Source organism: Struthio camelus, chromosome 6 (genome assembly GCF_040807025.1).
Source record: "Struthio camelus isolate bStrCam1 chromosome 6, bStrCam1.hap1, whole genome shotgun sequence".
NCBI classification, from domain to species: Eukaryota; Metazoa; Chordata; class Aves; order Struthioniformes; family Struthionidae; genus Struthio; species Struthio camelus.
Window position 1 is genome coordinate 26,917,383 of NC_090947.1, and position 144,179 is coordinate 27,061,561.

The following is a 144,179-nucleotide window of genomic DNA, read 5'->3' on the forward strand; positions in this document are numbered from 1 at the left end:
TATGTACAGGCATTTCACAGGCTCTTTTTCCCCACTATTACTAGTATCCCCTGTTATCCATCCGTGGTAAAAGGAAGGAAGCGCTGCACGGTTTGAGAGAGTCTACACATCCTACTTATCAGTGGGTTTCGGAGACGTGGAGGGAGCGCCCGCGGCGGAGCGGCTGCTGCCGCCCGCGCCCCCGGGGCTCCGCCGGGGCGGCGCGGCGCGGTGCGGCGCGGCGCGGGGAGGGAGGAGGTGGGTTACGGCTACGGCTCGGCCTCCCTCCCGGGGCCGCGGGGGCGAGGGCGGTGCGAGGGGGCGGCTAGGGGCGGGGGTCAGTGCGCTAACCGCGGAGGAGTTATTGTGCAAAAAGACGGCGGTGCCGGCGGGCGGGGGCCGCGCCTAGCTGTGCGAGTAGAAGCCGTAGTAGCCGATGTCCTTGGCGCAGGTCTTTTCGCAGTCCCGCTGGGTGAGCACCTCGCTCTTGAGGGGCGAGGAGCTCTCGGACACGGGGGTGTCCGAGGGGGAGATCCGCCTCCTTTTGGCCTGCTCGTAAATCCCAGAATCGGTGGAGTCGATGGACTTAATGGACGACGGCGTCTCGATCCAGCTGGAGTCGGACAAATCTTTGGGCTTGGAGTCCTCGGCGCCCGGCAAGGGGGACCGCTCGGGGGCCAGGCTCTCCGCCTCCTCCCCCAGGTAGGGGTTGCCGGCGGCCATGCGCGCCGCCGCCGCGCTGTTGGGCCAGCAGGAGAGCACGGAGCCCGACTTGCTGCAGTACTGCGGGGGGCTGCGCGCCCCCCAGCCCGACGGGTCGGCGTAGTAGCCCAGCGGCCGCCCCGCGCAGCCGGCCGCCTGCAGCGGCAGCGCCTTGACGCCGGCCGCCGCGTAGGAGAGCAGCGTGGCCGCGTTGCCGGCGAAGTCGGTGGCCGTGTCGTAGGCGGAGGCGGCGAAGTCGAGGCGGTTGTTGGCGGGGGCGACGAACCAGCGCTGCGGGGAGGGCGCCCCCGGGTCCTCGGCTTGCTGTGGGGAGAGCAGCCCGTTGGTGTGGGGCACGCTGCGGTCGGCGCCGGGCCCCGGGCCGGCTCCTGCCCCGGGGTGGAAGCGGGACTTGGCGTAGTTACTCACGAACTGGTCCTGGAGGAAGGAGCCTGCCATGGCGTAGCGGGCCCCGGGCACGATCTGCGAGCGGGGGGAGTCGTTGGGGGACGGCGTCAGCCGGTCCATGTCGCAGCCCGTGTAGATCCTGCCAAAGACAAGGGCGGAGAGCTGGGTGTCCGCGGCAGGCCCGGCGCCCTGCGGCACCCCGCCTCGGCCCCGGGCGCCCGCCCCGCGCCCCCCGGGCCCCCGGGCCTCGCCTCGCCGCCCGGCCGGGCGGGACGCGGCGCTGCGGCCCCGGCCCGGCTCCCCCCAGCGCCACCCCCGCAGAGCGGCTGGTGCGCTCCCTCTCGCACTCGGCCTCCAGCATTGGGAGCGCTGAGGGCCGCAACGGGGGGACGGGAGGGGGAGAAAAAGCACCGCAAGCGACTCTTTCGCAGCGCGCCTGGGTGTAACAGGTTCGCGCTCAGAGGGAGGAGGTATCGTGCTCGTATCTGAGCTCCGCATCCCAACGGCTTTTCAAGGTATCTCGGGAAATGCTGCACTGTGACACATTGACCAGTCCCATCAGATGCGCAACAGGCAACCCGGTCATTTGTAGCGAACAGCATGAATGGCAGACTACAGAATTATATCGGCTGTTTAACACTTATTATTGAGAGTCACAGACGAACCATCAACATTTTACTGAGTTTAAATTAAGCTAATCTTTAAACACCTACTGTAGGAAATGTAAAACCAGACGCAACCAGTGTTCCCTGCGTGGCCTATATATAATTCTCCCATGCTGGGCTGCAATTTGCGATTATAAAAACTTTAATGGATGAATAACTACTATCTGTATTTAATTCAGGCTAAAACTGTGCTTTAATTAACCCTCCACGCCTCCTGGAATTTCTTATCCAAAATAAACTTGGCCCTTAAACAAATTCAACGTGCTAGACAACATTGAAGCTCCCCCCTCCCCCCGTCTCCTCTAAAGTGACGCCCTATAAAGTTTTTCCTATTAACAAGAGGAAAAGCACTTGCGGCTAGGGGTGAAGGCCACGAAGAGCCCTTTTAGAGGCCGCGCATCTTACTCGCGGAGCTGGTGGAGCAGCGCGGAGGCGCTGGAGACCGCCTGTCCCCCGCCGCAGCGGCCGGCTGCCCGCGGCCGGCCCGCCGTGACCCCCGCCCCGCGGCGAGGGGCGCAGACGCGCCTGGCCCCGGGAGCCGGTGCTCGGCCCCGGGCCCCTCTCGCACCGCTGCAGGCCGCGGCATCGTCCCCACCGTCGCACTGAAATCCCACTGCTGGGGGGAGCTGCACTGCGGCGAGAGCAGAGGGAGACTTAAGCAGGCGCTGAAGCTACGCGCGGGCTTAAGCGCTCTGCAAGCGCTGCAAGGGAGGCCGCTCCCAGCTGCCTGTTCAGAGAGAAAAACCGAGGTTTCCTCCCTCCAAGCCGCCGCCCCGTCCTGCAGAGCTGGAGCTGGCCGTGGGGCAGGCGAGCCCCAGCGCCGCACGCTCCCCCGCGGCCTGGGGGCTGCCCGGTGCCCGCCGTGCCCCGCGGGTCGGCCGGCCCGGGGGAAGGGGGGTGCCAGGCCGGCCGCAGCCCTGCGGCTGGGCGAGCAGCAGCCGTCGGCGCCCGCGGCTGCCGGCCGGGCCGGGCGGTCCCCTCGGCCGCCGGCGGGTGTCGCGGCGCCCAGCTCCTGCGGCCGCGCCCGGCTCGGCTCAGCCGGCGCCCGGCCAGGTGGGCTGAAGCCCCTCGGTGAGACAGGCGGACCCTGGGCGCTCGAGCAGAGGCAGCACCGGGGCAAGCCGCGAGGAAAACTTCGGAGTCTTTCGCTCCACCCAGAAGGGGAGAAAACAAAAATCCAACCCCAGAGAAGATCAAAACGAGACGAAGAGATTTTCCTCCGGACACTGGGGGCTGCGGAGCCCGGGATTATTCAAACGAGGCGGCTTGCCCAGTGCCTGAGTCCGCATGTGACAGGTGCCTCTTTCGGAGCCCTGGCGCGCAAGTGGGTAGACGGAAACTTGGAAAGGGGGGCCCAGATAAATGCCGGGGAAAACCAACAACAAACCGTCGCAAGTGCCAATGCAAGATACAGGCTCAGCTGCAGGAAAAGGGCCCCCAGGCGCGGAGGCGCCCGCAGGCTGCGCAGGGCTGCGCGGAGCCCAGCCGCACCGCCAGCCCCTCCGCGCCCCGCGCCGCGGCTCTGCGCCGCCGCCGCCGCCAGCACCGCGGCCCCGCGGAGAGCAGGAGCCGTCCGGGAGCGGGGCCCAACGGGGGTCTGAGCGGCCCCTGCACCTCCGCCCCCGTCCGGGGAGCTTGCGAGTGCCTCCTTCCCCCTCAAAGGGCTCTAAAAAAGCCTGACATGACACATTTCAGTTTTAAATGAGCCCAATCCGCGCCTTAAAGCCTCCCGCTTTGACATACGTGCGCAGCCGGCAGAAGGGTAATAAAAATCCAGTTTACTTACGTGTCATAATTGTCTCGGAAGCCTTTTGCGAAAGGGTTGTGGTCTATTTTCAGTTGTGTGATCTAGAGAAGCAGAGGACCAGAACGCACGTTATGAAAGCCCGAAAAATACACCCGAGTACAGCCAACACATTTTTTTAAAGCACCATGCAATACTCTAAGTCGATCAAATGGCCTCTCTTTGAAATGTGGAAAACAAAGCTTTAGCATGCTTTCAGAGATCAAAGTCGAATTTTAAGATTTATTTTAATCTCCCAAAATTACGATAAAAATTACTATTTAACTCAATGTTTTCAGAAATGTAGTTATTCGTATTGCATGGCGCTGAATACACTTAAACCCAGAAACGAGGGAAAAAACGTATCGCAGAACGGTAGCTAAGAGTTTACATTTGCGTCTACCAAAATAAGTAAAGCAAAAATGTGGACCGAACATATGTTAGTTGAAAAAAAATAGAGGGCATAAGTCTATAGCAAAAACAGATCACTTCAAAACGTAGCCATACATTAACGAGATTTTAATTTGAGGAAGTTGTGCCATCACCCCCAGTGCAGGCAATGAGGTTGTTAATTGATTTTTGCAGGTTTTAAAGCTTAAGCTCTACCAGCTAACTGAGCTGTTCCCGACAGGAAAATAAAATCCATAGATAAATATCGGGCTCTAGTTTTAGCAGTCTAAACGCCAGGAGAATTTCCGCTTGGCCTCTCAAGGAAGCTGCCAGCTCGGCAAGGAACAGCCCGCTCGGGGGGGGTCCCGGCTGCCGGGAGTCTAACGGGAGGCTATCCGGGGAAACGCGAAAAAGCGCAGACATCTGCAGCCGGCAGATCGCGCCTAGTATTCGGGAGCCGCGAGCCGCGGCGGCGGCCGATGCAAAATGGCAACTTTAAGGCCGGAGATAGGAAGACCCATCTCCGGGCGCAGAAGCCCCCGCGCGGGGCGAGCGCAGCGGCCGGCCGGGCCGGGCCGAGGTGCCCCGGCCGCGAGCGAAATAGACCAGGGAGCTCTTTACATCGGTGTTTTGGTAGGCGGTGACGGCTATGAACTGGGTCTCGGGGAAGGTGAAGGTCTGCACTCTGCCCGGCTGGTTGGTATCCTCCGTCCCGTCTTCGTTCACCTCCACCACATGCAAGCGGGGTTGGTATTTGTGTAGGGACTGCAAAACCACCATCTGTCAGGCAAAGAAAAGGGAGGGAGGGGGCCAGGGAAAGAAGAGGGGATTAGAGGGAGAAGGACGGGAGCCCGGCGCGGCGGCGGAGCGAGCCGCTGCCGCGGGCGGCGAGGCGCGGACCCGCCGCCCCAGGACCCGCCGCCGCCTCCCGCGCGGCTGCCGGCTTCCCCGCGACATCTAGCAACGGAGTGAGACTGGGCAAGGCACTTAGCGCCTGCAAGGCCATTAGCAAAAGAAAAGAGGAGGCTTTATCTACCCGCTCCCCGTTTTTTTTTCACCTAACAACATGATCTATGAAAATACAGGTCGGAACGAAGACTGCAGGATTTTGTCTAAAGCAACAAAAATAAGGCTTGTAGAGCATCTGCTTTTCTGTCACTGACCTGCCCGTTGTTGTTTGATGCTCCTTTATTGTTTGTAAGTTTTAGTTTCCCAAAGGAGATTTCCTGACGCATCCAGTGGGCACCCGTGTTGGGGGAGTCGGGGTGCATGTACACACGATTTCCTAAGCAAAACAACAAAAACACCACCACATCACAGTTCACCCGCATAGCCCAGTTCTGCCACTGCAGCAGAGCACGGGGTCTAATGACCCCATTAAAGTTAGCAGCATTTTACTGCCGAAACTCCCTCCATTTTAGCCGACCAGGATTAAAACAGTATTTTCCGAACACCTTTTACTGTCTCCTCCACCCCTCCTTTTTTTTTTTTTTTTAAGGCATCATTGGCCCATTCCCGTTTAAGAAGTCGCCTGAGCCAGTCCACAAAGGCTTTAATTAATCATTCTCACCTACATATGTGTCGGGAAAAGTGTTAATTGGAGGAACTTGCCTTGTACATTGGTGTCCGCCTTGCCGCAAGGAACCCATTTGCCTCCCTGAAATCTCCAGTGGTTGGGATCCGCCAAAATTACATCCACAAAAATATTGTAATGAGCCGTGGGATCGAGACCAGAAATATTAAAACTTAGGAAAGGGAACATACGCCTATTGAAAGGAGAAAAACAAAAAAAAAAAAAAAGGAAATCCACCACCAGCGATACATACAGTGAGGAACCAGCCCGTTGTGCATTATCCTCAGAGCGTCTAGGAGCGACCGGGAAAAAAAAATCAAAAAACTCCCTCCCCGAAACGTCGAGCTTTCCATGGGGAAGGGACGAGGGCAGCGGGGAAGGACACCCTCCGGGAGGCAGCGGGCGCTGCCCGGCAGGCACCGGCGCCGGCACAGCGGGCGCTCCCGGCCCCGCCGCAGGGGCCCCGCCGCGGCCCCGGCGGCTCCCCCGGGGCGGCGGCACGGCGGAGCCCGGCGGCTCCCCCGGCAGAGCCCGCCGGCTCGGCCCCGTCCCCCGCCGAGGGTCCGCGCGGTGGCTTACCTCCCCTGCTTCGTGATGATCATCTCCGTCTGGTGCCGGTGAAATTTCAGCCAGAGTGGCCTGTTGCACAGGTAGACCTGAGCCTTGCCGGGGACTAGCCCCGGCTGGGTGGAGGAGAACTGGTAGAAAGGTGCCCCTTGGTAGGAATGGCCATACTGCTGGGGGTAAGGGTAGCCCGCCGTGGGGTAGCCTTGCGGAGAAGAGTTGGACAGGAGGCTGTTATAAGCTCCGTTGGTGATCACAGGATGGTGAGCCATGTAGCGGCTGGGGCTGGCGATGGAGAAGGCTGGGTGTGCAGGTCCATGCTGGCTGGGGTACGGGAACATGGTACTAGGAGCAGAGGCAGCAGACTGGGGCTGGCTGGACTGAGAGAGCAGATAGCGATCTGCAGCAGATCCATCGAAACTGTGACGAAGCTCAGAGACCCCGTCCAAGACGGGAGAGAGTTTATTTCTCTGGACGTCCCCTGGTGTGTCCTTGGAGTCAGGAAAATTGTCTGTATCTGACTGATTCGTCATCCCCCTGGTAATTTTTTTCAAAGGTGAACTTCTCTCCAGGTTGTCAGTGGTCGAGATAATGGGATGATCATGCAAGGCAAGCTCAGATCCGCCTGCATGTGGGTAACTGCTGCTCACATTGAGAAATTTCTTGGAGAGCATGATAGAGGGAGAAAGACAATGCTCCAGCTGCATAGCTCTAGCACCACAGGAATAACCCTTCAGTCCCTGGTTCTGGAAGGGCTCCTTAGTATCAGAAGCTAGACATCCTGGGACCCTCACTAGACAGAAAGCACTTCATCCACCAAATGCTTCCCAAACGTTTGATTTACTTTTTTTTTTTTTTTTCCCTGGGAGAAGAGATTGGCCAATTGACACTATGCAGCAATCAGGAAAGACTCACTTTTGATCTTGCTGCTTGTGGAGAGGATGAAACGGCTTCTGCCATTGGTTAACCGCTGACAGTAATTTAATTAGATAGACATTAATTAGGATAATCACCTGGCTCCTGGTCGCGACGATCATGGCAAATTGAAGGGGATGATTTTATTGTGAGAGAGAAGGAAGGCGAGGGGGGAAGGGAAGTGTGTGTTTGCTATAAGGGCTCATTATTACGTGACCTTTCTTTTTTTATTTTATTTTTTATGGCTATGGCTGGGAAATAAACCCGAAGCCTCACATTTCCCCAAATACTGCGTGTGTGCCCCTTTGTGCAGCAGAGACGAGACCGGGTGCTGCGGACCTCGGGCACCCGAGCGAGGCGCGGCGTCGCTGCCCGCGGGGCTGCGAGGGGCAGCGCGGCCGCGGCCGCCGCCGGCCTGGCCTCAGCGCCGCGCAGCACCGCGCCGCGGCCAACAGCCCCCGCCCGCGCAACTCCCCCGCCCCCGTGCCCGCTCCGCGGGGGGAAATAAAACGCCCGTCCCCATTAAACTGCGGGCAAGCTGCCTCCGTTCACAGCGACAACGTATCACCTCTTTTAAGTTCTGAAATAATTATAAGCCGTACCGCCGAAGTGCCCTAATGTATTTGCCGTGATGTTTACGGGTTCTTTAGTAAATAAATATTTTATCTGCGTGCTGTAATGCCGGAGATTATCAGCAAAACACCGTAGAAGGCATCCATCTACCCATCCAGCTCCAGATTTCTTTCCACTCGATGTCTGTTTTCCTTCAGTGACTCCATCACACAGACAGCGCTAGGAGAGGAGAGATCTTTTGTAATAGATTTGTCATAAGCGATTACCTCGCCGCATGGAAACGCACTGTCGGCTGCCCAGACGTCTCTTCCCAGGGAAGAGATTTAGGACGGCAGGAGAGAAGCCCAAACCGTTTCACCGCCACGCGGAGCCGCCAGCCCCGTCGGACTCCAGGCGTCTCCGCCAGAGCCGCAGGCCGAGCCTCGGCGCCCGGAGGGGGCGGCGGGGCCGTGGAGCCGCGGGGCCCCGCGGCGGCGGAGCGGAGCGGAGCGGGGCAGCCCGGCTGGCCGCGGCGGGGGCTGGGGCCGGAGCGGGGGCGAGGCCCGCGCACCTCCGCGCAGCGCGGACCCAGCCGCGCCGGCGCTGAGCGGCCCCCGGCCGCCCGCCTGCCCCCAGCCCGGCGGGCCCCGCGCCGTGTGCCTGTGAGCTCTGCGCTAATTGAAGGCAGGATCCTCCGCGGGGTGAAGATATGCCAGGAGAGCTGCACGTCCCCCCGGCCTCTGCTATGCCTCCTGAGCATCGGCGTCCTCGATTTTCCTTTCCTAGGCAAGCCTATGAGTTTTAAAAGCACTGATTTTTGCCGGGGGAGGTGCTCTCTTGCTGCATTTTTGTTAATATTTTCCCCTTAGCTGGTGGGACTTCAGATATTTTGCAGATCACACCTCTTTTCAGTTCACACCAGCAGCCTGATTCAAATTCCACTGACGGCCCATGCAGCCTGGGCCATCCCGTGACAAAATCAAACCCAAAACGTATTCAGCTGAAGCCACACTGAAACTCTGCAAACTCTGCCTGGGACTTCTCCCAGGTAGAACCCAGATTGCTTTTCAGAACGTGCATTTCCACACTTGCAAATCTCATGGCAATCTAATAATTTTTTTCTGTTGCTTAACTGTGATCTAGTGCAGTTATCTGGCATTTCATGGAAGCCTGTCATACCTGCTCTCTGCAAAGAAATTATTCTAATCATCTTTTATGAAGCAGAAGCGAGCACAAGTTTACTCGTTTTACTCACAGTCTGTTGGTACAGTGCATGCGACCTCCCAAACCATACCTGCTTTCAGTGCTAAGAAAATAGTTTTATCAATAGCAGCATTAACTACTGCTTCTGACACTTGTTTCACTAGCGTTTCCACCCTTGCACTCCCCTGCTTGAAACTGATTGAAAGATAATGGATTTAGATATACAGGCAGGAGATGGGTCAAAACACAGATAAACACTGGGAAATGCTGCCCTAAATTACATAGCTAAACCCATATACATGCAGAGCTGCAGTGAATTCAGTGGTATACTGCCAATCACATGGAAGTGTTAATATATGCCAAAAATCTTCAGTGTGCACAGCTCCTAAACTGGTATAATAGGTGGATATGCAATGGCAGGTGGTGTTATAGAATTGTCATAGAATGAAGGAGAGGGGCTTGCTAATACAATATGCCAGTCCTGCATGCTGACAGGTGACGAGGGGTCAAGCTGTTAATGAAGGTCTGCTCTACTGTGGCTGGAGGCTCAGAAGGTGGCTGCTTGGAAACCTCTTTCTTCCTCCAAGATGCTATATGGGCTGTTGCTTTTCAGGTTACTGCATGCATGCACACTTCCAAATGCTCTGTGTATCTCCCAAAATACCAGGCAAAAGGAAGAAAGATGCCCCAAACCACAGCCTTGTGGTTATTCACGCAACATCTTTGTAAAGGGAAAACTGTGCCTCCAAGTCAAACCGCGCACTGGACAGAAAGCAGAGTACTATAGTGCAAGCCCATGCTACAGGACATCTGCTTTTCCTCCCAGATTGCCTTCAGCTACCCCCTGCAAGATGGAAAATTGTCAAAACTAACTTAGAACGCGTAAGGCTCGCTGATTTGGCTCCTGCTTACACTGCCCTTCCATACATTGCAAGAGCTGCTCTCTTGGTCTGCGATGCCACGTGACTTAAGACCTGTCAAGGTACACATCCACCTCACACAGCGATGCGTGTGTGTGGATCTAGCGGCACTGCCACAATCTAGTGGCAGTGGAGGCCTCCTGCAAGACAATATCCAGGTGCAGCCCCCAGGTGTTGCCCCATCTTACCCTTGGATGCGGGTGTACCGCGCTCCAGGCAGCTACAAGGCCTGAGCGCACCCTTGCTCACCAGTGACATGGTCTTCGGTGCAAGTTACCAGAAAGCACTTCCACTTAAATAGATGGAGCTTTTTAAGCAAACGTAGCTTATGTCTCCATTTTCCCCGTGTCATATTCTATTGCATACTAAGGGCAGCAGGGGGAAGGCCATAAGGAGGGAAGCTGAAAAAAAAAAAATCGGCATTTGTTTCCCTCTGAAGTAAATGCATGCTAAATATACTTTGAGCCAGTTATTTGAAAATAGTAAATTGGCCTAAATATGAAATTCCAAACAAAAGGAAAATGTTTGAATTGTAATGAACAATAAGCAGAAAATTACCGGACACAATTTACAAAAATAAGACAAAATGTTATGGGTTATTTTTCACTATGCAAATAATGAGTCAAATCACTTAAAAATCATCTTTAACAAAACGGGATGTATGTAGCAGTTTTAAAATGATCACATGCCTCAATTAGTTCAGCTTATTAATTTTTTTTTCCAGTAGGTAAAAAAAATACTGTGCATGAACAGAAAGAGAACACTCCTGATCAGACTAAAGAATCAAATCAGCCTAATCATCATCCAATACTTAAAAAAAAAAAAAAAAACACACACACACACACTCCCCCAAACCTTGTTACTTGGCTTTGTCTACTTAAAACCCAACAGTCAACCCATCCACCTTCCCATGTTTCCCTCTCTAGTCAGTGGAAAGGGGTTTAAATGTCGCATTCCAGTTGGAACTCATACATATATGTATGTGGACATCTTATACACCTTCCCTCCTGTCAGGCCTGCTTTCAAAGGATAATCTGATAATCTAGAACAGCCTCTGCTATTTTAATGTTTATTCTTGGAAAACAGCTATTTATGACCCTGTTTGTGAGAGCATTGTGCAATTTGGTTATCAGCATAGTTGAATTCATTTTCTTAAGGCCAATTGTCTTCTGTTGATATTATGGCTTGAACAATATTAAAAGGGAACTGTCATAGCAATTTTCAGTATTTTGTTTCTTATGTCCTCTGAATTCAGTGCTACTACAAATTTGTTGTGTCAGTAAGAGTATTTGGTAAATGGGAGGCAAGTTTCATTTGAGAATTTTTGCTGTCCTACTAATTAATATCTCAGTAGTTTTACAGTAGATGGAAAAGTCAAGATTTTACCTGCACAGCTTTCTCCTACACCGTTAATTTCCGACTTTCAAAAAAAAGGCCTTCCAGAACTTAAGATAGGTTTGTAAATGTATTTTTATTATGCTGCAACAATCAAAATATATATGTCCTACTGATTTCCCCCCCCCCAACCCCATATTAAATGAAAATGTAATACATTTTGCCCGCAATGTGTTCTTGAATTGCTTTGGAATCTGTAAAGACCCTGACATAAAGAAACCGAAGCAACTGCACAATTAAGAGACTGAAGGTGTTATTGTGCTGCACTTACATTGCAAATGAAGTCAGATGTCTCTGTTTAATCAAATATAGCCTCAACAGTCTCTGGTTTGTGAGTATTAGAAACAATAAACAAATATACACAGAAAACATCACAAACAGTAAATTGGTTATTTAAATACAACTGTATCCAACATAGCAGCTAAACATTGGACAATGTTTGAGGTCATCAGCACATCCACATGCTCTTCTAAATGACGTTTGGGGTCCTGAAATACAAAGTATGCCATGAGACAAATGACTAAAACATATCACTGAAGGATTTCATATATTTCAGTTCTATTTAACAAGACTGTGAATTAAGGAACATAGGTTAGTGAAGCTCCCAAGCCTTCCTTTCCAACTAACCTGGCAAATGACTGAATTTCCATAAGTAAGATTTTATTAGTCCTTATTGTCATTCAGAGAAGTTGCTGGATAGAAATTTATTTCCTAAAACTATCCTCATCTGAAAAGAAATCCTGGCAGCTGTAAGTTCTACAGGATGGCACAAAGTATTTGGAATTGTCTCCTCAGTGTTGGTAAAGCTCTTATTAATTATATTAATAACTATCCAGAACTTCTGTCTGCCAGTGGTCTCAAATTTAAGAGGTCAGGTCCATTAAAGCCAAAAAAACCCATACAAAGTAATTCGGAGTAAAAAATACTCTACTGGTATCAACTAGCTATTTCAATGTGCTAAGTTTGGTATAGTAGTGCTCTGTGAAATTGCCAGTATCTAGATATGGATATGTTCTTGATGCAACATGAATGCAATAAAATTACATACCAAAAACTATCTAATCTACAAAACATGAGAACAAGTACAAAAAGCTCTTCAAAGTTATTCTGGATTAATATTTCAATTGATGTATTTACACAGGTATTTCCTGGGAAGAGAAAAAAAAGCAAAAACATGTGGAGCTGGAATTAATACTTCTTCAATGTAAATCAAAATATATACCACAAAGGTTTACAGGCTGATATACCCTTATTGTAAATCAACTAAATAAGGCCATATGAAATACTTTAATAAAATTTTAGATGAAATCCTAATTCTGTGCAGGTCAATGAGTATTTTAGTATGCACCTTAACAAGGCCAATGGTTTAAACCTAGTTCTGGTATGGCGCAACATATTTTCAGATCCTGTACAAATTTGTGTTCTAATCCTGCAGAGACTCAAACAATCTAACACATAGTCTTTGAATAGTCTTATTAACTGCAAGAAAATTAACATATTTATTCCTACCAAAAATTTAAAAAAGCCTAATAACTTATTCAAATGTTTTGCAAATCTGAATGCTAAGCCTGAACAACATTTTGAAAATATCCATCCCCACACACTATCACTCAATTGATGTGGGCATTTTTGTGCAGTTGCAAAGAATAATAAGATTATCTCTGGTTGTAAACTTAACCATATTGAGAATTTTTTTCAGAACTGAGTTTAAGTAATTAATCCCCAATAAATACTGAAAAATTTACAGGCACATTTCAGAACAATCTCTAAACTTTATTGTTGCATTTGGAACTCTATCAGAAAAAACTTTTAAAGAGGAAAAAAATCAAAATAAAGATTTTTTCCACATATGCGTAATAATTTAAGTGACAAATGAAGCTTAGGTTCTATTTGAGATGATGTCATAACCCTTAAAATATAGCCCTTCCTACATGTTTTATTATATATTTATGTATGTGTAGGTGCACATAAATACACACACATATGTATATATACAGGTATAATACAGATTTTTTTGGCCATTGTTCTGAATGCTACAGAAATACACGAGTGACTGAACAATACTACAAATACGTTTTGACACAGCTGCCAGAAGCTGACATACAAGAGCAATCCAGAGTCCTTTAAATTCTACTGCTACGAACAATACAATAAATACTGGTTCTTTAAGAACTTTTGGATGTTTTTAAAGCTACATATTGTTTCCATTGCCATTCTTGAATTTTTAAGACAATCTCTTACCAACCTGATCTCTGTTCTCTTCTCTCCCATCACAGTACCTTTCCTCAACTTTTAAATTCAAATTAAATGTAGAAATAGTTTTCTGTCAAGTCCTCTATAAGGATACTGTATCCTGATATTTTGAAGGAATAGATTGGATTGAGTAGGTATTCTCCATTTCAGATATGGTCCTAAACTGTTTTTCCTTCAACAGCAATACAAAGCAATGCAGCTTATGTAAGCATGTACTGGAGCTAAGCATCCATCCACAGTGTAAGCCGAGCACAGAGGTCAGCTGGCTCTTTAGCCGTGATAATGCATAAACCATCCTCCTGCCTTTTTGTTTGTTTGTTTATGTGTTTAAGTCCCCATGGTTTTGGCCTCTCCATAACACTAAAACAAGAGTTAGATATTTTTATGCCTCTCCTTGTACGAAAAAAGAAAAGAAAAACTACCATATCTGAATAGTACTCCTCAGCATGTAATGCATGTAGAACTTGATTCGCAGGTATTCTCCGTATTACCTAAAGTCAAAAGCCAATTGCTCCTGACACAACAATATTCAGCAAAAATAAATCAATTATTTGCAGAGTTGAGAATATCTCATACATAGAACTAAAATCACCTATCCACATGTAAGGAAATTAATATTTAGAATGAACCAAGCTTATCGTTCCACCTCACTCTAATTCATCGCACCTCACCTGCTTGCCAACATTTTTTATTGCCAGCTGTTCAGGTGTCATCTTATCTTCTTCTTCAACAGCCTGTGAAAGAAACACAGAAAAGGTCAGTGTTTCAGAATTCGTTTACTTTTTCCCCAAGCCACAAGATTCTTAAAATATAATTCTCTCTTGCACTCACTCTCTCTCTCAAAAAAAAAAAAAAATCAAACAGCAACACATTTCAGAAAGTCAAAAGGAAAGGTACTTCAGCTTTTCAGCAGACATGGTTTTAATTACTAAGTGTTAGTGCAAAAGATCAAGGGGAATACTCATGAACGGTTTTATTGTCAGATAAGCAAGATGTATTCACCAAACTGATTTATGTTAAAGTCTTAAATGATGGGTATTGATGGTTAAAGATAGTTAAAGCAATAACACGAAAATCAAAAATAATGTTACCCACGTTGTTCCAGCTATTGCAGGTTTCATCTTCAGTAAGTCTTTTTGTACTTTTTGAGTCACCTATTTTAATATATTTTTGTAACGTTCTATTGTCTTCAAATGCAGTGTCCATATAAAGTAAATGGGCCTACTTACCGAGTAAAGGCAATATTGACTTTTGTTGTTTTAAAAGCAAGAAGTTTAAAAAATAGTACTTGTATAATATTAAGAATGACTGACATGCTTACTATTTACAGAGTGCTTGTTGAGACCTAGTATTTCTAAACAAATTTTTAAAGCATGTTAGTATTAAAACAGTACAAATAACTGTGGTTCCTCTTCCTTACAAAAGCAATATTTTCTTTATCTAAAATAACATGGAATTAGGCTCTACAATGAGTAAACGTCTATCCATCTATCTAATGGGATGATATGGATAGACCTTTATTCTACTATGCTGAAGACTGGTCAAGTAGTCCTTGACTGAAGGAACGAAGAATACAATCAATTGCTCACTTTGAGCTACAGGAGCTGTACATTATCTTGGCAAATACAAAATTGATGTGATTATTCCCATTTTAAAGCTCAACATATAAACTTCTTGCTAGTTTAGATTGGAAAAAAAAGATCGAAGAGCTATCCTGGTACTTCACAAAAGTTAATAGGTGATATATAGCTGATTAATAACTTGGGAATACAGTCTCCACAAGGCCATTATAGCCGTACTTGTGCATAATCTAACCAAATCAAGTCCCTCACGAAACTCTTTGCTGAAAACAGATCATATAAAACAAGCATAAAATTCCTAATCCTGAAAACTGGTATGATAACAAGCATCAAGATCCAAAAGAGTTCCTGCAATGATTGTTTCATTTCTATAGTCTAGTCCTTTACAAGTTACTTTGACGATGGTTTGTGACAAATCAACTTCTTACTTCGGAAATTAAATAAAAAGTTCCTTCACTTCATAAACTGTTGCAATTATACTATCGTTACGGGATACCAATACCTTGTTATAATTCTTAGCTAATTCCAACATCTCCTTCACTACAGTTTCATTGAGTTTGCAATGTTCACTGTAGTCCTGAAGTGTCAAACCTTCCATCCAACTCTTCTTATGCAAATTTAGCAACATCTGCAAATAAAAACTGCTTAAAACATGCATCATAAAATACATCCATAATATTATGAAGATGTTTGACAGAAACACAATATATAGCAGTAAGAACATCAGTGAAAAATTACTGAACTCTCAGTGTTTAAATATGGCAAACAATCAAATATTCAGTTAAAGTAGACAACAGATTTCTTCCATAAATTAAGATCAAACTTTTTGAAGCCTGAATATGAAAATGAGGCATAGAAACCAAGGTTAAATTTACTTTGGTAGGAATACTCAGGTCTTGCTTCTGTTTTTGTATTTTTGCTGTAGGTTAAGAAAGCACAACTGCAGTGTAAAAGAGATAATAGGAAGGTGAATATTCTAGCTGCCAAACAGACAGTAGTTGAAGCCTCTGGCCTCTGTCAAATTTGAAAAATATTTAGAAAATTTTAATTGATTAAACACACAATTTGGAAGATATTTAGGCTTCACTGATGAACCTGAACTATATGCAAGCAGCTGTTAAAAGTTGTGCAGCAAACTTTAATAGCAAATGAAACAAGACTTGTATACGTCTGACCAAATAAACAGCCCTAAAAATAACATGATAAAACAAAGTAGATTTTTGATGGTGATAAACACAGGGACTATTAGAACCATATGAAGTGTTTTTATTTGGCATTCTGATGACACTCTTGAAAAGGTGAAGGCTTAACTGTAACGGGAATTTCCTGATTTCCATACATAAAGCAAGCATATTCCACAGATGATCTGCATACACAAGAACTGTAGGGAGGATTCTTTCGGCAAACAGTTTCAGCTCGTCTCCAATTTGTAAACATTTACTATAGAAGCCTTTGAGAACCTATAAACCCTGTAATTCATATTACCTGAATAAAAAAGTGACTTTTTCATTGAACATACTTCTCCCCCCAAAACCTGGCTTTGGATCACATGAACTGAGTTAAAAGTTTTTGTCATAATTTATATTAGCAAGATCTTAGCAACACACAATCCTTTGTAGGCAAGTTGCGCATGGATAGCTTAGCTAGGCTATCTAGATTTTGAATTATGGTTTTGTGATAGGCTCCTCATCTATGAAGGACATGAAGCATGTACTCTTCTTAATATAAATGGAGTTTACAAACCACCATATGAGGTGTTTTTGACATACAAACCTGCTTTATCAGAGACTTGCAGAGATGCTTGCTGCCTCACAGATTCAAGCTCTTATAACTTAGCTAAAATTTTTCAGTAACTTCCAATGGTAATCACTTGCATAACGTAAAGCCTCTAAACCAAATATGCACTTGGAACTTCAGAAAATATTGACTTGGCCAATATTGTGTTTTAATGGAAACAACCTCTGGAAGCTTCATAAGCGCCTCCTGAGGTAGCTGGTTTTGTTGAATCAGTTTCCATATACAGATTAGCAAAAGCTGCTGAGGAACACTGAGGTCCTGACAGTGTGATTTTGTCCTAAAAAGGGCTATGAAAATTCTTCTCAATTCCCTGATCTGCATATATATTCTTCCATGATCCAAAACTGTTTTTATTACTTCTAGCCCCCTAGAAGTCAAAGTTAAGTGAGAAAACTATTCTGACCTGTGCATCATGAATTCCAACTGTGAGATCAACTTGTAACTGTAACGAAGCCATGAGCACGCACAGGCATAACTGAGAACAGAATCTGGCTTTTCAAGCCTTAACTTCAGCAGCTGATAAGCAAGCTTTCTTTCTTTTCATTTTCCTGGTTGAGATTGTAAAGCTAGAGGATTTTACTTGCAAGTTGAGGAAATTTGATATGAAAGTTACTGGCACTCAGTGAACAATATTTTTTCTGCAAATGTGCAAAGTTAAACAGGACATCACTACCTCCTGATAGTAGATGAAGAGTTGGGGAGCTCCACTCATATCACCTGGAAGCACTTTCTGTTGAAATGACTACAAGCCAATGACTATTGCCAATAAAAACCTGAGATGCCTTTGTTATGCAATTCCATTTTGGAAAACACAGTCTTTCAGCTTCAGGAATTCCAGCCTGTAACTGCAAACCTAATGCAGCTAGTATGGCTTTCAATCTCATCACTGAGAACTTGAAACTTTGCACAAGCCTATTACGTGTTCACAGCATAAGGATTTTCCAGCACTGCATAACCATTTCTAAGAACAACCAACTTAGTAAAACATGGGGACAGAAACGCTGTCAAAATACTTACATGATTATTAGAATGTGTTTTGGGGAGATTTTGTCATCACTATTTATGGTAAGTGCTTTCTGGAAGAGAAGTAATCTACTCCAGAAGAGTTAAAATGTCTACTAAAACCATCAGCAATTAAAATCACAATATTGCCACTACTCTGAAATGGTCGTACAGTGTTTTTTCCACTCTGAATAAAAACAAAACTAGTTACCTTCTGTTCTAGTTCATTCTTCCTGTAGTTGATAGTGATGGAATAGTAATGCCTGTTTAGTCCATGAATTAGTGCCTGTAAAATTCAAGGGGAAATATGCATAAAAATTACCTACCATCGAAATAAAGAAATACTAGAAGGAAGGGTTCATTTAAATACAGCCATCTTCAAATACACTTAAAAAACCAGAGACTATAGGTACGTATCAAGTCAATACATCTTCTCCTAATTCTCTCTTCCAATGCTTGTGAACCAACAATCACACTTTCTATTTCTAAAAAAAAAAAAAAAAAGGCTCTTGCACATAGTAACAACAATCATAGGAAAAAAGGATAACCATTTGCAAACTATTGACTAATGCATATATACAAACACATTTATCTCAAATCTTTTTTCTCTCAATAAATTTGGGTATCACTTGTAACAGTAAGAGCCTGATATTTAATACAAATAAAGGAATGCTGACTATTTACAGCCACTGCCAACCATTCTCAGTTAATACTGAGCCATAACGCAATGAAAATAGCTGAAATGGTGATGAAACATGATGCATAGTTTAACTAATAGCTGACAAGTTCATCTTGGATATTAAAGTTTTTTTTTTTTAAACTTTAAATGTGAAATCCTTTCTCTTTATAGTTAAGCCCTTTGCAGATTCATCCTTAAGCTTGTATATCACAATCTGAGTGACTTAGATTAGCGTCTCAGACACTGTAAAGGTAGGTGGCACTTTTATGCACATATCACTATTTTATTTGTGTAGCTGCATTACACAAAAATTTACTCTCAAGATTTGTGACTTAAGTTGGATTAAGATTCAGGGTTTTTTGTTTTAAGAAAATTCTATGATAAATCCTCATCACAACTAAAGTCTATTTTCAAATAAAATTTTACATTGTGAAGTATATATTTAGAAATAGGAGATATGATTCTTCAACTATGGTAAGTCATGCTTAAAGTATGTGTAATTACTGGTAAATATTTTCTGCGTTTCAATCATGCCACCTATTTATGTTTAAACATATTCTTTAGAGCTATCCAGAGTGAAAGTGTATTTGCATCTTTTGGAACTTAATATTTCAGCATTCCAAAATTATCTTTATGAAAGCTGAAAATGTTCTCACACATACATTTTAAACAGATTTCTTTTGTGAACACTCATATACAAAGCTACAAAATTACTTAAATGGTTACATTTACAAAAACCAACAGTTTATTATAATCAGTAGCACAAGTAATGATTATATGTAAGTTGTAGAATACAACTTTATTATCGATAAAGTAATTCATGGCTGAAGTTACATGCAATAAGTAGTTTCCACTGAAATTTTCTTATCCTGCTTGAGGTTATTGTATAAGAGTTCTTTTTATACTCAGTTGTAGATATTGATGAAGTTTCTTAAAGCTCCTAGAATATATGAAAATTTGACAAACTGACCGTAGCTTCTCCCCTTATCCTCTCTTTCCTCCGCCCTTACTAAATCACTCTTTTAAAGAGTGGACAAATGTAAAAGGTAAACAACTGTTCTGCTTCAAACCTGATCTCTAGTTTAGCCTCTAGAATAGAATAAATTGAAACCTATAAAATAAACACTTGCGCCACATTTTAAGGCAAATCTGATTCTTTAGTGTTTTGTTTCAAATGGAAATCATCGCTTCAGCATGCATTACAAATTGCACACACAAGCAAAGAGCAAGCAAAAGAGCTGCTGATAAAGGAAAACAATAAAAAAATCTGGAAGTCAAGCCACATACTATTCTTATCTCTGAGATGTTAAAGAATATCTTAAAACCACTGTGAAAGAAAGAAATGGAAATTTTAGTCCAGCTGAAATCTGCATCAAGTTTGTTACTGTCCTCAACTGGGTTAGAGTTTTACTCATGACTTTAGAATAAAAGCAAAACTACACTGATTCCTTGCAGAAAAAATGGATCTTAAGAACAGAATATCTTTTCAAACTATGATTTTCAGCATAATAGTGAAATTTGGAACAGCTTACTGCCAATTTGCAAAAAACTAGCAACACAAACCAAAATTACCCACTCAAACAAAAAAGCCAAAACACCTTTGGCCAAAACATGTTGTGCTGTGGTGACAGAGAGCTTTAAGCTGAGAGACAACATTTAACATGTAGTTAAAAAAAAAAAAAAAAAAAAAAACTTGAACAATGACATAGGGGTTGAAAAGGAAGGTCATTACACATGGTCCAGAAAAGCCCAGTAGAATATTCTCCTGAAATATGCAAGCATGGGCTTGCCTGTTTTTCACTAATCAAGAGTATTAGCTGGTTATTTCATACTCATTATACTTTGCAGCCTTCACTGATTCAAAAATCAAGAACAAAACACATCAGTCTTTTCAAGTAAACATGGTTTTATGTGTCAGAATATTTTTGCTAGTATCTTTATAAATAAGGGGTTTCAATGCATACGTAAAAAAAAGGCAACTGACGTTTTGCAAGATAGGGTTATGGTGATCTAGTAACTCCCAAAGGACAGGTCTCTCATAGCAGTTTACCTCCTATTTGCAATTCTGCCACGGCCAGTGTATTGTCTTTTTCTAGGATGCTTATCTAACAAACACTACTGTTACTGTTCAAGTAATGGATTATAAGAGAAGGAATTAGGTTTCATGGCTGCAAGTACAGGTGCCTTTTAGATTCATGGAAAGGGAAGAAAGTTTTCTAGGGGGGAAAAAAAGCAGAGGGACACACTGAGGTAGATGTATGATACAGATAAAAGCATTAACCACGCCAGGGGGGTACTTGCTTCAGAAAGCTATTTCTTGAAACAAAGGTTTGCTTCATTGGAGACTAACATGTTTGCCTTAGTAGTTAAACAGTCAACTTCAGAAAGCAAAATTTAAACATTTCAGTTTTACAAATGCCAGAAAAGTAGTACTGGACAACATACTGAAAGAAATATATTAGAGCTGAAACAAACAATTAAATGTCCTATTGATCCATTGGACCTCCTACTCCACCGTTTTCTCAGCAAATTGTTGTGCTGTTACTATCAAAATCAGAGATGAACTATTTAAGAGACAGCAGAAGGTTAACTCTAAATCACTTACACGAGAAGCTATATAAGCATGCAGTAGAAAGAGATGAGATTATTAATGCAAAAAGTAGCTTTTCCCTGACTTGCTTTAGAATAATTTATTGCTAGAAAAGCCGAGACATGTTAATAGAAGCACTTGTTTTTAACACAACTGTACTGAAAAGGGATACTCTTTCACCTATCTTGCATCACATGGTATGACATCAATTGTCACTTTCAAAAGCTTTCATTTCCATAAATCTGTACTTTAACCTTTGCAGTATACACTTAAATATGCATTCACACTTATCTAATTTAGGGCTCAAATTTAAACTCTTCACATATATAACTCTGTTGATGAATCACACCAGTTTTAAATGCATGCATAAAAACGCTATATGGAGAACAATAAACAATTTGTAGCTTACTGTTTTTTGGTACCTTTCCCCAGAACTGCTGAATAAATCCTGAATTTTACATATACTATCAGTGCTGGGTTTACCTGGATAGATGGCTTGTTTAAATGACCCAGATTTGAAGTTGTTTGTCTTGGTTCATGTCCCAAGACCATCATATTAGCATTGATCAATCTGAAGGCATCAATAACAACCTGTAAAAACAAGATGTCAAGTCAATTCTTTTTAGAAAATGCAAGTAATAGTGCCAAGCAACAGTGGACAAGGCACAATCAACTCTCATCTGTTTTTGGCCTTTATCCAGAAAATCATTTAATTATAATATTAATAAAAAGAGAGCCTCCTGCTGGCTATGCTATCAGCACACTACAGTACCTTGGATTGTAAGGTGACACCAATTATTACTTTTTTCCATGGCACTGTAAGTTTTATATACATGATCTTATCATATAACATTGAATTTTTAACTACACTTACTATAAGCTTCAAAGGTATGTGTATGTTTGTCAGCTAAATTTTATCCAATCAAAATGAATGGCAGAGAGAGACTAAAACTGAAAGTGAGCACAAGCTAAGGGACTGAGTCTAAAGCCCAGTCCTGTCACATCAATTATACTACCACAATACTTGAAATGACAACAAAATTATAGCCAGCAAGGAACTTGCCCCATGTATTCCCTTCTAGTCAGATGCTTTTTGCTTCTTGTGACTATGAAAGGGTCTATAAACTGTCTGATGGATTAAAAAGTCCTTGTCAGTGTCATGCTCGGGAGTAAAAAATAGGGTAAAAGAAAACCAAGGTCATTTATGATTTAAAGGTACACAGCAGGTAGTATTCAGTGCTATTTCATTGCAAATAAAAAAAGTAAAGCCATCACTGTTTTTTGTCCATCCTGTGCTGAATTTGTCTATGAAAACCTTTGGAAATAGTATTTCATAGCCCCATACAGTAACAACAACCACCTATGCAACACCTATGTGAGGCGAGATAGAACTGAGACCATATCAACAATGCACTCAAAACTACCCTTAGCGGGTAGTTGTCGTTACAGATTTGTAACGACGACATAGCCTTTCTCATTTAGGCCCCAGTCTTTGAACGGGACCTGGACCCAGCCAGACTTGCACATCCACAGAAATACTTGCAGGTGCACCTTGCAGACATCTTGCCTGCATATGCTTGAAGAGCTATTCCAGTTCTTTAAACTAAATAGCTTAAATCTCATTTTTAACAGTTTTTACTACAATCTTTTTTATTTTCTCCCTCTCCATACTATGTGCTGGACAACAAGAGGTAAATTTGTAACAATGACTGGTTCGCTATTTTGAGACTTGAATCAAAATCTTTTGTCTTGAATAGGCAACAAATCAACCACTGTCCGTTAGAGAAAGAGTCTGCAAATAAAGTGATGCTGAGTTTCTCTCCTTGTTCTAATATTTTTCTCTCAATTTACACAAATATTAATAACTAAATGCATATTCAATTTATTAGGAGAACAGTACAAATATTGATGTCATTCATGGGAAAGTAAGATGACTTGGCAAGTATTAATAACAAAATAAATATTTAATCAAACTGTAAACTGAAAAAGCCTAATAACTCATCACCTGTTGTATTTTCTTTTTAGACCCAACTGTTTCAGTCCCTCTGAGTGGCTGAATATCAGCTCAGCCTACAGGGTGGATACCCCGCTGATTGGCCGGACCCTTGTGCATACTTCACATCTTAAAGAGTGTGCCGGAAACATACAGAATATTCTCCTCTTTTATTAAAATATTAGGTTATGACCTAACTAAATTCAGATGACATAGTGACAAATTCATAATGAACAATAATGAAAACAAATCACAATTTAGGTTTAGCATGCAGAAGTATAACATGTTATATTAACATTACAAAAAAGGAATTACATTTAAAAAGAACCTAATTCTCAGAAAAATCTGATACAGTTTCTGTATATCTCTATTTTCTTGGTTGTAACATTTAAAATAACTGTAATTCTTCCTTTACCATCATCGGATTTTTCTCTCTCTCAAAACATTTATGACAAGCTTATATATATATATCTCTCATCAATGTTCCTTTTGGACCAGATGCTCTAATTTATGAACACCTGCAAATGCCCAACCATAACAAACAGGCAGTATAAATTAAAAAGTCAAGCAAAGCAAAAAAATTCCACACTACAGGCCTCCAGAGACTAGCTAGATGGTGGGGATGGCAGGGGAGAGGAAAAAAAAAAAAAATCAAGCAAATAAAAATTTACCCTGTGGAGCAAGAAACATTAGCTTGGCAGTATACCATAACCACAAGGAGCTTCATCATAACTTAAGTTACTAATGGCCATGCCCCTAACATTTGAGTTTAGATGACAGGTTTCCTAGACAATGTTTAGCTTATCCAAGAACGAATGGCATTTTCAAGTAGGATTTGTTTTGGTACTTGAGCTATCTAAAATAAAAAGCAAAAAACTAGAAAGATTGAACACATTAAACCTGGTTTTGATAATGAATTCAACATTTCAGTTGGTGTTCTCACTGTTAAGTTTGGATGAATTTCACAGTAAAATACCTCAGAGAATTAGTTGCTAAAACATTTGAGAACGATTCTGAACGTTGATGTGGCCTCTGAATTCTGACCGGAAGTAGCTTCCCTTATGTTGCAGATACTACTTGCATGCAAAAGGACAGCCAGCTCTATCTGTCTTCCTGAAGAAGTGAAATGCAAATATTGCCCAAGTTGAACAAACAGCAATCTAACAGAAGATGCTATGAAATATTAAAATCACCATTATTAATTATTTAAAAAGCATAACATTGCAATTTTTACCATCTCAAAAGGATACAAAAAGTATGCATCTGAATGGCATTTTTCTTCTTAGTTGCACTATGACGACCAACGGTAACTAAATACTTTAACTACACTAAGATTAAAGGAATTCACTGCTATCACTATAGCAACCATCTTAAAGAAACTAACATGCTCAACAACCTGGAGGCTAAATTTAGATCTAATACGCAATAAAAGCATAAATACAACAATATATCCTGCATATTCATTTCTATGAAATATAATTGCTTTTTGCATAGTGGGAACAAATCAGTTTCCCCTTTAGAGGATCATATCAGAATAAATAGACTCATTAATGTCCAGTGTACTAATGAGCAATGGGTGAACTAGGTGTTAATTATGCCACAGTAAGATTCAAGAAAAAAGCCGTGGTGAGCACTTGGAGGTGTCTACAAGCTGAAATCTCTTCTCTGTGTTTGTGTATTTTGAAGTACAGCATGATGCAATCAGACAGCAGCAACATGGTCACCTTGTATTTTACGACGGAAACTTTAGACACAGTAATTTGAACAAAGAACCTCAAGGATTAATTACAACTAGAGCAAAAATGCTCAATTACTTAGATTTTCTAAGACATCAGTATTTCTCATCCAAGAATTTAGGTTTTCATTGCACTTAAATTGTCCCATGCGTCTTGCACTCTCTTAGCAAAAACTACAGTTTCCATGTTTCATTTGCTTTCTGTAAAGACATAAGAAAGTTAACCAAAGGTCTGTGGTAGTAGGGTATTTTCCAGATTACCAAGGTAGGAATTAAAAAAAAAAAAAAAAAGCACTTCCCTAGTGCAACTCTTCCACCACTCTGACCATTTAATTTTTCCTAGTACAAGTGTCTTCAGACTTTTCAGAGGTCATTTCAACAGCAGACAGCTTATAACAAAACCATTAGCAGTTTGGCTAGCTTAAGGAAACCTCTTACTTTCCTTTTTTGTTTATTATCACTGCATGAATCTGCAGCATATGAGAGTTTATAATTTCTCAGGCTTGTTAAATTCATGTTAAAGGTCTGTTTTCTTGTTGAATAAATTTTGTTCATATAATGCTGCCTATTTCATATACTGAGTCTTTAATAGCACCTTTGGTCTATGCGCAACTCACAGATCAAAACAGAGGACTAAAATAGGGGTTGATGATGCTATTTACATGTGTGATTCCTGCTGTCTTCTTGTTAGTAGCTTTAATATAATAGAAGACCTTGTCTGTTTTGTAATTAACACATCTTTACTGGAGAGATATTTGGAAGTGATTGCTGTGAATATACTGGTTAGTAAAATAAACACAATCACACACCACTTTCTGTTATCAGACAAATTTGTGAATTGTACACATTATACTCCAGATCAACAAACTGTGATATAACAGCCAAGTAGAAGACACATTTATATAACCCTTTATTTTTCTGAAAATATGTATTCAATCTGACCTTGCAAATATAATTAGCTTGTGGGATGTGTGGATTTCAGTACCATGGATGCTTTACTAATTGCAGCTCTTGGAAATAGATACTAAATATTTGGAAGCTGCCAATACAAAATAAAAACTGCATCTTTTTGTACATCTGTCTTAGCTTCAGAAAGCATAATAATCTAAAAAACAATAACTATACAGCACTTCTCGAGCATTTCCCTAGGGTCAACAACCCACAATAGAGCCTACATAATGAATCTGTAGAAACAAAATCTACAGTTGTTTTCAAACAGTGTAACTTGAAAATTTGAGGATAGCTATAATTATTATGATTCATAGTTATTCACCATCTAAGTCAAATGCTGGACTCCTGAATTGTTAGCTAGACAAAAATCTGGCCTTATACAATCTACACATAATTATTAAAAAAAGGGCTGATTAAAGTTTATGATATTTAATAGTAGGACTTATTTTAGTTTCTTCTGATAATTTAAGTGCCACACGTTACCACTCTTCCAAAGCAGTCTTCACTTTTTTGTTTTTCTTTGTAAAAAAAAAAAATTTACACACCTGATTGATTCTATTAGATCCCTACACTAACAAATTTACAAACAACAGTTACAGACAAACACTTGTTTTGCAAAGTGCACTATATTTTCATGATAAAATTCAGTTAGCAATAAGTCAGCCTTTCTCAAATTTCTTCCGACATCAATAATTTTTCAGTGAAGAATCTCTGACATACGGAAGCTATCTTTAAAAAAAGTATTGTGTCCTTGGAATTCACATCGACGTACTGTTTATGCCATATGTTTATGAACAAACACATCAGTGCTTAAAGAAAACTCTGCAAACGATATAATATGGTTATGCCAGGTGTGGAAAAAGTAGTCATGTCCCATCTAAATCGTCTTTTATCACCTGCAACGGACCTGTTATCAACTGCTTAGTTTGCTTCCAGATTCTCTAAAAATGAAATGGAACGTGTGACCTCAGAAGTGCAGCCAGGGTTTATGACCATTTCGTTATTTATGCTGCCATGCACTGTTAGACAACCACAAGTGAAGAACATCTTCTGTCCCCTGTAAGCCCACAGCATAAAAAATTCAGAGAAATCTTACTTTTTATGCCATTTCCAATGAAAAGCACTAAGAACTGAAACTGACTGATGCCAAATGCATATCACTGAATTGCTGTGATTGTGAGTCTGAAGTTTGCAACATGGAAATTATTTATAAAATGTCAATTTTAACTCTGGAAAAGAGATTCCTAGGAGTATGTGCATTTTCCTTCTTTATCCTTAGAGAATTGCTTACTTGTGGTCAAATCTGCCGTACAACTTGAATATCCATACTGGGAAGGGAGAGAACTACAGTATAATACATTTATCTTGACAAGTGAGGGCATGCATCCATAACTCACAAGTAGCAAAGCCACAAGTTTTAAAGCTATATGCCTTAATGAAGATAAATGGACTATTCTGTATCCACCATGGCAAAAGGAAATTAAACATTTAATATTTGTCAGAAAAGTCTTCTTGGAACTTTTTTCGTTTTCAGGAAGAGAGTGAACTGAAGTAACCTATGCAAATGGTTTAGTGGGTAAACATGCATTGCTTAATTTAGTCATAGCAAATTCAAAGGATGTTGCATAACAAATTTTAGAACACCAACATTGATATTAACAGTTTTGGTATCCCATTAAGAAATTTGGAAAGTAAAATATGCAAGTAACGTTATTCTGGATACGTGCAGCTACCCTAAAAAATTGCTGACTTTCAAAGAAAACAGTAGCAAAACCATACAGTGACAAAACTAAAACAGTTCAATACTTTGTACTTCATGCCTAGGTTTAGCAAAGGCACATCCTGAACTGAAAGACACACATGAACACTGAGACCCCTATAGTGCAGAGGCAACTGATCCCCCAGTAATGCAGCTCTTCAGGAAAAAAGTATCATTTGCTATTGATTCAACAGTAATCAAAAACAACACATATCTACTTCCTTACTCTCCAAATCAGACTCAGTTTGAGACTCCGTTCTTGCCTAGATGAAATTAGGATGTGTCAGCCCTTGACATGCAGGCTACCGCACCGAATGCGCTGCTCAATCTAGACTGAGAAATACCCTAGTTCAGCAGATATTTGGTAGTTATTTAGCCATCCGTCCTACAAAACCCGTAATCCCACTCTGGCCAAAGATGCCTGCTGTCTGATACTCGCTCAGCTTACGCTCTTATTGACCAGAGCTTGTTACTAATGAATATGCAAAATGAATTCCTTGCCCTTCTGAAAGAAATTAGAGTCAAATCAGACAGGTGTAACATCACTGGGAAAGTTTTTTCTAGGAACGAATGGAAGACTATTCCTCCCCAGATTTGGGCAACTAAACAACTAAAATTACATTAAAAAAAGACCGCATTTTTCTGATTATTTACTCATTATCTTGACAACAGAAGTTGTCATAATGGAAAGGAAAAAAGCAGTATCAAATCCTTTTTTCTACATTCATTTCTCAGCTATTTTATTGTTTCCACTTTAACCTCAGAATCCACAAACACAAGACTAAAAAGAAAAAATCCCATAAATTCACTTTTAAAAATCAATTATTGTTTCAATGAGTTTGTGTCACGGTACTCTGCTTCACTTTGTATAGCTATGTTTTAAGTTCAAACAAGCCCTCCAAGTAACATAAGCCGCTACCTCGTGTTACTGAAAATTGTCCAGTACAACACAACAGCAAAATTATTAATATATTCAGTGACCATGAATGATTCAAGACTCCAATGGAAGGATGAAAGTTATTATGCATATCGTAAGAGTAGCTAAACGCACTAGATGTTGTACAAAATGTACAGAAAGATAAAATTCTCGTCCTTGAATACTAAAATTGTACACTGTAAGGTTTCCTGCAGTACTTTAGAAATTTTCCTTTACAACAGAAAATAATTTTGTAAGTCCAATTCTAACAGTGAAAGTTGTTCCAGGTACAAAAGATCCTGACATAAAATGATTAATATTATGGGTTTAAAAACAACAGCTCTTTTATAACAAAATACTACTTGCATAGTAACTTATAACAAATAACTGTCTCCAGAGCACTACTGACGATATAATCAATTTATTGTTTTGCTTAGTAGTTTTTAACTAATACTTTCAGGCTGTACCCTAAAGACTGCTGAACTCACTTGTGCCTGCAGAGGATTTATTAAAGATCATCAAGACAAACACATGAACTGGGGAGGGAGAGTTATAAACGTGGACAAAAAGTCTTGTTGGGTGGCTCCAATCCACTTAAGGTCCTCGGAAATGTAATCCTTTAACGGGTCTTTTTCAAGTTCAAATTTCAGGCATTACACTAGTCTCTCCACACATCAGACATTTTAAGGATTGTTTTTGTCTGCCTCCTTAAACAGCTGTAGTCTCCTTTAATCATGTGGTTAATCAAAGCAAACAGGAGGAAAGGACGAAAGCAAAGAGAACACTATAGTTCCCTGATGAAAGAGTGGAGGTCTGAAAGCACGTCACCTTTTGGAAAGCTAGTGAAAGCTTTATGGTCACCCGAAGAAAATTCTCGAGGGCAGGTGATAATTCCAACATGCAGAAGAGCAGCAGATAATTCTCAAACTGCTTTTGGCTTCAGTCTTACAGACTACCAAGTAATTGCCAAACCATGTATCTTTGACTCGATGAGTCTGGAGGATTCGCAACAAAGATTGTCTCAGAAAAGCAGTTCAGCTGCCTTTTCCCCCACACACCACCAAGCTGGGACAGTGTATTTGCGGAAAACTTAATCCAGACTGGAACATAAAAGCAGCAGAAGAAACAAACACTATTTAAGAATAACGAGGCTTATGTTTAGCATTGAATAAAGAGACCATCTATTACTCTGAAGAGTTAAAAATCGAAAAAGGGTCTTGACAAAACCATGCAACTCATACACGTAACCAAATTACACAGAAGTTGAGATCTGGAGCTAGAGGTAACAGACATCCCAGTGAGAAAAAAAGTGGACAAAAAGTGTTATGGAAGAGACCGCCACGAACAGGTTATTCAGCACAGGAAAAAACACAGTTCAACCATATGATCTATCAGTTTCTCAGTAGCATTTTACTTTTTCATTCCATGCCTACATAAATTGTGTCCATTCAGAAGGACTGAATCTCATTAGTACAGTAAACATTAAAAAAATACTATACAACCCAGAAGTGAAGGATTTGAGCCACTGCGTGACGGCAATAGGTGGAGAACGCTTTAGCATTCCCAATAGCAATCTGACCGTTTAAAGATAGGGGCTGCCTTTTTCATCAGCTCAGGATGACCTTGAGACCTTGACCTTGCTCAAGATCACCTTGGCTTTGCATCGCCAGCAGCAAACCGGCTAAGCTCTTTTCCTCATTTCAACATTTGTACAAGAAGGATAAAGATTTTTTTTTCCCCTCTCCCTCTCTCTTTCTCCCCCCAGAAAATTGCTATAGTAGGACCAGTCATACATTGGTTAAAATGTACAGTACTATAGTCCCTCTTTGGGACTTCTAGGAGCATGATAAGAATAAATTTTATCACACTTTAAAAACATGTAAAAGAATAAATGAGAAAGTTCATCACATTTGTTAAAGATTCCTTTTAAGAAAAAACTGAAAAGATGTCATAAATTGAATAAAAGAAGGCAATTTACAGCTCCCACTGAAAAGAAACTGTTTGGATGAAGTAGTTTTAGAGAAGAATTCACATTCTGCCTACACTTTAAAATATCAAAACTTCCAACTCCACAAGAACCTGCTTTGCTACCGATGTACATGGCAGTCAAAAGCGACAACAGTCAAACTGAAATGGGGAGGTGCTGACCGCATACATAGTGGGGAAAAAATCACTGTGGGAATAAAAAAAGCATTGGAACAGGTATCCCCAAGAGACTGTAGCACCTCCATCCTTGGAGGTTTTCAAGACCCAAACAACAAAATACCTAGGGTGACCTGGTCTAAACTCAGTATTGACCCTGTGTTGTGCAAGAGGCTGAAATCACTTCCAAATTGAATGTTTTTAATTCAATTCAAATACTTATTTCACCTTACACCCTCTTAACGAGATAAAAATAAAAATAAAATTCCTTAGCAAAAGCCTCTCATGAACGTGGCAGGATGAAGTTTGAGCACACTATTAAGATGCTTAGTATGTTTGTTTTTATGTGGCAAGAGGTGATCAATATGCATAGCACAATTTATAAAAAAAAGTTCTCACAAAGCTAAGTCTTCTGTTCAGAAAATAAACAAACTTTTAAACAGGTATTTGTCACAAAACAATAGTTCTTCCTGTAAATTTTTCTGATAGTGCCTTATTAAGGGTCAGTACAAAGCACATGAAATTCTGCTGTATAAACAAGAGATTTTGGTACATATCTTACTGAACATCACAAGTAAGAATAAACTTTTATCAGATATACAAAATGGATTTCTGATAACTTTGGATATTTCACCAAATTATACGTCAGTGATTATGTCAGCAATTACCAACCACGGGAAACTAATGAACTGCCTCTCAGAAAAACAAAGCATTTTTAATGGTGCCTCTTTAAAAAATATAGACAGACATGCTTAAAAAAAAAAATCACCATACAGATGTTTTTTTAAATTAAAACATAGAAGTGTAACATAAGTTCAGGCTCGGGGAGGGAAAGCTCTTGTGTTATAGCGGGTTTACTATAGTTATATTTTCCTTAAGAGGTGAAGAACAGCTGCTAACTTAAGATCCAAAAAAACTTTTTGTTATTTTTAACATTTGGCAAAAGTGTACTGTTCTCTGTACAACATTCCAAAATACATGTTAGAACTAAATATAAAATGTCAATATCTAGCATTATTCCAGATCTTTTAAATAAATTACTACTTCTGTGGAATATTATAAATATGTATTATATTCACAGACTGGAAAACTAGAGGGGGAAAAAAGAAAGGTTTAATAGCAAGTACAAAAATCAGGCAACAACTGGTCAGGTTGGCCACTGGCCACATTTCAACATGTTTACGCCAAACTTCATCCACAGAAATTAAAGAAAATCTAAGTCCCCAGACATAAAGCTTTTTATACTCTCTGGATTCTGGTAACATTGAACTTCAGTTAATATTCACTGATCTGTTTTGAGTTTGTTTTATAGACAGCTAGAACATTATTAGCCTAAATACTGCAATATATGGCACACAGTCATGAAAAAGCATACCACATGTAAGAATATGTATGCAAAGTAATAAGATTTAGTATTCAGAGCTGTCTCTTTCATGCGTCCTATTATATTTATGTAGTAATATCCCAGTACTAAAATAGTCATTAAAGCAGTTGGCATTTAATCCACAAGTCTATATGACTGCTTACAGAAACTGTAAGATATTTTACGGACTCTTTATTTTTACTCAAGAGCTTTAGCAAGACATAAAATGACCTTTTTTTAAATTGAGGAGAATTATATTTATTTTCATGTGTAAATTTCAATCATACACCTTAATCCTACTCGGTGTTTGGAATCACAACCGGAGCGTCCCAACAAGGACAGCTAACAATAAGGCAGTTAAGAAGTTTTATCCTTCTACCAGTGAACAGACAAACCACTTTTTAATGCTTTAACTAATCAAGGTAAACCGGAGTTTACCAGAGTTCGTTACTCACCAGAGTTCGTTTCAACTTTCTGACACATGAAAATAACCTCTGCCCTGGGTACTCTTCAGCAGCACAAGCCATTACTGCTTCACTGACTGTGAGCCGTAGCAATTTAAATGGGCACGGACCTGCCCCAAGGCAGGTTTAAAATTAGCCAATGTGTTATTTTGGACTTTGTTTTTAAATACTTCTAATCTCAGTCAAAACATACCATATTAAAATCTTCTATGCCACATGTTCACTAAATTTTTTTGCCAGACAGTTATGCTGGTAAAAGGTATAATGAGTAATGATCTTGGACTCGCATAGCACTAGCAAAAGCATACCACTACCGTGGCTACTATGCCAGTAAAATTACCTTTGCAAGCATTCCTGATTTTGCTGGTGTTGGGAAGCAGGTAACTAATTCCCTGAGGTAGTACCTTTAGCGAGCTTGAGTTCAGCTTAAGAGGCACTGGATAGCGTACTGAAGGCAGTCGTGCACATAAAGCAGTCAAAGTAAATTAGACCTAAGAAATCTCCAGGAGCTCTAATATATCTTTCCTTCTTATAGCTCATCTAAAACCAAACTATACTTGAAGTGAACTTGCCAACTAAGAACATAAAAGTCCACAAATTAAACGCCCCATTGTCTGATCTCACCCCTAAATCAAGAAATTAATTAGTAGTATTACTCGTAATTTAGGTCATTCTTTTTATTTCTGTTTCTAAGCTTTAAAGAATGCACTTGCCAGAAACTTGACAGATTTTTTTTTTTTTTTTAAAATGTGAAACCTGAGAATGTAATTTAATCATCTGACTCCAGCAGCTAGACAGGTACGAAACACAAACATTACAAGACTTCCACTGATCTCAAAAACTGGCAACAATGCCGTAAGAGAAGTTGCAACTGAGAGATTTTTAGATGGATGAAAATTCCAGACTTCACAAAATGTATTCACATTCAAATTTAAAAAAGCCAAAGATTATTCTCCCAAAAAGAACAAAGACCCTCATCAAAGATGACAACTGTGTCAAACAGTGGCAAAAAATAAAAGAGTGACTTAGTAAGCAAGTGTGGTATAACACTAGTATGACTTACCAGGAAGGTTTTCTCTTAACGGATTTAGTAACTAGTGAGGCTCTAAATTAAATATTAATATTATAGTCCCTCAAATTGTAGTTTGACAAAATAAAAATTATCTTGTTTCAATGTTTGTACCGGAGTGGAAAAATAAAAACAAGAAAAGGTAAAGTTATAGAAAAAAATAAGTCAGGATTAATGAAATATTCTATTCTACCACAACATATTTTTCCATAAAAAACTACCAAAATATTCTTTCAGTCTTTATGCACTTTAAGGAAAGCAAATTTGATTGAGATGTCTCATAGCTTGCAAAGGATCAGAAGCTATTCACTTTTAAATGTCCGTATTTGTTACACAAACAAATTTGATAAAAGAGAACATAATTTAAAAAATACCAAGAAGTTAAACCGCAACAGTAGTGTAAGAATATTCTGTTATGAAATTAAGGGAACACTTAGTAGAGTTGTTTGCTAGGCTTAACATGATCTGTCTCACAGGAAATATGATACTATTGCTCTACAGAAAATGAATACTTATTTTTAAAATATTTATAAATTTACATTAATGCCATCCATATATACTATGATGCATTTCAATAATTATTCTACAATACAATGGGAGTGCATGCTCAAACAAAACACCTCAGCAGTATTTTAAAGCAGTAAACCACCTAGCCAATTTCTGTACGTTCTGTAGTTTTTCTAATCCACTCTCCCTGTGGTTGAGCAAAATCGAATTGCCTCTCACATTTGCAGACAGCTCTGTGAAGGTGATAATAGAGCTGCTCCCTGCTGTCATGAGGCAGGAAATAGGAAAATGGCATATGGGGCTAGAAAGAAATAAAAAGAGAACTAAACAAGAACAAAAGAGATTTCAACAAAGGACAACTATAACCCAATATGCTTTGCAAGTTAATCTCCTTTCATAATCATTTAACGTACTTAATCATTCATCTGTACCCTTTCTCAAAAACTTGCATGTTTGAAATCAAGTCTTCTGTAAAGTTTTATTGTCTAAAACATTTGGAATGTAAACGATACTAAGAGTCACATATGTAATGCCTATAAAATAATGCATTACTAGTACCCATGTTAAGGGGCTGAACCTATCCCAATCTTTTTTGTAACTAATCTTAAATGTTGTAGCTAAAATGTAGCATCTAAAGCATGTACACTTGGATTATTAGTTGCAAAACCAGTGAGTGACACCTGAAAAATAAAATATAAGGTGAAGAATACGATTGGTTATGTATACTGACAACATCAAAGAGTGCCAGCCTGTTTAAGGACTATTGATGCAAGACGTAGAATAAATGAAAAAGGATGGTGTGATCTACAATGAAAATTGTGGTTTTGTTTTCTTGATTTTTAATGGAGAATTGGCCTCTAAAAATCAAGAACTTATATGTATTTATAGTGCCTCTATATTAAATCTTACTGAAGTACCTTAAAAAAAAAGCCCACTATACCTTTCCTTTTACACTCTGAATGGGATCCACCACCACAGCAACAGCTCTTTCCGATAAGGCTTCAAAACTCTGCTGAGTATTGATATCTACCCCAGACAACCAGCAGCCAAAGCCAGGGTGACTATGATACCAACCAACCACCATCTCAGGTCTGAAACAAAGAGGACAATCTGAGATTCTTAACAATAAAAACACATAACGCAAAAAGAAATAGTAATGTAACAAGGCATAAATTAAGATGAGCTGTGAAAAAGTACTATTAGAAATATTTAAATTACTCACCATAATATGGTGAAAACATGGACATGAATAAATGCGACAAAGAAGTGTTATCATTAAGGGATGCACATTAGCAGTGGTAGATTGTGCTTTCAGTTTTTCACCCTGTTACCACACCTTCCCTGAACCAGTTTTTACCCTTTCAGCACTTGAGTAAATATCTACTCTTTAACTCCTTGGCATCGAGAGCTGAATTTTCACGGTAGAAAGTCCATTTCAGATATGGACAACGGGAACCAACGGTGGGAAAAGATTAAATATCAATTAAACCAGCAGTAGAACTAGGAACTCAGTCAAAAAGCAATTTGCACTGTTCTGTTCAGCTGCTGAGCCTTTTGCTAACATTAATTTTGAAGTTTTTCCCACAGTAAAAGAATTTGAGCAAGCAGACGACAACTGTTGAGAGGTAGGAGTGAAATAAAAACTTGTTTAAATACTAGGATCTTTTACCAAATGATTTTTTCCTTTCTTTGCATTAAATTGGCCACACATAAGGCTACGACTTTGTAATTTTGTGTCTCAATAAAAGAAAAATCAAGCTTTTAAGCTGATACTTTCTAGCTACTAGCTATACTAAATAGAGCGGCATTTTCATCTTTCCCCCCAATATTCAAGGACGTAAATTTAACATGAGTGACAATCTCTCGAAAATTGAAAGGCATGAGGTGCATTGAATTACATGCTATATTACTCACACAATTTCTGGGACAACTATTTCTTTTTCAACATTAAAAATAGCCCCTAGATTATTGGTTTTGCAGAAAGCCAGCTGTTTCTTCTAAACAACATGCAGGGAGTATTTGTTACTGTCCACTCTTTAGGGTGACTTACCTTCCTGTCTGTTTCAGCATGTCCAACATTTTGGCTTGAAATACAGGATCGACTGCCTCTACGCTGACACCCTGATGTAGGAGGAGGCAAAAAAATCACAGTATTACCTTATGTGTAAATACTATCTTTTAACCTGTTACTTTTTCACAAACGAAAGTTTAAACAACGTCGTAAGCGTTCCTGTTAAAAGGAAATTTGACTAATTCACAACTAATTGATACAACACCCTTATGTGCAGAATACAATTTTATAAATCCATTTCAAAGTGATTTTTAAATGCTAAAAAAGATTTTGAATTGCTATTTAAATGATCTCTTCTATGAGTAAGCATGATTAAATAGGTATATGGATACATATTTCCCTCCTCTTCCTTTTTGTTCTGCAAACTCTGGCCTGTTTGTTACTAGTTCAACTCTACTACGGGTCTTGTTCAAGATAAATAACATGTTGTACTGGCTTTCTGTGGATTCTCTATATATTGATTATACACACCATGTTAGCACATGCATGGAATAAGCTCAGGATAAAAGAATTATAATACTTCAGTGCTATGCAGCTGTAGGAGTTACAAAGGGCTCTGTGGTTCTTAAGAGCTGTATTTCATTCAAATTATACCCAAATCATCATAAATTTCAATTATACAAACATCACTTCAAAATGTTTTGATAACATTAATATTTTACTCCAAATTAAAATTAGTTATTTCTCCACACCACAGAAATACCATTGGAGAGACATGCCACTGTAAAATCTGCCCAAGAGAGCAAGTTTGAAATATTTCTACAGTACCTTCCCAACTAAGGGCATGGTATACTTCCAGTCCAATCTTTACATTTGGAATCCATACCCTGTCTTTAAAACTCTTTTCACCAGTAAAATTTGTTATCAATTTATATTTCTTGTAAATGATGTTATACTAATGTATTTATACATAAACAAACACAAAACATACCTAAATAGTTACGTATTAGCCTTAGCTAAAACAAATCTGTTTGAACTAGAAATTTCACTGAAACCCTTAAATTCAAATAATCAAACATTACCTCAGCATAGGCTATCTTATATCAACAATATCTTATAGCAACACCCGAATTAAATATATTCATACTATATCTAATTGGTTATACCTTAAGAGTGCCTAAGTGAGATAAGGTGGGAAAAGCTTTTACAAATTATTTATCATGAGAAAAAACACACATCAAGGTCTAATTGCAAGGAACTCACCGTCCCAGACTGTGGCATAGCAAAAACATCAATCACTCTCACAGTGTAATCATCAACAAACTCCCCGAGCATCAGACCCATAACTTCCATAGGGACACCAGCACGACCATGTTTCAACATCTGGAATTGAGACCAAATGACATTGTATATTTAAACTTATAGGTAGTTCAAGCTTGACTTGGGATAGCTCTTTCAGCCTTTGCCGATCTGTTGATAATTCACAACTTCTAACATGATCGAAAAATGTCTGGAACAATAAAATAGTAAACATTAAGGCAATGCAAGGCAAATAATTAAAATAAGTTTCTTAGAATTCCGAGTGTTACACACTGTTTTGGGTTAATTTTAAAAATCAGTCTGATCAGTATCTAAGCAGTCAACACAAGTTCATAAACTTTGGATATGTGCCAGCTGTTGTATCTCCAGCTCTATACAGAAACATAGAACACAGAACACTTACCTTTAGCAGTGCAAGGGAAGAGATATATACCTGCTCTGCTGTATCAACCGCAGGAGCATCTGTAGGTGGCCCCTATAAAAGAGAATAAATAATGAAGTATTTTCTCCGCAGTTGCTATGCTGCAGTTTCTGATCATTTGGGGTTTTTTTCTATACTCTGAAACTTAAAGAAAACGCATGCAAGATTATGCCTTTGCGTGCTGAAGGTCGTTCCTACAAAACAAAAACAACAAAAAAATGCACACCCAAACTCCAAACACTTTTTTATAGTGCCTTCCTACGCAAACCTATTTTGTAAAAAAGAAAAGAAAATCACCAAGCCATCAACCTTGTTCCCCCCTGCCCCCTCAAACAATACCAATCTAAATACCAATCTTATCAGAATCAGTCAAATACAAAAATCTGACAAGTATTGCACTGGGTACAAACCTGTTACAAAACACACAGGCTGAGAGTCAGATTAGTTTCCATTAGTCAGCCTTGCAGCAATGCTAACATTCGTCAGCTGTAAAATATGGCCAGCTCTCCAATTAACTATGTGTTTCTTACAGTGGTGTGAATGTAAATGCTGCTGGGCTAGCATGATTAACTGGCACCAACACAAACAGCAATTTCCCTTTGCTTCATCAGCTTTCAGCTAAAGAGGACTTGCAGATAAAGGCTATGGGAGCACTTTGCAGATACACTGGTACAGTGAGAGAAAAAATGGACCTCCGATCCCTAGGTGGAAAAGCTGTGAACGAAATGCTTTGCTCTTTGCCTTATGAGTAGTTATTCAAAAATTAGCACAACTGTCCCAGGTGTGAATGATTGGTTGAAACAGGTTCTGTGTTGAAAAGGAGAAACACAGGAGACAGCAGTTTAAATGTCCCTTTCTTGAAGAGCAAGGGACCTAATGCTCTTATATACAGAATTATACATCAGCTTACCTCATTACACCCAATTAACAGTACATTCATTACTTTGTTACCAAATTGTGTACAGCAAATTCCCACTGAAAAGACAAAAGGTTAATTCTGTCTTAAGTGGTGCAGAACAAACAACTTAGAATGGCTCCAGAGCAACTCTGGAGTACGGTAAAGAAAGATCAAGTAAAACATTAAGTAAAAGGGGGAAAAAAAACAGTGTTGCCTTTATGCCATTTTGTAGATTTAAAACAATTACAAGCAAATCTGGGTAAACAAATAAGAAAGCCTCTGAGTAAATTCTTGATTTTTTGCCTGAAGTGAAAAAGTTGCAGAATTCAATACAGCATGCCTTGACACAGAAACACACACGAGACACAGTGATCAACATGAGCCATAGAGCCAGAAGATAAAAATCAAGAACTGAAGTAATTAGCACATTAAATTTGTATAATAATTACCTTTTGTGTTTCACTTTATACACCCTTTGCCTTGAACGCAGATCAAGACTATCTAATGTAGTGTTCTACAAAATGCTTTATAGACTGTAAAAAAATTCAGGTTATTTCTTTCAATATCACTGAATCGCTGCTCTTTTAGCTCCATAGATTGGAAACCAAATCTTTAATATTTTGAAACCCACATACATGATTCTGTGTCTATAACTGTCAACCACAACTGCTTCCTAAAACAGCCCTTATTTCTAACTCTAATATCGATCACCGTCTCCTCTTGGTATTTTGTGCCCTTGCTCTTAAAAAAAAACAACCAAAAACAAAACAAACCCCCAAACCACTATTCACTGCGAATTCTTCTGTTACTTTTGCCTTTCCATCAGCAATCTTTCAGCATCTTTCAAACGTTTCACCTCCTACGATATTCTCCCTAAAGGTCCATCCTTAATCAATTCTACCTCCTCAAGGAGCTTTTGCCTGACTACCCCTTGCCTAACACTGTGAGCTGCTCCAGTGGAGGAGCTCAGCCGCAATACTTGCGGTGAAGAATTTAGGAGCAGTTAATCAGAACGTTTCATAGACCTCGATGAGTAGGACACCGGAACCACTTACTGCACACCTACTACAACAAACTTGTTTGTCTGATGACGCCTCAAATGCCCTATCATTTTCTAATGTTATTACTTAATCACTGCAAATAAAAGCAAAGAATTTTTTTTTACTTTGGAAAAAAGCGTCAGTCTGACAACAGATACTTTCTACATACATCAAGTTCTCTTTTCTAGTTTTCTACCCCTTTTAGATCAGAGAGGGTCAGAAGGGAGTGCAAAAGTATAACTACAATAACCTTGGCACAGCTTTAGGGAACAACTGTTACATCCATACTGTGATATCCCCAAGCACATATCCTACATTTGTTGCAGATTTTCTCTATTTCACCGCAAGTATCTAATGTCACCGTTCACTATTTTTTTTTAAATAAAGAATAACATATGCACCTACCTACCCAAAAAAGCCTAGCACAACCAGTTTTGCTATTTCTTTAAGGTTAATGTTCACATTTGACTGAAACTGGCTTTTCAAAAATCAGGAACTTGAACCGAAGTTTATTCCACAGATCAAGGCATTTAAATAGGGTCTCCTGCATGGATTCTCTGATGCCTGGGAAGACGGCAGATCCCATTGACACCCTTCCTTCAGCTGAGGGTGTTATCACATCTCCCATACCTGGACACCTGTGTTCACAACTTGCAGCATATCAACTACTGTGTGTATTAATTTTCACGCTAAGGTTCCTTCCCTTGTTTTGAATATATATTAAAATAAACTCCTCAATAATGTTTGGAAGCCAATGTGATGCACTGATTGGAGAATTTTGGACAAGACAGGATACATGGGTTAAAATTTCTCTATAACCTACCTTCATAAGGGTTTTAATTTAATTGCCATTTTTCTGAGAAAGATGACAAAAAAGTACAAATACACTAAACAATAGTGCTGAAGTTTATTAAACTCCTAACCTAAAACTTTCACAGATTAAATAGATAAAGACAACATAACGATGCTTGGGTCTTTCAAATAGCTTGCTTGGGCATAGATGACTTCATCTGGGATGGGGGGGTGGCGGGGGGTGGAAAGAAAGCCTCTGAACAGACATTTGGAAACAAGAACCAGTTTCCCTCTGTCTAGGACCACTTCCTTTTCCACAAGTGGCTGCTTTTCTAATACAGTGCTGGACTAACAGCCACAGCTTCTGTACACTAGTTACACAGTACGTGGGAACTGTTCCATCTGTGTGTTATACATTTTGAGATGTCTTTGGCCTATTTCTGCTACACTCTTCCACAGAGGTTTATGCACTTTTGTGATGGAAAGGTGAAGAAACAGACTTCACTAGCTAATCTCTCCGTATTTTATACTGACCCTCCACAGCATGTGCTATTATCACTGTTCATAAACTTTACTGCCTGCCAAGTTTAACAAAGGAGCACCATCCTTATGGAGCAGAGGACCAAATTAAATTAACCAGTGTCAGAAACTGAAACAGGAAAGCACTTTCTTCTACAAAGCAAGAGATTTGCTAGATTACTAGTTTCATTATGGTATCCTGATAGGTTTCCCCCCCAGCTAGACTTGTGCGAGATTGTCCATCTCATAGCAAAATAGCAAATTCTACCTCCTTCCTGGCTGCCTGCCCACAGCTTTACTGAATAATTTCTTGGGGAACTGGAAAGAGATGGGATTTACAAACGACAAGGAGCATTCTTTTCCCTAATCACTCCTGTCTAAGCTGAATACAGTAATGATCATAATTCAAAAACCTTTTTGAAAATATCTCACCATCCAAGAATATAGTGAGAATGCAATCAAATACTGTACCACACTCCTTATTAAAAAGGGCGTTTCTTCGAGATCAACTATGCATGTTGTCATTCAGTTCCATGCCCGAGGGCCAGTCATCTTGTGCAACCTGACGAAACTCTGGTTTGTTTTTGGATATAAGGGCAGAATCCTCATTTCATTAAAAATGAAATTGGTAACATTTGCAGTAACAACAGATAAAATGTTAATGGTAATCTTAATTTCATCTATTTTATTTTTGCTTAAGAATGTTTTCAATAAGACTTGTAACAGGAAAAGTATCACATTCAAGTTAGGAACAAAAGATTAAAATTTAATATTAAATTATGCAAGATACTATTTTTGTTCCAAGCAGTTAAAAAGCTGATTCAATACAGAAAGCAGTCCTTTACTTGGGCAGCCCTTGTTGACGAAGTGTTAAAGGCATTTGCCATTCTAACAGCATAAAAACTAACGCCTTGAGGTGTTAGCCACTCAGGCCTTTTAGCAAATTTGTTAACACTTTTAGGTATATTACCCCACCTTTCCCTTAGTGTGAACTGGTATCAATTATTTAACCAATTTTATTATGTTATTAAAATACCTGCTGATAAAATGTGAACTAAAGTGTCACTTTAGAGCCCTGCTTTTTATTTGTACTTTTAAATATGTACAAAAAGTGGACTCAATTAATTACACTAACTGTGAAATATTCCAAATCAAGGCACTTTCTATTGTTTGATTTAAACTTAAATACTGTTCTATTGTCATGCTAATAGAACAAAAGATTTTGAAAGATCTGCTCGCATAGCTGTTTCAACAAAAAACAGACTTTAAAAGGGCAGCTGTTAATAAAAAAAGCAATGAACTAAAGTGCTCTAGAACAAGTCTTGTCTTTATTGTATCAAACAACGTGTTTCTGCATAAAATAAGAACTGATATAACCATTACATTTTTTTTTCCTTTTTGCAATTGGAATAATTTAAACATGAACATAGGACACAGGCAAACACTGACCGCTATGGTGTTTATTTCTTTCCCAGTAAGGTAAGAAAGAACCTTTTAATAGTTTAATTTTGTGAGTATTAAACAACTAGTGTGAAAAACAAGCTGCATGTAAACTATTTCTGCTGCCTCTGCTTCAATGACTAGCTGAGGCAACCTGTTATAGGAGGTGTTAATTGGCAATAGGAGTACAAGTCAGAAGCATGTTCCCCATCGTCCTAACCCAGCAAGGCTAGGTCATTAAAGTGGAAATGAATTCTTTCATGCCGACTTAACCCTTTCAGTACATATTTTCAGCTGTTACACCTAAAGACAATTGAGAAAGATTAACAAAAAACACCCCAAACGTGCATTACTTCTGAATAGAAACAAAAAAGAAAGTATTTTTCCCCATTTTTCCCCTTCTCTTCACTCCCCCTCCACCACCTCCAAAACAAGTTTTCTAGACAATCATCACATTTTGTGTGTGTGTGTGTGTGTGTGTGTGTGTGTGTGGTTTTTGTGTGTGTGTGTGTGTACGAGGTGACTAGGCTATATATATGCAGTGACAACCATTATCAAATACCACCTTAGCACATTAAAAGCTACATAGAAAGCCTGAGAGCTCAAAATTAGCCTAAAAACATTGTTTCCTAGAGATAAATCCAATTGTGTATAGCTTGGAAAGTGTGAAAGAACATTACAGAGGACACAGACACCTGAGCTAATGTGCAGAGAAGGCAGAGGCAATAGAAATAAAAGACTTCAATTTTAAAAGTTCACCTGAGTACTACTGCTCGTCTCCGCTACCCTCTGTAGGTAAACTGTACAATGATAAACTCACACATAGATTCTCAGATTTCTTAAATAGCACAGTCCTTTTTCCACACTGCTATTTAACCTAAAATTATGGTTATGGATGTAACTTTTGCTGCAGTGAATGAGACAACATACAAAATAAATATCAACTTGCATCCAGCCACTGGAGGTGGCAAACGGAGTAAGCCATATTTTCAAATTTCAACGGTTCTGCTAACATTATAATACCAAATATCAGAAGCCATGTATTTTGTCGCCGTTTTGTCATGACTGAGCACAATTCACAAAAAAAAGAAATTCAGAGAGAATTCATAAAAGGGGAAAAATAAGTCTATTAGTTTTCACTGTGAATCACATTAATCAGTAAGAATTTGAAAACTGTGGTTTTCTGGCTAGTACACACATAATTTTACCATTAGTTCTGCATCAACAGGATTACATTCGAAGCAAGCATCGTGTCTAAACAGTTTGTATGCTTAGGCCCATTTTTATACCAATTATAATCAAGCATACAAAACAGACCACAAAATACCATAAGTCTCAACAAACAGCCTAGATTTTGAACGGATCACATTGTCTTGTTACACCATATGTCGAAAAAAATTATAGTAATATGTTCAGTCCCATAGACAGTGTATGATCTCCAAAATGGAGTAGGGGTACTCAGGACATAATATGGTATCAACTGCTATTTTAAATTAAAAATATCTTTGTGGAAAAAAATATCTAACAGGCTGGGTAAGACAAACTGCCTGTATCAGTATATTTTACAAAATCCTGTCTCCTAAAGAGTCTGCTGAGGTGCAATGGAGCAGAACTCTAAACAGCAGTAATAGATGGTCTTGATATACACCGCATCTCCCACCACCTCCTTCCTCTTCATAAATCAAAATTCTTGAAGAAAACTTCACGCAGGTCTGAGCAGTTGTTTAAACGGCTTGGGAGAGTCAGTGTCTAAACACCTTATACAGCGCAGTATACTAACCGCAGCTTGGTTGGGGGGGAGATGCGTGTACATATGGGCATACACGCACGCACTCACGCAGAGTTTTAAACAAAAAAGCTCTAGCTCACTGGGAAACTCCCGAGACAGAACCTGGCCAGATTTTTTTTTTTTTTATAACAAATTAAAAAAGTCACCAATAAAATTATTTGGCTCAGGTTTCAAGCCCATCCATTCAAAAGTTTCTAATTAGAACAGAAAGAAAAAAAAATCATTTTCTGCCAGTTCTCTCTCCCAGGTAAGTAACAGTTTCATGGAAGAGGTATAATAACCCATCTACACAGGCACATGCAGAGATTTCCTATATACCTTTAGAACGCAATGTGTTTTACTCAGCTAATTGCCTACAATTGTCAAAATTTTAATAGGCCTTTTACAAAAAAACACACTCCTACTACCTAATGTTTTTACAGAAACTCACCTTGCAAACTGAGGCTCAAAGCCTTCTAACAAAAAAATTAAAAAAACATATAGATACACACACACACACACAGCTCTTCCTTTCTTTTTAAGCACACAGTTTCTTCTTGACCATAATCTAAATTGTTGCTTCATGTGATTTTAGTAGGAACTAAACTCTACAGGATTCAAGCTTTTAACAGAATTTAGCAATGATTTGATGCTAGTTCAATTATTTTGAGATCAAATAAGCTTAAATACAATGTGGGTACAGTCTACCTTAAAAAGTCAGTCACTTTAAACATCTAAACTACATTTAAACATTTTACTACAAACATCTTATTGCCCAATAATAAAATGTATTCATGATACAAATTTAGTTTACATGTAACACTTAAAAGCAATTCGCAATACTTGGACTTTCTGTAATGTGCACAACACAGCTGTTAACATGATACGGTCACTTAAGTGTAATCATTCCTGGTTCTCATGTTTCTTCTCCCTCCACCCCAACACGGTGCAAGAGGCCATTGAAACAGTGCAAAAGTCAAGTGACAGTACAGCATCATTGCAGTTACTGCTTCCTGACATCAAACATAAGGAAATGTTATGGTTAACAAAAAGCCATTAAAACAGGGACCCAAAACAAATCCTCAGCACTGCTATAGGTGTTTTTGAAAAGAACTATTGGTCATTAACCTCAAACTACAGAATTCTCCTCTCCCCGCACCCCCCCCACCAAAGAAAGTAGCAAAGGTTGGTTCCACTCCAAGTTTAACCTGTTATCTCTTCCTATCAACATAGCACACTGTATTAGGATTTAGAGCCTCAAAGCAGACACTGAAACATGACTCATTTTCTCTCTATCCAAAAGTTGTACTCCAACTCAGATTTAACTACCTTATTCCAGACAATTCTGCCATTTAGGCACAGTAGCCCTCAGTGGGCATCGTCTCAGGTCATTCTGCAGCACACTTTGTGCAGCACTGCTGTTAAAAGGGATTTATTTAAAATATTTTAAAACAATATAGTGGGTTCTCCACAGATATGGGCTTTCTGTTGTGAAGAATCAACACACTGGACACAAGCAGGTTAGCCAGTGGACCCAGTGGGGAGAAAAAAAAAAAACTTAGAAAGATTAGTTGCTTGAATTGGGAGTTGGGGAAAAAACATTTTTAAAACTAAGGGATATTTCAAATGTATGGTTCCAGGAAAATATGAAGACAACCCTTCTAGACTGCAGGAAGGGAGAAGCCAGTGTTCAAAGGTATTATGTAGCAGCACTCCAACTTTATAATCAATAGCATGGGATTTCAGGAAGAAAAACTCATTTTTTCTCTTAGAAATTGTTTAAAGTGTGGAGGGGTTGTTTTCTGCTTGCAGAAAGTAATGTTACAAGTGAACAAGTGTAATGCAAAAGATGCAGAGATGACTGATTAAAGATGATTTCCCCCACCATTCTCTCTCATTATGGCAGCACTCGTTTCCTTGTCCAAGCTCCTTTGTCTCTTCTGGGGAAAGTCGGCTGGACTACACAGGTAATTAAATTGAAGAGACAGAAGCTAATTGCCTAATTATTAGAAATAACCAAGTTTAGAAGCTGAGGCCAACAGGAGGGCAGCTAAAAACGGTCTCCAGAGTTTATGGCAGCTCATAGGAAGCTGATAACGTTCAGGCACAACCCACTAGCTTTGTTATTTTAGTTTTATGTTTGTATGTTATCAATGGGCAGTGGGGCCTATCCCACTTTAAGGCAGCATTCACACTCACTGTGCATTTTCTTTGCAGTAAGTAGACACCAGCTTAGGCAGTCATATGACTGTTTCCTAAACTGATTCTAATATATTTCCCTCCCTTCTCCCATTAGGGCATTTGGGGATAAATCATGATACAATCGCTCAACTGTGCTTAGAAGGTTGATTGACAATCCATAGGAAAACTATATCCACCTTTAGCAATCCCAAATAACTTTCAAATAAGCATACACTATCCATGGAGCTGTCACCTCTTCCAGTGCAAGCAGCAGAACATGGCCACACTGGTACCCCATATCTGATGCCCAACTCTCCCCTTAACTTCCCTATATTAAAAACACTAAGCATTGCAATAAGATACTCATCCCAGTCAATGAAAGTAAAATAGCAGTTTACTGCTGTATCTCACTAATTTTTTTCTTAAAACAAAATTTTAAGATTCGGGTATATAAGCCGCAGCTGAGACTTTCTGTAAGAAATAACATAGATCATTGATTTTGAAGTTTTCTGCATTTTTGACAGGAATTGGACGTAGGACGGTTTTTAATGGGTGAATACAGTTTGTCACTAAGATAAACTTCAAAATATTTCCATTCTTTAAATGGGTTGCTAACTCCAGTCGTGTACCTAGTTCTTATCATCTACAGAAGGGTTATATTAGGTGTTTTGAAAAACTAACCTCCTTGGTACTTGAAAACTTTGGTGGAAAGCATTAAAGAAGCAATGGCAGACTAACGATGCATAATTTTAAGAGCTATAATGTAGAGTTATTCCTCTGTTAGAATGATCTCAAAGAGTATTTGAAGCATGTATGGGAAGCAGAGAAGAGTGCATCAGACAATTCAAGTGTGTAAAAGTGTATGAGGTGTATGCAACCCAGAGATACACGAAACAAAGTCAAACAAGTGCAACAGATTTCAAAACCTACAAGAAACACACCATAGCTTTCCAAAGGAAAATACAATTCATTAAAGACAACAATATTCAAAAACATATTTTCACCTTCCCAACTAAAACCATCCTATTTCAAGAATCAATTAATAAAACATCTTTATAGAAAATTGTTTTGGTTACATAGGGAATTTTTTTGCAGAGCATGCTATTAGAACATGCTATTTACTTCAAGAGCCTCATCTCAGTTTACACTAATGAAGAAACTGAAGGAAACTTGCTTTTATCGTTCACCTGGGAATGATCTACACTGAGCCTGATCATCCTCTGCCTTCCAGATCACCAACTCTTATTCTGAAGCCCCCTCAGAAAACTGAATGACTCGTGTTCTTTTCTAACCACCATCCTGGCTAGATCAGCAGATTAAACAGAACTTTAGATCAGTGGCAGGTCTCCCAAGTTCCCAAGATGCCTTAGATTTACTAAATGGGATCAGCATGTTCTAAAAACCCATGATAATATGAGGGAAAAGGTTCCACAGCATCAAGCAGTGCAATGCTTGAAACCTCATAATCAAAGTGACAGTTTTCAAGTGCCGTTTATAATGCCCTAATCTGGAAACATCCCAGCTAACCCATCTGATCAACTGTTTCACAGATGGAAGCACTTGATGGCTAATTGGCAAGTCCATTATTCAAATAAAATAGCTATCTGCACTTCTATTTTCTACATTCCAAGTCAAGGTGTAAACACTCCTTTTAAGACACAGGTCACTTCTCTCCCCCACCCCCCTCCTGTTTGTATTTTTTCCCCCCTTTCTTCCCCCTCCCCCAATCAAATATGTTAATTCAGAAGTACATAATTAGTTCTCCTTTCCTTTTATTGCACTGGAACAGTTGTCTTCACTGACAGAACAACCGAAGCTAACATTTTTAGAAAAATCTATCAAGAAATAAATATTTTAACAACAATTTTTAAAAATACTATTGCACTGCTTCCTATCACATCTGGACAGAGATAGATGTGTGTGTGTGGATAAAAATGTATATAGCTCGGGTTATTGTTCTGAAAACGTTCACTTAATTCACTCACTGCACTCTGAAATAGTATCCAGTAGGATTGCCTAACAGAGGCATACGTAGAACTGATTTCACTAGCAAACAATAGTTTGGCAGCTACGTACAAAATGAAGAGGAGCGTTGCTCCAAATTCCTGCCTGCTGCATAGGAAGAATGCTTTTAAGTATGCCATAAAGCCTGTTAATTTGTCTGCAGCAAATGTACAATGCAAAACAAAGTACTAGATCACCAGTGAAATTCTGTGCTAGGCAGTATTCCAGGGGAACGGACACAGAAATGGAAAAGAATGAACCACCAGGAGAGGGAAGGTAATTCAGAAAATGATGCAGCAATGGAGGGGAGAGGGAAGAAAGAGGATCAGACACCATGCAGCAGAAAGAAAGAAAGAAAGAAAGAAAGGTCACTTCCAAAACAAGAGCTCCCATGAGCTACAGAAAGGAAATTAACGGAATAAGTAGCATTTGGTTTGGGACGCTACAATACTTTCACACTGTAACTGTTTCCCCTCATTGTTTTTTAAGCATCCGCCACTTATTCTTCTAAGCAAAATTCAAAAGCCTAAGCTATCAGGCATCTAAGACATAAGCAATTTATGCATGAAGCACTGTTTCAAAGGTCTAATTTACGTTTGTTTGTTTTGAACTTCCTACTGTACCTTCTCATACAAAGAACACAAAGTTAACCACCAAGCTTATTGCTACAAAACACTGTTCTGTTTATGTGAGTCCTAAAAGCAACCAGATTCTCTTCCGCCTCTCTTCCGACAAAGACAGTCCTTTGTCCGTCAAAGACTAATAAACAAAGGAAATGGCTGAAGAAAGCTAAAACACAAGCACTGGAAGGAAAGTTCATCACTGAAGTATCAGTGTAAGAATGACAGCATGCATAGTCTCCCTCAGGCACTTGTTATCAGCCATCCTGAAGAGAGGCTTAGCACCCAAGGGACTTGCTCTGACTACCCATAGGCAGATTAACATTGAAAGCAACTTAGCCACCCTAAGTGATATGCTGAAGGAGCAAACAATAAGACAAGATAAGAACTGTGAATTCACTGAAAGCAGTTCCCAAGTAGGGTACAGAAGACTTGATGAGAGGGTTGGAAAAACAGACTTCTAAAGAGCAGCAGGGACAGCATATATAAGATGAGAAATAAAGGGGTAAGAAACAGAGTTGTAACTGAAACAGGTGGCACGGCAAGGGGAAGGAGAGAAGCGAATGCTGTTGAAGAAGCTAAGGGAAGTCAATGAGAAAAGTCTGTGGCAGAGAAGGAACAGAACTGTACTTAACCATAATTTGTTACTACTTGAACATTAGTTGCAAAGCCAATTAAACAGACTGCTAATGGGCCTCATGTGATATAGTCCTCTTGCTAAGCAATCAAACTTCTGGCTTACAAGAAAAAAACTTTTAATCATATATGCAATACTACTTGGAAAATGCTTCTCTTTCTACAAGTCTTTACACACAGATAATTCTCATGTTAGCAAGAATGACCCACTCCAACAGGTGTTTTTCCTATGTTCAGACTTGAAAGTAAAACCTGCAATGACAGAGCAACTACAATACAGTTATTAAGAAAAGCTTTGTACAGTTGTTTGAAACATTCTAGTGTAACTGGATGATAACAGCCTTGTTTATTTTGTAATAGGACAAAAAGTATTTCCAAAAGATTACCTGCCTTCTCTCTTCCACCTGAAGGTCATCTAATGCATTCTGGATTTCTCTCAATAAGTAAATATTCAAAAAAAATCTTTAAAGGTCCATTGAAACACTATGCTAGGGACATAAAGTTATTCTTTCTGAACATCCTTCCTGCTGATTTAATAAATTAAAGGTCTACAAAAGTAGCTAAGATATTATCCAGTGCAAGCAGCAACTTGCACAGAGAGCAATTCAGTTTTCTGGAAATAAAGATTTTTGTTTGTTTTTAAATCCCTGACATACACTCATTTATTCCCTTAAACAATTCCACATTTAAACAAATACAGAGGCAGCTTTGCAGGCCAAAGCTGCCAGAGGAGTTCATCGAGCTCCTTTTGGATGTTATACTCTATTGTCTGCTACAATTTTCTAGCAAGCTTTAAGCTAAAGCTGGGAAATCCAGAAAGCAGCTGAGAGAGTTAACTGTAAATTTGAAAAAAAATAGCTTTGATATGCGTCAAGTTCAGAGAGGACTAAGAAGTGAAAGCTTGAGTGATTAGACTGCGCAGATGTTAAAAAAAAAATGAAGAGTCATGAAGCAGGCTGGCAGCTCAGAGGAACAAGAGAAATAACTGTTTAAGAAAGTGAAACTAAAAATAACTAAGGGCTGCTTGAAGATTCACTAAGAGAGCGTGAATAGAATTTTAGCTATAAAAAGGATAAAAGATGCACAAAACATTACAGTTTATTTGGCAAAACACCTAGAGACCGCATATTAGCTTAGACTGTATCATACCAAATGCTTCAGTATTAAACTGCTCCTTTCCTAATTATACTGGACACAAATACACTCCACAACCAGCACTGTGAGTTCAGCATTTTCAAGCACTCCAAAACAAACACACACTCACATTGTTAAGGCTAAGACAAACGAAAGTGACTTCTCTGGAAGCATCACAGTCTGGATTCTAGATCTAGAACAGAGCTCCTGGGGCAGACGAGGAAAGAGAAAGGCCAACTACTTTGTCCAACCAAGATTGCTATGATTAGCAAAGGAAATTCCACTGGAGTTCTTAAGGAAGTAATCCTTCCTACAGGCCTCAGGCAAAGAAGTTCCCTAGATTTTTTTTCTATACCGTAATAGTCAAGGATAAACCTGGCAACACAATGTAACAAGTTCAGCTTGATTTTGGTTTAAAAAAAAAAACAAAAAACCAAACAATGGGGAATTCCTCTAGCGGAAGGCACTAGGTTTCACTATAGGTTTTGCACTGGAACAGCACAGATAACACGGGTGCCTTTCTGCTACGGGTAAAGTTGAAGAAATGAGAACAATAGCAAGACAAAAAATTGCCATAAAAACAAATGAGGAAATTTAAATTCAAATCTCCTGGATTTTGCATATACCTCAGTATCCTACAATGCCCATCACAATGTGATCTAAAAACTGAAATATATAATTTATGAAGGAGTAAAAGGGTATACTCAGTCATTTAGAATAGTCTTAATATTCTGAAAATCCATATTAGCAGAAACTGATTTTCAAATTTTTATTCTGCATTTCCAGTGCTTCTGAATCCAAATATCAAATGAAAGGTTTGTAGGAATTCTGTAAACTCACAATGCCAACACAAGAGTTCACGGTAACAAAAATCATTCAGGCTGTAACAATGATTTGCATAGGCTTATAACGGCATCTCTAGAGTCAGAGATTATTACAATTTTTTTTTTTGGTGGGGGGGGCAGAGAGAGGAGACTACAGGGGGAGGCATTTTTAAAAATAACTAAAGGAATAATCCAGTAATTGACTAATATTAAAGAGAAAATAATGACAAGCTATATACTAACCTGTCCCAGGCCAGGCATACCTCCTCCAAGTCGTAGAAGTCTATCCATATTTCTAGAAAAACAGAAACAAAGGAAAATGTTCCCAAGCTCTCAAGTGTTTACTAAATTGCTATCTATATAATTCACCTTCAGTCACTCAGTATGTCAAAAATATTGGTGGTAATTACAACACAACATCAGACTTCCTGTTAATTAACACCACATATTAATTCAAGAAGCTGTCTTCCATGCTAATTAACAGACCTTGTTTTATTGCTTTGGTTTTGGGTTATCCCCATTTCTGAAGACAAGCACTCTTGTCATACTTTTCTAAACTTTCCTATCATTCAATTAACTGGGTGTTTTTTGTTGCTTAAGAACAGCACCCATGTTCAGGAAGCACCTGCAACTTAGAGATATGATCACGTTTACTCCAATTTGTTCAGAAAGCATCAATAAAAATGTGAAAGTAAAGATTTTAGCGTCCTCATTAGTAAGTTCTGTGCTAATTAACTTACAGCTTGTCAGTTATCATCAAAACTACATGTGAAAGACACTGAGCAGATTATGGATCTCTGAATTAGCATCAAAAGCTTTTTTTAATGAACTCATTATACTAAAAGAAATACTGTAAAGTAAACATTTAATGTGTATATAGTTAGAATACTAGTGACAGTACAGTCATTTACTACATTTCCAGTGTTGCAGGTGGGATGCTTTAGTGCAAGATTATTCTTATCAATGTAACTGACCTGTCACTTTCATTAAAAAAAAAAAAAAAGGTGAGTTTTTCCTATATTGCAACTTTTAAAGGAGTGATCTTCAGGAGGAAGAACCGTTGTTAGTGTCCCATTGGCAGTGGATTAAACTGATGTTTTTTCTCTGCAGTTCATTCCCTTTATCTTGTTGGAGGGCAATACAATACTAAGATACCTAAGTAAGTGTTCTGTCCCAGCTGTAATACTACTTTGTGTAACTGGCCTAGCTAGCTTTTTCAGTTTCTTAATTATATACAAAACCCAATTATAAGATTAAAAAGAAAAAAGTGATAGCTTTTGTTTAAGATGTTTTCAACAAATCAAGCAGTTTGATTTTCAAGTTCTGCAGAAATTACTTTTACTGGCTTACTTTATTTGTTAAATAGAGCATACGAAGTGAAGTACCAAAAGTAGCAGTGAACTTGAACAAGCTTTGCTGTATTGTATTAAAATTGTGTCAGGTGAAATGCATATACTTACACCTTGTATGCTTGCTTTATACAAGGAATTGAGAACAGCAATTAAATTTCAAAAATACACTCATCTTCAAAACAGAAATTACACTATACATAACAATTATACACATTGCATTAACAATACTAATTCAAGAACTTTCTTTTAAAGTCAGAAATACAAGAAAAATTTGAACTTATTTTGAAGAAATAAATTTGCTTTGCAAAAATAAAACACTTATGTTGAATGAATGAGATGACGTTCCTCTTCTGAGATATGTTAATACATTTACTGGCTAGATATTTAGATAAGCTTTCTTTTAGTTTAGGATTAAAATAAATATTTTGAGCTACTATTATAACACAAAGGGGGAGCATTTGAACCTACCACTACAAAAAGATTATCTAACTCCTACTTTTACCACATATGTAATTGCATGCATTTCAAACAACAATATTTTTAAGACGCATTAATCAATACCACTTATGCTGACAGCTAATTTCAATCTCCTAGTTATTTCCTAGTTTAGTCCACTAGTAAACTACTACTTTGATTTGATTCACTTCCTTGGTTTTGTAGGATGTTTCTAACACATGCAAACCCACAATTGCAGCTGAAAGTACCAATAAGTACCTTCTTAAAGCTACCTTGGTATTACATTACTTAAAAATGTGTTATGGTGTCAATGGTTATGCTTTTCAAACAATCACTGAAATCAAGCTGCTTTTATTACAGGCAAAAGCTACACAAAGCCTCTGTTTTTCTATCCTGTACGACAGCACATTCCCAATCAAATTGTAGAATTCACATGGAAAGATTAAGTTCCTATTTAAAACTATCATGTAAGCACATAGTAGATGGCTTCAGTAAAAGAGTCAGGAGCAAAAATTAGTGTCAGCTATGTTTCACTTCTTCCCCCCCCTCCATAGTAGATACTTGTCCACTGTTATCTTTCATGACACTAACCTGAGTTGAAGCATAGCTTTGAAGTAAACTATTAAAAGTATGATTTAAATCAATCTATATCTTGACAGCACACTTAAATTCTTAGTCTCTTAAATCACTAAAGACACATCAGTAGTCTTTCCTATAACTATAGCACCTTCTCTAATTTGACACATTTTATCTATGTGCATTTAAGAAATTCGACTGAATAACAGTTTTTATACCTTTTTACATTTCACTTGAATAAATGCTAAGGAACACTTATTACTAGATCATTAATATTCTTATTTATATCAACATTTATTCCAGTTTCCAATCCAACAGAAGGTTTTAAATGTTTAAGTTAGGCAAGTACATAGTTTATATAATTTTGCTGGATTAAAGCTGGATTAGACAAATTAGTTACACAAACAGATTTTTTTTTTTAAATCAGCATATCATTCCAGGTTTTGGAACTATGAAATTTCATTTTCTTGAAGAACCAGAGGGATGTAATATATTCTGGTTAACTACCATAACCTAGACACCAAACTGAAGATGTTCTCTGTGCTACTGTCTTGGGAACCTGACTGAACTTATCCACAAACTAATTCCAGATTCACTACAAAGTATTGCACTAGTTTGGTGGCTTGATTCTGATTACAGTTTCGGTAACTACTATGTTACTTTTATTTGTAACTGAAGTTGTTTGAGTACGTTATAGTATATTTAGGCCTGAACATATTTGTTTACTTTGTTAAACATCTGAAGAATTAAAGGATAGAGAATCAAATTAAACAATTTTTTTTTAATCCACTGTGCCCAAATATTTCAACCTTAACTTCACTGTACCAAATAATGCTTTGTAAACCTTAAACAACCTGAGCAGAGTTTTTTAGAAAGTAATTAAAATAGCTGCATTTGAGTAACTTTAGCATTTACAAATAAAGCAAATCTACATTTCTAACCTGGCACTCAGCTAAAGGTGATCCCAGAGCAAATGGAGCAGCAACTCCCACCTTTTGGTTATAAAAAGATGATGCCGTGAGTCTCTTTCCTATAGAAGAGGGGAGGAAAAAAAAAAGGGGAAGAAGAGAAAACAGTAAAGCTTTGAAATAGTAGTATGTTTTAAAAAAAGTTACATTGATGACCTTTCAAAGGAACACGTTCCTTTGAAAGAATAGAGAAGAATACAATTTTTTGCTTTTACCACATAATCCCTGGAAGCTCTACATGCCATGTCCTGCAAAAGTCCAAATATCTATAACAAAGAAGTTTCAAAGTTTTTCAGAATTATATGGAAAAAAGCATGTCTCAGCATTTCAATAGTTCTTTTTGTTTTATGCAGACAGTTATAAGTGGTCTTTTCCATACAAAAGCAGAACAGGATTTGATGCTAAGACCTAGTAGTCATGCTTTTTTCAGCTCAGTGTAGTACACAAATCCCGACTATGCATTACAAGAAACACACAAGCACAGTTAACATTTTAAATACCCTTAATATTAAAAGAATTCTGCTCCATCAATAAAATAAGTTTCTTTCCACTATAAAAGATAAGTGGATTAAAAACCCACCCAAGAGAGCAGGGATAAGTGTTCTACCTACACCCTTTTAAGCCTCTGAAGGAGAAGCTAGTCTTTGTATTTTAGAAGAGTAACAGACAGGACTTTAAAATAATAAGATGTACTAACATTTTACACTAATTTGATAATGCACACCAACAAGAAATCACATTATTTGAACGTATGTGTTTAACGGCTATTTCTCAGTATAACGGACGAACACTTAAGCAACCGTGAAGTGTCAAATTACTTTCTAGATTTTTTGTTTGGTAAAGATTAATGCAAGTTGCACATCCATTGAAGCTAGAAGATGTACTGAAAGAATTTATAAGTTATTCTCATCTGTGGACACAGAAGGGAAACAAAATACGTTTTATACTAAAAGTGGTAAAAGTTCATTACCCCTTAGAGGCTCTATATGGATTTGTCTCACTGCCAATAAAAATCGTGAAGTGCCTTAAAGCACTAACAAAAAGCAGATAAGATTTTAAAAAGAAGTCTCTATACCCATAATTTGAAAATCCACCCAAGTACTTTAAGTTTTTATACTTAGTATAGGTCATGCTCTCCCAGCTACTTTGACTGGTTAACAGAAGACATTTTAGGACTTCTTCGGAGTCAAGATGACAAAAAGTTCTGGGAGCACCACAACATATAAACCCTCGTCTTGTAGCCCTTTTATTCAAACAGCTTATCTTCTCCGTTGTGATATTTTCTTTTCTAATAATTCAGTTGGTGCAGCAGCCCTTCCCTATTAAGGCTCATATTTCGGGTAACTTAGAATACCTTAAAGTCTTTACAATCCCTACCAGTCTGTTTAAACATTTTAAAGTTAATCAATAGATTAGAAAAAGCTGTTAGAGAAGAACTATGGCTCCTTGTTATTATGTTAGAAGAATTTTGCTGTAGATCAACTCTGTGCTTAGCTGGGATGATAAGCAGTCTGTAGGTGCAGAGGGGTTTCATTTGCTTGTTTGTTTTTAAATGAGTAGTTGGTATGACTTGGAAGAGTCAGCAATGCCTTTAGGTTTGCCTGAATTCAAGTTGAGAAAGACTGCTTTACATTCTGCTTAGGACTTAAAAGTTGTGTTATCCTTCTCCCAGAGAACACTGCCCACTAGTTGCATCCACTCAGTCATTTGTGGTGCAGTGATTTAGAACAGATCTGTGAAATGATCTGTGGCCGTGATTTGATAGACATTTTTTTCAATGTCAATGTTAACATAAGGAGCAGTGGGGAAGCTGCTGCTGCTGCTTACCAACTTGATGCTGCTTTCTCAATACTGCCAGGACAGCCATTTGTGCAGCCTCACAGTAAACTGATAGGCTAACAAAAATGTTGTTTTTAACCCTGTTCAGCTCTCTGGTTGTATTCACACCGCATCCCAGAAACAGTTGTCTTGGCATAACAGAAAAAGCATTCTTGGAAGACCTGACTGCTTCAAAGCTATTCCAGACTCCAAAAGAAACTCATGTCAAGCATGTCATAAGCTAAACGTGCCCAAAAAGTATTTTTTTGTTTGGTTGGTTTTTTTAGTAACTGAGGTCATTTAACAGAAACAGTTCTGAACCTCATCTCACAGAAGTACAAGAACAAAGGAGGATGTGTTAAGCTTTCTGGGAAGTTGGAGAAGAAAGAATAAGTCACAGTTTCTCACTGTTTGAAAGGCTGGGGTGGGATTCCACTAACCAGTCAAAAGCAAAGTTGCTAGATTTCCGCCAGCTTTGCACAAGGATATGATCCACGAGAGGTCAGATGAGTGCTAGCAGAAAAAAGGAGACAGAACGGCAACAGCCAGCAGCTATTTTAGCACTGGCTGCCACAGAACTGCAACCAGTTCACAAGCAAGTTTCACAGAATTGCAACCCTAGTCACTTACAGGCTGCTGGACACTCAAGGGTCCTACATTCTCCTTCTCCCCATCCTACAAGCATACTGAAGAAACAGATCACTGAGACTGCTTGAATGCCAGATTATAAAGCATAACAATACAGCAACTGTTTTATCCCCAGCTGACCTTGCTCTGCGGTGGGGGAGGGAGCACTCCTAAGGGGATAGAGCAGAGGAGAACATCTGCAGCCACAGCAAGGATGGAAGGACAAGTAACACGGAAGCACAGCTTGACAAATCCCAAACTACCAGGCATTATTCCTAAAGACTACTAAAACTGTCTTCCTGCAAAAAAGCCTACATTTTTGTAGATAAACCAGAAGGAGAATTAATGCAAGAACCTCTTTGTATAACAACTGAGAAAACTTAAGTGTCGAAGAAACTACTAAGATTTTCTTAATTTCAGAGAGATACTGATTCATAATTCAGTTCATCCTACTGTGACATATACAGTTTTCGGTCAATAAATCTCCAGTTAAAAAGCAGCATTAATGCTTTACATTTTGTGGACAGCTCTGTCATAGAATACTAGACATTCATCTTAGCTGTAACAGAACACAGCTTATACTTTTCTTTTTTGATACTAGCTTTTTATTCTGTTCTCTAGTCTGTTCCTGGGGGAAGTACAGAGTGGTAGCTCATAGCCGAGAACATTTAGCTTCCTGTCCTTTCCAGGAGAGATGAAGTTTTGATTACACACTTATCTAACACTTAATACAAGCACAGAAGAGCAAACAAGTCAACAAATCTCCTTTCTCTTGGAAGTCAAAAAAGTAACTTTTATAATATCACGTTCTGTCTGCAAAGAAGAGTTAACAGTCTCCGCTCAGAGTGAAACTTTCAAGAAGTGACTACACTTATCACAAAGTTCCATCACTGAAAGATGCAAAAGGCCAGTTATAATCATATTCATTTTGGTGCACTGCAGGATTTAGATGATGCGGCTCACTACCGATGTTAATGTGGTCACTGTTTGTTTTAAACAAAGAGCCCCCTCCCCAAAAGGGGGTGAAGAGGGAAGCAGGCAGGTTGTTAAACAACCTCACTGCTTGACGCGTCCATGACTGAAACACCTTAGCTAAGAGATCTTGGTCAAAAGATGGAAGAAAAAAATCAAAACCCCACATCCACCTACCCACGACACACATCCATTAGTGTGATCTTTTTAACTGTCCTGGTCTCAAAAGGGAAAAAAAAAATCTGTGGGTGTTAATAACATATTGTAAGTACGCATAGAGGGCCTCAAAACTGATCTGAAAACAGAAAGTTTTAAAAATCCATGTCTCACATTTGTTAATAATACTATTAGCTATAACAAATAGTAAGAGACATCAATTCTGGAAGCTCTGGTTCATGGCTTAGCTGCTGGTTATAACCTTCAACATACTTCATAAATGCTGCCTTAAACCCTGGCTTTTAATAATGAGAACATTTTTCTGTAGATAATATAGGGAAGAGTTCTATAAATGCATTATGCACAATACACACGTACATACAGGTATATACCCGTAGTTACTGTGTTTTGTGCTTGACATGTTTCAAGTTGATTTCAAAGTCTTTGCTGAAACATAACCTTAAGTTACTCTATCTCCTTGCATATGAAACAAGAGCTTTACGTACACAATTTTTATCTGGTATTAACAGCCCATGATGCAATCCCTCAGTGACAAAAGTTCTACTGGGTTGACAACTTTTGAGTCAGGGTCAAAAAAAAAAAAAAAAGCTTCAACACATATGCAAGAGAAAACACTGACTACAGAACTGTCCTATTAGTGGACAGAGTACCAGGCTAGACTTGAGAAACAAGAATTCATTCCAAGCTTTACAGTTTGTCCATTAAGTGACTTAGAGCAAATCTTTTCACCTTCTAACTCATTTTCTCCACCCACAGTATGGAGGCTACTATACAAAGCTTTATATAGGCACTTTCAGATCTACTGTTGAGAACTTCTACAGAATAGATGGATTAATTATTAACCAAGACTGTAAAAAAAAAAAAAAAATCGGAGTTTAAGGTGTTTGCTGAAATTGTATTACAATTGAAAAGACTCCTCTGGGGATGAAGGTAAATTAGTTAAGGAATTGCATATTGCAGAGATGCATCATTTCACTGCGAAAAGAACAAAAAACTGGTTGCAAGCAAAATCACCAAATGCAGAATGACAGAAAAACCTCACATCGGAACAGAGACTTCACATGTGAGAGTAGGGGGAAAAAAAAGCCTACCTTACTATACATTTTATATGAAAAAAATAATTACAATAAATTCTCAGTTATCTATGGCGGTTCATTAAAGCTAAGGATTAACCATGCCACAAATGTATGCTGAAGGCCCTGACTCACTAGTGCAAGTTCACTACTGACTATTCTGCCTCCAGGATCTGCTTAGACCCGAAAACCAGCTGCTTCTGGACAGTACAGACCTGACCCTTGACAGACCTGAGCTGTGCTAGAAGGTAGGCAGGTTAGCTCCTCCCACTTTGCTTTCTGGTTTCCAGCAGCACAGCATGCCAGTCCAGTTCTAGCACATTCAATGCCTAGCTGGCATTACTGAAGTAACCCAAATCCAAGCTGACTATTCTAAAGCTACTCAAGCACATCTGCCCCAAGCTTCCAGGTAAGGGAAGCTTCATTAGCAAAGCACACCACCACAGAATAAGTGTTGATTTTGTGCTGTATGCAAGTAATAAGCTCCTCTGAAATCAGCAGGACACAGAAGTCTTGCATAAGCCTCTTTCCTCCCTCCCTGAGGACACATCCTGCAGCTCCTCTGTTATTCAGGGCATCCTAACTACCCCTCCACTATCGCAGAGGGGGAGAGGTAATTGTAGCTACTATTAGTATATACTCCATAATGCCTGTCAAGACTGAATCACTTATAAGAAAGTTTACAGGCTTTAATTCAGATTTTGGTATTATTTAATCTGTTATTTTGAATTATGTTCTAACTTCTCATTTTCTTAAGCATAGATATCAGTTGAATATCCCTGGTGTGGCAAGTTATAGCACAAATTTTTCATTAAGCAATTGGCAAAACCTGGTTATTAGAAGTTACTCTAAATGATTCAGGAACAATTCATTTGCTAGCCAATTTCTGGACTCCTTAACAGAAATTTTTTCTTGTTTCCATAACACAAGTTAACACAGAGTGTTCTTCTCAGTAAAATTGTCTTGTAAGTGTATAGCTGAAACAGAGAATACCTTGCACTCATAGAGGAAAAAAAAAAGTTTCCAAGATTAAGACAAACCTGTCAGATTTTTCAGGCTGCTTAATAGTTTTTCAGCTATATCTAGCTTTTAAATGGTTTTATATAGAACTGGAAAAAGCCACCTTGTTCGTTGCTGTTTTCCCGATTTTCTATTGTGTGCTAGAAAGAAGAAAAACTTCAAAGACAAGATCAGCATGCACTCAGATAACTTTTTGTGAGTATCCAGCTACAACACGCTCATTTACTCTATGAACAACACTGAAGTCAGCTACATACTAGAAGCAATCCTGTTACTTCTGATTATACCTTATTTTCTACTCGATTGTACAGCTTTCCTAAGATGGATTAGGGATTTCTTCTGCTTCGCGTATCTCTCACCACGGCACCGGGTGTTTTGCCCCAGCTCACCCTGCCCCGGTAGTTACAGGCGCGCACCGCCAGAGACTGTCGCAACGCTTTACTCCAGAAGCGGCAGCGCTTCAACCCGCGAAGTCACCCTGATGGCAAAGACGCTGCCGCTGCGCACAGGACAAACCGCGAACCGAGCTGCCGAGACGCTCCCGGCCCGGCCGCCGCAGGCTCAAACGCGCCGGCTGCTCTCGGCCGCCGCCGCAGGGTGCCCCGGCCGCGGGCCCCGAGGCCCAGGCGGCGGCAGCTGCCGCCTCCCCCGCAGCCCGGCCGCTCTCCGCCGCGGCCCTGGGGCCGCCCGTGACCGCTCGTGGCCGTGAAGCGCCCAAACTTCCCCAGGGCGCGACCGGCGCCGCCGCGACCACGGGGCGCAGCGCGCTCCCGCGACCAGCACCGCCTGGGGCCGCGGAGGGGCGAAACGCCCGCGGGGCCGTCGGACCTGCTCCCTCTCCCCCGCCGCCGCCGCCTCAGCGACAGCGCCGTTCCTAGCGCCGGCCCCGGCCCCGCCACCCTGCGCGGCGCGGCCCTCGGGCCCGCTCCCCGCGGGCCAGGCGAGGCCCCGCTCCCTCCGCCGCGCCGCAGGGGCCTGCCCACACCGCGGCGAGTCCCCCGCGGCCCGGCCGGGCCCCCGAGGAGCCCCGCGGCCCGGCCGGCCCTCACCTGCGCGCAGACCCCACTCCGGCCGGGCCGCCGTGAATCAGCCGAATTTCATTCAAACCGAGTCCGCCCAGGCCTCCCGCAACCGCTTCCCGGTTCAAAGGGCACACGGCAGGGACTTCCGGTCGCGTAGCTAATAGGGAGGCGGGCGGGGGGGGGGGGGGGGACCATGGCAACACCGGTCTCCTGGTAACGGCGCGCGCTGGCGGCAGGAGCCGCGCCCCGCCCTCGCGCCGGGAGCGGCCGTTAAACCGTCGTCCTGGCCCGGCCCGGCTGCGGGCGTCAGCTCCACCCAGCGCGGCCTTCCTCTGGGAGGCGGGGCAAGCCAAGAGGTCTTTGCGGCTGTCCTGGAGCCGCACGGGCCGCAGCCCGTCGCCGGGATCTCGGGCGCTCCCGTGTCGGCCCGTCCCAGGGACTGCGAGACCAGAGTTGGGGCCAGCCTAGGCCTGAGGCAGCTGAGAGCCTGGCAGGAGCCGTGCGCCGGGACCTGAGAAACCGCTCAGGTGGCAGTGGAAATCTCTTCCCAGAACTGCTGACGCATCCTTCTTGTCCACTGTGCTTGCTGGATTGTGTGTTAGCAAATCCAGAGCTGTCACAAAGTTATTTAGAGGCAGTCAGAGGGCACAGTCTTTGAGTGGTACTGAGTGGAAAGCAGTGTGTGCTGAACTGAAGTGCTTAGACTGCTTTGTTGTGTAAAGTGTAACTTTGTCCCTAGTTCAGAGTGAGATTGCAGCCGGATAGCACCTATAGTCAGAAAACTAGACAATAACGTGGCTGAAGAACCACAGAACATGTCTTCATATCAATAAATAAATAAGCACATAATAAGCACAGTACCACCTGTACTCATCTCAAAAGGAGAAAACAGAAATTAAGAAGGATTTACAGGAGATCATGTGTATGAAAAGAAATGGAAAAGAGTGGCAATTTTTATCACATAAAGAAGACCAATAAGTAATAAGATAAAAGCACGCATCCTAATGAACAATGCAGAGAAAGCAAACTGGAATTTTCCGTTATCCTTATGTTACCCTTAAGTCACACAGAACAAAAAATGTTTTGTAAATTATTTGAAAATACAAGGTTGAGGAGTGGAACTCAGTGCCTCAGGAAGTCACTGTGGCTAGAATAATTAAAGAGTGCAGATATATTTAAGAAATCAAGTTTTACAAATATTTTAGAAGATACAGGACAACTTAACCTGTAAAAGCAAGTTCTTAGAACTGTGTCTGAGGTTTCAACAATGGTGGTTTGTGTTTTCAAAAGCTTCTTTAAAGATTGAGATTATGGGATTAGAAGATGCTCAGCGTTTCATGCAGCAGAGAACTACAGAGAGGCATGTGAAAAGGTATTGTGTTACAAATTATGCTTAAATAACCTCAGCCAAATTTAGTCAACCCTTCTCTAATCCTTTAGCAGCCTCCAAAACCAATTTAGCAAACTCCAAAGTTTTTATACTGATACGAATCAAAAGAGAGAGAAAATGAGAAAACAAATTTATACACAGACACATACCATTCTACCTTTTTTGGAGGGTCAGGCTTTTTGAAAACAATATTCCTCTAATTGTCTCTTCCATCCCTTTTCAGATATTTACTAGGCTAAGGGAATCACTACAGTTAAAAATTCAGAAAGATTCCTAGAAGGCTAAAGGCTTAAAACACTGTTTTTTTTTTTTATGAGGCTGTATTTTCTGTTTCATGTTATTAAGGCATGTTATTAGTGCAGTACATCACTGCAACCACGGCCAAATTATTCAGAAAAAAGCAGAGATTTATTTGTGTGTGTATGCATATCTATGTATGTATGTCTTATACAATAAGAAAATTTACACCTTTCTTCAAAGCGGCAGTTACTTTCTTTCTTAGTTGACGAAGTAAAACTTTGCTGCTAGTCGTCATTGATATTCTGAGACTTTTGCATATTTTAATGTTGTCAAAATCAATTAATTATGGTTGAAAGTTCATTTTTATTTTTGAGAGTCTATGCATGAGATAATTTATGAATTCAGTGAACTGAAATGCATTATATAGTTTCCTGATTTGTACTGTGTTTTCGAGAGCAATCCTTTTATTCCGTTATGTTAACTGTTATTCTAACACTTTAATGAGAAATTATCACTATATTTCAATTCTCACTCTGCAAACATGTGTCTTTAAGGAACGTGATTAACATGTTAAGGAACACTTCTGAAAAAAATATATTTATGAAAATATTGCTCTGAGTTAACATGTATAATAAGGAAAAGTAACATAGATCTTTGTAATTCACCTATATCCTATATGTATATATTTAATGAGCACTGTCATTTTGAACCATCTGAAGATTTGGCCCTTCTCTTTTGAAATACAAAGTGAAACAGACTTTCATTGTTATTCCTAATTACATTTCAAGTCATAGTATTGACTTTTTAAATATATACATTTATTGAAATTTTATAAATAAATATAGTTACAGAAGAAGAAAAAAGGAGAAAATAGGAGAAATATTTACATTAGAAAGTACAGTGAATTAATTGGCTAGATAGAGCCAGTATCATAGTTGGTACTTATGACAGATGGTATTTTATATTTTGATGTAAAAAAGATATATTCTTAATCGTATATGTCAAAGAAAAGAGACCATATGTTGTTAAACACTTCCAAATTGTCATTTCATCTGAAGGGCACTCTTTTTCATGCTACTGAATCCCTTATTGTTTTGGTCTATTCAGCATTAATCCATAGAAGATTTTTATTTATTATTTTTCTGTACTGCAGTACTGAACAAAAATGTTAAAGATTTTGTTCTGTTTCTGCTACTTAGGTGGCTGTTTGTTGTGATATAAACTTATTTCAATTGGATCCTTATTTCTCAGCACTATCCTTGCTTCTAGTAAGGTGATCAACAGGGAGCAGAATTACTCAGAGATCACACCATTTTTTCCTAACTTCCTGTATCTGGTATGTGATTTCCCCCAAGTCTGTTTATGATTGAGTTAAAGCAGCAATGTTCCTGCAGCTCTGTAATTAACGAGTTTAATTTCATAGAGCTGAATGACAAAAGAGTTGCATATATAACATGAGGAATACACGGAGAGATTAGGCCCCAGTTTTCTTTCAAATCATATGTATAGACACACAGAATACTATTTGTGCTGAGAGTTTGTTGTAATCTAAAAAGCAGAAGATAAAACGTTAGAAAACCTGGGATCAGAATACAATATGCATTTAAGATTGGTCAAAACATTGGATTCATGAGAAGTTACACCTTCTGTGTTTAAGGATGTAGAACTGACCATAGACAAGGAATGTACATTGGGGAATACAAGATCTGATTTCATCCTTATGAGGGAATAGTAGAGTCACAAGAAGCACACTTGATTTTTTTTTGTCTTGGAGCTGGATTTGGTAGTCAAACATGGAAGTAGTAGGGGAATACTAGTTTCTTAAACTGACAGCCTTTTACCCTGAAAATGGACTAGAACTCTCTAGATATGGACTTGGCAGACCTATCAATGGGAAAATGGTTTCTTCTGTTATACTTGACAAGCACTCAGAATGGTTCAAAGTGCTTACGATGAACTCAGTGACATCCACAACAGCTTGTGAAATACCCAAACGAGTCTTCGCTACAAACAGACTAATAACAGGTCTTGTCATAGACAATGAATAAAACTTTACAAGAATATTCGTTAAGGTCAGTAAATAAGAGTGAGATTACTTTTTTTCTAGTCTTCTACACATTCAACTGTCAGCTACAGAAGACTGCTAGAGATTTGAAAGAGGTTTTATTAATCATGAAACACATGATTAATGAAAGCCCGCAAACAAAACTATTTTCATCTCTTCTGGAATATAGAGCTGCCCCTTAAACTATAACAAGCGTAAGTCCAGCCTAATTTTGGGTGTGAAGAGTGTAAATATGTATTTGGTTATAATCCAATCCATTCCATCACAGAATGGAGAGTTACTGAGAAAGTGAACCTTCCTAAAATGAGCTACAATAAAACAACAACAAAAAATTGAGCTAAAAGATCCTGTCTGTAATGAAAGTTTCAGTATTTGCCAGTCAATACAAATTTCATATGCAATCCTAGAAGAAACTGGACTTTTGTCTTTTTAAGTCTATTTAAAGTGATAGCTGAGTTGTGAGAACTATCTACAAACCATCTGGAGAAGACAAGGCCAAGAAAAAAATCAGTCATGATGGGGATGCTTGTGTTGGGGGTGTCTATGGAAAATTTTTATGAGGAAGCAGAGAAAGTGGGTTTGTGTCCCTGGCAATTGCAAAGGTGCTACTCTGTGACAGACAGATTATTTAAATAACTATGTAAAAGACTGTAAATTGGAGGCTGTAAATTAAGAGAAAGGTGGTATGTAAAGCAGACATACTGTGTTTTTTTCTGGATTACTGTGGGATGCAACAATGTTCCACCTATTTCTTATTTTTTCTTTATTCAGTGGGAGTTTTTTCCCTTATTTGTGACACAATAAAAATAAAGTTTACACTTCCTTTAGTACTTAAGATATTTTTGTTGTTGAACTGAAACATTCCTGTACAGAAGTGCTATGTAACTGGTACAATGCTTTGTAACCCTTACCTATGTCAGGTGGCAAGAGCCAAGAAATGAAGGCTAGACTAGACAGTTTCAGTCACTTCTGTGGCTATGTCTATGTTGCAACTGGTACAGACTGATAGAAACAAATCTGTAGGGTGAAACAGGCACTATATTTGTTTCAGCGTTTTCTTACTTTGGACTAGCTCTATTTTAGTCCCATGGATTGAACACCCATTTGCAGCTACTGTGTATTAGCCACGTTCCTGGTCTGCGTCTTCTACTTCAGTTTCATTTGAAAGAAATGCAGTTCCAGTGCTCCAAGACCGCTTCACAGGGCAGACCAAAGCACCAAAGTTGGGATAATTGAGAGTTTTGCTTTAAATCACGCTTCTGATCTGAACTTAAACATTAATGTAGATGCACCATATGTGTCATCATTTTTGTGGCAAAAAATGAACCCACAAGATGAAAAGAAAACATGGCAGAACACTGGAGAAGAGTGAAATAAAATTGAAGAAGGTGAAGTCCTCTGCATTATTACACATGGCGTGCCCAAAGCACTGGGCGTATACAATATGTTCTATGGAGAGCCTGAGGGACCTGTAAACTGCTAGATAAAACCCATGCAGTGAATATTTTGATCCTCACAAGAATGTCACTTGGGAAAGGCACATTTTTTACAAGAAACCAGCTGCCAGATGAGCCCATTGACCATTGTTAAGATCTTTAAAATAAAGCCAAGTAATGTGAATTGGAGCAGTTAACAGATGGATGAATTACTTGTGATATAAGTGATAACCAAGTCAAAGCAAGGTGAGAAAAGGACTTGACATTGCAAAGAACAGTGGATATTTGCAGGGCTAGTGAAGATTGCTTCCCAAATAAAAGTGTTAGCTAGTGGTGAAAGAACTGGAGTGTATCTAATTAAAAATGCATACCAAAGCATAAAGAGAGAATACAAGGGTAAACAAATGGCAGAGACCAGACTTGTTTTCAAAAAATGAAAAATCAATCACAACATGGTGCAAAGGTCCTGCACAAGAGGCTTGGTGTCCTGTATACAATAAAAGCAGCCATTTTGCAAAAAATAGATTGTTCTCAACTTAACTTGTAAAGATACGCTAAAGCAAAGCTACCCGTGACTATACTGAAGGAGCATGTAACAGTGGTGACAACAGTGAAAGTAATTATAATGATTTCTAAACGGGATAGTTAGAATGCTACTGTTCTCTAAACACAGATTCTCTGCTCAGCCAGTTTTTCTTTTTGAATTATATCCCAAACAGGGCATTTATGGATTTAGGAAATTCTCTGATGACACTAAAGTAATGAGGTTTGCTACATGGCTTCATTCCACACTGCTCTCCTTAAGTTAATTGAATACTTAGAGATTACACTACTGCAGTAATCAAAGTGATATAGCACAGAATAAAGTATTTGCAGTCTTGATGCCTTTACAAAATAAGGTTCTGTTCATGGTTTTGGGTTTATGCTGTGACTTAAAATGTGAATGAATCTGTGCTAAGTATTTAAATAGAAACTTGAGCTCAGTACAAAATAATGTATCTAACATACACATGAAATGTATGGCTGCCTAATAGTCTTGATTTTCAGAGGTATAAAAGTGACTAGTCTGATTATATTTAGATTCTTTCCTTAAAGATGGTCTCAGTCCTTGCAATGCACCATGTTATATCCCATGGCATTTTTCCCATTCATTGCCCTGATTCTTTCACCTTATCCTCCTTAGTATTTAGAATTCTCTTTTATGCCTATATACATTAAAGCAGTATGGATCCTCCTAAATGGATTTGGAAGTTTTCCTATGATAGTACTATCATAGTCCTATGATAGTAAAAATTACGAATAGCTAGCTAGATCAACATAGGAATTTCTTCTTCTCAGTTAATTTAGAAAATAGCTATGTAATTGATTAAACACATACAGTATACCTCAGTCAACTCAGTTCTTTGTAAAAGGAGGGGCTAGTGAAAGGAATAGGTAAATATAGCACAACTGTTTCTTCACAGAGCACAATTTGTACAGTTGTGATTATATCTTGTTCTCTGTGATCACAATAAATATACAGTCAGAATGTTAAAAATGTTTGATTAATTTTTTTTAATACTTGAATTGGCTGAAATATGATTTTGGGAAATTTAATTCTACTCAATTGGCAAGCCTCTTACAAATGTTAGCAGAAGTGTAGGCTGTATAGGCAGAGTACTTGCAATTGACAGGGAACTCCTCAGGTAAGGCAAGATGCTTATTTTAGTTATATTGGCTATCTGCCATAAATAAATACAGTACCAATTTATCTCATCTCACTAGCTAGCTTGATTCAGTTGATTAAAGACTGTAAACTGACTTTAATTATATGTTGTAACAGTTGGTATTTGGAGACCTAAATATTTGGGACCATGTGGCGACAGTTTGAATCTCCATTGTAGAAATGATCTGAAGAAACTCCCTTGACACTGGCTAGATTTCTAATTTCAGCCAATTTTTAAAAATTCATATGCCTCCAGATTTTTCTGTATTTAGGAAGTCCTGATTTTTTTAGTTTAAAAATACTATAAAATTTTTTTCATCTTATTCCAGGTCCAGTGTGTAGTCAAAGGATCAACTGAACTTCAGGAACCTAACTCCTTCCTCTGCAAAGGTAGGATGTGGAAAATGTGATCATTGTCAGATATGTGTTGCTAATATAATCAAACAATAAGACATTTTTATCTCCTGCAGAGATGATAGATGCAAATATTACACTTGCAACATATTATTTCTGATAAAAAGATTTGCATTTTTTTCTTTTGAATTCCTGAGGACTGATGACATGGCTTCCAGGTACTTTAGGTATCATTGATTTGTTCTGTGAATAGTGTATGTTAAAAAGTTATTGTATTTTATTTTTATTTTTATTTTTATTTTTATTTTTATTTTATTTTATTCTTATTACAGAGCTACTCACTCTGAAAAAACAGCAAAAAAGGTCTCCCTTGTTTATTCTTTGCTGTTAAAGTGTTGTTGGCCACAGCTCTGCTTAAAAAATTATATTTTATTTTACTAATAAAAATGAGGCTAAATCCAGATAAGCAGAATGTCACCCTGTTGAGACAGAAGTAAATATAAAAGCTATGTTGTAATTAAAATATTTAAAACAGATAATTTAAAATAGATGTTCATTTGTTCTAATTGTTTTATAGCTGGTATCTAACTTGCTGGGTTGTTAAAAAAATTATACAAACCACAGTCTAGATTATAACAGAGACAGTTCACACATTTGCAAATACGTGAATCAGGTTTTGGAGCTTTGGAGCTTTGTTAAGACAACATACTTGATCTAAATTGGTCAAAACAAATCTTAACTTAGGTTGAGACTACCGACTTGACTACAGACTTGTAACTGGTTTAATAGCCCAGAAAAGAACTTCATGCTCAGCTGAAAACGGATGTATTTACAGAAGTCAAAGAAAAGACTTCAGTAGTTGCCTATTCCCTTTAACATTCAAACTTTTTTGATACTAACCTAAGGTTTAAGGCTCTAAAACAAGGCTCTTGTTTTAGTTCAGCAAAGTATTTATGTCAGTTTAAGGCAGAGGTTTTCAATCTTTTTGGTCATGTGGATTCCTAAAAAATATCAGTGGATGCCTTTAGGTATGTTATATATGTAGACTGTAGTGATATATATAAACCAGCTGTTCTTAATTGCCTTTCACAGATTCCCTTAGAAGCAGAGTTTGAGACTAAGAATTAGACCACAAACACTTTTCCCTATAGCCTGCAGATCACAAGTTTAACATCAGTGCTTTAAAAATGCTTTGGACTCTTTTAGTAGTTTTTATAGGTCATGAAATTATAATGTTTAAAATATCTGAAGTATATTATGATATTCCATATGGCTTGTGAGCAACAGAAAACTTGGGTGGAGTAGACAACACAATCGTTAATCTCAAGAATCTCTTTCTTACCGTAATTATATTTCCTAGAAATTGGCATTAGAGCCTTATAATAGTATTTTTGAATATTTCAGGAGCTTTGGGTTTTTGTCTAGTATTTGTGTACTGAAAACTCCCAGGGCTTTGGCCTTTCCTTAGTATCCTTCATAGCAGTTGTCCGACAAACTAATATAATTATTTACGCCTCTCATTTTAGTTTTATACTCAGTAATAGGATGAAGTTTCCCTTCTCCACAAAATTTGAATACAGAAATAGATTAAATTGCATTTTTCCAAGTTATCTGAAAAAAAAGTTTGATCAAGAGTGGTAATCTCAGCTAGCTAACCATTACCTTTTTTATTCAACATCCTTCACTTGCTGTTTTCAGCAATTGCAGATAGCCTCTGACTAAACAATCGTCAGTCCTTTGTTGCGTATTTCTTTATGAGTATAGATGCTTACAGCTGCTATTGACTGGCTGTAAATAACATCATTTTTAATTAGAAATGCACTAATGTAGAACTACCTGCTCATCTTAGCTCTACCCTTCAGGTAACTGGAGCTGCTAATTACTTTCAAAAACTCAGGTCAAATGTTCACTATCTGAATTCATTAACCTCTCAGCAAAATATGGCTGTCTGTTTAAAAAATAGGAAACTTTACAGGTATTTTTAAAGGTCAAATTCCATGCTCAACTATATCCATTGACTTTATTTGTAGTTGGAAATAGATCTAGAATTTTATAATAGTAGTAGTACACAAATAATTAATGTTCTTTAAGTGAGTCATTGGTAAATTAGCTCTGTTCTTTTGTAATGGAAGACAGCAAAATGTACCCTTAATGGTTTACATAAGCAGTAACCTTCAAGATTTCCATCTCACTGACAAAATATCAAAGCCAGCTCATTCAGATTTTCTGCAGACATTCTTTTATGTTTTAGTTTCTCAAGTACGTAAGAAAAGAATGGTCTCCAGTAGTGATCATCACATGTAGACTACCTAACATTCTTTTCAAATAATAATGAAACTTGGGTATAAAGCCCAGGTCTCCTAGCTCATATCTTCTGACCCTCTCCAGTGGACACAGATTTTTAAGAAATGTTTTCTTGTTTCAATTTCAATGAAACTTTGACACAACTATTTGAAGCTATCATAATTTTGCATCTGTTTGAAAATATGGATGTTCAATCTAGATCTATACTTTTGCATGAGATGACTGGAAAGATACTGTATTATACAGATAAATGCATAAGTAACAGAGAATTTTGTAAATTCTACACACTTATTTTATAAAACCTACACACCTACTGTCTTGAAACATGTGAGTATACTGCCTACTGTGTGAAAGGTAACCATTCTTCTAATTATTTGAAAATACCTAGGATATTACAGTCAGCTTTCAGATAGCCATTAGATTTAAAATAGATGAGTTATTTACAAGATTAACATAGTTTGAATCTTTTAATTTGTATGTTACTTATTTCAGCTCTTCAGTTACTTTCAGTTACTGAACCCTTGTTAAATTTTCTTCACTGCTTTCCAGTAAAAATTCTAGTTAGTTTTCATACATTCTTTATATACTTTAAAATTGGCTTCAAATGTACTTGACTAATATGGATTATGTTCATGCCATAAACGAAGTAGAATAAGGTTTTTCTTGTTTATGTGTTGTTATAATGTAGGTATGCTTTTGTTCCTTTTGATTCTAGCATTATATTTTACTATCCTAGTAGAAGAAAACTTAAATAAGATCAAGCATTTCTTATGACAAGAGAAAGCAGCTATTCTTTATGTATTTTTTAGAGGAAGAATCTCTCTACCTAAATCGGGCATACAGAATCTATTGCATTCTGAAGTCTTTGTCATTTTGCCAGTCAAATAAGCTTTTTTTTTTTTTCGGTTGTTGAAGATGGTAAAAATGCTAAATATACTCTTTCATAAGGCTTACTGAAGAACTCTGATTTTATTTTCTTTTGCATTGACTGATGCCAGTAGGAGGGGAAGGCATATATTATTAACTGTATTTATTATTTAATGATTTCATGGTGTATATATTTATAATTATTTAGAAAAATGGCTAAGGTAGATCTTCAAGCACAGAGAAATAATATCTTTCCTATGTAAGAGTTACAAATATATTCTAGTATAAATTCTATACTCAAGCCATCCCATCCTAAACTGTGCTACAATGCCCAAGGAATAGGACCAGTATTTGAGTGGAAAAGCTCATAAATTCCAGAGTGAGTTGTATTATCACCTCAGATTGGCAGTCCTTCTATTTCAGATCAGAACTACCATTGTCTTTAAGAACAGCATAAAGCAGAAATCCTGACTACAAATGGTCATCCAAATTCTTAAGTATTTTGTGTAACAGCTGGATGCCAAGTTCTCCATTAGTTAATGCTTCATCTGATTCATGATACTGCAGTCAGTTGGAATCCTATTACTATTATCAACTAACAGCAAGAAGATACAGTATTCTGATTTTTTTATGATAAACTGTTGCAGATAATGGCTATTGGACAGGTGTACCTCAGTACAAGCAGACAAAAACATTTCTTTATAGTACAGTATGTAAAAACACAAAGTGATGCACTTTACAGTTGATTTGGATGAAAAGAAAAGTTAGATTGGAAGATCATTAGCATTTATTACCATTGATATTAAATATCTATGCAAGCTGCATTCATTTGATCTGCAAATGTTGGTGGAAAATAAGGCCATGCATATTCCTACAACAAAGCTGTTCATTGTATAATTTAGTTTTCAGCTGAGTCTGAACTTACTGCAGGTGAAAATAAGATGATCCAGATCTGTCAGCACTGATATACATGTAGGTGGTTCCATTATTATAATTTGTGAAATGCTCACAAGCTGTCTTTGTGAGGGTGCTTATATAGAGTAATGTATTAAAAAGAAGCAAGATGTTCTACCTTATGATGGCATTGCAGTTGTGTAGTTTGTGTAAAGTGATCAAATGTGTCTAAGATATATATGGAAATAAGTTTTTGAGCAAGAAAATTGTATCTATCTTGTGTGTTTTTGTGTGTAAGATAATATCGCATACTTTAAGAAAGAATGTCCTGCTTTTTACATTCTGGATACCTTTCAATCAAAGGTGACTGACAAGTATTTATAAACCAGATGTTCTTTTTATGAGCTATGAGTTACTGCAAGAATTGTAGCACCACTGTTTTTACGTGGAGAATTGGTATTAGATGCAGACCTGTCCGTCTCTCTTGAATACAGAGTTGTTTTATTAATACTAGTATATTTTCTGGACTTTTTTCACTGTTTTGTGAAGACCACTCTGCTTTTTTCAACCTTTTCTTACGTTCTACTTTCAGCTTGTTGTTTAAAATAAGCTTTCAGTGTTGAGTGGGTACAGTAGGTTTAATAGATGTTAGAAACAATTTGTAACTCTAGTTAAAATAACTGAGGCAGTAAAATAAAATGTCTGCTTCAGACATCTATTTTTGATACGCAGGCCTGCTTATGAAAAAAGTTTATTTTTAAATATAATATGACTGGATATAATCCAGTACATTATAAGCTGAATTTCATTTTTCCCCACATAATATTCAGAACTAGTAGTAAAATATGAAGAGAATATATGAAGAGAATCTTTTATTAAGATGGGCTAATCTACTCAGAAAAAGAGGGCAAACTTTTGGACTCATAATCTCTTCATTAGAGTCTTGCTTCATCTACTTTCTGTGAAGCAAGAAGAGAAAATTATTTCTGAAATGACACCAATTTAGGTTTGTGCCCATGTAGCTGTATGGTTATGCCGTTTTGGAGCTCTGCTTGGGAAGTTTGGTCCACATGTGAATCCATGCTTAAGCTTGAATAACAGAAATAGCCAGCTACATGAGCCAGTAAATTAATTCTGAAAATAGAACAAGTTGTAGTCACCTGAAAAGCCCTAATCCTGAAAATGTTTAACCATATTGACTATTTTAGTTACGTGAGTAGAGATCCCTTTGGATGAACAGGGCATTCCTAATCTGTAGCAGATTGCTTAATAGGTGCCTAAACAAGCAAGGTGTTCTTGGTGATGCGAGACTAAGAGCCAAATATATATTATCTGTCCTTGAAAACGAAATTCCTGCACTGAAGTATAGTCAGCTATGTAGAAAATTAAGTATTGAAAAAGAGCTTCAGATTCTGTAGCCCTGTTTATCTACCTGGAATGTGAACATGGGAGCCATCAAAGTTTCGTATAAATAGCAGCTCTGCTTTTCTTCTCTTTAGTTCTGGCCAGTGTGCCATTTTTGAAGTATTCAAACAAAGAACCACAAACCGCTAGTCACACCACAATACCAGCTTGTGTTTACATTTTCAGCTCTCCAGATCATGATCCTATTGAGTGCACATAGAGCGAGTGCGTGTACACGCGCCCATCCACCATCAGGAGAAACGAAACTGTAAACACAAGCTGGTATTTTGGTGGGGGCACACTAATATGGCGGTTGGTAGGGTCAGAAGGTGGAGGGTGAATTATGGATCCAGAATTTCCTTATATTTTTCTCTTTAAGTCAGGCTGCTTGCACAGTAGCTGCTTTTCAAAATGAAATGTTCAGCTGTTTTAAGGCAGTAGGGCCTAGTTACATTAATTTTAAACTGCATCCAGACTTGAAAGAAGATTGATGAAAGCGCTAGTACTTGAAATACTTAAACTAGACAATGAAATATGAACTATATTTCAGGGAGTTTTGCTTCAATGAGTGGAGGGGTGGGCTAGGATGGTTTCAATCTTTACTATTTATGTCATTCTTTGGTAGATGAACTACTTAGCAAATCATCTTGTTTAATATTAAACTAAACACTAAGAAAGCATTACAAATAATATTTAATATGGTGACAGAGAAATTACTATCTTTAAAACTTCCAGAAATCTAAGTTAAGTTTTACATGTAAATGTGAACTGTTAGTATATAAGACACTTCATGGGTAGACTGAAGAGAGGATGTATTTAATTAGGTATCTCTAAGAATTTCTCTGTGTTTACTGTTTACTTAATTTAAGTGTATCTGCAAGCCTCTAGTCTTTTTTTTTATCGATGAAACAGTATTATTTCACTAAAGTTGGAGAGTCTGAACAAAGCTGCCTTTTATCCAGAGAAGGCTTGTCTTTGCTGCATACAGACAAGCTGTTGCCATAATCCTTGTGAAAATCTCATCCTGAAGAATCAGATCCTTTTGCCATTCTCTGAAGTTGATAGTTTTCTGTACTGGCCATTTGTAGCCATTTTATGCTGCCTCCTCCAAGAAGGAGAAGAAAGAAGAGTATTGCAGGAGGTATAATCCTGTTTTGAGAGAATAGAACTCTTGAATGCGTGATCAAGCCATGGCTTTTAGAAACAAAACAAAGAGATAGGTAACAAAATGAATACTATTGCCTTCAGAAGGAAAATATGGTCTCCCTGTAAAATCAAACTAGTTTGATAGCTTCTTCTAGAGTGAGAGCAGCCTGTCCTGATTTCAGTCCTGCTATCATATTAGCATGTTATGTTAACAATAGGATTTCTAAGCTCACTTAGAAATAGTAGATGTTTTAAAACATTGTGAAATAAATCAGGCTATCGATACCAGACAAGTTACTTTAAAATGAAATGAATTAAAAAACAAATAATCTTAAAGGCAGATAGTAAAATACTTTCTTGAAAACTGTAAATACACTTGATTTAGTAACATGTTTGATGACCTAGCACGTAATACCATTATTTATTTGATCCTTTTTTAAATGAGAAGGCATGTATATGTTAGAGAGAGCACAGGACTCTCCGAAATCATGGGCTTTGTATTGAACTCTCTACACTTTATGCAAGTTACATAACATTTTAGTTCTTAGCACACTCTGGTTAAAAAGAGTGAAGACAGCTATTTATCTGCCCCTAAAGGACTTGTGAAGTTTGATGCATGTATATATTGTGAGTATACAGGGTTACTGTTTGAAAGAGACTATTTAAAATAATTGTTTATCCTCAGTAATTTTTATGATCCTCTTGGAACTAAAAGATCATTCAGAAGATTGTAATTCAGTGACCAGATCTGAAAAGCACCACAAAGCTTGAAGAGGAATTAAGACTCAGACTACTTGATATAATTAATTAAGTTTAAAGCCAGGATGTTTTCATCTACACTTTTAGATAGTCCATAGAATACGAGAGACAAGAGGGAGAAACTAGAAGGAGCTCCAAAAATAAATAAATTTTCCTTCTTACTCCTGTCACATTTACATTATACACAGTGCTGTTAAATCACCATTATTTTTTACAGATAAGTAAGTTATTTGTGTGAAAAATGTTTTCATTTGATTTAATGGAAGCTGAGTCTCAATAAAATCCATCACTTTAAAGAAAAGAGGATGTGAGAGGAAAAAAGCAAACACATTATTGAGAGATTTTCAAAAAAATCACGAGAGTTAGCAAAATACTGAAAGCTTCGTGAACTAAAACTGTAGTAGAATGAGTTGGTGGGAGGTCCCATTTCACGCTCTTATCAAAACAAATGATTGATAATCTTTGGTCTTAGAAAGTTATTCTTCTGTCATTTTTTGAAATTTATATTCCCTTTCTTTCCTGTTCTGTTAGCCAACAAGATGTACCTCACTTTAGGGGTGATTTCAGCATTCTATTCATCTAGGCTTGCTACTTATTTCTATGGACCTTTCAGCTCATTCTAATTTTCCTATTCATGTTCAAGGAACCCATCAAACAGCACGAAAGATCTAACCGTTGAAAGACTTTTCTAGCCCAAAGATAAAAGGTCTCTTCCATGGTAGGGCAGAACAAGAGAGCCATGCAGCAAGCCATCAGTACTACAAAGAGATGTAGTAGGAGCAGGTATAAGGTGCCTGTTCTTACCTGCTGTAAGAGCAGGTAAGAAGAGAGACCTGCTCGGTGCTTTTCCTAGACCTAAAGAGAAGAGTATCATATGAATGAACCTGAGACTAAACAGTAAAAATAGCGCAGCTGTAGTAGCAGTTATAGTAGTATAGCCGTTAAGCTACAGACCCTATTTTTTAATATAAGTGATGTCTTTAATAAGGAGCAGAACAAAACAAAATTTGGAAGATTGTACTTCTGAATGCCACAACTGAGGGGATTGGCAGAAATCAGTCACTCTTTAACACAGTTAAAAATGCATCAGTTTCAATAATAGAAAAACAACACTATTCAAAGGAAGAAAATTCCTAGGACTGGTATGCAACTGAATGTTTGGTGTGAATAGGAACCATGCAGCCAAATCAAACCTGTGCACCCTTTTACCTTGGCCAAACACACTGGCAAGCAATCTAATTTTATGTGTTAATAATTATTTGCATAATATTTACATTTTTAAAACTTAGTGGATTATATATTTCATATTTCCATGTATACATTGTATAGCGTTGCGAGCCATATGAAGAAAAGTATTTTGCAATCATATCTTCTTATGTAATTTCAGTTTTTGTATTCAGTTTTGTATTCAGATTTAGTAGTACTGAAAATATCTGTGGCATATACATAATTTCTGTAAGTGGTTTGGTAATGTACAAACTCCTGATTTTGACAGCATAGCAGAAGACCCCATGGAATATTAACTTCCTAATAGCTTAAACAGTGTATTTCTTCCAAAAGAGTTTTTCTTTTTAAAGCATGTTACTGATATTTCAAAAGTAATGTGATGTATATTTGCATATAGTAAACAGTGGAGCACCTGTAAAAGTGCGTTTCATTACTTTAACAATTAAATGCCTTTAAAATATTTTTTCAAGGGCCGGTTTAAATCTTACATAGGTGAAACTCAGTTCAGTGTCCAATACAGTCAACAGGTAGACTCACGTGTGGTATGTCAAGTGAAAACGTATTAGATGCAATAAATTACTATTACTATTCCTGTAATTGATTTGTTTATTTCTTCTTGGGGGAGAAGTATGGAATGACTTGCCTTATGTTTGTTTTGAGGAAGTTCCTTCAGAATTAGATTTTATTTACAGTAAATCTAAGGCTGTGGTTCCACAGCTGAAGCCAATCTAAATGTTGATTGCTGCAAACCCTACTTTTGGCCATACGTTACCACTGCTTTCCCTTGAGCTCTCTTTGCCATGCTCTTCTCAAGCATTTGCACTGGCACCTTCATTCATCTGACTTTAAACTGAATCTCTTGTAGCCCAGTGGCCTGCTACTAACCCAGAAAATTATATAGGATTGGTTTTCTGTCCCTTTGGCTTGCCTGTGGGATCAGATCAATGCCTCTGCCAGCGAGACACTCAACCAGGTTTGGGAACAAACAAAAAAGAGGACCATCTCTTTTGATAGTAGCTTATTTTTTGACTAGCCTAGTTGTATTGTCAGGCTGCATCCTGAATAGTTTTTGCCGTGAAACAGCTCACCTGGGTGGGGAGGTGGGGCGGAAAGTGTCATCCAAACACTACAGCTGATGCAAAGGAGCAGGCAGAAACATTTATCAGGAAGCAGCATGGCACAGTAGCAGCTTTGATGTAGAACAAAGTGGCATGGAACTGCAGCTTTAACTAATGAAATCGGGTAGTTGGATATGTATTACTTATGAATTGTTAGAATATGTTAGCCTTTAAATTAAAATAATGTAATGTTTATATTTAAACAGAAATAGTGTAGTAATGGGTTAAATGACTAGTTGTTGTGTTGTTTTAGGATGGCATATTATAACAGTTTAAAATCAGCCTTGTAACATTATCAGTTATTCAATTATTATATAATAATCTGTATATAATTATTATATTTTATATTTTGTAAATATTTAAGAATGGGACCCTGAACCTGATTTCTTTCACATCCATGACAGTTCTGTTTCTTAGAGCAGGATTAGACATATTCTCAAATTCCTTAAAATTCACAAGTGACATCATCTTATTGCAAAGTTGATCACTCAGCTATGTATAATAGCAGTAGACTCAGTAGACTTAAAATATTTAGATCTGTCTGCCATCAAGCCTTTCTTCTCTTATGAGAATGTCCTATTATTGCATTAATTGTTCCAAGACTTCCAGGAGTGCACAGAGCCTTTTTAAAATATAATAGCTAGAGCTGTATTTCGAAAGTATTTAGAAAAAGAAGCTAGTATCTAAATTAGGTTATATTAGATGTGCAGTGTTTCTTCGTCTTAATTATCCTGAGGCATTGTATCTAAATAGTATTAACTGGGGTTAAATAGTATTAGCTGAGGTTAATATCCATAAGAAGACAGATTTAGAATCTCATTGCTAAAACTGGTCAAATAATTCATAATGAATTATTCACCTTGTTTTTTTTCATGAACTCTTGGTGAACAGATTGTGATTTTCTCAGAATAATTAATTATTCAAAGTTATTCACCAAAAAACTTAACTCTTGGGCTTAGTTTCTTGATGAGCAGTATATTGTGAATATTTGGCCTCAGTATTACAGATCATTCAAAAGTGTACTTTTTCCTATTGTGACCTTTCCTGATAAGTTCAGTTCTCTCCGAGATGATACGTTTATAAGGCTTTTTTTTTCTCATATCCTCTAGGGAACAGTTCCTTTAAATCTAACAGAGATGTACAGTAACAATCCTAAAATTAATATGATATTATCTCTGCCTTTCTAAATGCCACTAAATATTATGCTTTTCATTAGTTTCCTATTTCTTACTCTTCTAGAGATGATACATTGTCAATGACATATAAATTATGTTTTTATATACTTTATATACATTAAAATTTTCCTCAGAGTAATTGCTGAAAATGTTTTGTATATGTGAGTACTATTTTAAGTTACTTGTCTAAATCAAGTTAGTTCATATATATTAATATATATATTATTTAATATCTCTAATATTCAGAATAAGATTTTTTTTACTGTAATAGCTTCCATATTTGACGTGGAGAATATAATAAAGTGCCTAAATAAACTATCTCCACTGTGATCTCTTCACTTTCTGTAACAGTCTCTCCAGTGGAGCAGCTACAGTTGCTGGAATAGCCGTGAAGTAGCGTGGTTGGTTGTAGCTTTGCAAACATTTTCTGAAAAAGTTGATTCAGTCCCAGTTTATGCTACTTTCCTGCATAGGTCCTCATTTCTTTCTCAAGAAAAATACAGTCTGGAGGTGGCTGCATCTCGCTGAGGAGCAAGTTTTTCCTCCAAGGAGGCAATACTCTTGAGAAACTTCTTGTGGCTCCTCTTTTCCAAAAGTCTCCCTTTGTGGGTTTTTTTGTTATTTTTTATTTTCCTTTTTTTGTTATTTTTTATTTTCATAAGCAGTTTAGATTTCAAAATCATGTACAAATGATACAAACAATACAACAATATAGAGCTACCTTTTAACACTGGAAGACCCTGTACTACCAAAATGCTTAAATAGTGTAAGGAAAGTAAAAGCAAGGAAACAAAGCCTTTTGTTTTTGTTCTCATTAATCAAATGGAAATAAGCTACTCAGGTAGCTTAGTGGCTCTATGACTGTTCTGTGACCATTAATTTTAACTGGCTTCCTTTTCTTCTTCAACCTTTGCTGCTCATAGTTTCTCTTTAGTAACAAGTTAGGAGAATGTACTTGTAAAAGTACATGCAATTATCTTCTACCCCAATGAATAGGTGTAAAAGTTGAAGGATTTCATTCTAGAGCACAAAAAATAATGTTCTGGTTGGTAGACAAAGTTCTGAATTTCACTGTAAATGATTTGTCATTCTTATCTGTTGTCTCAGGACCATGGAAAAAAAGTCCACTAATGAAAAATTAGAATGCTCAAAGTGTAAAACTAGTAGCAGATGAACAATGAAAACAGTAAAAATTATTTCTTATGGTGCTGTTTCCTACACCCCTCATCTCCTTTATTTGTCCCCTCTCCTCAGTATCCTCAGGTTATGTCTGTTTCTCTTAAAATCTCCAGAGCATCCTCTGTTCCTTTAATGGGCGATCTCTGGAATATTTCTGGCTTCTCTCATAACCTATGGTTTTGGGGTTTGGCCTGCCATTTAGGCAAGAGACATGACATGGTGATACTGGTCCAGGAACACATGTGGTTTTTTGGTCAACCAACTGCTGCAGAATAGAGCAAATAATGGTTGAATTCTCTGTGCCTTTTCCTCAGATTAAGAGGTTTATTCTTATACCTATCAATTTCCACAACATTTGTAGGATCTTAATATCATGGCAATCTTTATTCTGCAGTCAAATTTGGCTGAAATTTGCCAACAGATTTAAAAATTGTTAGAAGACAGGCCGTAAGCTGAAAGCCTTTTTTCCTTATTCTCTTTGGAAACCAGACTAAAAAAATTCACCATTATTTCCTACGTCAGGGAAGAGAAACCCTGAAAAACTTATGCCTGACAAGCATATTGCATGGCAAATAGAAGAATATTTACAGTGTTTGCACAGTTATATGTAAACCTGTGTCTGATGCAAAGGTTCCTAGATAACGATCAGATAAAACCATACCCAAACCTGAGAGAGACATGTTCTCAAACTCAAAGTATTTTAAAACTCCAAGCAGTGAGTGCGGTTGTGTACCGCCACATGTTTTGCAATGCATAGTTATAATTAAGTGAACTAAGGATGAAGGCCCAAACCCTGTTCTCCTTTACCATGAAAATAAAAATAGTATTTTTGTTCTGAATTTTCAGAATACAGTTAATTTACATGTTCGATTGCGTCGTATGTTGTTTGAGATTGTAAATTCAATGTTATTTAAACCTGTTCTTTAAACGAAGCTGATTAAAGAGATTTTTTTCAGCATTAGAACCGAAGAAGCAAAGGAGAAGGGTGAATGCAAAATGTTTTATATATATTTATATATATTTATATATATATATGTGTATATATATACACTTATATTCATTAGAAGGCTTGATGGCCATTCTTTGTCCGAATTAAGAAGTTTAAAAGCAATTCTTTCATTGGAAAGTGATCAGATGCTATGATAATTTTGTTGTGAAATTGATGTGGATAAAAATACAAAACTTTAAATCATCCCTTGAATTACAGTCCTGCTATGTTCTATGGCTTTATGAGACACTAGGAAAAAATACAAGGATAGATCAACAAAGGTGTTGAAGAAGGGTTTGCAGTCTGGAAGAAAGCGCATCACAGGAAGACAAGAACAGATGCTGCTTGTTGAATATCCTGCAAATAGATTTTCTGTTGTGTATCTGGTCAGAATAATATTTTAAGTCAAGCTAGTCTTTCTGCAGTCTAGTTTACCCACCTAAATTTTTTAAAATTCTCCCTTTAGGACCCTAGTATTTCCAGAAGAATCGCCCCTCCCAAAGATCTTTTCAAGGATCTGTGAAAATAAACGCTATATATTCCACTTCCAGCTGAAAATCAGAACGTATGGGTCTGTTTATATCCCAACTTTCCTCTACCTTGTGTGTGATAATGATTTGGTGATTCAACAGAACAGTGAAGACTTAGATTGTAAATCTAAATATATTTTCTTTGTCTGACTAAAGTATTGGGTGCTATTTAAAGAGCTGCCGTTGGACTTGGATAGGGAAAGCCTATTGCGAAGATAGAGGGGGAGCAGTCAGATTTAGGGCTGTTGCGTGACTGGGGGAGTAGTAATGCACAAAACCGCTTAGCTGGTATGATAGCAGATGTTGTTCTAAAACGCGGGGCTGCTTGCTTGTCACGCCGTCCCTCCGGTAAGGCTTTTCAGTGCAGAGCTGCTGTACGCCGAGGACGGACTCAATAGGCGTCTTGATGGTGACACGTTGCTACTCGTCTGCATCACGTTCCGAAACAGCCTCTGTTTATAACCGAAGTATAGTCGAAGTATAGGAACACAACGCTGTTTCAACTAAAAATGCAATTACTGAATAACAAAATGGAAATGAAATAGTATGGGAGTGTAAGTGGCAGAGGAAAAAGAAGGCAGAAGTGGCGACTGTCCGAGGCACGCTCCCGCCGCACGGCAGGCTGCCGCAGAAGCCGTGCCAGGCAAGTCCGCCTTCTGAGGCACCTGCCCCTGGAGAGGAGCAAACTTCCCTGGCCTCTCTGTCTTCGGGGAGAATCCTTCTTTTCTTCCTAATCCCAAACACGTTGAGATCTTTAAACGTGAAAATACAACTATTAAGAATTCACTGATTAGCGAAAACATTAGCTAACCACCCTGCGCCCAACCTGGAAAAGACAGATACTGGGGAAAGCGCTGGGGACAGGCTGGTGTGAAATGCAATAGCCTTGCAAAGCCTTTCCAGCTCCAGCCTGCTATTACAAGAAAAGGATCATGTGAGGATCCTTTGAAAGGAAATGTTCTGACTAAGGCAAGCAACTGCATTAATTGGGAGTCTTGTATTCATACATGCTGGGCTAAATAAAGCAAGCTGGTTTGCTGCAGCAGGCTGGGGGAAATTTATAAAACTAATCCTTTCAATTGTTTTGTCGTTGATTAGTGCATAACAAACGCACCGTCCTAAACGTTTCATATAGCACGGAGCATCTTTTCCGTGAGCAGGATAAGCATCCAAAAACAAACAAACAAACAAACTCAAGCAAATAAATCAAGGGGAAAAAAAAAAGCTCGGATGGCCACGATTCTCTATTCTTTAGAGCCGAAGCTACAAGATATCCTCTTTTTTATCACATAGTTAAACTTTCATGATGTAGACAAACTCGGCAGGACAACAAAGATTTGATCTTTGTGTGAAAGAGGAAAGTAATGGAGTGAAAGTCTCTTCAGAGGGTAATTATTCTTTGGCCGCTCAGACAAGAAGTTCCCTGTCACTGTTAAGGTTAATGTTAAGGTAGCTCCGCTATACTTTCCCATATTAAAAAAAAAAAAATCCTCCCCAGAATGTTATACTATTAATTGCCAATTTGCATATGTGTGCAGCTGCTGTTTTGGCTCTGATCTTCCATCCGATAAGCTTGCTGGAGGTATCACAGAGCACTTGGCAGCTTTCCTATTTGAAAAGAAAGCCTCCCTAACTACAGAACAGCTGATAGTCTATCAGTGATAGACCCTGATGGCGTGAATTACAATTACACTACTTTTCACACTAAATCTGGGTGATAGCTACTTGGAAAGAAGTTTCATCATTTTTTACCACAAACTGGAAAAAGAATTACATGGTCATGCTGTGCTTTTAAAGGCAGTTTGGTTCACTTTTGTCTATTTAACACCTAATTCCGAGGAGTCCATAGGCATCTGGAGATCTGAACGTCGCGTAATGAATTCACTGTTTAGATGGGAGATTTTTTAAATCTACCTCAAATTACATTTATTAACAAGGCGAGCAGGAAGTGTTAAGAGTTGTTAGACGCTTCATTTATTAAATAATTTGTGGGTATTTTCAGTTGTCATATCCAGAGTCATGGGGGTTTGCTTATTTTTTAATTAGCAATTCCAAAACAATGCTACTGCAATTTAACAATTCATCACGTAATCTGAGGCTGTTCAGTTCAGCCACTAATGCTAGATAATTCAGATTGTTATTTTGATCTGTTTATAACTTATTTTGTTGTGATAAGAGAACTGCTGCCTTGAAATTAAGAGGCATGATTTTCTGTGGACCTTGTTGCGACCTAGCAACTAGCTATGTCGTCTTTGTCTACCTATTTCTTAAGATTAAACCTGGTATAGCAAGGCAATAGTAATTTTAAAAAATCACATACTTATTCTCTCACTCCATGAGTGATCCCTATTTCTCCTTAGTGTGTTCTGATATACAACTGCGGAGGAGGAGGTGGGGGAAATGAAAGTGTCAAAGTAAATTTAATTGTAAGAGTAAGTCACCCACATTGCTGCCGAGGTCATGACGTCTAAACTTTTTCCTTTATATGCCAGCAAGTTAATTTAACGAGGTGCTGCTCTGACGGTTAAATGTAGCTCTTTAAATATATTATAAAGACATGGTGGAAAGCCTGACTCCTGACGTAGCTAACCTAACAGAAAATAGACTTTGTTTTCCTTTTTTAGTTGCCTGCTTTATTAGATTTCTCACTCTCGCAGATTATCCAAAAACTACCCATTGATTGATCGCCCGTAGAGCTGCATTTGGTGTAAAGAAAAACTTCACAGCTTTATTGGCTCCCAGGAGACAAAACAAACATAACAAGATATTCGTATTAATACAAACAATGCAACAAATGAGAAAATCATCACATTTAAATAAGACGGTAAAGTCAGTCCAGTGTACATCCCAGCCGCTGATATACTAGACATGGCAGCTCAACTAATCACCAGCTCTCTCAGGCACGAGTCCCTATGGGAGTTGCGTTACTGCTCACGGCATCTCATCACAGCAAACACGGTTAACCTAAGAAAATGCCACCGAATAAAACTTTTAAGAAAGTCAGTTACACTGGATTTCTCACCCAGTTTAACGGTATTTTAATGCCGCTTTAAGAATCTAAATAGGTATGTTGAGATTAGTCTTTTCCTTCTAAAAGCTTTTGAACGGTTATTTGTACAGGCTCCGACCTGGATGCTGTTGCTCATTTTTTTTAAGAGCACTACACAAATAATCGTAACAAGACATTTATTTTGGGAAGGGAAAGCAGTAAGATGCGAACTTTCTGCCATTTCTTCTGAAGATAAGGAAGAGAGGGACGTGTCTCTTCAGCATTGGTAAATGAGTCTAAGCCACAGGTTTTAAATTTTCCAAGAAATAAACCTCCCCTGCCAGTACACACACATGCACCACTAACTTTTGATTTAAAAGGAAACTAATGCCTTCTTAGCTTTGTCCGGGAAAAATGTTGCTTGATTTACGTTCACAAGAAAACATCAAAAAAGAGAGGGAACCGTTTTCAAGGAAAACAAGCCAGTAAGCCAACCCTCTGTGCTGTTTCCTACAAACTCTTTATCGAAAGACACGACCAGTCTCTTATATAGTAACATTTTCCTCACCGGTATTTTCTTATAATAGCCATTTTCTTCACTCTTTAATGGAAAAGTCGGTTAGGCCCAGTGGGAAATAGGGAACTTCTGAAATGCTGTGGGATTTTTATCATCCTTGTGGTCCTGCTACCCTCACGCAAAGAGCCAGGTAATTGCTGTTCTGCCATTCTAGTAATCTCTTCTCTTTGATAGACTGGCTAAAATCAAAGAGGAGCTGGATTTGTTGGCCATATGATTCCCTCGAAGCCCATAAGACGTTTGACAGTTCTAAGAACCACATCATGTTCCAGGTCCTGCATCCATTTTCCACCGTATGGTGGGGTCGAAAAAAGATGAAGGGACTGCCTTTTATTTCTGTGTTTATAGCGTGTTTGGGCCGGATAGGCACTTCTAGGCATTCCTGGGATGCTATTCGAAATAGAAACAGCCAGGCTAATTTATAAATATCTGCTGCACTTACGCCTATTGATTTTAATGGGCTTGTGAGCATGAATGTGTGACTGCAGACTCTCTGCTAAGAACATCTGTATTGGTGGTGTTTTGCATGCTTGACTGTCGATCCCCCAGATATGCTAGCCACGGCTGAGCTTATCCATTGTGCTTTGGGTGCATCAGGTACAGGACATCAGGTCCCGTATGCAGCTAGCGCTTAGATGGCCTCTTTTGTGCACAGGTCAATAAGATTTATATGAAGGAGCAGCGCGCACATGTTTAAATAAAAAAAAAAAAAGTATGTAACACCGAAATAACTTTAAAAGATTTTGTAAAGTATACTGTATTCTGTCCTCTTCTTAGGAGAGATACTCATAGATTACTACACATGTATTGTCAAGCAATTTCAATTGCAATCATGACCTCTAATGCCAAGTTATCATTACGCAAACTAAATTTTAAAATGACGATTCTTAAAACCTTGCTAAGCTGTAGGAAGCTGTTCAGTGACTAACCGGTATAATATTTCATAATACTTTTTCAGCTACATATTCTTCTCAGCTTTATGTTGCCTGAAATATATGTGTATATATATAGACACATAAAAATTAAAAACCTTCAGAAAAATGCAGGGAGTATTATGCTGAGCGAGGTTTCAGAAATAATACACAAGAATGAAAGGAAGTTTTATTGGTAGAAGAAAACCTGCTGTTCCTGTTCCCTGGGCAGAGGGATGGCTAGACGTGACAGGCTTGTACTGGAAGAGTTTAATCATTCTTTGAATACTTAGGGGCACTAAACTCCCTGAATAAGAAAATCAGATGAATCCGTTTTAATTAGGTATATTCCTGTTGCTACTGTCTTGTATCACTTGAGGCAACTGGGAATCTATAAGTAACAAGCTTATTTGATCTGTATCAACTGCAGTTAAATGGACACATGGATGAGAACTCTATTAAAAAAATCAGTGTATGCGATTTTGGCTGCTGAGTCTCTGTGGGCTTTCGCATCTCGGATGGCATGGAGCCCGAGGTTTCTCTCCAGTGCTCCTATTGAGCTTGGACGTGGCTTTTTTACGCCCCCACCCTTATGTCCAGAGTTATGTACATGTTTCCACATATTAAAAATGTAGTCTGCTCTGCTAGGATTGACAACACTATCAGAGCCTCTCCAGACGTATCCATCACCAGGTCCATGTGCGCTTTAAAATGCATCACTCAAGCCGGCTAGTCCCATTTATCTGGTTCTGTACTGGAAGATAACTTGCATAAGACTAGAATGATATTTTTTTCTCCTGCTCACTTCACATTCTGTACCTCTTCCTCCAACTGCAATCCCTTTAACCCAACAAAAATCTCAAACGCTCTGCTGTTGGTAAATTGCTGGGTCAGATGGCCTTTCACCTGGTTGTCACCTCTGGAAAAAGTGCTAATGGACATTTGTAGATAGGATTCTCGCCCAACCGCTGATTCAGTTTCTGCTGTGCAGGCACGGTCTTGTCGCACAAAGGCTCGGCTCCGCACACCGTCTGTACGTATATTCCTTTGCATGCATACTGACCCTGCAAGTAGTTTGTATGGTTTTTCAGGGCACCTGTTGTAAGTAGATATTCTGACAATCTCACAGTCTGCGATCTCAACGGCTTGTTTCATTCCGTTATCCCGTGAATGTGAGTAACTCCTGTACAGGAGCCTTGTGATGGCGAGAAGGGCAGTTAATCAATACAAAAATAAATAGAACATTATTTGTCACTCCTTTGTTGACGGTCAATTATAAAGAAGATGCCTACAACAGTAGTATATCAGTAGTGTCAGGAGGAGTAGCAATGCAGCTATACAGATTCATCCATCATTACCTAGCAAATGAGCCGACCAGCTTGTGGGCAGGTACAGAAGCCCTGGCAGGCAAGCAAGAAAAGAGATTATTTTTGCATATCTTCTGTGACTCTCCAGGGAATTCAGTGGCGTTCCTGATCTCAAATGCTTGTAATTAAGAGGATGGCATCTTTGGGCTGGAGAATTCCGGAGAAAATCATTTTCACAGCACCTAGAGGGCTTGATGTCACGCTTGATGACAGATGGGGAACCTTTATGAAGGCTCCGTAACCTTTTGCCCTAAGAGACTATACTTTTTGACACTGTAGGATTGGGAGGATATAGATGTTTTTACTCGGGTGATAGTGTGGTGATTTTTTAAAACAATGAGTCATTGATTAAAGTATTTTAATGAACTATGCAAACAGCGAAAACCTGACAAAGCTTGTGTCACTGCTGAGAGCGAAAACATAACTATTAACCGTAGAGTGTTTTGCTTATGGAGACTTTTTATTACATAGAAATAAGATGCAGGAAAAAGACCAGCAGATAACATTTCACGTTTCATCTTTTCGGATCGTGACCTCAGGAATGCCATGCCACCTTCCTTCCATCCGTCCTTTTGTTGACTTAAAGATCTCTATGAATAAAGAAGTTGTTTTTTAAAAAACGATAGAAAGAAAGAGAGAAAGAGAAAACAAGACTCATTCACATTCCGAGTCTGCTTTCTGTCTCACACGTATTACATTTCACAAAACAGATAGAAACAATAGAGCTTATTAAGAAAAACTTGTTTGAATGGCAAATTAAGCATAATGAAAATACACACGTTTTTACAAGTAGTTATTTTTTTCACCAATTGAATATTTTAAACCTTTTTGAGAGTATGTATTTGCCTCTGCAAAATGTTTTTCTTTTAGCTCATTTTCACCATATCACCCTGCTATATATATCTATTTAAAAATTTTAATTCGGTCAGCTCAGAAACCTTAATAAATCCTAGAACCTTGAGTATTCATTCTGTAGCCAAACATTAACCAATAGGGGTGCCCTACCCCAACTATTTTGAGCAAAATCAGAGTTGGTTTCCAGACGGAAGAGGCTACAGACCAGTCCACGCTATGCTTTCTTTTGCAGGCAAAAAGTGGTTATGATAGTCAAGACCATATCTCAGCATTCGTCTTGAATGCCAATACATACATGTCTGTTCTTTGCAGCATAGATCATCATAATAGGTAAAATAATTTCTTAGCAATTGGGAAAATTATGTGAAATGAAGAAACTACCTAAGAATCTTTTCAGAAAAGTAACTTAACCTAACAAAGAGTCAACTGTCAGTTTCCCCTTTCATCCTTATATAGAAGGTTTTAACAAAATCTTTGTAGATAGTAGCACAAGGGGCAAGATTTCATCTCCATCCCCCATATTGCTAAATTCAGAAGCACAAAAAAATTCGCTTAAAAAGGGCACAGAGGTTATCTTATTTTTTCTGTATATTTTATATCCATTAAATTAGTATTCTCGATTTACACAAACTTGTGTATCTAGTATTACAATATCTCCTAAGCGTAAAGCACTCCCATGTTGAGCATTAAGGTGGACTAGATTTTTCTACCTCCTAGGTATTGCAGCGATCTGGGAATTTATTTTTACAGCCTGAGATGTCAGTATGCCACAGAAGCATGAAAATCTCACCATCTGTATGCTCATGGACAATCTCATCAAGTACACCCAACGACAGACTTAGAATAACAAAATTTAAACGCTATTACTACCCCCCACCCATACATTCACTCAAGAAATCTATTCTAAATAGTATTCAACCTGTGTTATTATGCTGCTTATCTCAGGCCTAATACGGTTTAATCTTTCTTTGTTTGCTTACCCCCACGAATTCTGTCGTAAAGCAGGCTCGTGCTATTTGAAGTAACACTTGTTAAATTAAACGGGAGGTTACACAGAGGCGCATATAATTTAATTTTGCTAAAGGCTGCTCCTTAGCCCGTCGAAGGTTCAGGAGTCGAGCAATGGCTTCACCTGGCAGCGTGTCTAATGTGCTGGACAGTGCCTTTCTGGGCATGCATTACTTGTCAATGCCAGGGAACGAGGACATGTTTTAGTTGGAACTCTGTTAAAGCAGACATTACATAGCTCAGATTAACTCCTTTCAGAGTACAGCATCAATGTGTTATTCCCTTAACATAAAACATACAGATTATGTAAATCTGTAATAAATACTATTTTGAAGTGTATAGTAATCAGAAATCTTTCAGGGCAGGATGGAATGGAAACTGAGAAATATTGGAGAGTAAACATTCCAACGCTCATTCCTCTGCTTCTCCCTGGCAGTGTGGAGCACTTGTTGTAGCTGGGCTGCTGATGCTCCAGCTCTAGGGTTTGCCTTGTGGATTCCGGAGAGTGAGGACTTTGCGGGAGCTGGGGCCAAAATGATTCCGAGTAAAGCATTTTCCCCCTCTCCTTGCCTCGAACTGCTTTTGCTGTGGGATTAGGGGTGCAGACCCTGTCGCACCGTTTTGCAATGGAAGCCTTCCTGCTCCGGGGGAAGGCCAGCTATTTTGTGCCCCCTCACTGGGTGCAACCCGGGTATGTGCAGCCATTCAGACTTGCAAGGCCAAGCAATCCGAGAGGCAAAAGAAGAGGCGGTGGAAGAGAGGCCGTACGACTTGCTTACAACCCGTTTAGCATTCTGGACTTTAGTCGCTGTATACAGAGCAACGGGGCACCAAAGCCCCTGGAGTCCATCAGTAATTGGCGCAGATCTGCACTTCCCTCGCCTTTGAGGGCTTCGCCTGGGGCTTTGGCGTTACATTCCTTGTCTCTTACTACGCAACCCCGCTAGGAACTGAAGCGGCACTGCCTGCTATCGTCTGTCCTCTTGCGGGGGGAGAAGGTGCCAGGATGTTTGCTTAAGGAACCCACAGGACTTGTACGAAGAGCTCCTCGCCTCTGTCCCTTGCGGGGACAGGTACTAACGGCCTCCTGGGTGCCTGGGCAGTAGGGGCGAAGTCTGGATGAAATCTACCGTTGCTCTCGGTGAGCCTATTGCTAGAGCCCCCTGGGTGGTGCCCAACCCGCCGTGCGGCCCCCCTGGGGCTCGCCGCGAGTTGCCACCTATGCCGGGTGTGGTGCTGTCAGTTGCAGAGGGGCCTGATTGCGTTGGGCTTGCCATGCGGCCGGCGAGAAGGAGGGATCGCGGCAGGCAGGCAGGCGGAGGGAGGGAGGGAGGGAGAGAGGGAGGGAAGGAGAGAAGGAAGGAAGGAAGGAAGGAGGCCGGGCTGATTAGCATGCAGCAGCGCTCGCAAGCCCGGCTCCATTGTTTTAACACCTCCCCTCTCCTCCGCGCCAATCTGTCACCGTTCAGCAGGCGAACGCTGCTGCCTCGAATGCTGCTCTTCTCAAATGAGACGGATAATTAGCTGCCCCGCACGAATGGCGCACTCTTCTCACCCCTGATTGCTATCACCTTCTTGCTCCTGGCAGTTTTGACACCTCGTAATCAGCCTGCTGCTTTTTCTCTTTTCTTTCCCTATTTCTGATTTTTTTCTCCCCCTTCCTTCATTTTTTTTAATGTAATCCCAGTTGCCATTTGGATTGAGACTCCTCTGTTGAGTTAACCTCGTATGATTGCGGGGGAAAGGGGAATGTACGGTACGGAGGAAAAGAAATCGCCTCCTCTGAGTCTCATCTGCTGGGTGAACCATGGGTGGGGGTAGGAGCGTCTCGGCTTGATCCTACAGCGCTTTTGTTCGTAAGGGGGAACAGCCTCTCCTGAGCTTCCTTTGAATTACCCTTATCTTGGATGGGGAATGATAGCGTGAGGCGCGACTCCTCCGCTCAGTTAATGGAGGAAAGACTGCACTTTTACAGCGTTTTCTTTTTAGTTAAATTCAGCAATGTGGGGAGGGGATTTTAAAACTAAATTCACATGGCTAAAAAGATCTGTCTTCCTCCTGGGTAGGTAGGGAAGGAAGGTAACTTTTACTGAGCCTCTTAGAGTAAATTAACTGTGTTTCATGAGAGTCGGAAGAGAGCTCTCATCGGAGTGCGGGAATAAGCGAGATGGCAGAGGGAACTTCTCCCGGTTCAAGAGAAATAAGAGATCTCAATTAATGCTCTGCTCTGGTGATTTCTGTGAGATGTTAAAAAACAGAGGACTCGTGGAATCTGTCATAGGAGCGTTTTCCTCTCCTCTAACGAGCACTGACAGTCTAATTACTGGAGGTACGAGCAGCTGTCGAGGGTAGCCGGAGAGACAGAGGAGCTACATGTGTTCTAGCCGGCCGCCGGCCCCGAGCCCTTGCAGCAGGCTGCGGCAGCGGTAGCGCCACGCACACCATGCCCCTCAGAAACCTCCCGGATAGGAAAGGGAAGCCGTTTGCCTCCTTGCTTTCAAGTCAGAACTACAGTTCCTGTGAATACTGGCTATAAACGTGGGGGTTCTCATGTCACGGTGAGGCATGGCAAGTGAACCCCTACAGGAGCTTTGAAAGCAGCCTCAGCCCTGAGATTACCCTCGAAGGGACTCCGCCAGCCCTGAAAGAGGGAGGAGAGGGAGGAATGCGGCAGAACACCTTGGCACGGGTCTGCTGCTCTTTCCTCTCCGCTTCTACTTCCTCCCTACAGATTTTTTTTTTTTTTTAATGAAATCCCACTTCCCATTTGGACTCAGCCTCCTCTGCTGAGTTGAGCTTGTGTGGAAGGGGGAGAGGAGGGGAGGAATACTGAACCTCCTCTGGTGAGTGTAATAAAGCAGATGTCCCTGCTGGCAGCAGCAGCCTCCTCCAGGAAAGCTGTATGAGAGCGGGGCCCACTCAGGGACCGCACTCACCTCCCACTTCAAGTCGCTCACAACTGCTTAGCGTGAGATTTTTTTTTTTTTTAAATAGACTGGCGCCCCTCGCTGTGGTCTGATCGGTGAGCCTATCTGGATGCCCTCGGGCACGAATACTTTTAAACACACAGATTTAAATAGGTTCCTAAAACGTCGCCCTAGGCAGGAACGCTCTTACTAAGGAGTTGGATTGGTTCTGCTGGTCGACGAGGATTTGCCCCCCAACCCCAACAGATTGCTTCTCCCCCCCCCCCCCACCTTCCGTTCCCCGCTGTGCCATGGCGCTGCCCCGGGCAAGGAAGAAGCGTGGCCCGGCGCGGGGACGCGCGCTGTGCCAGCACGAGAGCTCACGGAGAAGACGCGTGCATGCCGGCGGGAGAGTGGGGGGAGATGACACTGTTTTCCTTAAAGGCGATTCGCGCTTTGTTCAACTCTTAATAACGTGAGCTCCTGGGCTCGAATTTCACGGCTGAGAGGATAAGTCGGTTTAGTGCCGGGCTGGCTGGATATGTGCGAATTCCCTTCTCCTTCCAATCCCGGAACTTCTGCCTCTCCCAGGAACCACCCCCAGCCTTGCTCTCTGGGAGGAACTGCACACACGGCACTGCGAGTCCAGGGATGAGCGTGTCCTCCTCGGTGCTGGGTACTGGAAGGGGTTGGAGCTGTTAATAGTAACAAACTCTTTCTCCAGGTCATGCAGCAGACATGCACTGTATACTGCTGTTTATTACAGTACGCTCTGTTGATAGCCAGTCACAAACATAAGGTATTTAAAATAGAGTAAATCACTGCAGGAAAAACTATTTCTAAAAATCATGCAGGTGTAAATTACTCCAGAAACAGGTCACCTGCAAACAAATCTTTAAAAGGAAAAAAAGTGTTGTGCTTTATTGCTATAAAAATATTAATGCTAGTTATCAAATATCTGGACTGAAAACTATACTCGGTTCAAATGCAAAAAGCTCCAAGTCATCGTGCTTTATCATTAATTTAAATTGCTTAATAAAAAAACCTCTTTTTAAATTTGGACCCAATACATCTGTAAAATGTGCAACTTTTATTGCATATTTGCATAGGCAAAATGCATATTTGCAGGTTAAGAATGATGTCACCTAGATTTGGGTGAATAGGTTTTTTCCCTTTCCGTCGTAGGCCATAAGAGATTTGAACAACACTTCACAACAGACAAGAAAGTTGATCAATCTTTTATACTCTTGGTTTTGGGGAACATTCTCACTTCATCCTTGCTACTGATATACCCTTTTCCATGAAAGTATATGCTAGAAAAGTATATGCTAGAAAAGTACATTAACAAAGTTGTTATCTTTTAACAGTATTTATGAGATGTACATAAAATTGTTACCATTACATTTTAGCAAAAGGGTCATTTGTGTGCTGTGTTTGATTAATCACCCTAGTAAACAGTTCATCTGGGGAAGTCAGTTTTATTACCAGTGAACAGCCTATCCTAATTTTGGCACACCTGGCATTCAGTCACTTCACTGATGTTATGAGAATCTGATTTGAGGTTCACTATTGTAAATTAAATTTGGCAATATTAAAACAGAAATTCAAAATGAGACCCTACTTTTCCTCCCTGTTTACTTCAAAAACAGAATCACGTCAGGAGCTACTGAGAAAAAATTCTAGCGTTACACCAGTCTTCCCAGATTATGGACTTGATCCTGTAAATCTGTATTCATGCACATAATTATGACTTTGGGGTTATTCAGGCAATCAGTAATTGCAAAAAACCCCCCAAACCAAAACCAAAACCAGCATGTAACATCAATCTCAGATATTACTCAGAGGTAATATTGAAAGATGACAAGCAATAACGTGAATTACAGTACTGAGTAACTTATGGTTTCATTTTACCTTGTCAGATGACAATTAAAAATGTGCTTATCTGACAGACAATTTCAGTCATGAGTTCTTGTTACAGAAAGTCTTAAATTCTTAGCCTATCTATTGAATAAAAAAAATCAAATATATGCAAAAAGACAGCGATCCATTCAATTCTCATACATTAAGACTGTACTTTAAAGTGGGAATTCAGATGCCGAAGAAAATCTTCCTTAGATGTTATAGATGGTGGGAAAACTTCTCGACAGAATTCACATACTCCACACTGATTCAGTTCAGAGTCTGTATAGGCTTGTGCCAGCAAAACATTGTCTTGAGGCTGCCAAACGAGCTAAAAGAAACAGAAAATGATTACTGCTGTGGTTTACAATGAATACATTTATAAAAAAATACCTGCCTATTTAAACTAGGTGTACTTTACACGTGCCTAACCAGAGACATAACTAGGAAGTTCTCATTTAAGAAAAGCAAGATAGGACTTTGATTTTTTTAAAAGTTCCATAAACATACTATCCTTGCAAACATTTAAAATGCTCTGATACCTATTCTTGATAAATACTGCTGTGAACAAATTTTATGTCAGTATGATAAATATTAATGTTTTTCATTAACATTTTATTTCAATATTTTACTGTAGAAACCATAGTACATTTAACAGAAATAAGAACAGACATTTTTACTTTAGAATAAAACACATGTTTACTATAAAAACTTAATATGAAAGAGACTTTATTTTTGTTCTTAGTGGTACATATCTAGTCTTCAGTTTACTGAGAAAATAAGTAGAGCAATGTCATATGGCTTAAGTTACTTGTCTAGTCTGACTGCCTTTTACTGTAGATATATATGGAATAATCTCAGTTTCAGGATTCATTCTGCCATGACAGCATCAGCTTAATAGAGCCATCTGAATATTTCATCCATGCATTCAGGCAGTTCTGTAAATGATGCTAAATTTGGTTTCTGCAGCTGTACTGTTCTTGGTACCTGAGCTAGTTAGTTTAAAGCCAGCAAGTCTGTTTACGCGACAATATAGTTATTAAGTCTTCAGTGTGAGACATACTTTAAGTCAGAGGGTACACTAATTATATAGCTTGATATCAACTAGGAATCCAAATGTCTTCTATCACTTTTCAAAGTAAAGTTAAAAATTAAGTTTCATTAATATTAGCAACATGGTAAAATACATCATTATGTTACATGGCCAGGAAGGCTAGGTTTTGAGTAAACTGAAAACTAAATACATACTGCTGTGACTGCAAAGCAGACAGAATGGCAGCAAGCTGGTATCAGCTCTATGTGGGGATGGAACCTAGGAGAGGAGAGAGCCCTACAGTTTTTTTGGCTCAGCTTCCTTCTCTATTGCCTCAATCACACATGGAAAGGCAAAAAAGAATACTTCAGAAAGTAGTTTCTTTTGAAGTTTTAAATTTTTTGCTTTCTCTACTTACCCAAGAGTTTTAATTTTCAGCTCTCATTCAAATTTCATCAGACCAAATGGTTGGAATCTTTTGTTTATTCTTCCCCTGGTAACTCACTGTACTACTAACCTGGCTTTCACGACGGTTAATCCTTAATTTTTAAACCAGCTACAACTTCTTGGAATCAATTCCCTGTCCATTCCATGTTTAAACAGTGTTTAGCTTATCAAATAGCAGTAGCAGATTTACTGTCTTTCATTATGGTCAGCAATCCATATAATTAAATTGACTAATTAGCAATTAAGTGCAATCACACCACTTTTTTCAGCTCAGAGAGTCTCCTTATTGTATGTTGTTGGTGTAAATTGCATATTAAATCTATCTAGACACTGACACACTTAAATATCCCTACAGAAATGTGTTTAGAATTACTTCTTTTTAATATCACATCATGTAAGGAAATACCATTTTTAAAAAGCTAAAGTATTCTTGTAAAAGCCCTACTGAGGACATAATAAGACTTCTACTCTTAGAAACACAACAAGGGAAAGTACTCATCCAGCAACACACTGAAGCAGGCACTTAACTCCATTTCTTCCTTTGAGTATTAAGCATGTGCTTAAAATGTTTTTCTGAATAAGAATGTATTTAAGCAGATGCTTCGAGAAAGTTAATATTCAGATTAAGATCCATGGATGAGTGATTTGCTTTTAAAGTCATAAACATCCCAATGGAATGTTTTTGGTAGAAATAACCTCCTGAGTTTGTGAACACCCAGTAAACAAATGCATATATGTGCAAGTCCCAGTTAACTGTAATCTGTAAAATCATATGTCCACTCATATCCATGTTTATTTTAAACTGTTGCTCTTTTCAGTCACATGTTTTTTAAAAAGTTACTACATCCTAAGGAAACAGTACCGAGTTTTCACATTTAGTATCCACAAAGAAGGAAAGAGCTAAATTTATTACAGCAACTGAGAGCAGTTCCAAGAACTTACTGTTGCCAAATCTATTGCATTTATGGGGTTTTCCATTTTATAAGTTAACATATGTAGTAAATACTTGAAAGTTTTATCCATGCCAGGAAAAAAATTCAGGTATCTCATTCCTCCCTATTAGAGCTTCACCCAGGGCAGAGATGATGGAAACGATAAGCAGTGTAACTACTCCTTAAAAAGATAGTTAAAATACGAAGAACAAGTATTATGCATACATTTTACTAAGCTTAATGTAGTCAAAAGGGCACGTGTGCAAGTAACTTTAAAAAACCAGCACTTTAATCTACATATATATTATCTTTCAATGCCATCCTAGACACAATAGTCAGCAAAAAGTCCAAAGCTGAATCCCATTCATTAGGAAAAATATGCACCATAAGCTTTTGAAGGCAGTTAAATAAAGGTGAAGTATTTTAAAATATGTACAGACAGATGTATATGGTTTCTAAAGTAAAATTGGCTTGTTTCAAACAAACTTCAGGATAAGATGCAACATTTTAATCAATGTTATGTTCTACAGTGCTATATAGCTACAACTTAATAAATACTGAAATAGTTCCTCATTGCCCTTTTTTTTTCACATGTTAGCATGATTACATTTTCTCCACAAAACAGATCATTTCCATTCTAAATGATGGCCTTAATTTACTTATTTTGCAGAAACAGTAATGATCAAACCTAAAGGCTTATTGCTATTCAACAGCAGTTCTTCTCTACTTTTTAAGCTGCATACTCCCCTATCAATTTATAATCACATACCAGCTGTTTCACTTGCTGTAATACACAATGCAGGGTGCCATCTATTGAAAAATGAATACACAGACTAACTAGTAAAAGAACAAGTTGGAGAGAGAATAGAGAAAAAGGGAAGAGTAACAAGCAATAGAGTGAATGCTTCACAGCTCCACAGGAATTCTACCAGTAATAATATAAATGGTTTAATTTGTTTAACTCAGTCACAACTATAACTCAGGATCCAATGAAAAATAAAGCATGACAAAAGTACAGTTCGTGTAGTTACTGTGTTAGTATAGAATTGAGATCTCCTACGTTACAAATAGGTATTTAAAATATATTTTGAAAAATCAGCCTTATAGTTTAAAATAAAATAATGACGAAAGCAAAATTTCCATGTGTTAAACTTTCCATCCAAAACTGGTTTACAATAGAAAATTAAACTAGACTGGGTAGGTTTTAGTGGAGGAAATCATCAAATACAGGATGCCATACAAATGCTTTCCAAATGCTAGTTTTTTTGCTTATCATGCAGTGACAAAATGGAGAGATAAAGCTCTTTTGCTTCATGTACCTTATCATTGGCAAAGAACACAAAACCACATCAATGCAAATAGTAAAAATCATCCAAATCCAGGCTCACAGAATTTCTAAATATCACTGTTTGCTGTATTCTTGAAAAAGGAGTGAGAAAAGCCACAAAAATATAAAAAAATCTCAGTCTATAAAAGGTCCACAGTAATTCTGCCAGTAATTTCAGTTGAGACAGGATGTTGGGCAATATCAGCAAAATATTCAGAGATGTGATTGTGAGGACCTGCTTAAAAGCTCTTTTGAGTGGCCAGCAATTAGACCTTGCTTTCAGAAGCTCCCATGGACTTCAAACAGATATGACTGGAATTCAAGCCCGAAGTACCTACATAAACATTGGTGTACTCCCATTTATTTGTTAAAAAAAAAAAAAAGCTTTCCTACTTGACTGCCTAAATATGAATAATGTATTTTAAGTTTTCTTACAGGGAAAGAGTGGGGGATGATGTTTATACCTCAGATCTAGATGAAGAACAGATCATTTTTCTCCACAGTGAAGTATTTATCTATTTATTTTTTAGATTAGTCTATTTGTCATATTCTCTGCTGTACATTAAAACAGTTAAAACAATTGTATGGCCTGTTACTCTGAGATCAAGGGTAGAAAGAAAGCAATCTAGGGAGTAGTTTAGGGTATTAACGACAGCTTTGAAATAGATATAAGAGCAATTAATATCTACTATCTACATGGCCAGAAATTTGTGCAAGCATATACAGTGCTTACATCTGCTTAAATTCCTGCCTTATTTCACTGGAAAAGTGCCTTGAACGCATACTTCGGTATTAGGGGCAACTGCTGTAACATAGGCTCTTGAAAAATGGGCAAGTGAGATACCTCACAGAATATATTAATTCTGTCTTTAAGACTTTGCAAAGCAGTCGTTTGAATCATTACCTTTTTTGAAATGTACAGTATAAACAGAAAGATACCTGATGAGGACCTCTGATGGTTGTCCCAGCAGCTTCTAAGGAAGAAAAAATTACTTCAGGTACAGCCGGGTTTGTGTGCTTAGGCACAAACGTGAGACCAGTATCTGCTGTTTTTAAACATGTTTTGTCACGAGTATTTTCTATGGGCATGTTTGCATGATTTGGGGGGTTTGTTTTGTCAACAGTAGTTAAGCTTTGTAAAGCTGAGGTCATGAGATCAACTCCATGAGTTTCAAATGAGTTAGATTCCAATTTACTGAGGTTAACAGCATGGTCTCTGTGCTCCAGGTTAAAATGATGATCTTGAAGCATGTTTTCAGCTATACCAGCACAAGGAACTGTTGGTTTATCCTGAGTGCTCTGCAAGAAAGCAGAGTCATTGTCTGTAGGTGGAAACTTGACATTAAATTTAGAAAGTGATTCTACAGAGTTGTTGTCCTCATCTTGGCCCACTCCTCTTGGTGTGATAGATGTGATGCATGATGCACCTCTATTTATATCCTTTATAACCCGAGGTTTAAAAAGCTCTTCTGCTTGTTCATCAGTTTTATCAGTACACTGTATAGGCATGGAAAACTGTATTTCTGTGAAGAAAGAAAGAAGAAAACATTAAACTATCGATGTGAAAATAATTACTAAGGCGCAAAGGGTGTGGTGTTGGGGTATTTTTCCTGAGAGGCTTTTGATTTTCCTTCTTGGCTTTTTAACCTTTATTTTCTCTCTTTGAGGTCAGTTTGAGGCACATTTCCCTTTCACAGACATTAGCTCCAACCCAAAACTGATGAGAACAGAAATAAAAGTAAATCATTCCATTCTAATAATTCTGTTTCTCTTTGATTTATGGCTATAAACATTTCTATTTTATTGAAACTTATGTTGTCCCATACTCTTAACACATACTTGCATATATTTACTGAAGTGTTCTGGCAGAAATAGAAGCTGGAACCAAAGCTATTTCATACAGTGCCAACAACATGCTAGGCACCATAAGCAAGATTTTAGAAGGTATTCAGGTGCTGAACTCCCATTGATTTCTAAATTAGATAAACATTCAAACTGTAAAACTATTCAGAAGAGGGACCATATTTTCCTTATGTTTTGAGAATTCCCCATATACTTAGGCCACTTTAGTAACAAAAATAATACATGACTACTCCTAATCAGGTAAGGGAATAGCTTCAGTGCACATTTATTGTACAAAGGTGCCTCCTGACATCACTCAGATATTGTAGTAATGTGGGCCATATAAGTAAAAGAAATTGTAAAGATTAAATTTATATCACATATAGCTTTTCACACAGCTGAGTTAGGCATGTATTTAATGAAAAAATAAGTCCAGTCTGGAATAAGTTGCCAAGGCCCCCTGATTCCCTCTCCCCTCCCCAAATCACAAATTTTAGTAGTGTTCATTCAGAATATAACAATACAGTTCAGCCATAACCACTTGAAGCCACAGGCTACACATTCTCAGTTCACATAAAAGAGCTTAAGTAATAGCATAACTGAAATTAGAGGCAAGTGCTGGAATCAGTGTCTTTTGCTTCAATCATGTAAAAGTTTGGCAGGCGTTTTCTAAAACCTCTTAGAGCTTGATCCTACTGTCAAGAAAAGCTAGTGGGAATGGCCATAGTAGCCATTATACATTACTGAACATTATAGTCAGTATAAGCATTAGCTGAAACGGACCTTCAGGACCCCTTCCAGTTGCCACAAAAATCAAGTCTTTCCTGCCTTTTCTGGAAGTGTTGGTTTAGGCTCTTGTCCCATATAACAAAATCGCATTTACAAATCTGCACAAGGAAGTCTAGAAAATAAGTCCTCTGACTCTCTTCAGTCCAGCAGTTCTCTTCTAACAAATATGGGGCTAGAGACATTCATAATAGACATTTTTTGAATTGACAGTTGAATTAAAAGTAAGTGCTGTCACTCACACAGCATGATGGGATATCACATGTACTAAGTGCCTGCCTCTCACTCCAAGGGACAAAACAATTATGAGAGCCATTGATGTGACAATTGTCTTTTACAGCATGTGATTTGGAGCATTCGTCATGGAATGCCAAAACTGACGGTGCGTTTTCTTGGTAAAATACTGAGCACCATGTGAACAGACTTGAAAAAGGCAGATGGTAAACAGTAGAAGTACTTCTATGTATGTGTAATTTACAGTATTTTCAAATATAAAGCAAAGCTTTCAAACAGTTGAATCACAATAAGAGCTTAAGTAAGATATTACCAGTTTCAGGTTCTCGCTTTATCTTAAATTTACTCAATTGGTCTGTTTGTTCTCTGGCGAGCATACATATTCGATGACATTCTTCTTTCATCTCCTGGAAAATAGTCTCCAGATTCTCCCTGGAAGATCAAAATTGTACATTAAAATTGTAAATTAAAGCGTCAACCAGTTCAGCTCTTCATGGCCTTCGATTTTATAGTCACACCCCCAACCAGAGAAAAACAATAGTGTAAGCTACAAACAATAGTGTAAGCGTGGATACGTCTTTCCTCAACATATGTATATACATTTTTGTTCTCCTTAGTAAAAGCAAGGAGAAAAGGAAAAAAAACATAGTCCAAGAGCTGCTCAGTCATATCATAGACACATACATGTAAGCTTAGGGCTCTCACTGCAAGGACTGAAAGAACATCCAGCCTTTACATTTCTCTCAGTTCCCTCTAGTAGTAGTGGAACAGCTTATCTTGCACGAACTACTGCTTCTGTCTCATTCTAAGGAAAATAAGATGCTGCTGCTGTGAACACTAACTGCTTTCCTTTTTTTTTTTCTGTGGACTTCAGACTTTGCAAGAGAAGAACACCCTAGGCATCTGTTACTGCTCTTTCCTTCTTTCATCTACCTGACATTTTGGAGAGGGGTTGGAGAACTCCTTGCTTCTCTGCTTTATGCAGCATCATATGCCTTTTCCTTTTATTTTTGGGAGTCTTTTTATTATAATCTTTTATAGAGTATCATGTCTCCATGAAATACTCAGTTATATGCACTAAGAATGGTAAAGACAGCTATTCATGCAAGTGTGCGTTTTGCTTGCCCAAAGGTACTACAGATTACATTATCCAGTTTATTGATTCATCTGTAAAACTTCATTGTGAAATTTCGATAAACTTACTGAGTAGTCTATATTTCTAAGCACTTTTTTTTTTTATTTCATAAAATGAACTTTATTTAAGGATGAGAAAGTTAAGTTATGGACAAACTGGATTTGTGTTCTCTTTTGCATCTTTGTATCAAACTAGCTCAAAAGAGATTTTTCTTTAATCCAATGAGTCATTTTCCTTTTTATTGCTTATTCATATAGCAATCAGGAGCATCAAAAGTTGTGTTCCTACTTCTGCTGAGCTTCTCTTTTTAAAAAAGACACAAATCTATATCTGGATCTCATTTCAAAAAAGAAACATCTACAGAAGGAGTTAAAGTTACTACTGTTAACACTTGTGTTCTTATAATTTTTCAGTTGTTTCCATGAATGATAAAAAAAAAAAAAGACTCATACTACAAATTCCTAATCAGAGCTTTAAAACATACATATGATTAGATCAATCGACCTTCATTTGCTAGACATTTGTGACACTATAATCTTACTAGTTTTCCCAGTCACATACCTCCTTCCAAGAAAAGAGTAGAGTAAGGGAGTTATTTGAGAGGAGGGAGACAGCAGACAGGTAAAGATTTTCCATTCTTCTTTAGATATAAATCAGCAAAGACAAAACAGTCTTTACCACAGTCTTATTTCCACTCCTTTTTGTCATCATATAGTCTTAGTGAGTCAGACTAAAGATTCATCTAGTTCATTTATCCCATGTCTGAAAGTGGCCAAAAGCAGACGCCTAAGCAAGAGTATAAAAACAGCAAGAACGTATGATACTTTTCCCTAATACTCTCCCAGCCTCACCTTTGAGAATCTTCTGCTTGACCTCAGCAAAGGTTGTTAAAAATGGTATTACTAACTATCCCATGACAAATGCACACTGAAGACTCTGGTTGACGCTTTTCCCCAAAAATAGGCAGAAGGGGGAAATACATGCTTAAGAAATGCTTTTGGTCCCTTGGTCACAGCAAGGGATAGGGAACTTCAGCTTACAGAAAAAACGTAGATCCAAACTTTCCCATTTGGGATGGATCAGGCCAAGAATTATTTCTTCATGCTGACCATCAGGGTACCACTGGCAGCACAACAGGCACATTTGCTGTGCTGTCATCAGTTAATTCATTTTGGTTGTATGATTCCTGTTCTGAAGGGACTTAACACAAGGGAGTTAATACCTCAGCATTAAAATCCACTGCTGTTTCCCATGCAGTTTAAACCCCTGCTGAACCAAGTGGCTATTTTTCTTCCTCCTTGCTTATCCCTACATACTTGCAAAGCCCCAGCTATTTGGTTTCACATGCTTACTGGCTTTATTTGTTTCCCCACACTAGCTCTTTGACCCTCCCCCCGCTTTTTTTTTTTTTTCAAGTTACTATGTAAAGAAGGGGAAAATAGCTGGTCTTACTATTTTGTAGCAAAAAAGATAAAAGCAAATTGCAAAAACGCTGCAAAAATATTTACCTTTCAGACACAGATGAAATACCAGAGATCCCTAGAGATAACTCTTGCTTATCTGGAACAACTTTCTTACTTTTCACCTTAAAGTAAAACATGAAAGTATGGATCACATGTTAGCACATTCATTTTGCTCTTCACTCTGATGAGAATCACAAATGTCATAGTATCCTTCAGCTAATCCTTCTAGAAGCTCTCAAAAAGTTCACAAAATGACAAAAGCTGTTTTTTGCAGTTTGACTGTAACTCCCTTTTTTAGGTTAACTTAGCACATGTCGTGCAGCATTCCCTGCTCTTACTACTTTGAAAGAAAGGGAAACTGGTCCTAAGAATATTACTTCGCTATAATTCTGTTTTAATTGCGTACAATTCAGATTATGTGTAATTGTGTATAAGCTTGTTACTGAGATATCCAGCTATTTTAGTTCTTACAAAAATCAACTTATCCACTAACATTTTCAACAAACATACCAAAAGCTAGTATGTCAGGAGTTTTAGTACGTTTTTAAAGAAGTTATTAACTTTGACTACCACCTTGTGGTTTACACTAGTATTACACAGGTTTCAAGTCAATGCCAGGTATTTAAAAAAAGTGATTTTTTTTTTTTTTTTTTTTTTTTTACCATAAGCAGTCATTAAGTTGTAATGCCATTAGATTTACATTGCCAGATAACCTGGTAGGTCAGACGTGCTCCAAATCAGACTCAGAACCTGACGTATTTCTGTCAAAATAGCTGATTTCAATGATACACTGTTTATAATCACAGACCTATAGCCTATAGTTTGTCTGTCTCGCAGTAAAGTGGGAGTGCAGCTACTGTAGACACGTTTGAGCTGCTTTAAGATCTCTACTGCTGCTACTGATGAAAGTATACAGCAACATGGGTTACAGGTGCCTGCCACAAGAAGTTAAGCAAATACGTGGGAAGTCTGATAGCAACAAGTTACGTGTGCTATGCTCATACTCTTACCTAAATTCACTTCAGTTCAGCTAGCTGAAGTACGTTTACATGATTACATTCACACTTGTGACTGCATTATAGCTACCCCACAAGTACAGTTCACTCCGCATGCTCTTCTATGACAAAAGTAGTATGGGATACAAAGGAAAGGGAAAAAAATCAACTTAATGTTGCTGAAAACTCCAGACTGAAAATTATAAAACTGAAATGCTGATCTGGAGTTTTCACAAATACTACTTAATATTATAATGACATAACATAAAAATAATTAACACACAAACCAACCAATACGTATTTAATAGTTCAGTGTTCCCTATATGCTTTATATACTTAAACAATTTCCCGGTAACTTCATAGTGCTAAAATTTAAAATCTGTTTCTCAGATTAATTAGCATAAACATATTTGAAAAAAAAATTACAAAACTTTATTTTTTCATTTTACCTCCATTTGGTTTCTTATCTTACCTCCATTTTATATATTGGGACCTGTATACCCTTCTGTGCTTCATTTAATTCTTTCAATTTGTTTTTCAGAGTTCTTATTTTATCTTCTTGGTTGGAAATAATAGATATAAGCTTCCTTTCCTTCTGATTGTTTTTGTCTTCAATTTGCTTCATCTTAATGCTCTCATTTTCTAACTGTTCCTAAAAAATAATTTTAGAAATACCAGTATAATTACTGTAATTGAGACTGGGGAATATCACTGTTCAGCAGTCTGGAATAGGCAAAATTAAGCCTTTGCAACCTAAGTAAAGGGCCAGTCTTATTTAATACATTATTAATTTTGAATTGGTAGCAAAGACCTTCTACTGCTACATATTTATGTATCTGATTACAGGTGGTTACTTAAAACAATGATATGTTCTGAATTTAGGAAAGTCATATTAGTGTTTATAAAGAATAAAGACGACTATCTTGATTCACTTCGCATAGCATATACATTAACATATTTCATGTACTAAATATTGTTTGTGTAATATATATGACAATATTTCATTAATTTCAATTAATCTAAAAAAATTTTAAAGAAAGTGATATTCTGCAGCTACCTTAATTTTGGAGCAGACCCAAGAATATTCGCAATGCTATAAAGATTTAGGAAATAAAAAGCAGTGGCTGGCCCCACTTTAACAATCCATCTGGTAATTTGTGGAATTTTTATATATGTGGGCTTTTTGGTGGAATGAAGAAGCATATAAGGAACAATTTTTTTTAATATGCATACAGATAGTCTTTGGATAATTTTCAAGAAACAACCTATGGTACTAAACTGCAGCTATGAAACACTAAAATTGTCAATTCATTAAGTCTCTTGAAACACAGATACTGAACTGTATTAAATGTGACAAAGAGTTGCCTGAAGCTTCTCTGGAAGGGAATTAAGCCCAAAGGCCCAACTCTGCAAGAAGAAATGTAAGTGAAGCGCAGTAAGATAGTCTGTGGACAGACAGGGAAAGGTGAAGACGAAAGAACAAGCAAAGGAATGCTTTTTCAAGAAAAAGCACATGTTTAATTTACAAATAGGACTTAAAGTGGGTGAGGTGGTGCACTTGGGCAGTCAGTAGGTAGGGGGTACTTTAAATTATGTGAGATATTATCAGTGAGATATCCGAATGTCTCAATGGCAGCCACATAGGGATGAGTCCAGAGCCACCTACAGAGACACTAGGTGGTTAAGCATGGATGTATTTGTGTGCAGCAGACACAACAGTTCATCCCCAAGAAGTTGTATTAGCTGGATAAACAAACTCAGAAATAGGGTTTGAAGGAATTTTTTTTTTCTTCAGTTTCAATTATCACTTTAAATAGTCAACTTAGGGTAAAAGCTTCAAGGCAACTCTGGACTTAGGTGGGATCTCCAGGATCCCAAATAATCCTATTTTTAGAGGCTTCTCAAAACTTTCTCTGAAAATGGGATGTTTCTGTCTCAGCAAAACTCTTCTCTCACCATCTGCTACAGATCTTATATATCCCATTCTTTCAACCACCTTTGAACTGGCAAGGCATGTAAAGCTGTTCCTTTCTACTTTAGGTGTTGTTAACTTCTTAATTCATTTAGTAATTAGGCTGGATGACCTTTCTTCCATGCTTTGCACTGCTGGCAGGTGTTGTAGGGAACATATGTGTATTCCTAGGACAGACCATGAAACAGTTCCTATCCTCTTCCAGCACAGAATCTGTATACTGTGTCACAGTAGGTAAGAGTCCAGGGAAGTGGATGAAGAAAAAAAGTGCAGCAAAAGAGAAAAAAAAGAGGAGAAAGATTTTTGGATATAGTTTTGAAAAGAACAAGACATCTGCAGTTTTTAGTCTAAAGAACACATTCAGCAACTTCTGTAACTGATGCTACAGCAGCTAAATTTGATTTTCTCAGAAGGGACAACAAGAGCGCGAGGAAGAATCACAGTACTGAGAGGTACAGAAAGTTCAGAGCAAGTCAAAGAAATATATGATGAGGATAAGGGAATGAGAAAAAAAACACCTATGTAATGATGCAGGAAGAAAATACCAATTTAAGTTAAGAGGAAATGGAAGCATGAGTAAAAGTATTCTTAAAAGATCTGAAAATACTTGAAGAAAATTATAGCATGGCCAGGGGCAGGAAATAGCTATAAAACTATTTACCTTTTCCATGTTCTTTAAAGACTACAAAGAAAGTCTGAAAGACACGATGTAGCACGAGAATAATAATAAAATCAAAGCAGCTGCACAGTATGCTTCAGTGTTGTTTCATGAACAAAAGAAACATGAAAACATGCAGCAACCCTTAAGTTCATGACTGCTTCAGTTTATGCGCTGAGCTATAGTTAAATATGAATAGGGCTATGCTCCTAATCCTCCACCCAGGTCATGCAGAGTGAAACAAAATAGTTATCAGGGAGTGCTGATATACGTATGGGGAACTGCTCTTTGCCATTCCAGGAATGGAAAGGCAGTAATATTTTAAGGCATGAGTTCACAGGCCCCAAGCCACCACAGAGCCATCATCCAGTCATAGGGTTCCCTCACATTCCATGGTCAAATTCCATGTCTCATTTAAAAAGCTTATGAGGCACAGCTTTTCCTGTATTTTCTTTTGCAAATGGCATGCTTGGCAATCCAAACACTAGGGAAAAGGGTTATGTCACACATAACACTTGCCCTTGAAGAACAACTCTATCTTAAGGACAGTAAATTAACTCTTTCATTGAGGCTGTGATACAGCACTGATCTGCACACATTTATCTATCTGGAACTATCACAGCTCCATATAACATATGAGCTTTCAAAATCTTTCAGGCAACCGGGTATATTGCAATAACCTGCAGTAGTTCTCTTCCATTTCTCCTACCATCTCCTGCAGGGAGTGGGAACAAGATTTAAGAAAGCAATGAGGAAAGTCATGTTGGAGCCCACTGTGAGAAGAGCCATGAATTACCAGCGTGGCAATTACTGTTAAACAACATGTTGCAAAGAAGATAAATCAGTGCATACTGATGCAAGTCTTCATTCTTGCTCACTGTCAGGACACCACACCAGGAATAACGCTGGAGAAACTGTTACATGTTTTGAGATCTAACAATAATACAGCCCTTCACAGTTTGATGATGTTATAGTTTCTAAAGCTGACTGGTGGCTTCCACAATGTGGTAGCATTATTAAACTGGTTTAAGTTTGTAAAACTAATGTCATGACAGCTATATCACACAGGTGATGCCTTTTCTTTTAGAGATGCCTTATGGGATATTAGGATAATTCAGGTTGGAGGGGACCTCAGAAGGTCTCTAGTCCAACCTCCTGCTCAAAGTAGGATCAGCAATGAGGTCAGACCACGTTGTTCAGTTGGTCTTTAAAACCTCCAAGGATGGAGACTGTCCTACCTCTCTCGGCAACCTTTTCCAATGCCTGGATGTCCTCATGATGAAAAGTTTTTCCTTACGTCCAGTCTGAACCTCTCTTGTTTCAACTTACGCACACTGCATGGGAAGAGCCTGACTTTGTCCTTCTGATAACTTCTGATAACTGGAAAGCCGCTCTTAGCTTCCCCTAAAGCCTTCTCTTCCCCAGGCTGAAAAGGTGCAGATCCCTCAGTCTCTTCTCACAGGACATGTAGTCTAGCCTCTGGCTATCTTGGTGGGCCCTCTGCTGCACTCACACTACTTTATTAATGACTTTCCTAAACTGGAGGGCCCATAACTGGATATTGTATTTTAGAGGCAGTCTGATGAGTGCTAATTAGAGGGAGATAACTATTTCCTTTGCTCTGTTATCTTTGCTCCTGTAAATATAGCCCTGGAGGCTGTTGCCCTTTTTTCCTGCCAGGACACACTGCTGGCTTATGCTCAGCTTGCTGTCTGCTAAGCCTTTACCTCCTTCCTCACAGGCAGTCAGTCCCCAGACGGTATTGTTGCAAGGGAATTTTTTTTTTTTTTAAAGTGTGCTTTAATGGCCTGTTTCAGGGCCTTCCTGGGATAAGCAAACTTTCAGATGGTTTCAAGAAAAATACTATCCAATTAATAAACTGTAAGTAGATCTCTAGGAATATAAACTGTAATGTCTTTTAACAGTTTAACCACACTTTCTTCATTATTTTTAGGTAGAGGTAGCCTAAACAGATGAAGCAATAAGAAAAAAAGCTATTCTATCAATACCAGAATTTCTTGGATCAGGTAGTAGGACCTAACTAATGCTACTGTATACACAATATCAGTGGTACAAAACAGCTAAATGCATAGAAGTATCAACTAGCATAAAATCGTAAAGTAGAGCTTTCTGTGCATCAAAGATAGGAATAAAAGTGACACTAGAGATGCACATATTGACTGGAACACTCAACTCTCCATTAGACTACTGCAGTAGCTGCTCCTAAGTTATTTTAGCACCACACTTTTGAGCATAGAAAGATGACTTCTATGCATCTGTCATTCCTCTGCTTATGTTCTACACAGGGAAAGACCTAAAAATTGTTTGTAGGATGAATAGATATACATCATTCATTCTTGACACAGTTTCTTTCCTTTTGTTACAGCAAAAGAAAGTCTGATCAATAAAAAAAAACAGATGATGTGTAATACTGAGGTTCTTATGAACATGTTCTCTTGTTGCAGATGTTGACTTGATTATCATGTTGTACAGAGATTCAGACATTCTCTAATCCTGCTTACTAAGGTTTTTTATTTGCTGGGCAGCTTTAGCTTTGAAACAACTGCATTCACATTCTTCCTAGTTAAAGTCAAGCCAGGCTGTACTCAAAAAAACAGCATCTGAGAAGGCAGTAAATTTAGGCCTTTCAGTCTCCTCAAGTAGGTGACTAAAAAAAATTTGATAGTCTTGTATGTATTTCAGTGCTGACCACCAAACCAACTGTTATCTGGCTCAGTCACCTCCTTCAGCGACGATTACCATCTTGCCACAGCTTTTTTGACAAGTATCCAGACTGAGGGGGTCAAGGAGTTTTGTGGATTTAATCCTACAGCCATTATACAAACACTTTTGATGAATCCACTTCAGTAAGGGCAAGATCATTTCCAGGCTAATTCTTTAAAACTCATGCAAGCACAATGATTACATGTGGTATTGTTCACGCATAAATTCCAGCATAAACATCAGAGGTACAAAAGAAACCAGGCGGACTGGTACAATGCAGATATACAGAAAGAGGCATATAGGATTCTATTTATGCTTTAAATCAGTGCATATGAGGGTGAACAAAGGAAACTCTTTAGGATAGGCTGGCAACAAAATTGACAGCAGCAGTTAAAATACAGAAGCATGTTCAAGTTTTTGAGGCTTAGAAAACACAGAAAACCCTTCCCTCCCCCCCCCCCCCCATTTTAACCCTCTGAAAGTTAAGGTTTGATCACAAACACCTATTATGATCACACACACACCTATTACAGTCAATCTGGCACTTTACTGGAGGGCAGAATATAGTCCACTGAGAAATCCTATTGGCTTTAGCAAAACACAATTTCCAATAAGTATGGGTAAACCCAGAGACCTTCAGTCATGAGAGAGATTCTAAGTTTCAAGGAAAGACAGATAGAAACCCAACATTTTAACTTAAGGACAGCAATCATGATTTACTGTCTGGAATTGCACATTTTGCAAGCCTGAAAGTTTTACTGGAGAAGTAGAATACAGTAGTTAATGCAATGGAAGATAATGGCTGTAGATATTATTTGTTTTAGAGCTGAAGGTGGCTAGAACATGATTAGAAAAATACAAGTTTTTCCCAGATAGAATATTAAGAGAGCTTCCAAATTCAAATAGCTGAAAAAGCCAGGAATTGATTGAACTGGATCCAAGACTAAGTAACTTAGATAACAAGAGAAAGGAAAATAGGCATAATATCTCATAAATTGTTCTTAATATAAGAACTGCACTGAGTCAGTGATAGGATGATGGATTTTTGGTCTAACAGAGGCCAAAAGATGATGTTTAGGGAAGAGTACAAGAATGCAGGCATGATACATCCTTTAATAAATTCCCAGGCTTCCTTAGCCAGCACTTTCTTTGCATTTAGAAACAGACAGCTTTCTCTTCCATGAAGTTGTCATTGAAGCAACATAAACTTAGCATCCACAGTAATCTTCTGCAGGAAGTTCCATGGGTTGACTACCTGTCACGTGAAGAATAATCTCCTTTTGCCTTTTTTTTTTTTTTTTTTGAATCTGGCCCCCAATTATTTGATGCCTCCTAGTTCATGTATTCAGAAAGACAGGGCATTATCTGCCAAAATGCAGATAAAGACAAATAATTTATAACCCACTAAGAAAACAGTGCTTGCAATAATGATTTCTGCCTCTCATTCATTGCCTGTAATGTTCTGTATAGATCACATCAGTTCTCAGTGTTTCCCCATACGAGAAGAATGGGGAAACATGCCTTCCTTTCTCATACACACATGATTAGGTTACTTTAAACCATTGTCCTTGAGCAAGCATTCAGAAAAAAAGAGTGTGGAACATTAGGCTTGGTCAGGTCTCCATGCACAATTATTAAAAATAAGTATTATCCAATTCAAAGGCAGAGAAATGTAAAAATATGCAAAGATGTTCCATCAAAGGACCCTTCAGCTGTCTTGTACTCTAATAAATAAATCAAAGACTAGGAAAGAAATTATATCATGTGATTAGACTCTACATAGAAAAAGCATGTACAAACTTTTTTTTTAAATAAAGAAAGGAGGGTACCTAAATCTTTGGTAACAATAGCCTTAAGGTGTTTGTTTTTGAAAAGGTTTGGTCTCAGGTGAGATTCCTTCAAGAGAGTTAATAAGCATCTGTAATCCAATAAAATAATTTTCCAATTAACATTTCTGATTAAACACTGCATTTCTGTGAATTCAGCATGATTCATTTGTTCATAGCTCACATTCAGGAAACAGATCCCAAAATTAACTATTTTTAATTTGATGGCTGATTTTACATAGGTCTTCTTAAGATGATTTTACAGAGTCACTGTCATGGACATTCATATTCAGAACACCAAAACATAGTGTTTTATCCCATGTCATGGGATAAAAACAATGCAACTTTGTGCACCTCTTTCACTGTCTTTGTTCAACATGCAAGACTTATTCAAGGTATTTCCTATTTATTCTACGCTCTTTGCTTTATTATTCCTGCTGTTCTAAGCAGGCTGTAGTGAAAGTCTCAGTGTTATTTCAGTTAACAGGAGAAGAGGAGAAGAAAAGACATAGTATTAGGACTGCCGTTTAAAAAGCAAACATATCATCAGTGCCTGCAGAGCAGTAGACAGGCATAGGATCACTTTCTACTCCATCACTTTCTGGGAGCAGATTCTCCCTTTCTTCTTGGAAAAATACACTGGCTGCATGCAATGTGAAAAGCTCTTGTGAGATACAGAGCCCCTTTTTGATTTGCCCTGTTTATGGCAAGTTAAGAAATAAATAAGCAAATAAGTTCCTACTTTCCAAATAACTTCCTCAAAATTATTCTAGGGAGCTGGATGGCCAAACAGCAATTGCACTGGGAGGGATCAAAGATGCTTATTAGTTCAACTGACCAGACCCCAGTGGCACAACACTTATGCACTTCAAGTAGGAATCTTGCACTGGAAGAAAGGCAATTCAAAGGTACCAGTGAAACCTCACTCTCCTCTTTAGATCCTCACAGCGTAAGCACAGCACAAACATGATCGTACATAAAACATTTGCAGGTGACCATACCTTTAGGAGTTTTTCTCTTTGCTTTGCTATGCTTAGTTTTTCAGAGAGCTGGCTGAAAGATAAGTTGGAGGTTTCGAGTTCTTCAGGCACCAGAATGTAGGAATGCGCATTACCTTAAAATAAAAAGCAGCTGATTGTCACTGTATTTTCCCTAGCCAGATTCTAAATAAAATCAAATTAAAAAGAAGCTAGACTTACTTAGTTTCTTTTAGTGAGTTTTCATATTAAACAAGCAAGAGAAGCCCAATTCTCTGCTTAGAAAAAATGCAAGACTAATTCAGCAATAAGGAACGTACATGTATTCTTAAAAAGAAAAGCCAACCACTTTGCTAGTATTCACGAAAACCAGCAGCGTTAGGCTACTGTGAGTAAATATTTAATGAGTATGGCAGATTAACACATGGTTACTTTGACTCTGTTTTCTCTTATTTGTGTAATACAAATAGTCAAACAGTGGAAAATTATCCATCAATGACTATTCGATTTGAAAGAGAAGTACCTGCTTATAAAGCTTTGGTTATCTAGTAAAATTAGCCTCCCAACAGCATGTTAGCATCTAACATAATAGACATGTATCCCTAGCAGTCGCATCTAGAACAACGCATCAGCTAAACCTATTTACAGACAACTGTAAAACTGATACACAACAATTTTGTTTTAATTATAGTGAATTATTTTTATCCATGTTCACATAACTTTTGACTTCAGCGTGAGCAGGTTCTACATCTGAGGGAAATCTCACCACTTCTTGAAGAGGATGCAGAAAGACCTTGAAAGTGTTGCCTTTTATAAATACAGTTTGAAACTGCACGTTTGCGTTAACGCTCGCTTTCACAGAAAAGTATGGTATTGCTTTGAGAGATGTTTATTGTAAAAGCTGAAGCAACAAAGTCAGAACTATTTATCAGTGCAACACCGCATAGAAAGAAATAGCATGTGCAAGCTGGAGTACGTACCTCTATTAGCATTCAGAGCAGCTAACTGTGATTTCAATTTTGCAATAATACTGTTTTGAAGCTCTATCTGTTCCTGCTGTTCACGTATTTGCTGTATGTAGTTTTCTGTCTGCAAATATAATTTAATTAGCATTAGTCTTATCTTGTTTTGACTAGGGGCCTCAAATTTAGCATATACAGGTCATCAGCTTTGATTTTAAACACGATTGTAGTTGTAGGCCTGTCCATGTAAACCCAACTACTGCCACCTTTAGCAAGCCTGTACTGTCAAGACTTCACTGATTAGGAAAGGTATTATAGCAAATAAAACATAGTTACTGAAAATTAGGATTTAACTGTGACAGCTATAAAGCGTAGGATAACTTTTAAGTAGAGGAATCTTCCTTCATAGCCATAGAACACACCAGGTTTAAAATTAGAATTTTAGTATTTACTTTTTCAGGGTGATGGTCAGTTAGTTTATCTATAGAAAGATGTAATTTTCTTCCCCCACTCTTTCTAACAAAATAAAATATATTAAAATAGGTTTTCAAAAAAAAAAAAAGATTTACTTTAAATTAGAAAATATCTGTTGTAGAATATAAAGCAACGTTATTGTTTTCAGTAACTTTAATTACCTACGTACAGAGTTTTGCCTGTTCCTCTGGATCTAGTACAGTTGACTTTCTAACCAAGAAAAATGGGAGAAAAGGCAAGCAAGCAGAGAAAAAGAGTAGTTGATCAGCTGAATTTTCATCAAATTTTACTCCATCTTGTGCTATAATCAAGCCATACAGAGCCTAATAACACTGCTCACATATCACTGAAGTGTGTAAACATTATTAGACAGTCAGTTAATTGAACAAATGGTCAGGTGGCAGGAAGATGCTAATATTCAAAAACTATTATTTCATTAGCACATCTTTAATGTTGCAGTTACAGTAGTGCTAAAAACAAGCAAGAAATCTTGTGAAATTTTGTCAAGGAAACATACAAGAATGCACTGAGTTTTTATGAAATTAAGAATATATCTATTACTTGAATAGATCAAGATTTGGGACTCTTACTTCTGTTCCTAGCTTATCTGTACTGCTGTTTAATTCCAGATCTCAATTACATTTCAATTCCTTTCTCCCCCTACAAGGATGTGCTTGTCCATGGAGTATGTAGGAATAAATCTAAAACTAAATGTTATTTTAAAAGGGCAGGTACTAGTTGTACTGTGAGAGTTCTTTAAAAGAAAAAAAAAGAAAAAAGGAAAAAGAAAAAAAAAGCGATCAAAGAGCAGTACACTCCAGCAGCTATAAGAGACCTCATGAAGCAGAAAAATCACTGAGAACCAAATTGAAAATGTACAACAGCAATGTCTTGTCAACACTTCTGTACAGAGCACAGACATGACAGCTAAAACAGACAGAAGAGAAGATGCTTTTGACAGCCAGTGTGCACAAATTATTCCTTGAGTCAGATGGCAGCAACAAGTTACCAACTAGAAGATCTGCATGACAACCAACCATCCATCTGTATCAAACACCATCTGGCCGAGATGACTCTGGCTTCTGCGTGCTTGACATGGCTCCCAGCTCTAGAGACTGGCAAAACAAGTGGCCTATCGGTAACTTAAGTAGTAAACTGTTAACAACAGAATGGTGGACAATCCAACAAAGTGCGAAGGCCACATAATGAACAGAGGAAGCTGCTAGAGCAAAGCATTGCACAAAGGTCATTCAGAAACCACGAGTTTGGTTATGAAGGAAAAAAAAAAGCAAACAAACAAAAAAACCCCACAAACAACTTATTATAGGATCAACTCTTCCTGAAAAAAATACTTCTGTTCTTTTCTGAAGTCACAGAAAGTTTGATTATGACACAGATTTGAACTGGTAGTAATCCTTTATGAAAGATCTGCTTTTGTTTTTAACTTTTGAGCCAGAGGAAATGCAGAGAGAAACCTTGCAAACATTTAGTTCATTTAACAACATTCATATCTCACCCACTTTTCTGGTTCTCTTCCGTGGGCTTTAGAACTGCTATCCCCTGACCTCATATTTGATGTTTTGTTTTGAGGGCAGAAATTTCTTTCATGTACTGCTAGATGCTCCAGAAGAATTAACTTGACTGTTTTTTCTTTAAATAATTAATTGCTCATCATAAGAGACAATTTAATAGATTCGCAGACATTCTAATATCATCTGCCTCTTGTTAAGTTAGTTGCAACTGCAGCACAAAAACGTATCTGACACACTACCTGCGCTTGTCAAGCATGGAAAACTCGACAGAAACACATTTGGATCAGCGCTGCCACAACACACTGTGAACGTAGGTAAGACTGCACAGTGGATGACTGCACTCAGTACTGACTGCATACCTGTTTTGCAGTGCCTTCACTCATTTGTCTCGCAGCAGGGCGATGGGAAGATTGTATCCAGATTTGAGAAAATTCTCTAGCAGACCTTTCCCTATTCCCGGTTGTACCAATGCTTTCATAACTTCACACAGAGATCTGCCTTTGATTAAGACCCAGCCTGCCAGTTCTACCAAAGCATCTAAAAATCCTATAACATAAAGAACATTCAAACCCTCCTGTAAAATGACAAAGGTTCCACTGCTGGGCAGAATATGCACAATAGAAAGCCTCAAACTGATAGAAAGCTCTATAAGAGCTTTGGCGGAAGTAATGTTTTTTGCAAAAGTGAGAGGGGAAAAAAAAAAAAGTAAAAATTCAGAAGCGATCCTCACTGTTTAGAACGCCTCCAGAATCTGCTTCTGTTCGTTCGTTATTAAAGAGTAATTCCATAGATGATTTTTTAAAATCAATACTTATCCTAATCATTTGAAGATAAGTTTGCTGTTCAAGACACAAACTCTGTTGTCCTAATAGCTTAATGTCCACAGTGCTTAATATAGAAGAGTCTTTGGCCCTTGCATCAAGTAAATTAATAATTCATATGACATATCTTCCTATTAATACAAAATGATTTAATTTAACCTATTTAATAGCTTAATTTAATTAAGCTATCTACATTAATAACTGAAAAAGTCACTTTTGAATAAAGCAAATTAAGTTTCAAAATGTACTTCATTACAGTTGGATAACTTGAAACTGATCTCTGTTATTTACATTAAAAGATTTCACTAACCTTCCACAACGGATAACACTTTTCTCACCTTTAAAGCCACACAAAAATTAAAGGTCAAAAACCTGAAACCCACCTACTTCTTCACACCTTAATGAGTTACTCTGCAGTATACTGGCCTGGTTTCATAACTGCGATTTCCAGCTTTAACAGATGCACTAAAGAGTGCATAACTAAAGTGAAACTGAAATCTGCATTTACCACAGTTATCCATGGAAAGGACAGCTTTAAAAATACAGTTCAGAACCCAATACATACTTTTAGCTGTAGTTCTTTCACAGCATGGTCCCTATCCATGCATGCCTGTCGATAGGCTTCATAAGCTTTGTTAAGCTGATCTCCAATGTTTTTGTCCATAATGCCCAATGCTGTTTCATCACAAAAGATGGTCAAGTTAACAGACCTGAAAAGTAATCAGAAGAGAGAAAGCTAAGAGAAATAAGAGCATATATAACAACATGACTTGCATTAATAATCAAACTCAAGTAGTATGTCCAATGGGTTTGAGCATTAACTTGCACAATAATTTGAACTATAGCTCTGCTCATATCAACATTTAATTCTATGTGCTGGCATAGGTTTAAACAAAAACTAAATAAAAGCAGCTGAAATTTGATTCAAAGTCTGGATGTACAAGCACAGCCTAACTTAACTGTATTTTTAACTACAATGTTTGAGGTCTGCGACCTATAATTGGTATAGGTCACCATATATCACCAGCTTCCTGATTTTAAGATGTCGATTACTCAATTGTGAAGTAACAGAAAGAATTAAAAACAATCTCAGCTTTTGGTATTAAACAATAAAAAGATAAAAGTCCAATAACATTAGGTCACATGAACCTATTCCATGCCATACTCAAAATCAGCAATACAAGAAACACTGCAAGGTGAGTTAAAAGATCTACAAGTCAGTAATACTAACCAGTAAAAATTATGAAGACTTAAGAGTCTTTTCCACACAATACTATCATCTTTTTACACTTTGTAAACAATGTCAGTATCAACTCCTGAAACTACAGCTCATCAATGACAAACTACAGCTCACTGACACCAATGACTAGGCCAATACTCGCTGGTCACAGATTTAATTTCAAGACAGAATGAACTTTGCAACCACCAGTCCCTTGCTTCTAGTGTAATACATAACCTGAATTTTAAGATTAAAATTTACCATAATATAAGTAATATAAGCGAAGGTTAGGTGAGTGAAGTCTCAAATAGAAGCAAAAAGGGACAAGCATTAAGAAAAAATATAGAAGATCAGTAATCCATATCTGCTCTGCTAATATTTAAAGCATGGTTACCTTATAACACATACCAGGGACAGCACTATCTTTTATCACTGTCTTCTGGGATCATGGATATACTGCAGGTGTTTTTAAAGAAAATGGATCAGGAGAGGATAAGTCCACAGCAAGAAGGGCATGAAGTAAACTTGCCTGGCAGCGTGGCAAAAATCAGATCGCAGCTTTAAGCTTTTGTTCACTTTTTCATGCTCTTAAAATATTTTCCATATCATAGACCCTTAAAACAGAAAAGTGATGTGACTTTTCTAAAAGGTGCAACAGACTACTGTGCGGATGTCACAGCTCTTTATCCCACTAACTATTTTAATGAAGTGCGTACACTGCAAAAGCAATTACCTCTCAACTCCAACGCGGCTGCATTTCTTAGTAGCGAAGTGAATTCTGTAACAGCTTGGAAGCACTTAGGAATCCTTTTGCATAGCAAGTATTACTGAAATCCAAGTTTCTAAATTTTGTCCTAAAGCCCATCATTGTTTCATAGGAAAGGTTTTTGTTTTCTGAATACCGCTTCAGTCGTTTATAATCTCAGGTCCACGCTTACCGTCTCAAAACATTGTTAGCAATGCAAACTCTGTTTCCCCCTTAAAAAGTATCCCTCCTGGAATATTTACTTTAATGCCTGGGGCACATCTTTAAACAGGTCGGTAGGTTTCCTTTCAATTTCAAATGAAGGACTGTTTTATGTAGTTCAAGGAATAAGGGAAGATACTACCGCTGACTGCATAGGGGGCTACTAAAGTGAGGAAGATTATTGTTATTGCTGAAAATGACTTAAAAGCATGCTCTCACACTCCTTAAAAACTTGCAGAGTACCAAACTTGATTTTGTACTTCTTCAAAATTCTCCAGAAGACACTTAATTTGTAACAGTTTACGTAATAAACTGTAATATCCTGTACATAAAGTAACTTCAAAAATTGAGTTAAAGGACTATGTTCAGCTTCTAATGGAGGGAATGGAGTTCAGCTACAGATGGTTCATACTCCATAGAAAATGAAGCTATTCTAAATTAAAATCTCAATGTAAAAATTAGTACTTAAAAGTTATCCCCAACTTCCAGCCTCTTCTTTACTCATTGAGGCTGGGAGTATCAGCAGATTTTGGCTTGTCTGGACCGCAGGTGGGATCAGTTATTTTTGCTACACCATAAAGAGCTATAACCCTACACCTGCCTTTCTGCTTAGGAAGTAAGAATAAGGAGAATGTTTGATTATAGTCCAAGTTTGAGGACCACTCCCCCTCCCCCTAGAAAATGTTAATTTACTGGTAGCTCCCAAAAATCCAGATTTCATGTAGTAAGAAAGGGGCAATGAAAGTCAAAATTAGTGCAGCTGGACACTTCAAGGTGGAACTGTTACTAGAAGAATTAGTCCTGCGTTCACTTATACTCCTAGATACTCATGATTCTGCTTCCACCTCACCCTTCCACTTCTGCCAGCACAAGCAACTCCACTGTAAACCATATCAGTGAATCAACACAGCTTAAAAGTAAATGCTAGAGGTATTTTTGCTGTGTTAATTATAGTGCAGATCAGTTCAATGGACTAATTCACACTGCACAATCACACCAGTGCCTGTGTCACTACAAGGGACTTGTACTAACCAGTAAAAATTATGGAGACTTTTTAAATGGATTTTTTTCACACAATACTGTCATCTTTTTACACTTTGTAAACAATTTCAGTATCAACTCCTGAAACTACAGCTCATCAACACTGACACAGAAGACGTGAGCAAAAGGCACACAGAACTCCTGTTTTCACTGGTAGTGTTAGCTTTGAAATTATCGCATGAAGCCATGGTTACGTAACGTGATTTAGGTCTGCACTGCCACAGAAATCGATACTTCCTGCCTTCCTCCATCCTGTGCCACGTATTTTTGCCATCTACGTGTACCAATGTTAGCATTTATATGCTACACCTGTGAGTTGCGTCAGAGAACTAGCCCCCTACCCCCTCAAAACAAACAAGCAAAAAGTTAAGCTGGTGCTAGCTCACTGCAAGGCTGCTGGAGCGCTACTACCAACACAAGGAGGCAGTGGGAACGTGAGACTAGCTGTGGGCAGGACTGCAGCAGCCTAGATTTAGATTGGATTAAACTACTCTGTAGTCACACCCCGAGTTGCCTACTGCTGGAATAAATAAATAACATAAGAAGCAGGAATCTCATGTCCAGAACTCCTTGGGATTAAAAAAAGGGCTCCTTTTCCTGCTTCTCCTCCACAGGCATCAGCTTTATTCAGGGAAATCGCCAACCGTTCCTTGCCATTAACTCTGCTCCCTGCATCCAGTTAGGAGGGGGGAAAAAAACCAAAACCCCAAACCGCCAAAAAACAAGTATTCCCACTAATCTAATCTGGGTTATGCTGCAATGATATAGCAACTGGAACATCTTCAGCCCAAAGTTCACAATCCTAATCTTTAGCAACTGACGCTCTAGACGTTCGGTAGATCCTCAAAACTCTTTACCAATTACTAGCAGCAATATAGAGTCAGTACAGATTCAGCAATACAAAATGCTGTATTCATTCTAACAAGTGCAGAATTAGAGAGATTAGCTCCAGAGTGTGTCTGATGAGAGAGTCCTGTAAATGCAAATAGCTTTGAGGGTTGTGGTGCTGGAACTATGGGAATGAGTACCAGAATTTCATCTTTGAGTGAAGACTTGAACACTGGAAAACACCAGTTTATAGCACATGTTTTAAGATAAACTTTTCAGTAAACAAACCAAATGAAACCTGCAGATACCCTTAAAGCTTGTTTCAAGTGAAAAGCATTTCACTGATATAGAAGGGAAAAAATACAGCAGCAGCGAAAATTTCCCAGGAAGTTTGTATTAAACGCCAACAAAGCCCCAACACAAAGACGAGCAACATTCTGCCACGTACGTCCTGGAATCCCAGCACCAGAGATCACTAAAAAGACACACTGTGCGTTTTCACAGTGCCTCAGGAAACACCCTAAATTCTGCAAGAAAAGGTTTTAGCTAATCCAGTGTGTATACAAGTTCATTCATAACACAACATGCCTACCTCTTGTAGGTTCACATGAAAATACAGATGCCATCCAGAAGCAAGTACTTCTCTACATGTTTCTGCCTTCAAAACAGTTTCTTCGGTGGAAATATTTTGTAAGTTATACTGCCATCATCTTGGGAACTGGAAACCTGTTGAAGTAATCATTTGTGAGAGACTGAGAGAGCTCACTGCACTTTCGATGGGCTTTTTTTTTTTTTTCCTAATGGGCAAAATAACTCCTGCTTTGCACTACTGCGAGAAGAGTCAGCAATCCCATAAAAACCACTCATGTCACAACAGCGTTACAATTCAGAGAGCAGACAGACCCTCCGAGCTCAGGGAAAGAGATGAGGATTATTGGAGAGCTGGGGTTTAGCACCCCCCACCCCCAAGCTGTTACTGCCAGGAAAGAAATGACAGTTCTCTCTGTACCTCGCTCGCCGGAGCGGCAGGCGATCGCCACCAACGAGCGAGCCCGCTGCCCCGCGCCGCGCCGCCCGCCCCGGCCCCCTCCGCGGGGGCGCAGCACGCCTCCGCGCGCAGGCTACGCGCCCCCGCCCCGCTGCGCTCCCTAAGCCGGGCAAAGCGGAACTAGACGGGAAACGGCACCCCTAGGAGTCGACGGCGGAAGCGCCGAGGGCAGGGCCGGCCGGCCGGGGAAGCCCGTCGCCGGATGCTGCGGCCCGCGCTCCCGCCGCCGGGCCGAGCGCCCGCCGCTCCCCGCGGAAGGCAGCAGAGCGGCTTCAGGAACGACTTAGACTTACGAGCACCTGGCGGAGCCCACGGCCGCCCCGGCACGGAGCGCCCGCTCCTGCCCGAGCGCCTTAACCCAGGAACCAGAACCGACTTCCTGTCGCGCTCTCCCCGCCCGCCGCGCTGCCCTTGCACCGCGGGGCAGCGGCCGCCGGGCGCCGCGGGGAGCGCCGGGCGCGCCGCCCGCCCGCCCGCCCGCCGTGGGCGCAAGGCGAAGCTGCCCCGTCTGCCCTCGCCCGAGCCTTCGCTTCGCTTCGCTTCCCCCAGCTCTCCTCCGTCTGTGCCTGCGATGGCTTCATCACGGGTCATTTTTCTGCCTGGCTGCCGCCCTCCCCCCTCAAGCAGGGTCTGCGGTGCAGTGCTGGTGAGAAGGAGCCCTACGTCAATTCCAGAGCTCCCTTCCTGTTTAAGTCTTTTCATGATTCTGTGTGTGGTCTTTGTGAATAAAAATGCTCATATCTGTGACACGATTATACTTATTGTACCCAGTGTACTTTCTAAAGCATCTTGTAAGTTATTAAGGTGACATTTTTTCTGCATTTAGTTATTGCAGGCAATAGATTTTTATAGATAAGCTTGTAATGGAAATGCAGTTAACAATTTCAATTTTGCTACTGCCACAAGCCCTTCTTTCTCTTGGTCGCATGTAGGAACAGAACTCTTCCCGAAGGGGTGTACGAGGAGGAGAGTTGATGGGAGCAATGTGCTTGCACAGGTTATCGTCGTGAAGACAGCGGAAGAGAGGCCTTACAGACTTGCATTAGCCTCACCTGTCTCCCCTCCCCAGCAGCTGTCTGCGCACAGGCAGGCTGCGGGGTTTCTTCTGCTAAAACAGTGGTTCCGCGTGCGCGCTCGCAGAGCAGAACCTGGATGGCCGCGTCTGCGTCTCGGCTCTGGCAGCCTCGCTGTCAGGTGTGCGAGCGGGAGCTTGCAGCGGAGGCCAGGCGTAGGAAGAGTACGGCGAAGGGAGCCAGGCGTTGTTCGCTGTACTTTGTTGACAGTTCTTTGCATTATGACTTACCATTCCTGATAAGTCTTTAACAACACTTTTGGTCTGTTCTGGTCTGTTTCTAAGACTAAGGAGACTTGTAGGTGGATAGTTTAATGAGCCAGTAAACACGTTTCCTAGTTAGCTGCAATTTAAGAATTTTGGGTGAGGTTCTAATGAACCTATTAAGGTTCAGAGAGGGTTTTCTCCTTTAGCATGTTCCCAAGAAAGGGAGAAATCTCCTCTTTCAGAGACCTTTATCTTAATTTAACAGGCTGTTTGAGATACCTAAGTTCAGGTTTCATTTAACTAGATCTTTGTTGAAAAAACGCGCACACACACACACACACACACCCCCCACTTGTTCCTTTTTTAGTTTCTACTTTTTTAATCTTTATCTAGTCTTACCAAGAAACTCTGTACTTCAAATGATAATGAAATTTATCCCAATTAGTAATTGAAATAAAAAAGCTCTGCAATTTTTGAATTCAGATCAATGTACATAAGTATGATTTAACTGAAACTATATTTAAAAACAGGTAATGTGCAGGAAAAATACAAGTAGGTGTGGCAAACAAATGACAATAAGCATGAACCAACTAAGAGTATGGATACCTGGACTTGAATAGAGACATACTTAACATATATACCATCTGTGAAATGGTATAATTACATGTTAGTGCTTTTGTAGGAAATAAATGTTTGTTTATTAAATTTTAGCAGTGTACTTAATGTAAGTTTGCTGTGAAGGTCTTAGACCTGACAGAGCAAAGTTGACAGCCATATAGCAACATGACTGGTTTTCAAGTCACATGCATTATTCTCTTAGTGCTTTATAAGTAATATTCTTTCACAATAAAGCACAAGAGAAGCTGATCTTTTTTCTATCTTTGTTATTCAGGAATTTTTTTTTCTTTTCTGCATTTCCTCCCCAAGTATGGTAGAATGTACATTGCAAGCAGTGACATATCTTAACATTCTTAGAAACTTCCAAAGCTTTGAATAAATTCTTGTTAAATAGAAAAACACCTGTGAAAGTCAGAGTATAAGCTCTATATTCGGTAGCTAACTTGATCTTTAACTGTGATCTTTTAAAGGAAGAGTGGGTTCTGCCCCGCTGGTTCGTTATTTTTGTCCTTTTCTTCCTCATCTTGCTTTCTTTTTCTCTTTCTGTTTTTCTGCTTCCCCCTCTTTAGTCTCTGTATCTCCATCCCTACAACTATTCCAACAAACACTTTCTGCATTTCAGTCTCACATCAATATTTGACGTTTTTATGTCATTGTTAAGGCAGAATTGCGTTCCTACCTGCAGCCTTCACAAGATAACTGGGAAGAACAAGCGTGTTTCAGTGTATTTAACTCTCATCTGAGGTTTTAGGAATCTACCAGTCTGACTGTTTTTAAGATATGCTTGCAGTGCAGCAGTTGCAGAAAGACTGTATTTCAGTAACGGTTTAAATCAATTCATTTTTACGGTTTAAGTTTATAAGTACCAGTTGGCTTCTACAGACTGTCAGAAACAGGTTAAAATGTTTCTTGAAACTTCCTGCTGTAGCCATGCGTTCAGACACTAGGTGGCTCACGTCAGATGTTTAAACCTTTTCCAGAACTAGTCGGCTTTTCCAAAGGAATGTATGGCACAATTCTAGGTGCGGACAAAATCTGTACTGTTGCGTGTTGTTACAGGATTTTTTCGATAGTTTATTTCCCCCTACCACAAAAAATGCCTTGAAATGCCTTTCCTGGGTCATAAAAGGAGAACTGTGGATTAATTTAGAGTGAAAGTTATAGTTCCCTAGCAATAAGGAACAGGAGGCTGAATCTTTTTTTTCCCCCAAAAGAAAGAGTAGTTAGTTGATGAGCCTGTGGAAACTTAAGTCCATGCAATGCAAATAAGGTTTGCATTTTGCCTATAGATTGTAACAGGTAAATCCTGGGTTCCAGAAACTAGCTCAGCAACGTTTAATCAAAGTGCAGACATACAGACTTGGTGCAGTCTAAGCAGTGTAAAAGCAGTGTTAGTACAATTACAATGTTTGTAGCTCATTTTATACTTTTTCTGCATATCAGCACACTGAAGTTGGTAGGAATGATTTATTCATTTTCTTTACATGCAATGGAAACCAAAGGTTTTGATTACCTTGTAAGTAACTTCCTTAAGAATATTTTTCTTCTGTCAGCTCTTCAGTGACAGTACGGTCAATGCCTACGTTATCTGAGAGCAGTGCCAACAAGATTATGAAATGCAGTTCTGTACTTCAGTACGGGTTATGACTAATACTAGCTGGGAACTTCCACTGAGAAATACCCAACTGCAGAACTTCCTTATATGCAACTGCAAACAACCAGATATTCTCTGTAACAGAGGCTAGCAGAAACAGTCTGTAAAACTGGCTTTGGACCCAGTGCAGCATTCTTTATTTTCATGAATAATTCCAGTGATTTCTGGAGGCTCACTGTCATGAGAAAATGCTACCCTGCCTGAAAAGGGAGCAGTGCATGAACAGGCATGCCTGAAAACAGTGAGCAGTACATAGTAACTGCTGCACCCAATGTAATCTTTTTTGTAATCTTTTTTTTTTAAACACATGGAGAAGAAAAAGCCAGTGATGCTAGTGAAACCAATAGAAAGTAGCAACAACTTGGTAAAACCAGTGCTATTCATCTATATAGAATATTGCCTGTGTTACATAGAGAGAGTGAAACAAGATGGAGGTTGAAATACTTCTTAGAGAAGAATAGCACAAACCTAATGCACTGATTCTGGATTCAAGGGGAGACTGGGACAAGTATTTGGAAGAAAGATTCACTGAGGGAAACTAAAGAGACAGGCAGCATCAATCTCAGGAAATTCCCTGACCTGAAAATAGCTGGCAGCTGGGAGAAAACTCTGAGGAAGTATCACATATGCTTGCCCTGTTCTTACTCTTCCCAGGGCATTGATTTCTAGCCGCTGCCGAAGAGAAGATGGGTCTGAACCAATGTGGCATATGTTCTTACGTTAATGACTACATGCTGATACAAACGTGTAGGAATTTGTCTACATTAAACAATCTCCTGTGAAAGACAGGATACCTAGAAGGGTAGGGAACATTACTAATGGAGAAGCTCCAAAAGCTCTTACACCATTAATTTAGAATTATTTTTTTATTATTTTAGAATATCCATTTAGAAGATAAAACCTTTTGGCAGGTTTATAAAAGAGGATCAGTGAATTGTAACTGGGTTGGAAAAGATGCAGTGTACAGTTTATGTTTGTCTATTTTTGCAGTTAAACTTTGATGACCAATGGAGCAGCTGCATAATTTCGTGGCTTTCATTGTCAGTAGCCATTTTAACCCATAGTATACACAAAGCTTAAAAGAGGGTATGTCTATGTAAATGCATAGCATGGCAACCTTGCTGTTTGGTGGGCTGTAGACATGCCTTGAGAAAAAGGCCTTACAAAGACTGGTGGATGGAGATTTTTTCGATTCTTTAGCTGGTGACAGTGTGACAGTATATAATAGTTTAACTGCAGTTTATTTAGTGCAGGAGCTTTGAACTGGGTCTCCAAATACACTGGTTAATGTCCAAGTTTTTTTCAGTTAACAATGAAATCTAGTATATATAAAAACCGTATAATGCAATAAAATTTCCAGGTTTCCACTGAAAGTGAAATTTATAGTAAAATCTTTTGCTTCTATTTTGTTTTTTAAGTAAAACACAAATCCACTTAAATTATTTTTACAAGATGATAAAGCAACTGAGAATGTATCTATGACTCCTTGACATAATGAGTTGATACCCCTTTTTTTTCTGTATTATTTGATTGTATGTTATAGTGGAACTTGAAAACAAATAGTTCTGTTGCTCTGAACAGTGAAAAATATTTTTGAATGATTCATCCATTCAGTCTTTTTCCTGCCAATACAGTTGTTCCATCTCTTCATTTTAACTTTTAAATTGTTTTACAACTGAAAAGATGGCTCTGTGACTTCAGCGTAGTATTGACAATTGAGAGAACAGAGTGCTCTTCTTGATTCTTACTCACACTTATGCTATGAGAGTTTGGTGGTTGTGGGCTTGACTAATTAGATTGTGTAAGACAAAGTAAGATGCGCAGATGAGCGTTTCTATAAACCTTACCATGTACCTTTATGGAAATCTTACTACCTTACCTTTGCATTTAAGTTCTATAACCAAGTAAAAAAAAGTTCATTTATTTTCAAGAAAAAAAAGTGTTTCTGCTGTAAATAAAGTAATTTCACTGATTTTTGTTGATATTTACGTACTCCTAAAATGAATCAGCAGCTATGCCTACTGAATCTTGTAGTAAATCTTTTCCAGCTTTAAACAAGGAGAGCCTGAAGCTGGATGCAGTGTAGTGGCTTACAGTGTGTTAACACTGTGCTTGTTTGAGTACAGCCTCATTGTCTGTGAAGCTCAGAGGACTAAATGACAGACAGAAATGCAGAACAAATGGTATTTGTTCTTACCTAGCTGTACACTGGAATTTGTGTAAAAAAAAAAAAAAAGGGCAAGATAATTCATGTAATTGTATTCTCAGTTCTAATAAAGAAAATAAGTCCCTGGTAATAACTTTGACTTTCTGAAAGAGTTGTCACACACTAATATTTATTCCTGATGAAGCAGGGAAAGAACAACGTGATCAATGGATTTGAGCCTTTTTGCATAATTAGTGGGAAAACACACACACACACACACTCACTCACTCACTCACTCACTCACTCACTCACTCACTTCGTCTGGCACAACTTCAGTCTTCTTATTCACCAGCTGCTAAGTCATTTTCATATCCCTAGCTGCTTCCCCTGAGTGAAAACACACCTGCTCTTCTAGCATTGTATCCATTTATTGTTGGCTTCATGAAAGCAAAAGATGTATGAGAATTTTGGCTTGCATCAGAAATCTCAATAATCATGGGATAACTCAAAAACTGCCACACTTTTATAAAGCTATTATATGTTAATTTATCTGTATTAATTACTAATTCCCTTCAGGAGATACACACTGAGGGCTAGAGTTACATGTTCTAAATAGCATTTTTGCCCACATTATTTCCTGTCTTTGCCATTTAGAAATGCACTTATTTGACTAGGTTTTGGCCATGTCTCTGATGTTATCACATACCTGCCAGGATTCTTAAGTTGCATTGCAATCGGCTTATCATGTATTAAATTAAATGGGAGAATTCTAGGCAAAACTGAAAAATCATTCCCAGCAACAGTGAGTACCGACTGCATTTTACATTGCAAAAGGGAGAGCAAGCAAAGAAACCGTTAAAGAAAGATAGCTGTTAGTATGGGGAATAACACCAGGAAAGAAAAAAGTGGTAGATGCTAGATGAGTAAGGAATGAGAAAATGAAGTCCCAGAGACACTCCCTCCCTCATTGTTGTAGAAGAAACAATCAAACTAACAAAAGAAAAAAAAGGGGAGGATGGAAACTCAATAGAATGGAATAACTTGCTATTTGCTCATACTATGTGGAAAGAAACACCCCAAACTGATTTGAGAGGAAACTGCCAGATGACCTTTCTCAGCTTCTTTCATCAGAGATTTCAAGAATTGCCTCCTAACACTAAACGGCCATTACAGTGTCCATTCTTTGCTGTTTGCGTATTAACAGATCTCTTGAGATCTACCTGTGGCTGTCCATATGGAAATTGGGATGTCTAGTGCTTCTACCTTTCCACCCATAAGCAGAAGTACAGCCAAACTGATAGCTGTCGCTAAAGTCCTCTTTTGCAAGGTTCAATCTGTACTACGGCCTGGAACTTCTAGAAATAATCTGAAATTTCTTCTCTGAACTTTTCAGAGACAATGGACTGATAAGCTATTGTTCTACTCCATCCAGCCCCTGATACACATATATTTTTCAGGCTATCTGCTCCTACTCATAGATCTTAATGCATCAGTTCATGCTCAAGGATTCCTTTTCCTTGTGGAGGCTGGGACAGAATCCATCACTGCATTTAGATGCGAGGAACCAGCCAGAGGTTAAGGGCCAGCAATGACTGGAAAAACTCTTGTTACAAAGGAATTGTTACTGGTTACTGTAACCAATATAGTAACTGACCGGTTACTGTGCCAGTCCTAATTGCTGGTCATTTTCTAATATACATATAATCTTCTACAGACATTGATTCATCTTCACAAAACTCTAGAAATCTAGTAGGTGTTTTTCCTTGACAGATAGTAGAGTAGCTAAAGAGTAGAACCATGAAAGGCATTTCGGGTTATGGTAATACCAGCTGCTTCATGGAACGTATGGCTGCCAGTCTGCAACCTTCTTTCCTATGGTGTATGGGACCAGCTGGGAAGGAATGCTTAGTCTAGAACAAAGTCTCTAGGTAATACTGTGTAGTCCAGAATACTATCTAGTCATCACTCTTGCAGATGCAGATACTGCTTTGCATGGGGTAATTAAGACAACAGATCACAGAGATAATAATTCTTCAGACTCCTGGCTATAGTGATCACTGGCTTCCAGCTTCCATCCTAAAGAACGTGTGCATGTTTTAGGGCACAGGCAAGATAGGCAGTTGGTTCCCACTTTACTGCTTTTGATAATCAACTTTTCTGAGTGATTTTCTGTTTTTTCTGGTGCATAGAACCAGCCCTCTGAAGATATCCTTGCCAAAGGCAGCATCAGCTTTACCTAAACCATTTCTAACATATGTTTGCCTGTTTTGAAGAGCTATATTGGTGATAAAGATTTCACAGCCTCCCAAGGGACCTTCTGTTCTTCCTTACAGATTGTTTTCTAAACCTCTAATTATTCTTCAGTTGAACCACACTTTCCACAAGGTACAATGGACAAACTGGACAACATGCTCCAGCTGAGACTTTCAGCATTTGTCCTCAACAAATGCATGCTGACTATTTTGTATCCTTAAAACAGGATAAAAGCTTAAGCTTTTTATACAGAGCTTGTTTAAGTATTTATTCCAATATTTTTCTCAGAATGGAAGTAAAGCAGATTGGTATGTAATTCTCTGATGTCTTCTTTTCTCTCATGTTAAAGATAAAGACAACATCCGCCCTTTTTCATTCTTCTGTAAGCTCATCTGTGCTCCAGAAGTTCTCAAAGACAACTGCTAATGGCTCTGAAATATCTTCATCCAGTTCTCTAAGTATCCTCTAAGTAAGAGGAATTTCATCAAGCCCAGTTGGTTTGAAAATATGTGTCTAAGTCTGAATTCTCTGCCCTTTGTCACTATCACTGATATTTTATCTAGCTGAGTGAGGTTGACCCATCTCATGAGGAAAGAAGGTAAAAAAGGTAATAGCCTTTTCAACATCATCTCTGTTTCTCTCCACTGGTTAGCAGATCACTCTTTCCTTTGTCTTGCGACAGAGGTATTTACAGAATACATCCTCTTTTTTGCTGCCTTGCTATTTATTCCATTTTGTGCCATGACTTTTCTGATTTTGCCATCTTTTTTACATCCTTGCATTTAATAAAGGATGCATCCTTGCATCCTTTTATACAACTCAGTAGTTTGACTTAGGGCATAGAAAGCAGAAACTTTATTGAGCTTTAGGGAGTTAAAAAACCCCTCACTGTTATTTAGCATGCTGGGATTTGTTTACCACATTTCTTATTTTGTCCCTTGCGTTGAGATGGTTTGCACTCAACTCCTTTTTCTCTAAAGGAGCTGTAAAATCTCTTAAACTCCTTGGTTTGTTTACTCAAGGTTCATAATGATGCCTGCATATAGGATTTATGCACTTATGTGTCTGTGTAGATCTATCCCTGAGTGATTTGCCAAAAGTCGCACTGTATGTTTGTATTAGAGCTGGATCTAAAGCACTGAAATATCCTTTTCACATTAGTGGCTTCTGATCCCTTTCTAATTTATTATCTGAATAAAGCAGGATTATTTGCTTACTATCTGATTTGTGTAGGTTTATTTTATGCTAGCAAATTGCCTTACTTACCAGTCCTTCCTTGAGTAGTTATATACTCTTCATTGTCCTCGTTTTTTCTACATTGTCTTCAAAAAAAAAAAGAAAGAAAGAAAGAAAAAAGAGTATCAGTATGTATTTTTCCCATCTGGTTAGTCCAGCACTCTTCTTAATTAGTAAAATGCCATCCTGTCAGATTCTCTCCTGCCAGGAAGTCATTCAGCTACCAAATCACTTCTTCACCTCCATCATATATTTTAACATTTGAAAACAGCAAAACTGTAACATATCACATTCTTCCATAACAGAAAAAAGAAAAACCAACTACAGCAATGCTAATTAAGTGTAGTTTAGCATTAGGCTGAATTTAAACCAGGCCTCATGAGACTTCAGAGCATGTACTTAGAGTGTCATAAAATATGTAACAACACTTCTTCTCAATTAACATTCATTTATTTGGGAACAATAAAAAGCAGCAACAAATAGACACAACCTGTTCCTTTCTCTTTCCCAGCTATTTTATGCTCTGCCCAGCCTGCTTTCCCTGCTTATTATTCCGAAGGCCAGCTTCTTCTTATTTATGGGCAATACCAAACTAGACAAAGTATCATTATATTCCCTTTCCTGAGGGGGGTTTCTTAAGCCTTTTTTTCTGTTATAAAGCCACTTAAAGACAGTGTATTGTCTATTAAATCGTAAACGTTATGTTTGAATTTATCAATTGTGTTACAAAAACACGATTAGTGTGTTTCTGTTCCATAGTATTAAATGGAATTTCAGCCATTTTAGATTACTGGATGACTCAATTAAAATTTTTAAAAAAATCTTTGCTGTATCAATAGAAAATTTTAAATCAGTCACATGCCGTAATACTTCTTTTAAACGATAAGGTTAATAAATGTTGAAATTAAGTATTCTTTCAAAAAAAAAGGGCAGGCTCAAGCAAAAGCCTAAACTACTCCTAATTAGAATATAAAAATATATTTGAATGGTTTGTAAGCAATTAGCAAACATAGGAGAAAAATATGAAGCTACAACCCTTCCTGGACAATTTTTGTAGAATTTGCTAAAGACAAAATTTAATAGGAAATTATTCTGTATATTCAGGTAATTTATAGAGATTATATTTTTCTACCTTTGTTAATTTTTTTGATTTTCTAGCAGAAATCTATTTCTGTTAAGTTCTATCAGAATTTTTTTTTTAACATGGAAGTAATTTGAAAAGAAATGCTATCTATAGTACACAAATTGGATGTTTCTCTCAAAACTATGATTTCTGCTGTATTCTCACTCCTCCCCTGGGTGGACTTTTTTGTTTTCTGGCTATCTGGAAAGTGTGTTGAGGTGAGGTTTAAAGAAAATGGAGCACAGGTAGGAAGAGTGAAGTAAACTACCTTTGGCATCCACTTGTAGTTATGGTTGGAGATCAAATCTCTAAATTTATACAGACATTCCCATGCGAGGCAAGTGGAAGTAAGCGGAGAGCAAGAGCAGGTGACCGGGGCTCAGCACTGCGTACCATTGATTTTGTAGATGTGACTTTTCCAAAATGGGAGAACGCTGGATGAACTCACTGTATAGACATACCAAGTTTTAGACTTTAGCACTAGGAGCCTGGCAGAGGATGAAGGCAGGTATGCTTTTTCTTCCAGTGTGCTGTCACCAGAAATTTATTTTCAGCAGTTTGTGAGGAGTTTTGTGCTAATTCAACGATATGAATTCTCTCTGAGTCAAGGCTATGACCATAGTGTGCAGCCAGGCTATGATGTAATGCAAATGTAATGCCAAACGTAATGACAGCTCAATAAAATTCTTACCTATGCTTCAACCCCAACTAAAGAGCCTAAAGATGCTGAGGCATCACTTGGTAACTGAGCAAAGCTTACTTCTTTCTTCCAATAGTGTAACCATATAAGGTGCTGGCATTTCAGCCAGTAGGCAGATACCCTGGGGATTTTTCTAGGTTCCCTAAAGCTCTCCCTAGCTTACTTACATTGTCCTCAGACTGGAGCAACTCCAAGAAATGAATATAGCAAAGCCAGTATTTTAGAACTGCCCCCCCGCCCCCAGGTCTTTATTATTTCTCTTTGGACAGCATTTTGCCTCTGTAAGTGTTTGTCAGATTTGTGCCCCAGGCATGCATGCTTGAGATATACAGTTTTAACTGGGCAGTGAATAACATCATACATCTCATTAGTAATAAGCTGCTTTCTTATGACAGAACATAAGACTTATTAACCATGACTGCTGGGTTCATTCAATGTCTAAACAGGACTTCACTACAAATCCCAATCTACTTTAACAGACACACAGTAAAATGCCATGGGCAATACCTCAGAATATCATTAGGAATAGTGATAATAAACAGTGATAATGAATCTCTTGGCCTCTTTTATATTAAAAGAAATGAGAGCATAATGTCTCACACTGCAGAAAAAAACACTAGTTGACAAGAGGTTAAGACTCATATACAGTATAATGAAAAAGGTTAATTATGGAGAGATGTCAGGCACTATTTATTTCATCTCCAACAGTAATGTTCTGTTACATTATAAATCCAGCTTTCACTCCTATTCCTATCTTTGACAGCCAATACTAATATGCAAAATGTCTTAGGAATAATCCTGTATATTGGGAATTTTTTTGCCAGCAGAGCTGAGGAATGCTAGGTAAAACTTCCTTTCTCTCAGCCAGATACTCTGTGACTTTGTCTTTCATTATGCATTGGTCTTTCTGTTTGCTCTTTCTCCCCAAGAATCCTTTCAATTCTGTCCACATCCTCCTGTCTTCATCCTCTGCTGCTCCTGCTTCTAAGAGTTTCTTGGTTTTTGCTCTCTCTTTGCCCAGACTCTGCCGGTTCTCTTTAACTCATCTGCTCCTTCCTATTCCACTTCTCATGCTCCAGAAGCCTCCCAGCTTCTACTGCCAGATTTTACTGCCACCACCTCTCTTCCCAGTTAGCTATTCTTCATGCTGGCTTGCATATGTTTCTGTATTCCACCATGATAAACAGCAGCCCCAGAGGCTGGCAGCATAAAGAAGCTTCCCTAGTGCTTGAGATACGGAGGCAGGAAGTTTTTCTCCTTTTGCTGCCTTAATATCTGAGTAGAGAAATACGTGAAACAGAAAATGGAAAACTAGTAGTATGGAAAAGTAGAAATTTACCCATCTTTAAAGAGACGTCCAAAGAAGGAGGAAAATGAGGTGGGGTAACAGGGGTTACAGCACAGCTGTACAGTTACAGTCTGCTGTAACAGGAGCGTACTGAAATATCTGTGGCAAGATCATCTGCACCTACATGATGAGTCTGAGTTTTCAAGTAGCAACCTGGACAGTAGCCTGCACAGTGCTAATTAGGTCTCTGGCTGTCCTTACCTTTCTCCTGCCATGCAGATTTCCTGCTGTCCCATCTCACCCCCCTCTCTAACTTTCAGGGTTAGTTTCATATCGACCCTTTATTGAAATCCACTCATCATTCAGGGTGTATTACATTGGGCTTTTAACTAAATTGTTCTTGTTTAAAACAGTAAGTTTTCAAAACCGATTGAACTGAAAGCAAACATCTTCTATCTACGTTCTTTGCATATCTGAATATCTTACAAATGCCAGGCTAGCAGTGGGGTTGACAAATATATGTTGTTTATATTACCAGATCTCTTTCTTTTATGAGATTTATTTCTTTTCCTTATCTCCACCCCAATTCCATTTTGGCATCTGAATGTGATTGACATTAGGCTAACGCAAAAACAAACAAATACTTGACTAAGGTCAGTTGAAATGCTTTTGAGAAAACAAGAACGGACTTGAACTTCTTTTTTTGATTTAAAAATACAGCATTTACCTGAAGCTTATCCTGCTCTTTTGGGCCTGTTCCCATCTGTGCTGCAGGTTCCACTCCCTGTTATTTTTCCCTTTTCTCTTGTGAATGCTTGAAGATGAGCATACATACGTTGCTAGTAAGCATATCTCAGCTGGCAGTAACATAAATAATACAAAGAGGAGAAATAGGTTACTGGAGGATATAAAAGCACTGAAAAGATCTGAAATGCTGTCAAATACAAACGATGCTTTGGGATACCTGTTTAAAATGCTGTCATTTTATGACCTTCAATTTCATATTCTTTTCATATGTGGCATATATATAAATATATGTGTCATATATTTATATGGCTTTATATAATAAAACAGCATGATTCATTAAATTCATTAAAGTTTGGCATCTAGGTTTACTGTATGTTTTTGACTCTTGAAACTATAGAGTTTCCACCTTAAAAGTTTCTTCTTATCATGAACTTTCAACAGAACATTACAGGTGGTGCTCTTTGATTGCTCACAAAATTTCAGGTGTGTATTGAGAATGTTTGTCAGGGCATTGAGGTAAAGGTGAATTTACTGATGGAACACAGGGTTATTTGAGGGTAACTAATAATAGGATTAAGCCCTATAAGTTTTGTGTGTGTGGAAGGTATTCTGAAATTAATCAGATTTTAAATTGATACAGACTTGTAACTTAGATTGTCTGTCCTCCATGCATAATTGCACAGATCAATCCTTTCCCATTCACAATCCCATAACTTCCATTTGGCAACTTAGCGCAAAAAAGGAAGTGTACAGGAGGTGGAAGCAAGGGCGAGCTATCAAGGAGGAATATGGAAGCATTGCCTGGGCATGCTGGGATGGAGTTAGGAAGAGCAAAGCTTAACTAGAACTGAACCTGAGAAGGGGTACAGAGCAGAAGGAAAGGCTTCTGCAGGAGCATCAGCAGCAAAGGAAGACCTAGGAAAATGTTGCCCATTGATGAAGGGCAAGCAATCTAATGATGAATGACATGGAAAAGGTTGAGGTATTCAATACCCTCCTTGCCCTCTGTCTTTATTGGCAAGGTCTGCTCTCAGGCCCCCCAGGTCTCTGTTCCTAAGCAAAGTTTGGGGGGACAGTTACTGTCCACATTAGAGGACTGAGTTAGGATCAGTTTGAGTAAACTGGACGTGTGTAAGTTGGGATTCATCTGATGGTGCTGAAGGAGCTGGTTGTGGTTAGTATGAGGCCTTTAACTCCTTTGAAAGTTGTGATGATTAGAAAGGATCCCTGTTGACTGGGGAAAGGGCAAATATTATGCCCATCTTCAAAAAGGGCAAGAAGCAGGATGTGGTGAGCTACAGACCTGTATTCCGATCCAAAGTATAAGAACAAGGTATTTATATACATGTCATTCGTAAAGAGGTAGGACAATTTATTATAAACCATAGATTTTCACAACAATCTTTCTCTATTAATTATCACCTTTGAGTAAATAGGTTTGTGTTCTTGTTTTTCTTTCTATCATGTTTCTTCCTGCAAAAGTTCCTCTGAAAATATCTCCACACAACAGCTGGTTCCATACAGAGTCTTCTCCACAGAATACTGAAGATCGGTGACTAGAAATTGAGGACTACTAAGTAAGCATCAGGTTTGATATAACTTGCCCTTTGAACTACAGAATCAACTCCTGGCATTGTTCAGTAAGTCACTTGCCAGGTCTAGAAGAAAGTAATAAAATTTAATTTAGAAGAAAGTAATAACATTTAATTTTATAATTTGACTAAATATTTACAGAGTGGAGCTAGCAAGGAGAGGGAGTAGGTGCTATTTTAGGTTAAAAGAGTCATATTTTTTACTTCTATTTAAAGGTGATGGGGCTTGTCTCCTTTTCTGCATTCCTCTTTCCTGTTCACCAACCACTCAATGGTAGGGCAGCATCTGCAACCTCTGCTTAGCTTCCTTTTCTTTTCACAATCGTCTGTGTGATTTTTCTTCAGAGCTAAGATAGGCTGGGTCTTGCTAAGGTGCATCATAGTGAGCTTCATATTGTTTTGAACTTGATGGCATCTTAAATTAATCTGTTTTCCTTTAATCTCTTTGAACTGATATCCTAGTTTACTCAAAACTAGATATTTTTAACCCAAACCCTTCGTTATTGCTCCCTGGCCCAAGCAGTGAGCCAGCGTTTGAGACCTTGCATTTGTTATATCAATGAATTGTTATATGAACAGCTGTTGTTATATTTTGTTATATGAACAAGTTAATGGTTTAAAATTATTTTTTGTTTACTAGTCAGGCAACAAAAACTTTTTCTCAGTGAATACTGTATTAATAAACAACAACGGACAGTTATTTGCTAGCAGTTTCTGTATCGGACTTCTCAGTTACTCCTGCTTCCCGAGGGAGCTGCCTCGACTCCCTTCTAAGCTCTAGCATATGGCTGTCCAGTTCTTTCCGGCCCTGTTTCCCTCTTTTGCTGTTCTTAAAATCTGCAGTCACTCTGAAGAGGAACTTTTGCTCATGGCATCACTGTTCATGAGAACTGAATGCAATCTAGTGCCATTTGTTTCTATTATAGTTTTCAACCATCTCATTAAAATGTTTCTTTCAGTTAGGATAGCCACGAATTACCTCTCTCTAATGAGGTTTCTGATTCCTTGCAGATTAAACACATGCTTAATGGCTTTATACTTTCTGGTATAAATATATCCTAAACTTTTGTAGTGCACAGAAAAGTGCATAGGCTCCGCTTCCCCCACACTTAACACAGAAGTTCTTTGTTCTGCTTTGCTTTTTCTGTTTTTTCCTACTCCTGGAATTTGTTATGCAACTGTAGACAAGTACAATCCCTGCTTTGTACCATATTCTATCCTAACTCTTACTACATTCCCTGCTTTCTTGGCCTATGCCCAGTGGTCCAATACTGATGATAGCATCTTCTAGTGACATTGTGAGAGAAAGATCTGTGTTTTAATCACACGGAAATCAAAATATCCTGCTTCTGTTCCCTACTTGCTATCGAGCTTTTAGCTGTCTCAAAAATAGGCAGTTTTTACCAAGCTCCCTCACCGTCACTATCATCCGACGTGCATCTTCTTCACTAGCAGGAAAACCTTCATGCAAAGGGCTTTCTGACTTGCTCGGACATTTTCCCTTGTGCCGGTGAAGCCTACTAAGAAGACACCTGAGCAAAGTAGTGCTGTAAATAACTATCCAGTTTAGAATGATTGTCTTCAGAAGGCAGCTGATAATGGTGTTATAAATTCGTAGTATGATACGTTTCACTGCTATGCGCAAACTCTTATTGAGCGTAATTGTTAAGCTGCTTTTAAAAACATTTCCTTTACCCCTCTCAAACCTCAGATTTATCAGTTAAATATGGATAATACTGTACAGAGAATATGGCATGTCAGGTTATAATTTCATCTCACTTAGTACACCAATTCATCATATCAATTTTTATTTGACATTTCGAGAACTTCTTTGTTATTTGCAAATACCTTTCTATGCAAATTATAATAAAGACTCTTACTGATTATTCATTACATCCCCTTGGATAGCGCTGTTATTTCAGCTACCTACTCTTGAAGTCACATTAATTATTTAGGAAGACATGAGGGCTGTGACATTAACTAAAATATTAAACAGTCTAGTTGTATCAAAATGCTGGGTCCTGTGATCTTTTTCAAGTGAGTCAATTATTTTTATGGTTAAGCTAAATGTAAAGAGAGGATACTACATTTACAAAACTATGAGCAATGCATACGTGTGTGTATTTAGAAGAGAAAAACACAGATCATAAAACATGTGGTATTCTCTTTCACCTCATCTGTCATTCACTAGATTCTGCTTGTAATGTTTAAATTTTATGTATCAATTTTTCTTCAGCTTCAGGGTCCTCTGTATTAGAACAGTCACAAAGAACATTTTACAGCAACATTTGCGTATTCTAACTCAGGTAACTCTGATGTGTATCAGTATTTCAGAGAGAAACCATCTCCTTTCCTGTTTGAAATTATACTGGACATATGAATCTTACTCAGCTTCTCCAAAATTTCTGTGCAGCTGCAGCAATATCCATTTTTTCAGGTGAAAAAGTAATATTAGAAAAATACTGTAGAGATTTGAGTGCTCTTTTAATGTGATTTCTACAACTGGAGATAGAAAGAACAATTCACTGTACACTGTATTATGGTAAACTCTGAATGAAACAGTTAATAGGTGATTTATTGGATTCGTCCCAAAAGTGAAAGTTTGTTGGGAAGGATAAGGAGAGTTTTCAGACTGAAATTTAGTAAACATGGCCAATAGACTTTAGCTGACAAAAATTCCTAGCTGATACCATATAGAAATATCAAAGCTGTCTTTTAACAGCCAGGCAGCTGTTTTTTGTTTTGCTTCTTTTTCTCTCAGACTAACGCTGTGGCGTAGGGGCAGTCAGTATTTGAAAGAATGTTACCAGCATCCCAAAAGGACACTTTTCAGCATAAATCACCCAGAGTGTGGATGAATATAGTGGGAAGTCAGATGTTGTGTGGATATATACTGAAAAGAATTTTCTGCAGGAAGAGGTGCAAAAGAAAGAAAACCTGTAACCCAAATCTTTTTACCTGAAGGCAATAATTGATAGAGAAAGACTCTATTATAAACCATGGAGTTTCATAAACTGAGGAACACTGGTTACTAACACTATTTGCCCCATGCTTTAAAGGCAGTTAGTCTTTAAAGAGTTAAAAGTCCAGCAAGGTTTTTGTAGTTCTTATTAATGTGGTTTCTCTGACTTTTACAGTGATGACCATCCATAGAGTCATCTAGAAGCCTTTTACCACTTCTAGAATGTGTCTTACAGAATGAATAATATTAATTAATAGCTTTTCATTCTCCCAGGACTATAGAAACCTGGGAACAACTTATGAGATATATAAAACTGAAAAGCTTTATGTTCTTTGGAACTATGGCACTATCATTTGTGCTATTGGATATAAAATTCCTAGTTACATTTCCTCTTCAGAGGCTGTTTAACGTTCCAGAATGCTAGATGGGTGCTTTTTCAGCCTTACAATCAGGAGTAAGCAGCAGTACAACAATCAGTAATGAGTTTATATTTTTTTCCTTGAAATAACAACTATTGAAATATAAGTATCTATTCCTTTGATTTGCTCTTCTGCATCTCTGCAGACCATAGACCAAGTGACTATGGGCTTTTTATTTTACTTATCCAGTGGCAGTCACAATTACTTTTCTGCCCACTTGCTCTGTATTTATGTATTTCAAACTGATTTTTAAGTGGCCTTTATGGCCTTGATTTATATGGTCATTTAATAGACTTCAAGCATTTACATCCATACCATTTTCCCCCATCCTGTTTTAAACAAATAGAAATAAAACATTCTTCCTCAGTTAATTCTGATTCAGCAATTCTAATGATTTTTTTCTCTGTAGTTCCACAGGATAGATTTTACAGGAAATTTTCCTCTGCACATCAAATATTTGGAGACACACAGGCTTGAAACAAAGAACAGAACTGACTGAGTGAACTGTCAGGTTCGTATTTTCTCCTCCAGGGGTGGGGATGGAAACCAAGTAGACCTGGCCAAAAAAGTGAGATATGATGAAGAGAAGGGATGCACCTCTGTAGCATTACACTTAGACTCACAGAATAATTCATGTTGGAAGAGACCTCTGGAGATCATTTATTCAAACCTCATTCTCAAAGCTGGATCAACTTCAAAGTTAGATCAGGTTCTTCAGGGACTCATCCAGCTAAGTTTCAAAAATCTCCAAAGATGGAAAAACCACAGCCGCCTCTCTGGGCAGCCTGTTCCAGTGCTAAACCACTTTCGCGGTGAAAAACTCTTCCCCTTACATTCAGCTGGAATTTCTTGTATTGCCACTTGTGACCGTTGCCTCTTGTCCTTTCACTGTGCACTTCTGAGGAGAATCTGAATCTATTTTCTCTATGACCTCCTTTTAAGTAGTGTCTGTAAGACTAGGATTAGATCTCCTTTAGGTTTCGGTTCTCCAGGCTAAGGAAAACAAGTTCCCTTAGGTTTTCCTTGTGCTTCACGTGCTCTAACCATCTAACTATCTTGGTGACTCTTCTCTGGACTTGTTCCAGTTTGTTGGTATCTCTCACACCAGAGGTGGAGGGGCTTTAAATGAAGACTGTTTTCCAGATACAGCCTCATGGGTGCAGAATAGAAGAGGAAAAATCATTTCCCTTGACCTGCTGGCTATGCTCTTGCTAATGCAGCCCACCATGTGTTAGCCTTCATCACCACAAAGGCACACTGCTAACTCACGTTCAACTTGTTCATCAGGGCTGCAGGTCCTTTTCTGCATAGATGCTATCTAGCCAATTGGTCTCCTATTCTTCCTCCTCCTTACCCCAACTTCTCTCTCCCTTTCCCCATAACCTTTCAGACAGGGACTGTCTGCTGGTTCTGTAAATGGTAAACTTATCCTGTATCTGCTCTCTCCGTTGTAAAACTTTCTGTTCAGCCAGGGGGGTTGTGAAGGGCTGCAAGGTCCATACATTTTGTTTTTCCTTGATGGGTTCTCCAAAAGATGCTGACCTTAAGGAGCTCAACTACCTCCCTGAAGAAGAAATGGGAGCCTCCAAGTTCTCATGAAGAAATATATCAAAGTGTAAAATTTATTTTTAATGTAAGCAGATCAACAAGGAAATAATTTGGGATATAAAATTTATTTTATTAATTTCTTAAAATAGTCCTTGGTTTCTCTTCTCACAATTCACCTTGTATGATTTCATATATGTAGCTTCTAAAAGGGTTTAGGAAATTCATCTGAGGAATTTTATAGGAAATATAATCTGAGGAATTTTATAGGAAATATAATCAGCACACTGCTACAACTTTAAAAATAAATTTAGCTATCAATAGTAAAATGGAGACAGTGAAAAAATTATAGGAATAAGAGAGTTCCATGTTGCAGTGGTAGAAAAGGAGCTGAAAGGCTATTGAACTAATTGTGTAATAAGTTATTAAAAGAACTGCTATGGTGACAGATGGAAATAAACACTGCTGCATGAATAATAATCATGCTTTTCCCTACCAAAAGATCAAATCTAGACATTCTGCCTGAATTAATTTTCCTTTAAATTAAGAGAGAAAAAAAACAGAAAACAAAAGAACTCACGAAAGCCCTACACGTTTCCTCTGTAATACGCTGTTTAACTTTTCCTCGGAAAAATTGAAGCTATCTTTGTGTATAAGAGAGTTAGAAATGTAAATGTGTGCCACATAAAAAGCTGAGAGAAATATATCATTACTGCAGTAAAATTTTGAAGAATGATTGCAGCTAAAAAAACCCTACAAAAAAAGAACTGTCCAAAAATGGATTCCTCACAAGAAATTAATTACAAGAAACAGAAGTATATTCCCCATAGAAATTATGACCATATGAAAATAGAAGCTGATACTGATATTTTTATGGTATACTAGCACATACTAGCACTCCTCCTCTGTCTGTATAAATAAATGACCCTACTTTTCTTATGCTCTTCCTTTCTTTGCAGTTTTTTCAAAATAAGTTAGGATTTTCAGGACAGCCATTATATTTTTTCTGTGTATTTGTACGGTATTTGAGCTGTCAAACTGTCTGGGACCTCTAATGTGCTACCATGGCAGAAATAAGAACAGAAGTAGTAATCACACTGACAAAGTAGGGGGTTGATAAGTGTAATTCGCATTGATTCGGAAATAAGTTATGCGAAGGAAGGACTGCAGGATCAGGGGGTGGCACTTTCGATCTCTCTGTCAGCGCTTGTTTTCCAGCTGCTGAGGTCTATGCGTTGCTTTTCTTAGGCTGTTAGGCTGAAAACTCTGTGAGGCAGGAACTTTTTTATTTTGTATTTTGTAAAGCACTAGTAACGTTCTTTGGCCTAAATGAATACTGAGTTGTAAAACAGAAACATGTCACTCAGCCATTGGCTATCAGAGGCGCTCACTGGTTTTGTTTACATTGTTAGGTGGTTCAACTCTGATTTGTTGTATTGTTATGTCTTTAAGCTTATGAGGTTAAACACCTGAAACTATTTTAGTTTCTGAATCAAGCAAAGTTAGTCCTATTGCGAAAATCAGGTATTTCATGTACTCAGAGGTCTGAAACAATTCTGTGTCTTTACTAAGTAATTAGCATGCTTTTACTTAAGTGTAGCATATGGCAGGCGTACTTGTAAACATACCCTAAGATGCCCTTTTTATTGCTGAGTTCTGAACTGAGCTGTAATTCCATCTACGTATATTATTTTTATATGATAGTCATTATAATCATATTGACATTTTAATATTACCTGTGACAATACCAAAAATTCGAATTTGTTTGGAAAGCTGGGTCACAAGCGCTCAGTTATACCTTGTGTTCAGCTCTAGGGGTGTACTCACACAAGTTCGAGTTGGGCCAGACAGTTCTCTGAAAGTGCAACCAGTGTACAGGCTTCCCTGACCAATGTGTCACGGGATAAGGATTCACTTGCGCTTCACTTCCAGTTCAGGAGGTGAGTGAGGGGCTTTCCAGAAGTACACCTGACAAAGAGTCACACGTTAGAAATCAAGGTGAGACTAGCTCTAGGGACAGACAGGATGAGAACTGAATCCAGTATGTGTAACTGACCCTCAGGGGAAATTTAGCACTGTGTCATCTGTCAGCTGAGACCTGGGCACTAAACTGTCAGAATCAGGTATTGAATAAGGTATAAATTACTCTTCCTGTCTCATGCAAGTTTCATTCAGAAAGCAGCATGGAAATCTCAGATTGCTTTTGTACAGTCTAAGGTTCAAATGAAAAGTTTGTTATTCAGCAACTCTTACTTCAGTGAGGTTTTTTGAAGAAAAAAAGCAAACTGTCTTGAAAAAGATTCAATTAGGTAGTCTAACAGAGATTTGTGGGTAGTTTTTGTAATCAACTAGAAGTGCCAGAGACGTAATTTGGAGAAACCTAGAGCTTAAATTCAATATAAGGTCATAGTGTCACCAAAGGCTATTGATAAATAATCTTATTTTAAATAGGAAAAGTCTTCATTACTACCCAACGTCAGAATTAACTTTCCATGTGACCATGCAACAGTATTTTTCTCCCTCCTCTTCCCCTTTGCCTTTTCTTTTGCTGATGTTTCCTGCT

General features: G+C 38.6%; 3 protein-coding genes across 6 annotated transcripts; all 3 read right to left on the bottom strand.

Annotated features, from left to right (window-relative positions):
* Positions 1-242: 242 nt before the first annotated feature.
* Positions 243-7,321, bottom strand: TBR1 (T-box brain transcription factor 1). Of its 2 annotated transcripts, XM_068948790.1 has the most exons (7): positions 6,080-7,320; positions 5,539-5,693; positions 5,091-5,212; positions 4,549-4,707; positions 3,541-3,602; positions 1,111-1,228; positions 243-1,005 (listed from the first exon to the last, which is right to left on the bottom strand). In XM_068948790.1, the coding sequence occupies exons 1-7, from the start codon at positions 6,769-6,771 to the stop codon at positions 385-387; spliced, it is 1,929 nt and encodes a 642-aa protein (XP_068804891.1). In that variant the 5' UTR covers positions 6,772-7,320; the 3' UTR covers positions 243-384. The 2 variants fall into 2 exon arrangements, with proteins under 2 accessions (XP_068804891.1, XP_068804890.1); XM_068948789.1 differs by having other exon boundaries at positions 243-1,228; positions 6,080-7,321.
* A 3,785-nt stretch (positions 7,322-11,106) lies between these two features.
* PSMD14 (proteasome 26S subunit, non-ATPase 14) lies at positions 11,107-61,859 on the bottom strand. Of its 2 annotated transcripts, XM_068948791.1 has the most exons (12): positions 61,546-61,859; positions 54,783-54,871; positions 51,701-51,752; positions 37,584-37,655; positions 37,124-37,243; positions 35,900-35,970; positions 34,790-34,940; positions 21,434-21,541; positions 17,893-17,967; positions 15,385-15,510; positions 13,974-14,036; positions 11,107-11,537 (listed from the first exon to the last, which is right to left on the bottom strand). In XM_068948791.1, exons 3-12 carry the CDS (start codon positions 51,746-51,748, stop codon positions 11,439-11,441), a joined length of 933 nt encoding a protein of 310 aa, XP_068804892.1. In that variant the 5' UTR covers positions 51,749-51,752; positions 54,783-54,871; positions 61,546-61,859; the 3' UTR covers positions 11,107-11,438. The 2 variants fall into 2 exon arrangements, with proteins under 2 accessions (XP_068804892.1, XP_068804893.1); XM_068948792.1 differs by lacking the exon at positions 54,783-54,871 and having other exon boundaries at positions 61,546-61,652.
* A 32,279-nt stretch (positions 61,860-94,138) lies between these two features.
* Positions 94,139-122,486, bottom strand: TANK (TRAF family member associated NFKB activator). Of its 2 annotated transcripts, none has more exons than XM_068948793.1 (10): positions 122,348-122,486; positions 121,599-121,732; positions 117,517-117,661; positions 114,143-114,251; positions 113,187-113,299; positions 105,478-105,657; positions 104,056-104,132; positions 101,726-101,844; positions 99,490-100,073; positions 94,139-95,142 (listed from the first exon to the last, which is right to left on the bottom strand). In XM_068948793.1, exons 3-10 carry the CDS (start codon positions 117,613-117,615, stop codon positions 94,975-94,977), a joined length of 1,449 nt encoding a protein of 482 aa, XP_068804894.1. In that variant the 5' UTR covers positions 117,616-117,661; positions 121,599-121,732; positions 122,348-122,486; the 3' UTR covers positions 94,139-94,974. The 2 variants fall into 2 exon arrangements, with proteins under 2 accessions (XP_068804894.1, XP_068804895.1); XM_068948794.1 differs by lacking the exon at positions 122,348-122,486 and adding an exon at positions 122,016-122,142.
* Between the last annotated feature and the right edge of the window lie 21,693 nt (positions 122,487-144,179).

Excerpts from the sequence above, each read along its gene's own strand:
- PSMD14 (XM_068948791.1), bottom strand. The coding sequence starts at position 51,748 with ATGGATAGACTTCTACGACTTGGAGGAGGTATGCCTGGCCTGGGACAG. Across the intron at positions 37,656-51,700 it reads GTATGCCTGGCCTGGGACAG|GGGCCACCTACAGATGCTCC; the intron begins GTTAGTATATAG and ends TCTCTTTTATAG. Across the intron at positions 37,244-37,583 it reads CTTCCCTTGCACTGCTAAAG|ATGTTGAAACATGGTCGTGC; the intron begins GTAAGTGTTCTG and ends TCTCAATTCCAG.
- TANK (XM_068948793.1), bottom strand. The coding sequence starts at position 117,615 with ATGGACAAAAACATTGGAGATCAGCTTAACAAAGCTTATGAAGCCTAT. Across the intron at positions 114,252-117,516 it reads TGAAAGAACTACAGCTAAAA|ACAGAAAACTACATACAGCA; the intron begins GTATGTATTGGG and ends TTATATTTGCAG. Across the intron at positions 104,133-105,477 it reads TCCCAATATATAAAATGGAG|GTGAAAAGTAAGAAAGTTGT; the intron begins GTAAGATAAGAA and ends TTTTACTTTAAG.
- TBR1 (XM_068948789.1), bottom strand. The coding sequence starts at position 6,771 with ATGCAGCTGGAGCATTGTCTTTCTCCCTCTATCATGCTCTCCAAGAAA. Across the intron at positions 5,213-5,538 it reads GGCGGACACCAATGTACAAG|GAAATCGTGTGTACATGCAC; the intron begins GCAAGTTCCTCC and ends TGTTTTGCTTAG. Across the intron at positions 1,229-3,540 it reads TTCCGAGACAATTATGACAC|GATCTACACGGGCTGCGACA; the intron begins GTAAGTAAACTG and ends TGTCTTTGGCAG.